The sequence below is a fragment of the Pygocentrus nattereri genome, chromosome 2 (assembly GCF_015220715.1).
Source record: "Pygocentrus nattereri isolate fPygNat1 chromosome 2, fPygNat1.pri, whole genome shotgun sequence".
Lineage (NCBI taxonomy): Eukaryota > Metazoa > Chordata > Actinopteri > Characiformes > Serrasalmidae > Pygocentrus > Pygocentrus nattereri.
In genome coordinates this window covers 52,297,242-52,435,710 of record NC_051212.1, presented here as the reverse complement: position 1 = coordinate 52,435,710, position 138,469 = coordinate 52,297,242, and the positions used below count along the sequence as shown (strand labels likewise).

Here is a 138,469-nt window from a genome sequence, read left to right as displayed (position 1 = left end):
ACTTTATTAGAAACACCTACCATATACTTCTACTAACTGGCCACTTTATTAGAAACACCTACCTTGTACTTTTTATTCACTGGCCACTTTATTAGAAACACCTACCATATACTTCTACTAACTGGCCACTTTATTAGAAACACCTACCATATACTTCTACTCACTGGCCACTTTATTAGAAACACCTACCTTGCACTTCCACTCACTGGCCACTTTATTAGAAACACCTACCTTGCACTTCCACTCACTGGCCACTTTATTAGAAACACCTGATTTTTGTGCTTCTACTCATCAACTGCTGTTATTTGAGTAGTCTAGAGGATGGTAAGACTAAGAAGTTTCTTACTACACCAGCAATAACAAAGAAACGATGAAACTATGAATATGTAAATTCGTACATCATGACAAAAGGAATTTATGGCCAACAAAAACCGGTCTCAGAAAGTGGGAAACTATATGAGCTGTGCTTACCTTTACCTGTGCTGTTGACCATTCCTTTACTATCCTGCGTCAGTGATTGATATTGCTAAATCGAATACACTATATTGCCAAAAGTATTCGCTCGTCTGCCTTCACACGTACAGTGGGGAAATAAGTATTTGATACACTGCCGATTTTGCAAGTTTTCCCAGAATGGAGAGGTCTGTAATTTTTATTGTGGGTACACTTCAACTGTGAGAGACAGAATAAAAAAAAAAAACAACAGAAAAATCACATTGCATGATTTTTAAATAATTAATTTGCATTTTGTTGCATGAAATAGGTATTTAATACAATAGAAAAACAGAACTTAATATTTGGTACAGAAACCTTTGTTTGCAATTACAGAGGTCAGACGTTTGGCCCACTCCAGCATACAGATCTTCTCCAGATCTTTCAGGTTTTGGGGCTGTCGCTGGGCAACATTGAGTTTCAGCTCCCTCCAAAGATTTTCTATTGGGTTCAGGTCTGGAGACTGGCTAGGCCACTCCAGGACCTCGAAATGCTTCTTACAGAGCCACTCCTTAGTTGCCCTGGCTGTGTGTTTCGGGTCATTGTCACACTGGAAGACCCAGCCACGACCCAACTTCAATGCTCTTACTGAGGGAAGGAGGTTGTTGGCCAAAATCTCGTGATACATGGCCCCATCCATCCTCCCTTCAATACGGTGCAGTCGTCCTGTCCCCTTGGCAGAAAAGCACTGAGTGGAGCGAGTGGAGTTGATACCAAAAAAGTTCTATTTTGGTCTCATCTGACCACATGACCTTCTCCAGTGCCTCCTCTGGATCATCCAGGTGGTCATTGGCGAACTTCAAACGGGCCTGGACATGTGCTGGCGTGAGCAGGGGGACCTTGTTGGCAACAACTCCAACAGTTGTTGCCTTCTCACCAAGCTGCTTGTCTAATGTCCTGTAGCCCATCCCAGCCTTGTGCAGGTCTACATTTGTCCCTGGTGTCCTTAGACACCAGTCTGTCTTTTATACAGGTAACAAGTTCAAACAGGTGCAATTAATACAGGTAATGAGTGCAGAGTAGGAGGGCTTCTCCAAGAAAAACTAACAGGTCTGTGAGAGCCAGAATTCTTGCTGGTTGGTAGGTAATCAAATACTTATTTCATGCAATAAAATGCAAACTAATTATTAAAAATTTTACGTGGCCGATCACTTCGTGGCTGAGTTGCTGTCGTTCCCGATCGCTTCCACTTTGTTATAATACCACTGACAGTTGACTGTGGAATATTTAGGTACCACGGTACCACGCTGGAATTCACTGAGCTCCTGAGAGCGACCCATTCTTTCACTAATGTCTGTAGAAGCAGTCTGCAGGCCTAGGGGCTCGGCTTTATACACCTGTGGCCATGGAACGGATTGGAAAACCTGAATTCATTATTTGGATGCGTGAGTGAAGACTTTTGGATATATAGTGCATCTTTCAGAGAAAATGATGATATTATCATTGGACACTGAATAAATTGGACACTGAACTCAATCTTTATTGTCACTGCAAACCAGCATTTCCAAAGGAGCTGTCCATCTTTCACATGGTGAGTGTTCTTGTCCTTATTGTCCAACACAACCACTTTCAACTGACCAAGAATAATATAAGCAATTATTTATACATTGTCTTCATATATGGTTCTTTTCTTCCAGGTGGACCTCAAGCAGTCTACTTTGTGCCCTGTCACAAAATCCCTCAACACTTGATGAACTGGTGTGTGACCTCGTAGATCCCCACAGACTCACTGGCCTTTTCATCGTAGTCTGTCCAGTCCTGGAACACGGAAAGAAGTCTGTTACACGCGATCTCACGGATGTTCTCAGTTAAACCGGTTTCCTCATTAAAAGAACGGTTCACCATAATGGTTCAGCCAAGACATGTTTAGTCTGTCACCCAAAATTATTTTTGGGTAAATCAGGAAAAACTGACGAGATTCATTTAACGGCATTTCTCACTCACTTTCTCCTGAAGGTTGATTTCAAGGAATTGGGTGGTGGTCTCAGCCCCCTTGGCAGCAAAGCCAGCCTGTGAAGAAACAGAGCAAAAAGTTTAGTTCACAGAAGACGATCAGAGAATTTCTAGTGAGGAGAGACAACACGATGGGTTCTGGGTTTTTTGAGACCCTAAAGTGAGTTCATGATGAATGGGTTGCTATGGAGCTTAATATTAATATCATATTTGTTTTTTTTTTTAATACTTTATTTTAATTATAAAGTAACATTTTTAATGAGATGATGTCATCAAGAGGCATCAAAAAGCCCACATGCACAAATTTGTGGACCACTGATATACCAACACATGCAATGCATTATCAACCATCATAAAACCCTTGCCAACCTAATTTCAGACTGTTCAAAATTTCTGCATAATTGATTGTAGAGACCTGGATGTCTTTATAGTGGTGGTGATAGGAACCAGGGGTCACCATGACTACAATACAAATATAGCCATTTTATTTACTATCCAGAACCACCAATACGTGATGTAAAACAGTAAAAATATGATTTTGCCATGACTCACTGTAAAGAAATGTAGGTTTTACTTAGTTATCATAAAAGATTTTCTCAGTCATCAGCCAGTGTATTTGTTCCTTAATTACTTTCTGCGAGGGAGTTTTAAGGGCGTTAAACACTTTAGATATCTGGTTCCTGTCACCACCACTGAGCGTGATTTTGTTCACACCTCGTTGCTTATATTTTGAAAAATTGGTGAAATTCCTCTTTAAGCTGGATTCACAGATGTCTGACCTGCGGTTGGAAGTCCACCGGCTCCAAACCCCGACACTCAAACTGCACCATCGTCTTAAACCTCTCACTGTCCTCTGCCTTCAGAGAAACATGTTGGAAGAAGCTGTTTGGTTCTTCAGGCTACATTCATTAACAAACCATAATTTGAACTCACTGCCCATTTTATCAGCTCCGTATAGTTGCAGACTGTAGTCCGTCTGCTTCTCTGTACACTTTGCTACCCTGTTCTTCAGTGGTCAGGACCCCCACAGAGCAGGCGGTTTTTGGGTGATGGGTCATTCTCAGCACTGCAGTGGTGGTGTGTTTGTGTGTGTTGTGCTTGTACGAGTGGATCAGACACAGCAGTGCTGCTGGAGTTTTTAAATACCTCAGTGTTGAACCAAAAACATCCAGCCAACAGTGTGTCGTCACCACTGATGAAGGACCAGAGGATGACTGAGCTGCTGTCTCTGACTTTACATCCACAAGGTGGACCGACAAGGTAGGAGTGTCTAATAGAGCGGACAGTGAGTGGACACAGTGTTTAAACACTCCACTCAGACCAGCACAACACAGACTAACAAACCACCACCACGTCAGTGTTACTGCAGTGCTGAGAATGATCCACCACCCAAATAGTACCTGCTCTGTGGGGGGGTGCATGGGGGTCCTGACCATTGAAGAACAGAGTAACAGAGTATGTAGAGAAACAGATGGACTACAGTCTGTAACTGTAATCTTATTTGGTCAGTGGAGCTGATAAAATGGACAATGAGTGTAGAAACAAGGCAGTGCACTAAATGAAGTGGCCGGTTGGCATATAAGCTTCCGTTAGCCTTGTAGCTTCAGTGCTAAAGCTAAAGAGGAAAACGTCAGACACCAAACACGTCTTGGCTGACTGACTACAACTGCTGTGAAGGGTATTGTGTACACGTGACATTCAGCATTAAAAAAGAGAAGAGAAACTTCATTCATTAGAAATGAATCATTTGCATTACTTACATTATATGGCGTAATGGTGTCCTTCAGGATATCTGTGAAAGACAAGGCGTGCTACCCTTTAATTGCACAAACTTCAATGGACAGCTCTAGACATCCCTGTACAGAGCAGAACTTTTTCAGATCAGAACCCTCAAGGTCTAGGCCAGGGATCGGCAGCATGCGGCTCTTTCACAGCCCTGTTGCGGCTCCACAGCAGGACTAAGTAAAATAATCCTCCTTTACAGTAAAATAAAGCTCTGCTGATCTTCATTAACTCCTGGAGTTAATGTAGAACTGCTGATTCACCCTTTAACCCTGAAGATCAGCGCAGACGGCTGGTCACCATAGCAACACAGACAACAGCCTCGCCGAGCCAGCAGCGACAAAACGGCAAAGAGAGAGATTTAAGACGAACATCGATTGCTTGGAGACGAATTTGCGTTTATAATCGCTCCAGCTGGTTTCCCAATACGTTTAATCTGCATCGAGAAACTGTCAAACACTCATAAAAGCAGCCTCATAAAAATCTACTTTTGAGGAACGTTTCCTGCTGGAGATGCGAGAAAAGCAGCTGTAGCTGGGCTAAAGCTTAAAAATCTGAGCAAAGTCCGTCTGTTTTCATAGCCTATTTTTAGCCTATACTACTTCATTAGCACATACAGACATATTTACAGCCACAATGGCAGAATGGACATAAAACGCTGCGGCTTCCAAGTTGGCTCTTCTTAACATTTGGGTTGCCGGCCCCTGGTCTAAGTAGCGTAGACTTTTTTTCACCTTACCTTCATACATAAAGTTTAATTACAAAGTGGCCAACTGTTACATGCCCTTTACTACCAAGGTCTTAAATGTATTGGCACCCTCTTATCTCTGATCTGCTTCATGCATACAGGCCTGACTGAGCGCTTAGTGTAGAATTATTATATTGGCTCAATTTATCTGCAAAACCTGAGCATCGGCTGAATAGTTGTAATTTTTTATTTAAATGACTTATTCCAATACAATTCAGCATGGCAGGTCTGCAGAAGTGTTGAATGATCTTGCCTAGATTGATGGACTGCAGTATAAGGGCTCATTTGGCTCTAAAATGCTTGAGATTATTCCATCAAAACATCCCCCAAAATCACTTGCACAGCTTCCACGCTGTTAATGGGGTGTGAATTTTCAATGTCATGTAAATAAAGCATAGGTAGACTGCAGAATAGGTAATGCATAATAAAGGTGTTAGAACCTCCTCTTAGATATTTCCCATGTAAACTTGTAGCATATGGAACAATGACGGAAATATCCAGAAGCGTGAGTTTACCTATGGAGTTTTCCCGGGAACACAGCTTACACTTCTGAACCATGCTGGCGCTGCCTCTCCCTCCTTTCAGCGGCATACTGTCCTGAGGAAATCTTCACATCAGTGATGAACAGACACAGTAGGGTCTACAAGTCTGCTACCCATGAACTGTCTGTCATTTATATATAAACATGCTAATTTACTCATCTATCTATTTATATATACACACACATTTATACACCGATCAGGCGTAACATCATGACCACCTCCTTGTTTCCAAGCTCACTGTCCACTTTATCAGCTCCACTTACTGTATAGCTGCACTCTGTAGTTCTACAGTTACAGACTGTAGTCCATCTGTTTCTCTGATACTCTGTTACCCCGTTCTTCAGTGGTCAGGACCCCCATGGACCCCCACAGAGCAGGTACTATTTGGGTGGTGGGTCATTCTCAGCACTGCAGTAACATGGTAGTGGTGTGTTAGTGTGTGTTGCGCTGGTCTGAGTGGATCAGACACAGCAGTGCTGCTGGAGTGTTTAAACACCTCAGTGTCGCTGCTGGACTGAGAACCAATGAATATCCAGCCAACAGCGTCCTGTGACCACTGATGAAGGACTTAGAGGATGACCAACACAAACTGTGCAGCAGCAGACGAGCTGTCGTCTCTGACTTTACATCTACAAGGTGGACCGACAAGGTAGGAGTGTCTAATAGAGTGGACAGTGAGTGGACACAGTGTTTAAAATAATGCTATGTCTGATCGGTGCATTTGTGTGCCCGAGTCAAAACACTCGTCGTACTTCAACCACATACACTGTAACTGTTTGGAAGGGAAAAGGGCAAAATAACCTTCAAATCAATGCCGGGCAGAGTTTTAAATGGGAACTCCACAGTTTCTTCAAAATTTCCATATAATTCTATGTGAAGATGTAAATAAAACCCTTCAGAATGGTGTGATGTGAAAAGTGGCATTCTAGAGAAATTTACAGAAATGTTCCCAGTGGTGCTGATAGGAACCAGACATCTGAAGAGTTTAATGTCCCTAAAAGTACCTTCGTATTGAATTATAACACAAAATGGTAATAAACACTGTCGTCCGACGCAGGAGACATTGTTTTACGACGGCTTTGAGATCAACTTTTGTGCTCTAAAAACCCACTGTGAACAAATCTGAGTGAGTGAGCTTCTCTACAGTCAACTACTTGACATAAACACGCTGAATAACTTTGTTCATATCTCAACTGAAGCATGTAGAAAACGGTGGAATTCCCCATTAAGCTGTTCTTGAGGCAAATGACTGTTAATACCAGTACTGAAGCATTTGGACAATAAATACAGGTAAAAATGACATAACATTGTTTGAAGAATAAAACTTACTGATTATGCTGTCAAATCATGGAATGCACAAGTGACAATATTTATTGACTAATAATCTGATCATCGTATGATCCCACAATTCGGCATTTTCCAGCAGGCCAAGTGTTCAAGTCTGTGCAATAATGACACTTTAACATAACACCCTACCAGTGACGTGATATACTGCCATTTGTCTGAGACTTCGCCGCAGTTCCCGCACTTCAGCTGCAACAACAAAAAAGAAGAAAGGATGCGTCATGAATTTGGACAAGAACAGCCAGCAACTTCACAACACTGCTGGCTAAAGATCAGCAGAAGATTCCCAAGGTGTAGTCCCACATGCCATGATCAGGCATTAATATCACCTCCTTTTATCTTGCTGTTTTTGGGTTGTGCTCTTATTTCATTAAGTTAAGTGATACTTTTTTGATCCCACAACTGGGGAAATTCCACCTCCGCATTTAACCCATCAATGAAGTGAAACACCACATACACACTAGTGAACACACACTAGGGGGCAGTGAGCACACTTGCCTGGAGCGGTGGGCAGCCCTAACCACGGCGCCTGGGGAGCAGTTGGGGGGTTAGGTGTCTTGCTCAAGGACACCTCAGTCATGGACTGTCGGCTCTGGGGATCGAACCGGCGACCTTCCGGTCACAGGGCCAGATCCCTAACCTCCAGACCACGACTGCCCCAAAAAATTTAAAAGTAGACGTAGGTGGGAAGTAAGTAGTTTTGTAGTTTACTACATTTGTACTAGGCTAAATTTGGCTTCTTATTCGCCACGTGCTCATACTCTTGTTCTACTGCAGCTCTAGCTACACCCACCACTCAAACTCAAAAACCACCTCCTTGTTTCTGCACTCATTGTCCATTTTATCAGCTCCACTGACCAAACAGGAGCACTTTGTAGTTCTACAGTTACAGACTGTAGTCCATCTGGTTCTCTACATACTTTGTCATCCTGTTCTTCAGTGGTCAGGACCCCCACAGAGCAGGTACTATTTGGGTGGTGGATCATTCTCAGCCCTGCAGTGACACTGACATGGTGGTGGTGGTGTGTGTGTTGCGCTGGTATGAGTGGATCAGACACAGCAGTGCTGCTGGAGTTTTTAAACACTGTGTCCACTCACTGTCCACTCTATTAGACACTCCTACCTCGTCAGTCCACCTTGTAGGTGTAAAGTCAGAGACGACAGCTCATCTGCTGCTGCACTGTTTGTGTTGGTCATCCTCTAGTCCTTCATCAGCGGCCACCGGACGTTGTTGACAGGGTATTTTTGGTTGGTGGACTATTCTCAGTCCAGCAGCGACACTGAGGTGTTTAAAAACTCCAGCAGCACTGCTGTGTCTGATCCACTCAGGCCAGCACACACTGATCCACCACCCAAACAGTACCTGCTCTGTAGGGGTCCATGGGGGTCCTGACCACTGAAGAACAGGGTGGCAAAGTACCAGAGAAACAGATGGACTACAGTCTGTAACTGTAGAACTGCAAAGAGCTCCTGTTTGGTCAGTGGAGCTGATAAAACGGACAGTGAGTGTAGAAACAAGGAGGTGGTCAGAATGTTATGGTTGCTGGGTGTACATGAAAATATAGTGAATAAGAAGCCAATTTCAGCCTAGTACAAACGTAGTAGACTATAAAACTACTTATTTCCACCCATGTCTACTTTTAAATATGAACACAACCCAAAAAAACTGCTACAAATGACGCCTATCAGTTTACATTCAGCCTGCTAACAGTTAGTTAGCTGTTTGCTACCACAACACACTCTACCTTTAAGTACCAGCGAAAGTCGTCTCCGTCGGGCCTCACACCTGTAATGTTCTCCAGCGTGGCTTTAAACTGCAGCCCGAATTTCTAAAGACAAAAATGTACATTAATCGTGTCGGACTTCATTAAATGCAGCCAAAGGCACTGAAAAGCCAGAGTGGCAGACCTACCCCCATGTTGGCGATTTGCGCTTCATGCGTAAACACACATAGACGTATGAGAGACTTTAGCGTAGATCTGCTATTCACTTGGGCTTACGCAAACGTAGAGAGCTCGAAGCGCGGTGAGGGAGCCCCTAGTGGTCACTATGAGGAACAACACGACACGTGTGGCGACTCCGTTCATAGAAAAAAAGAAATTTTATTTCAGTTTTTATTTTATTCTCTTCGGCATTTCACAGCATTTGAGAACGTCACACATACAACCCCAAATTTAGCACATGATCTATCAAAAAGAATACTAAAAAAGCTACACCCTCAAAAAAAAAAAAAAAAACATTGGTTCTTTATGGAAGGCAACGGTTCCACCTAGAACCAAGTTAAATATATAACTATGTCGTGCTTAATTGGTTCTCTGCATGGTCAAATGGTTCTTCAGACTGATGGAGAACGTATTGTGTATGGTTCTAAAGAACGTCTTTGAAAATGGTTCTACTGAGCTCCAAAAAGGGCTAGAAGCTTTTAACAGCAGATGTTTTTGGTGTTATTTAGATTTATGGTACTTGGCTGACACTCTTATCCAAAACGACTTAGTTTGATCATTTTTACACAGGTAGTGTTAGGAGTCTTGCCCAAGGACTCTTATTGGGATAATACAGGGTGTTTGCCATGGTGGGGGATTGACCCCCAGTCTACAGCATAGAAGGCAGAGGCGTTATCCACTACACTAACCAACCACACAAAACACACCATTTACAACCACATACAACGTTCTCCATCAATCTAGCAGAACCATTTTGCAAAGAACCATTTGAAACACACAAACGCGTCTATATTGAAGTCATGGTTCTAAATAGAACCATCCCCCATGCTAAGAAACCCTTGAACAACCATCTTTTCTAAAAGTGTACAATTCAAGTATTCAGTCGTGAGCACTAATATGTGCATATGTTAGGATTTTAACACAATTCCCTGATATTATCCTCATTTTTCGAGGTATTTCTTATAAACTAAGAGCTGTATGTATAAAATACCAACTTCAGCTTGAGCAAGTGTTCGTTTAAGTGTTGAACACAATCCCATGTGGTGTAATCTTAGTGTTATTAAGCCATTAGCATTTCCAGGGTGTTCTATGGGTGCGGCCACTTATAACACATATTTGGTGGGGAAACACTTGCATGGTGTAAGGACTCAGCCTTGAAACGCAAGGCCAATTTGAATTCTCTGAAGTGGCATAGAAGGCAAGTATGAGGCACCATATATTACTGGTTGTGTAGACTGTACCTAATTGGAGCAACCCAGGGTTAAACACGGTGAAGGGATCCATCTACAGAGTAATAAACAGCATTAAAATGTAATAAAAGGACAGCACTACCATTCAGCCACATACAGACTTCATAATCGGTGGGAAGACGTATGAAATGCAGCACGAAGGATGAATCCAACCCTCTATGCAAAGGATCCAATCACTTTTCCTGAGTTAAATTCAAGTTTATAGGACTTCTCGACCAGCCCACCTCAGCAAGCACTGGTAGCGCGTACCATACCATTCATTTATTTTCTAACACTTATCAAAGCAGATAAGGACAACGACCACACCAGTCGTGCATGTCACTTAACTTTCTTGAAAACAGAAAGCACTTTCAACCTTAATCTGGAAAAAATAATTAAAAAAAAAAGAAGGTAAAAGCAAACATAACCACCACAATAACAATGACAACATACTTAAAACGCAAGTCATATCAACCACAAAGGCCTTTCAACTCTAGCATCTTCCATTCGATAAAGGGTCGCTGAATTTTATTACACAGTCCAGCCCATCCTACGCAGAAGGAAAGGGCCACATGGAGGTCAGTGGGGTCTGCTGGACTCGGACGGCCTTCTCTGTCGGGGCGTCCCGTGGCTGTTCACGTAGCCGTTCTGACGTTTACTGAACCCCCCGTTCAGGATGTCCTGAATGTGCTGCACGATGAGGTTTATTGCCACTGTGGAAAGAAGAAAGGGGTTTTTAAAATGCTGCAGCACAGAATTTAACCCTGTAGGGTCAAATACAAGCAAAAATGAACTGCTTGGAGATGAAGGGAGAAAAAGAGAAACAATAAAGCGAATGTAGAATTTCCCCTCTTAACCCAAACGTAGTGGATCAGCCAAGCCATGGTTGGTTCTTTTAGTTTTAACACTAATAAGTCATGGAATCTTGTACCACACCAATTAGCACTGTGCGAACTGCAGGCCTGAATCATGTCGAGATGTTAGGTGACCTCAAACTGAACAACTTGTGTGGTTTCTGACACTTTAGGACAGTGGTCATCAACCCTCCTCCTGGAGACCTACAGACCTGCACAGTTTAGTTCCAGCCTCCTCCTTACCCAGCAAAGCCACGTTTACATGCAGCCCGATCATCTGTTAATGTTCCGACTAAAAGCTCAATCGGAATAGAATACGTCCATGATAACAATTCAGTCGGAATAGACGAGTCTGATTGAGGCCATTAGGAATACAATATCTATCTGACTGAACGAGGCGGGAAATCCTGTAAATAATCCGTTAAATAGAAGAATAACATCCATGTAAACGCCTGTATCCGATTACATTCCCTATCGGAAAGTTTCAGTCCGTTCTGCATGTGCGTCGCGTCACAGTGAGTTTATACCGTTCAACACGGCGGAGCAGAAACTGGTCTGCAGAGGAGACGAAGTTCATGCTCTAATCTTTAAAAGGCGGCGATGGGACGGACGTCCAGCTTATCTGTCTCAGAACACGACGTTGTCCTCTCTGCCTTCTTTAATGAGGACGTGTGAAGGACGTTTTCCTGAGTCTGACATTGTTTCAAAGTAATTTAAAACACAGCGTGCCAGCTGAAAACTCTGGTAACGTGCATTGTTGCAGGACCATGCGAGGCTACCAAATCTCAAGATTAGGTCCAGATTTAGTGTCTTTCAAATTAAGCAACTTACCAAGGTTGTCCGCTCCTCGTGGGATGATGACGTCAGCGTATTTCTTTGTCTGGAGAATGAAATGCACATAATTAGCTCACCGGTTTTACGTATAACACCATGATACTTTGACACATTTTCAAAATGCACGATATGGGTCACGATATTTAGTTGCGTTGCACTAAATCCAATTAAACAAAATGAATGATGCTCTTTTGTAACGATACACACAGTTGGTCAGTTTAGTGATCACAGCCATGATCGGCTCAGAAAAGGATGCTGTGACTAAATTTGATGTAATTTATCACAATAACGATAAACACAAAATCACACAACCTCCCTTTAGCTAAAACTCACCGGGAGACAGAATTCTTCAAACGCCGGCTTGACAAAAGTGATGTACTGAGACAAAACCTGCTCCAGCTCCCTGCCTCTCTCACTGATGTCCCGCAGAACTAACAACCCAAACAGATTCGGTTATCAGATCCTCAAAGTCAGCCTGCTAAGCTGGTTACTGTAAAGGTTCAAAAGGGGACTCTCTTCCCCGAGAAACGTCTCTACCTCTGCGAGACAGACGCGTGTCTGGGTCCGTGTCCACGAACAGCTTCATTTGGAAAAGGTCCCGGATCTCCTGCGTGTAGAACATGAGGATTCCCTCAAACAGAACCACGTCTGCTGGGTACAGCGTCACGTACTCGTCTTTTCTGTGGAGGAACATCCATCCATTACTTTCACGTAGAAAGCTCTTCGCCACTCAGTCACTAGAGTCATTATAATTCATAAAGAAGGCGGTGAAAGAGTTGTGGGTCAAAAATAAGCAGTATTTTTAAATAAGAATATAAAAATGGGTAAATCAATCAATCTCCAGGTCCTCCCTCAAGAAGACCAGCACATCGGTTTTTCAAGATTCAGGTTTGAATGCTGAACATGGGCCAGGTGCAAGTTTGCTAGGCTTAATTTCCCCACTTAAAACTCAACAACACTGCTGTTACTCCGCTGCTTTTTGTTATGCTTTGTATATATGTAATTTTTTATATTTTGCCTTCACTCTACCCATTTATGGGTTGGATACGGGACAGTAAGTATCTAGAACTGAGCTTAAAAAGGTATTAATGTATGTACACATCCTTAAAGATACTGAACACAGATATACATAAGCACATAGTTATAAACTTTATAAAATAAATGTGAACCCCCAGAGGTGGTGGGGTGATGTTGAGGCCACAAGACCTGGAATAAAATTTTTAAAAAAGGAAAAAAACTTAAGCGTTAAATATTGTATATTCCTAAAACTGGTCAAAATCGGAGTTCTTGCAACTGAAAATTTGGATATAAAACAGTTGACTATGACAGCCATGCGTCTGATACATTTGGGCTTGAAGCTGCTCTAAAATAAAAGTAAAAAGCATGAGAGTGGAACCAACCTGGAATGGGTTACAAAATCATAGACTGGAATATGGACCGTCTTCCCCTGCACGATGTCGTGAAGAGTCTTCATAATGAGCTCATTGTCAAAAGCATCTGTGGGGTTGGAAAATAAAAATCACAGTCATTCTAATAACGTGACTAGTAGCTGAGACTGCAGAGGTCGATCGTGGGCTGAAGCATCTCGGGTCTTTTTTCCTTAAAGGGGATACTTTTCCACTTTTTCCACTAAAGCGCATACTTAAAGAGGTAAACAGAATCGTTTACAATGGTGGTGATAGGAACCGGACGTCTGAAGAGTTAAACCCCTTTACAAGCTCCCTCACAGAAGGGTAAATGAGATGGTTAGAAACAGTCTGCATGATGTCTAAGACATTGTTTTATGATCATTTTTGACCTGAAATGATGGTTTGTAATCAATGTATAGTGTAGAGCTACATGCAGGACACTGGGAGACACCCAGATCCATCCATCCATCCATCCATCCATCCATCTACATAAGAAAAAGCTTACATTACTTTTAATGTAAGTCAATGGAACAAGTCATTTAGGTAATTTCTTTTAGTCCATTAATAAGGAAATTTACTTACTATGTAAAGGGTAACACACACACACACACACACACACACACTCACTATAAACAGACACACGTACACACACACACACACATGCTCACATTGTAACTGTTGCCATCACCACCACTGCAAAGAACTCAGAGTCAGTGTAGTTGCCCTTGAAGGGAGGTACTGTACTGCTGCATAATAAGAGTTAACAGCTGCAGTATTACCTGGGTGATCGAAGTTGAACTGGCCCTTAAGAGCTTTAGCCTTCTGCTCTGGAGTGAGCTCTCTGTAGAAACTGTCCTGGCTGAGGGTGGCCACCTGCCGCTGGTGATGGTCAATCTTATTCTGGCCCAAGAGCTCCATAATCTTCTCACACACTGAAGACTGCAAGAAGACAACATGGGTTTATGACTCCACGTGGTCATTACATGACAAAAGTATAGCAGTCTGGTTATTATTATTTAGAGAACTTCTAATCACAGTGAGGGCAGGAAAATGCATCTTTTTTTCTGACTTTTATTCTCTACGTATGGCCTGTGGCTGCTTCCTTTCCTTCATTTGTTCAGCTCTTGCTTCCTATTTACTGTCACTTTGTATGTTTACCTCTTAAAACAACATAAAAATCTAAATGAATTTGACTGCAAGCAAAAAAACCTGCAAATAAAGCTTCAAAATGGAACAAATACAACCAAAAAGTTCTGACTGTATGTCAATGCCATTTGCATTTCAGGCAAGCGGGACGGCTCGGCTTGTCCACAAACGCCATGTGGGCGCTGCTTTATGGCAAGATTCGACATCAGGGGGAGGAGCTGAGTGGCCCTCCATGTAAGGGAATTCTCCTCTTAGACAGCAGGGCCCTCAGCCAGAAACCAGCAGAGCCTTTCGAGTCTAATCTGGGTCAAACCCCAGCAAGGTCGCTGCCCGGAGGTAAAAACATTAGACTGCAATATTCAGACCTGTTGGACTATTCGGGCACAGCTAGCTGAAACAGTACGGCCACATTAAAGGGGAATTCTACTGATTATTAAACTTTCCTCCATAATTAATTGGTTAAAATGTAACCCAAGTCATTCAGAGCGGTCTGGCGTGAAATGCTCTGTTGTAGAGAAACGGGCCGAGTCAGAACGGTCCACAGCGGTGGTGATGGGAACCAGGCGTCCACCTCTAAAAGCTCCCTCACAGAAACATATTCCACAAAATGATTACGAACACGTCGGTTAACGTCAGAGATATCGCTCTAGGATTGTTTTGAGGGACAGTTTTGGCCCTAGAGGTACATTTGGGCCTATTTACCGTTACCATCAGAAGATGTGCAGCTTCACGTACGGCTTCATTTGTGCTGTAGACGTCTGGTTCCCATCACCACCATTGTAAAGAAATCTGATTTGGTAGGTTTCTCTATAGAGGCCCAAAAAACCCTCTGTTTACATCTCAACCAGTAAATTACCCAGAAATTTTGCGTTTAAAGAAACGAATCGTGATAAGAGGTGACGTCACTTTACTGGAGCGCGGTTTACCTCACCATGTAAACAAGCCCGGTAACCGCAATATGACGATATTTATCAGGTCGATGCTTTTTCGGTTTGACGTTTAAAGCTGTTTAGCCCACATTTTTCCCCTCAGTAAAGCAGCGAACTGCACTGTTTGGGGTCCAACTGAAGGACATTGTTTGCGCCATAAACAAAAGAAGCAAAGTGACGACATTAGCAACCACCTGGACCATCCGGTTCGGAGCAAAACCCAGAACTCGGGTAAATGTTGGCTCTGTAGAGCTATAACCGCGGAAAAAGTTAAATGAGGGAGAAAACGAGAGAAAATTAAAGTAAATGAGGAAATCTGTGCCACGTGGAGATGAATGACTGACGTCACGCCGGTTTCCCCTCATAAGCATTAAAGCAATGAATGACTTGAACGGGCCCGGGATTAAAACGAACCGGAACGCCGTGGGCTTCAGGCCCAAAGCTGGATGTTTCTGAAGACTCTTCGAGCTTTTCTCCTCTAATGAACTTCACACACAAAGCCACGAGGTCGGAGCGGCGCCGGAGCGAACAACGAAAGCAGGTTAGGGGAGAAAAAGAAAGACACAAAAACAAAGCCAGACGGACCGGGATGAAGAACGAACCTTCCCGCTGGCGGTACCGCCAGAGACACCGATCAGAAAAGGCTGTTTGACCGTGTTGGTGTCGTCTGCCTGCCCGTTGAGCCGTGTCTCACTGTCGCCAGCCATGCTTGCAGTGTGCTCGCCGGGGCAGCGAAGACAGCTCTCCTCCTAGCAGCAGCGCGGGCCGCGTCACATTACCCAGAGAGCGCGCTTCTGCCCTACGCCCTACGCCCTTGATAACGCCTTGCACAGTTTAAAAAGCAGAAGGGCTTTTGGCGGGAGTAACGGGTGGGGGAGAGTCATACTCCTTAGAGGGGGTGCACCCCATTCTGGGAGATATGGGCCTCATTCACGAGTGTGTTCTTGAGAAAGGCCCTAACCATTGGTGGACAGTAACTGAGTAAATGTAATTGGTTTCTGTACTTAAGTATTTTCTCGTGTATCTGTACTGAAGTTTCTCCATTCTGGGCGACTTTTTCCTTTCACTCCACTACATTTCAGAGTCTAATATCTGACATTTTCCTAACATGTCAAAACGGAAGAAGCGCAAAGCCAGAGCACCAATCAGGGCCCAGCGGTCACTTTGTTTAGAGCTGGTTTTGACCTGTTGGTCATACCGACCCAGTGCAGCACGCGGTTCAACGTCAGCGCAGCAGCGTAAAACTTTGGGAGAGTCTGTTCAACATAAATGATGAACTAACCTAACTTTGTGTAAATAGAGCTCAATATAGAAATATGTCCACATATGCAGTCGAGACTGACGCGGCTTTTTTCTGAATTTCTACAAACACCATTTCATTTTATAGTAAATGAGTTTGGGCTGGTTTATGTTTATGAACAGACGCCTACAGATCAACATAGTAAAGGAGCTCATCTGTGATCCTGAGTTTAAAGCCAGTTTTTATTCAACTTAAACTTGGAACTAAGTTGTAAATAAATCTGAAACTGAAACTTTGCTTGTGTGTAAAAAGTGATTTCAGAGCCACTCGGTTCTCCCTGATGGAAACTGTTTACCTTCAGTGTTTTGTGCTTCTGATCATTTTAATAGACGTCAGCGTCACTAATTAATGACGTTCTATTAAAAGACTGGTTTACCAAGATAGACGCTGGAGGACTTTCACCTGAAATGAGTTCATGAAGCCAGTCTGGTTATAAAAATGATAACAGGACATCAGAGCCAGAATTACTCTTTTAGTACTTTTACTTTATACTTAAGTACATTTGAAGGGAAATACTTTAGTACTTTTACTCAAGTGGAGGTCTAAAGGGAGGAGCTTCTACTTTTATTGGAGGAATATTTTACCTTGGGCGTCTCGACTTTAACTCAAGTACAGGGTTTGTGTTCTTCGTTCACCTCTGGTCTTAAGAAAAAGTCTGTCAGATTCTTCACGTGTTCTTAAAATGCAGGATCACACCTTTTTGTGTGTGGAGGTTCTGTTCTTACCTAAGAACAAATCCAAGTGGGTTTTAAGAAGAAATTTCTTCTTAAGATGCCCCCATGAGCATCGCCAGTGGCGACAATGGCAAGAAAAACTCCATAAGAGGAAGAGAACCTTGGGAGGAACCAAGAATCAAAAGCGGAAGCCATCCTCCTCTGGTTGACACCAGACACATCCTACCACCTTAGGGGTGAGTGATTAGAAACTATTTGAAAGTTTCGTTTTTACCCATTTAGCTCCATTCACTCCCGTCCACTGAGGAACCGCTCGCAGGCGCCCTGTGCTGTTTAGCAGTCCTGTTTTAGATACAATAGGAGACATAGGAAGTGGCCAGGCTCCTTATGAACAAGCTCTAGTTTCTTTTGAAGCCCAGCACAACATATTTGTCTTTTGCATCGTGAGTGACGTAAAAGACACGTTGAAATCTGATTTGAGCTGCCAGACTGGCACACACCTGTAAAAATCTGATTGAAAGTGTATAAAACTAAATGTTTACAGGTTTTCGTGTGATTTTTCATTGTCCAGACTGTCAAAAAACCAATGTGGACACACCAAAAATTGGATTTGGGCTGAGCAAGGTCTTTATGCTCTTGAGAGTGTGTAGGTTCTGTTCTGACCTAAGGCCAAATCCCAAATAAGAAAACACTGGTGAATCTCAGAATCATAGTGAAAACTGCGTAATGGGTTTTAAGAAGAAATTGAGGCCCAATGTTTTTCTCCATTGTTGATGGGCATTGTGGGACAGCGTACCATTGAACAAGGCCAGTTTCCTACACTGTGTTGACGCACACTCAACCCCTGTCTGTGGAAGGAAAGTGGGTATCCAGATTAGATCATAAGGGGACTAGATTTACTGGTATCACCGGGAAGCTCAGCACAGTTCCTCCAGAAAACCTGTGATATCACACATTAAAAGGGGATTACGCTGATTTAAAACATGCCTTTCATTAATTAATTGTTAAGATGTGAACTATTAACAGTGGTGGAGAGAACCAGACAGACACCTCTAAAATCTCCCTGACATAACATTATCAATCTACTCAGACTTTAGCAGAGCTCAGTAACACTGAGATTAATAACTGATCACATTGATTTATCAGTCTACTCAGGCTTTAGCAGAGCTCAGTAACACTGAGATTAATAACTGATCACATTGATTTATCAGTCTACTCAGGCTTTAGTAGAGCTCAGTAACACTGAGATTAATAACCGATCACATTGATTTATCAGTCTACTCAGGCTTTAGCAGAGCTCAGTAACACTGAGATTAATAACTGATCACATTGATTTATCAGTCTACTCAGGCTTTAGCAGAGCTCAGTAACACTGAGATTAATAACTGATCACATTGATTTATCAGTCTACTCAGGCTTTAGCAGAGCTCAGTAACACTGAGATTAATAACTGATCACATTGATTTATCAGTCTACTCAGACTGTAGCAGAGCTCAGTAACACTGAGATTAATAACCGATCACATTGATTTATCAGTCTACTCAGGCTTTAGCAGAGCTCAGTAACACTGAGATTAATAACTGATCACATTGATTTATCAGTCTACTCAGGCTTTAGCAGAGCTCAGTAACACTGGGATTAATAACTGATCACATTGATTTATCAGTCTACTCAGGCTTTAGCAGAGCTCAGTAACACTGAGATTAATAACCGATCACATTGATTTATCAGTCTACTCAGGCTTTAGCAGAGCTCAGTAACGCTGAGATTAATAACTGATCACATTGATTTATCAGTCTACTCAGGCTTTAGCAGAGCTCAGTAACACTGAGATTAATAACTGATCACATTGATTTATCAGTCTACTCAGACTTTAGCAGAGCTCAGTAACACTGAGATTAATAACCGATCGCATTGATTTATCAGTCTACTCAGACTTTAGCAGAGCTCAGTAACACTGAGATTAATAACTGATCACATTGATTTATCAGTCTACTCAGGCTTTAGCAGAGCTCAGTAACGCTGAGATTAATAACCGATCACATTGATTTATCAGTCTACTCAGGCTTTAGCAGAGCTCAGTAACGCTGAGATTAATAACTGATCACATTGATTTATCAGTCTACTCAGACTTTAGCAGAGCTCAGTAACACTGAGATTAATAACCGATCGCATTGATTTATCAGTCTACTCAGACTTTAGCAGAGCTCAGTAACACTGAGATTAATAACCGATCACATTGATTTATCAGTCTACTCAGGCTTTAGCAGAGCTCAGTAACACTGAGATTAATAACTGAACACATTGATTTATCAGTCTACTCAGACTTTAGCAGAGCTCAGTAACGCTGAGATTAATAACTGATCACATTGATTTATCAGTCTACTCAGGCTTTAGCAGAGCTCAGTAACACTGAGATTAATAACCGATCGCATTGATTTATCAGTCTACTCAGACTTTAGCAGAGCTCAGTAACACTGAGATTAATAACTGATCACATTGATTTATCAGTCTACTCAGACTTTAGCAGAGCTCAGTAACACTGAGATTAATAACTGATCACATTGATTTATCAGTCTACTCAGGCTTTAGCAGAGCTCAGTAACACTGAGATTAATAACTGATCGCATTGATTTATCAGTCTACTCAGGCTTTAGCAGAGCTCAGTAACACTGAGATTAATAACCGATCGCATTGATTTATCAGTCTACTCGAGCTTTAGCAGAGCTCAGTAACACTGAGATTAATAACTGATCACATTGATTTATCAGTGTACTCAGGCTTTAGCAGAGCTCAGTAACACTGAGATTAATAACTGATCGCATTGATTTATCAGTCTACTCAGGCTTTAGCAGAGCTCAGTAACGCTGAGATTAATAACTGATCGCATTGATTTATCAGTCTACTCAGGCTTTAGCAGAGCTCAGTAACGCTGAGATTAATAACTGATCGCATTGATTTATCAGTCTACTCAGGCTTTAGCAGAGCTCAGTAACGCTGAGATTAATAACCGATCACATTGATTTATCAGTCTACTCAGGCTTTAGCAGAGCTCAGTAACGCTGAGATTAATAACTGATCACATTGATTTATCAGTCTACTCAGACTTTAGCAGAGCTCAGTAACACTGAGATTAATAACTGATCGCATTGATTTATCAGTCTACTCAGGCTTTAGCAGAGCTCAGTAACGCTGAGATTAATAACTGATCACATTGATTTATCAGTCTACTCAGGTTTTAGCAGAGCTCAGTAACGCTGAGATTAATAACCGATCACATTGATTTATCAGTCTACTCAGGCTTTAGCAGAGCTCAGTAACACTGAGATTAATAACTGATCGCATTGATTTATCAGTCTACTCAGACTTTAGCAGAGCTCAGTAACACTGAGATTAATAACTGATCACATTGATTTATCAGTCTACTCAGGCTTTAGCAGAGCTCAGTAACACTGAGATTAATAACCGATCACATTGATTTATCAGTCTACTCAGGCTTTAGCAGAGCTCAGTAACACTGAGATTAATAACCGATCACATTGATTTATCAGTCTACTCAGGCTTTAGCAGAGCCTTGAGTTCTCTATAGAACCATTTCATACTTTACACTTTAATGTCCTCACCAAGAAAGCAATGGAATGGAGCAGCTCATTGGCTGTTCGTGCTCACTGACGTCATGAACGTACATGAAGTACATGAACGTCCTATAACTCGAGTTTAAAAGCTCTTAAAAATAAAACAGCGGTGTTAAAATGTTTTATGCTGTTCTGTGTTCAGAAAATGATTTAATTATTTTAAATTTAAAATGTTTAAATATGTATAAACCATGATTTTGCTCAAATGCTCCATATCAACCTATTCATTTTGGACTCGCTCGGGAGCGCCCTCTAGAGCTGGAGAAAACCGAAAGACATTGTAGAGTCTGAATTCTCCTCTTTACAAGTTCTCTGGGAAAACTGAGCATTTATTTTTTCACTGCATGTATGTTGAAACTTTGTGGTCTGATATCTTTGATGGGTTATTTTCCAAAGTGTCCTTGAGCAAGACACCTAACTCCCAGCTGCTCCCCGGGCGCTGTGGATTGGGCCGCCCGCCGCTCCGGGCAAGTGTGCTCACTGCTCCCTAGTGTGTGTGAGCTGACTAGTGTGTATGTGGTGTTTCACTTCACGGACGGGTTAAATTTCCCCGTTTGTGGGACTAAAAAGCGTCAATTAATTTTGTATTGCAAAGCTCTTAGACTAATGCATAATAAGTACGCCCACCAACTCTGTTCTTCAACTGAAGATTATGATTTAGAATCTAAACCCTAGCCCTCTGTTGTTTTTCTTTTTTCTTTTCTTCTGTATTCTAGTTATTTATGTTCTTCTTTTGTTGCACCCATAATTTTTCCTTTCCTTGCAGTACTCTTTTAAATGGCATCTTTTTGTATGTATGCATGTTCTTTGTACAATAAAGCTAAAAAAGAAAAACGTTATCTGGGAAAAGCACTCAATGTTCAGTGTCAGAGTCCGTGCGCTAGATGGCGCTGTTGAGGAGAACTCCAAAACAAGTCAAGTTCGTTTTATTTTGGTCTTTGATTCCGTATTTTCATATCATTTTCATATAAGCGATTTTAAAATTCATTTTTATTTCATTTTTCTAATTAAATTTACATTCAGTTGTATCAGTTCGCTTCACTCGTAGCAGCAGGGATCGCGTTTTTAGCGCAGCATTTTAATGTTTCACGGGTCTAAAATTCTCAACAGGATCACAATCACAACAGGAAAATAGTTGAGAAAGTACATTTGTTTTTTTGCCATTTCGGCCAGTTTTACAAGCAGTTATTTTAATTCTATAATTCAAACTTTATTCATTTTTTAATAACCGTTCACGCTCAAAAAGTTGACCATCTCCTTTTTCGCAAAGACTCTTTAAATGACGTTTCACATCACGGCCAATCAAAACGCGCTGCTCCACACGCCCCGCCCCCAGCCAAAGGACATGGCTGCAGAGTGTTTACTTGCGAGGAAAGTAGAAAGTAAATGAACAAACGAGGAATCTTTCCGTAATCTGGAGGGGTTCGGTCCGGTTCCGTCCATTTACTGCAGAGCTGAGTAAGTCCGTGCGTCACTCATGTCAAACTTCTAATCTGACCAGTGGACTACTTTACACAGGGCTGAGCTAAAAGACGCCCTGACTGTGAGGTAAAAGGGGAATTTCACCGAATTTTCAAAAAATTCTACATAATTTAATGTTTAAGATGTGAACAAAGTCATTCAGAGTGGTTTGGTGTGCGGCGAGCCGTTCTAGAGAAACATGCCAAGTCAGAATCGTCCACAGTGCTGGTGATAGGAACCAGACGTCCATTTCTAAAAGCACATCGTTTTATAATATTATGATTTGTGATAAAGTTTTGGCCTAAAATGTATTTTCATCCATTTATTTGAATGCATTCATGGCCGAGGACAAAGTAGTCTCCAAAGAACGCTTAACCTTCCTAGATTTGACCGTTTTAGCATCATCATTACATATAAAACCTCAGAAGACGTGTGGGTTCTCTGGTGGTTCTGGATAGTAAATAAAATGGCTATATTTGTGTTGTAGACATGATGACGTCTGGTTCCCATCACCACCACTGTAAAGAGATCCAAGTCTCTACAATCAACCGCTTCACACCGTTTGTTTACATCTCAAAGACTGAATTATTGAATTTTGAAACATTGGTGGAATTCCCCTTTAAGCTAGATGAGGAAAAAATGTTTCAATGTCATTGCCAGGTGTCCAAAGTGCACTTCTGACCCCCAGTCATGCGCCTCTTGGCCTCCTTGCTGACCCCTTGCCCTGGTGGTCCTGCTTTTCTCACCCTGTTGAGGAGAGCATCTTCAGGGACCATGCAGATAAAAGACCCCCTCAACTTCTGGGGCGGCCGAAGGGTGGAGCTCAGCGACGTGACGGGTTTGGAGCCAGTTTATGAGCCCGCGACAGGTAACCATTCGTTTCAGACTGCTTAAAACATCTGATTAGTGGCTCATTGCACAACTGGACTTTGTCTGGGACTCATGTGACCAGGTGCTCTTTGGTTCTTTGCTCAGTTCACAAGTGTGGATCACCGAACGACCTTTAAGTGGAAATGCATCATAATTGATGTGGTTTTCTGTGTGTGAAGGACGTGTACTGTGCCAGCTGCAGCCATGCAAAGCAGCCCAGGTTGATGAGGCTGTGAGGAGCGCCTGCTCTGCTTTCTCAGCATGGAGAAAGATGGCCGGCATGGAGAGAGCAAGGGTCATGCTGGAGACGGCCAGACTGATTGAGGTGAGCTCAGCCAAAGGACCTCTACATAAAGAACGTCTCGTCTTTGTCGCCTCAATTCCAGCGTTTCGCAAACATATTCGGTTCTGGAACGGTTGATGGAACCGAGCGGAGTGGAAATGACTCTCTGTGAACAAGGAAATTTAACGCTAAAGCAATTTTACCTGTTGAAGCCCCTCTGTCACATCAGAGAAAGCAGTAATCCAGTTAAAGCAGGCATTGTGTTGAAGTTCAGGTCAATGCCGAGCCGTCTTAAGCATCATTTTCCCTACCGCTTATCTTGCCTGCTGTGTCGGTTTGATTAAAGGTTTATCCAAAGGCCACACTGGGACTTCATAATGGAGGCATAAGCATTGAATGACGTTTAAAAAGCAGCATTAAAGCATTTCTAAACAGCTTATGTCAGTATTTATGACACACCAAAGGTTTTTAAGTTAATACAGTATTATTAATTTCATAAAATGTCAACACTAAACAAGTAGCGTCATTCCCCACTTTGTAGTTCTACAGTTACAGACTATAGTCCATCTGTTTCTCTGCATACTTTGTTACCGTGTGCTTCAATAGTCAGGAGCCCCACAGAGCAGGTATTATTACGAGTGGATCAGACGCAGCAGTGCTGCTGGAGTTTTAAACACCTCAGTGTCACTGCTGGACTGAGAACGGTCCACCCACCAAAAACCACTAGCGTCCTGTGACCACGGATGAAGGGCCAGAGCAGGTACTATTTGGGTGGTGGATCATTCACAGCACTGCAGTGATACAGACATGGTGGTGGTGTGTTAGTGTGTGTTGGTGAAATCTCGAGCTATACCACGAACCCTTCGAGCTTCAAGTACAGCTCAACCACCATCCTTCAAGCGCGTGGAAGACGAGTGTCGAGAATGCTCTCTGTACTGGCACCCTGGTGGTAGAATGAACTCCCACTGGCCGCAGACTGAAGACTGTCTCTTCACACAGCACTTAAATGAGCTTTGAATTATAAGCTGCACTTATTTATTATATTTTACTGTAATGCACTGTGTATTGTAGTTTACTGTATTGTATTGCATTGAACAACTCTAACCTATTGGTAACTAGCACAGATACTTTCTCTAGATAGACAAAGCACTTCTTGTAAGTCGCTGTGGATAAGAGCGTCTGCTAAACGCTGTAAATGTCGCGCTGGTACGCGAGTTTTTAAATGCCTCAGTGTCGCTGCTGGACTGAGACCCCACGTTTTGTCTAGAGCGCTGTGGGATCAGTACCAGCGTTAAAAGACTGGTGATGATGGGATAAAACGTATAGGTGCACCCCTCTTACCTATTTGAAACCCCAGATGGTACAAAACCACCAAAATGAAAGCACGTTCCCAGTACAAGACGCAAAGTCTTGGGAACTACGTTAAAGGAAGCATCAGTAAAACACAGAATACAAAAACACTCCCAGTACAAGCAATTAAACACAACGCCTTAGGCTCCTCCCCTCAACTACACCAGTCAGGCCTCTGATTGGTCAGAGCACATACACCTGTGAAGGGAGAGAGACACACACAAAAAACCCCAACATACACATAACAATGACCAACACAAACTGCAGTGACCGAGGAGCTGTCATCTCTGACTGTACATCTGCAAGGTGGACCAACAAGGTAGGAGTGTGGACAGTGTTTGAAAACTCCAGCAGCACTGCTGTGTCTGGTCCACTCGTACCAGCGCAACACACACTGACACATCACCACCACACCAGAGTTACTGCAGTGCTGAGAATGATCCACCACCCAAATAGTACCTGCTCTGTGAGGGTCAATGGGGGCCCTGACCTCTGAAGAACAGGGTAACAGAGTATCAGAGAAACAGATGGACTACAGTCTGTAACTGTAGAACTACAAAGAGCTCCTGTTTGGTCAGTGGAGCTGATAAAAATGGACAATGAGTGTAGAAACAAGGAGGTGGGTTTAATGAAGCAGCTGGTCAGTGTACAGTATGTTTTAATTTAGGCCTCTGCATTTAAGCTTTTAGTTCGGGAGCAGTGCCTCATAAGAGTGTTGTAAAAGGAACTTTGTACACTGTAAATGAAGGACACGTTAATACAGTGACATTTACTTCATAAGCATCGTCTATCTTGCAAATGCTGATATAAGCTATTCATAAATACTCATGTCTTGCTTTTTACATGTTTAATGTGTATGTATGTGTTATAAGTGTTGCTGTTTGTTCTGAGGATAGAAAAGAAGAGAAGATATTGCCGAAGTTGAGGTGGTCAACAACGGCAAGTCCATCACCGAAGCTCGACTGGACGTGGACTCGGCCCGATTGTGCATTGAATATTTTGCAGGGCTGGCCACTAATATGTCAGGTTGGTTAACTGTCTGAATGTGGTATGTTTAAAAGAATCTTACAGATGGAGGCTGTCACTGGACACTTTATTGGAAACACCTCCTGTGTCGCTTCACATTGCTGGTGTACAGTTAGAGATGCCAGCTCATGATGCGCAGCTCGTGTTAGCCATCATTTGGTCCTTCATCAGTGGTCAGTTTCTGACAACAGAGCCTTTCCTGGCTGGATATTTTTGGACGGTGGTCCACCCTTATCCTAGTAGTGCTCTAGGGTTGACCGATATGATGAAAGTTTATCGTTATCATGATTAAATAAGTCACAATATGCTTTCCTGAGAACACTGATCATGTCTCGTTTTAGTATCAGGCCTGTTTAGTTCGTATTTTATTGCACTGCAGTTCGTACAAACCCAATACCAATGAAGTTGGGACGTTGTGTAAAACAAATAAAAACAGAATACAATGATCTGCAAATCCTTTTCAACCTATATTCAATTGAATACACTACAAAGAGAAGATATTTAGTGTCCAAACGGATAAACTTTATTGTTTTTTGGAAGTGCAAAATACGACAACGGACACCCCGGACTGTTGAGCAACTGAAGTTGTACATCAAGCAAGAATGAGAAAGAATTCCACCTACAAAGCTTCAACAATTAGTGTCCTCAGTTCACAAACGCTTATTGAGTGTTAAAGGAAAGGTGATGTAACACAGTGGTAAACACGCCCCTGTCCCAACTTCTTTGGAACATGTTGCAGGCATCAAATTCAAAATGAGTGAATATTTGCAAAAAACAATAAAGTTTATCCGTTTGAACATTAAATATTCAATTGAATACAGGTTGAAAAGGATTTGCAGATCATCGTATTCTGTTTTTATTTGTTTTACACAACGTCCCAATTTCATTGGAATTGGGGCTGTAAAACATTTTGATTCATTGTAGTTGTAGGTTATTATTATTATTATTATAATAAAATAAATACTTTTTGTATGTGGCACTACAGGTTCTATTTCGTCTGTTCCAACTTACTAAATCTCAAAATAACTAATTATTGTGTATTGTGAAAATGTTTGAATACAATATTTTTGCGATTTTTTTTGAGACACTGACCCACACTAATAATATCTGGTCAACAGCTGTGTGTTGGGGTACCGTGATGTATGAGGTAGAGGGGGCTGTGCATCGAATGTGCTACAGTGTGTAACTGTACTCCTCATAAATGAGCTCATAAATTAGACTGTCAGTTGTCATGTATCATTAGTTTCTGGTAGCCCTGGGTTAGAAATGCATGCTATTTAGTTGTAGTGTCTAAATGATGTATATACTGCTGTCAGCGCAAACTGCAAACCGTTAAGCGTCTTGTCTCATATGCTGTAGGTCCCTGTAGTTGTGTGTAGTAACTGTACGTAATGGTTACCTTTCTTAGGGCAACATGTTCAGTTACCAGGAGGATCGTTTGCTTACACACGCAGAGAGCCTCTTGGGGTGTGTGTGGGAATCGGAGCCTGGAACTACCCATTTCAGATCGCTGCCTGGAAATCAGCCCCAGCTATTGCCTGTGGTATGTAAAGAGAAAGGCTTTGTGCACTTCTTATCATTAAAACACTGTCCATGCATTTGGCCTTTGGAGTAGTTTGGTATAAAATCACAATTACACACGTTTCCCCTCACCCAAAAGTAGCTGATCAGCCAAGACACGATTGCATAGGCTATGAACGAATGTGAACGAACCGGCGTCCTGAAATGACCCACATGACCCCATCCTACTCAGTAACATCACGCAACTGAATCACTGCATCATCAGCACAAACTAACGAGCAGAACGAGCTTCGCTGAGAAGATCATTACCTCTGATCAGCTCTCAGCTTCGTTATTAGAGCCAGACGAAGGAGAAAAAGGTGAAACGAGCTGCTTTTCCACCATTTACAGGCTTTAACGTCTGTTTGGTGCTGCTGCCATGGTAACACTGAATGGTGGCACATGCACAGTGGCCAAAAAGCACATAAATTCATATATAATTTTATACCTCTCTGAAATTCTGGAAGAACCAATAAGCTACTCCCCTCATATTGCATTATTTGGTGTTGCACCGCCAAATACACCAAACAAAATCATTCTAAATCCAACATATTTAGCCTTTTGTACTTTGCTAGGCAGGCGATTAATACTGCCTAGGTGGAAGGACCCTCATCCCCCACATTATTCTCAGTGGATCAAAGAAATTATGCAGTATCTCAGGCTAGCGAAGAGAAGATACTCTCTTCAACTATCTGTACAGAGATTTTATAGGGTGTGGCAACCCATCCTGACATATGTGGATAAAATGGAAGCCAAAAATGTAGCTCAATAATATGTATTTATTTCAAGTTACAATAGCACAGTTTTTATATAATGTTGGAATTTACTCAGCTTTGTCTTATTGATGTTGGTTTGGAGCAGGGAGTGTCAAATTCAACCACTTATAGTATATCAATATATCTAATACAAATATATCAGTACTGCAATGGCAAAAAATAGGCAGTGAATACTTGAATGATTCAAAAATAATTTTACGGAACAACAAATTGTTATATATAGATTTATGTTATAAATAGACCACATAAGCTGCAGCTCACTATTAAACCTCTTTGCCATTTTTTTTTTGTGCTGTCCCATAAATTGTCGTTGGGGACTGGGTGGGAGCTCACTTTGCATTACACTGCATGCTGGGTGAAACTAATATTAATAGAAAACTAAAACAACTTTGTGGGCCATATAGGATTGTGCCACAGGCCTGACTTGGCCCGCAGGCCTTGTGTTGGACACATGGGGTATGGAGGGTGGGTGGGATGGGTGGGCTTGGAGGTATGGGACTGTTTATCTTTTGTATATTGTGAAATCTGTAACAAAAAGGCCTTAAAACAAAAGGCATGCAGTCTAGCCCAGTGCTTGGGCGATCGACTTCATTTGGGAGGGAAAATAGTTTGATGTTTTTGTAAATTATTGCTTTAAAATAGGAAGTGTGTTAGAGTGGGCTTGATTCTAGATGACCACTGGGCTGCTTTCTGTCTCCACCCTGAACTTTCCTCAGGGAACTCGATGGTGTTTAAGCCGTCTCCGGTGACCCCGGTGAGCGCGGTGCTGCTGGCTGAGATCTATGCTCAGGCTGGGGTTCCTGAGGGCCTGTTCAACGTGGTGCAGGGAACTCAGGAGACAGGAACTCTGCTCTGCCATCATCCCTCAGTGGCCAAGGTCTCCTTTACAGGGAGCGTGCCTACAGGCAAGAAGGTACCAAGAAGTGAAGGACTGAAGTACGTTTTTTGATGCAAAGTAGGGGTACACTCTTAAAAAAAATAGTTCTTCAAGGGTTCTTCAGAGGAGAAAATGGTTCTGTAGAACCATGAACACTCAAAAGAGCCCTTTGCATGATCAAAAGGTGCTTTGCATTGTGAAAGTGTTCTTCAGATTGAGATGGAGAGTGTGCTGTAGACGATAGGAGGACCCTTCTTGGTGCTATAAGGAATCCTTCAGAAAGGTTCTATATAGAATAATCTACAGCACATTCTCCATCAATCTGAAGAACGCTTTGATGATGCGAAGAACCTTTTAATCATGCAGAAGGTTCTTTGAGTGTTCATGGTTCTGTAAAGAACCTTGGAAGAACCTTCTTTTTTTAAGAGTGTATATTCCTGTAGCTAAACTGGTAGAGTGCGGTGTTATTCCAACATCAAAGTTATGGGTTTGATTTAAAAACAAACAAATCTTTCTTTTTACTGTATGTTACGTTGGAAAAGTGTCAACTGAATAATGAATTTCTATAAATCTAAATATATTGTGAGGGTTTTTATGCCTTTGTGTAAAGCTGAGCGTAGTCCACTGTTGTGCTAATTTGGCATGGCTGAAATAATTGAACTTACTGTAAAGAAATGATGCAGTTTCTTTGCGCAGTTTCTGACCGTTTCCGACAAAATATTGACCATAATATGAAAAACAAAACTTAACAAAAACTGTTCCTTTTTGGAAAATAAAACTAAAACGAATGAAAGCGTCTGAAATCCAACTGAAACTGAAAACCAATTTGGAAAACTAAATTAAATTTTATGATGATGTTAAAGCCATAATAACTGTGGACTGAACTTTTTTTTTTTTTTTAAGTTGTGAGGGCTTCAATTCGATTTTAAACATTTAACTGCAAAGCACCTTTGATGAAATCTCAGATTTGTACAGCAGATGGTGTAGTACTGCCATGCTTAAACATATCAGCCTCTGTGGTTTGATAGGTTTGTAATTTGGTCTTGGACAAGAGAAACTGATCAGTCCATCATGTTAACATTTGCTGAAAGTGAATTTTGCTGTTTGGACTGAATTCACTGTTTGGAATAAATATCAGACTTGCTTTTGCTGATTTGAGACTTGACCCTTGACTCGGGGTACTGTTGATACTTTAGCGGCGGCTTGTTTGAATCTGTGAACATGTGCTTAAATGACAAACTCACCAGCATATAGTTTGAAGTTTTGGAGGTTGAATGGGATGTTTCTGCCTGTTCCCAAAGATAATGGAGATGGCCTCCAAAGGAGTGAAGCCAGTAACACTGGAGCTTGGTGGTAAATCTCCGCTGATCATCTTTGAGGACAGCGACCTGGAGAATGCCGTCAGGGGGGCGCTCATGGCCAACTTTCTGTCTCAGGGCCAGGTACTCGTGATTCTTTAAACAAGTTCCTCTCTCACACTTCGGCTGAACTGAAAAACAGTATAATGGTGGGTTTTCAACATGTTTTGATGATCACATGGGGATCATCGCTGCTGTCGGAATAAAACCTTGTATCTCCATTTTTATCATATTTCGGTTTTTGACATAGTTTGAAAGTGCCTGTTGCGCTTTACATTGTACGTAGATTTCATGATGAATGAATAAAAAGAGATAAACCTATAATGACTTAGACTCTGGTTCCATTGACTTGCATTAAAAGTGAGGCAGGTTTTTTTCTTCTCCTGTAAAGTTGTCAGTTTGGAGATACAAGGTTTTTTTCTTCTTCTTCTTCTTCTAGTTTGATGCTCATATGGAGATTAGACTTAATGTTGGGTGTCCCACATATTTTCATGCTGCGTCCATGTTGATGTTCAACAGTGCTCTGATAACACAAACTTGCTGGACTCTAATGGAAAGTCAAATTGGGGTTGTGTTGTCCAGTTACTCCGCTAATTTGCTCAGTTAAGCAAGCCATGTTCTTTCTAAGCCCTTTCCATTTATTTCTTCCTTTATTTCTTTCTCTTGTAGGTGTGCAGCAACGGAACCAGAGTGTTTGTCCATAGGCCGATTCTACCCCAGTTTTTGACGGAGGTGGTGCGGCGAACCAAAGCCATCCAGATCGGAGACCCTCTTCTGGAGGAAACCCGCATGGGAGCACTAGTCAGCCGGCCGCATCTGGACAAAGTGCTGGGATACGTGGAGCAGGCCAAGAAAGAGGTACAGCGGACATCTGCACATGAAGACCTGGTTTGATTTTTTTGCAGTTAAAATTTCAAAGCACACCCCCGGTACTGACTGTGCTCTTGTCAGGGAGCCAGAGTGCTGTGTGGAGGAGAGCCGTTCACACCAGCAGACCCAAAACTCAGAAACGGATATTACATGACTCCATGTGTGCTTGGTGAGTTCAAACGTTTCGCTACATCGCTTATCACTGTCTGGGACTAGGGCTGCACGATGATTGAACTGATAAAAATCCAATATTTGCAGTGTTTTCTGCAAAATACAAAGCAAAGATCCATGTTGGCAGCGTTTGCTCAAAGAACCAAAGTCCTGAAGTATCATCCGTTAAAGCTGGTGTACATTTGGTATTAGATCCATTCCAAAGGCTATGCTGCAGCTGAGAAAGGTTGCTCCTTAGTAAACCTGTCCTCTGAAGGCTCCTCATAAATACTACATATTGCATAAAACGTTATGGTCCTCCAAGGCTGCTCTGCCACGTCACGGAAGGAGTTGGTGGACAAATGGAGAAAATATTGCACTGCAAAAAATAAGATTACCTTATTTCTATATTTCTTGTAAGTAATTTTACTAAGTAAATCTATCTCACTATATTGGCAGACTATTTTGCGTGTTTTAAGAAATGTGCCGGAAACCTGTTACTTGAAAAAAATTACCTTAAACAAATAAATAATGTCTGGAAATCAGCTACATAACCTTATAATCAGCACACAACCCTCTCCAAAAAATGGGGGAAATATTAGATATATTGACTACATTTAAAATCATTTCACTTTACAAGATCCCATTTTTTGGTGCGTGTCGACGCGAAGGATAAGGTAGAAAGCAAAACGATGGCATGACTGATGTAGCGTGGCGGGCAAAACGGTTTGTTTCTAATTAATTAAATGCTCTCCTGCAAGCTAAAAACCACTAAACTCATCGAAAGCTGGTAAATTTGACAGCCCACCTTCGAATTTACCCTCTTAAACAGATACACAACTAAAGAAACGGCTTACTGTAAATTTTACTGGCCTGTTTAAACAATGTATCGTTGGTTTTATCCGTTGGCTTTCCTTGAACGTGATATCAGACAGGTGCCAGACAAAAGATCAAGAAGGACACTCTCGAGAATGGTCAGAATGTAGGATCTTTCTGATTGGAACAGTCTTGGAGGACGGAGCGCTCTAGAAATGCAGCCCAGAAGGAAAAGTATTTATGCCTCAGTATCTTGTGATACCAAATCTCTCTTTTTCTGTATTTCTGCCTCATCATCTGGATGCAGACAACTGCACAGACGACATGACGTGCGTGAGAGAGGAAATCTTTGGGCCTGTGATGTCTGTGTTGACCTTTGATACAGAGGTGGATGTTCTACAGAGGGCTAACGACACCACCATGGGCCTTGCTGCTGGAGTTTTCACCAAGTAAGGTGTTTTTTTTGTAACCTTGTTCGTTAAACAAGCACATTATTTACTTGGATAAGCACATTAATTAATTCAGTAAATGTTTCTTTCAAAGGTCAGCAAATTATCTGGGATAGCACTGCGTGTGTAAACAGATATTTTGCTTCTCGGCTAAAGGATGTAACCTACTAACATGGTTTTCCTTTCATTTCCTTTCAGTGCCCAGTTACTGCAGTATGCAGGAATATTTATGCATAATCAAACGGTTAACATATTGACAAAGTCCTTCCGACTGGTTTGGTATAAAGTGCTCTGTTTTAGGGAAACTGAAAGAGCCAGAATTGCTCACGGTGGCGGTGATGGGAACCAGACAGCTGAGGAGTTTGTCTCTAAAAGCTCCCTCACAGAAAGTTATGGCACGAAATGATTATGAATAGTGTCTGACGTATATTTTTGGTCTAAAATTGTAAGGGTCACAGAGTCGCAGATGAACGCAGATGAAAGACGAAAGTGATTTTAATAAGGTTAAATCCCGAGTCGTCACAAAAGGGGCAAAACATACACGTAATCCAAGTCCAAGCAAAGTTCACAAAAGACGAATCCAATAATACAGGCAAAGGTACACAAAGGGCGATGCAGAAGTCAGAAGCCAAACACGAATCACAAAGTCGAAAAACCATATATACCATCAAACGAAGAACGCCCAGTAAGTCTCTAAGAACAATACTTCGCAACGGACAAACTAAAAACCCAGGCTTAAGTACTCTGTGCTATGAGTCACCTGATGAGCAAGACGGGTGAACCCAGTCAGTAATCAGGAGACTGAGATCTCTGATAGGAGCGTTGTGTGGTCTCCTGTGAGCACTCCGTCACATGATCTCCAGAGTATTCTGGGAGATTGAGTCCACTTCCTCATTAGGAGGTCCTGACTGCGTGACAAAAACGTATTTTAATTAATTTATTCTAATCCAGTCAAGATGGAGGGATGCATGAAAGTCCCTGAAGAAGACTTATTATTGCAGATTTACTATTATTTTACCATCATGAAAGTTACATTAAAAAACTCAAGACACATGTAGGTTCATTGGTGGTTTTGGATAGTAAATGGAAAAATTTGCATTGTAGGCATCGGGAGCCTACAAAGCCTACAAATGATCCGTTTCTCATCAAACCACCCTGAATGACTCTGTATCTCAACCACTGTAATATACACCCATTTGTAAACTCCACTTTAGTGTAAAGTACGCTTATTTAGATTTATTACTGGCCGGGTAGTGTAATAGTTAGTTAAGAAGGGAACATAATTAAAAGTCAGTGTGTGTAAGACGTAGTAAGAGGTTTTATTATACGTGTTCTGACCCTAGAGACATTCAGAGAGCCCATCGTGTGATTGAGAATCTACAGGCTGGATCCTGTTTCATCAACAACTACAACATCACACCTGTGGAGGTGCCATTTGGAGGATATAAAGCGTCAGGTAATGGACCTCAGTGATCTTCTCAAGTTAGAATTTTTGAGTTTTAATTCTTCAAATTGACTGAAAGGTAAAACTACCACTGCTAAGCCTAATTTGGTCTACAAATGAAGTGGAACTGAGACTACTGTTCAGAAGTATAACCCATCAGACCGTATTTAAAGGGTATTTTTGTTCATGAATGCAAAATAATTAATTTCTTTCAACTGAAAAGGCCACCGTTTTAAGTGCAGAAGCTGGTGAAGATCAAAGTACTTTGATAAAGTATTATATGTTCTACTGATGATGCCCTCGTATCCATCTCTGGAAAGTCTGACAGTCTTAGAAACGTCCAGACGGGTGACAAAGGGACGAATAATGATGTAGAATTTTAACATCTGACGTAAAACCAGTTATAATGTCATTTAAATTCATAATCAAATATGAGTTTTCCGATCGTTCTCTGTCTTCTCTTATTGCAGGTATAGGACGCGAAAACGGCCAGGTTACAGTTGAATTCTACTCTCAGCTGAAGACTGTAGTGGTTGAGATGGGAGATGTGGACAGTCTCTTTTAGACATCAGCCAAACAGCATTAATTTTCCTCATCACTACTGAAGACTTGCTTTTCAGGCAGTTTTAACATAAACTGGAAGTTTAACTGCTTGATCACGTCTGGGTACAGTCAGCGTTCTTCAGCTGAAGATCAGCGCAAGGTGGTCTTGCAATCCTGAGAAAGAAGATGTCCAGAGTGCTTCATCTGATGACATTATGCCAGTGACAGCAGTGCTGCATGAAAGCTTTTCTTTAGCTCATAAGGTTCAGTGAAGTCCATAATTAGTGCAGTTCATTGTAAAGAATCGATTGATTTGATATGATTTACAATAACCAACATGATCAACCAATACAAGAATAATACATTTACTTAGAGATATCCCTAAATCATCTTAAAACTTTCTTTAAGATTGCACTTGATTGCAATTGATTGAAGTGCAGGAGGTTTGTTTATGGTTTAATGACCCCAACATACACATACAACCAACTGGTTTCTCTGTTTGCCTTATTTACGATCACTATGCACTAAAGAACTTAACTCCTTTTCAGTAATTTTAAATAGCATTTATAACCACTATTTTATACCCACAACTGCCCTAATCATTTTGAAACCATTCAAACATGTAAGTCTACAAAGAAATCCATATGAGGGATAATTTAAGTATTAAAAACCCAGTAATTCAGTAATTCTAACGCCTGGAACAATCTCAAAATCATAGAATATATCGCACTGTAGTTGCAATAAAATGAATAAATAAAATAATAAATAATACAATATAGTAATAAAATTACAATAAAGTTACAATGAAAGTGTGTATTTTTCTTGTTTTGTAGCAGTTACTTGTTTGCTTTGTCAAGGATGGCAGTAATGTTGGATGTGTGCATATAAAGGTAATGAAGCATTCCACTTTTTGGGAGGCACCAACACCAACTTTCAAATCTCTTGAGTCTTATAGCTTAGATTTGTAGTCTTACACAAAAGGTTTTGTTGATTTTCTATGTAAAAAGAAGTGAACATACTTATGTACATTTAAATGCACAGAAATTGTTTATTTTTATCATATCAGGGAAAAACACTATAGTGTAAAATCTATGACACATTTTATATTTTAGTTTTTTCCCAATATGTTAAACTCATATATACATAGATAAATAGAATGTATGCACCAAATTTTGCATGTAAATTCAATATTTGCTGCCAGAAGAGGATGTTTTACCTTATTTTCACTTTTTGAGGAGGTTTTGAGGAGGGTGTTTCAGTTGTTCATGTGTAGGGTATGAGCTTCCTGGTTTAAAAAAAAAAAGTGCCTTAACTAGTTTTCACGCAAATATTGTACTTCTCGAACACGACTTGTAATAAAAATGTTTTTAAAATGTTTTGTTGCAGACAGAAATGGAAAGACTAAAGACTTAATTATTAACTTCTATTTAATGAAGGAATTTTACATGTACAGGTTAACTGTAATATATGTAATTAATAAACTAACAAACCAATAGTTTACAGATAGAAGAGACTTTATAACAACAGTTCTTCTTTTTCTGCCTCTGCTCTCAGTTTTTTGACCAGGCAATGAACTGCTCACTTTCTAGGCATCAAATATGAATTTTTTTTTAAAAGTGTCCTTTACTGACACAAAGCGCACTAATAACAAAAACATAAATATCCACGCCAAATAAATCATATAAGAAATAATTTACATGCTGTATGTAGGTAATGTTAAAAATAAATAAATACATGAATAAACTATGGGGCAGAATCACAGACATTGGCCTACTTTTGCTTTTCCAAAGGTGTTGAAGGCTGATTTTAAACTTCCCTCTTCCGCCTCTTTGCTGGGTTTCTGCCTCCTCTCTGATAAAAACAGCAAAAACAAAAAGTTCTTTAGTCTTTTCAAGTCGTTTCTTTAAAGTTTGCTCTTAAATTTATTTTTAATCGTTCCTACCTTGGCCGGGGCTTTTGTCGGTTGCTTGAACTGTGCAGCCGATTCTGCAAAACATCATTTTAGACATGTTTACTCAAGTCATGAAGGGCAATAAAACTTCCTGAAGACTTCCAGAACATAAACATACCATCCTCAGATGGCAGGTCCTCCTCTCTGCAGCATCCAGCAACCTATTTCAGAGATAAAACTTAGTGCCCTACGTTGTTTTTTTTTTTTTTTTTTTTGGTAACGCCATAAAACACATGTGTTTGTAAGCAGAAGAGATGTTTTATTATGCTTTATATTTGACTGGCTGTGAATATAATTCAATATGTAACTATGTAATTGGGGTTGTTAAGCTGTTACATTTAAATAGAATAGCAAAACAACAATCACTTACCTCCTCAGTGAGCCGACCAACGTTTTGCTGCGCTGAATCCTGGACGCTCTCTCTCAGGTGGTTGCCCTCCTGCAGTTTGCTCACTCTGCCTTCTTCAGCCGCCACCCCAACCTTCAGGATGTGGAAGGGTGTGTGCAGTTCACCCACTCTGAAATGTACTGCCGTGCCTTCAAACCAGAGGCTGTCACATATCCCCTCTTTGAAGCCTGGTGGCTCGTAGTCTGGTGGGGTGACTGTCAAATTCAAAGTCACTACAAAGGTCACTTTCAAAGGCGACTAAGCGTTGCTAATATCTAGACCGACACTAAAAGTGTGACTAAAATTGTCTAATTTACATTAAACCCGTATTAAATGAAGATTAGGAAAAATATATATTCAAAATTTTTTTTGTCCATAGGTAGACTTAAGTTGCACAGGCTGTGTTCACATTACAGGAATGAAGCGACGCAGATGAGATTTTTTGCACTAAGTGGCGGATATTTTTTAAGAGCTATGTAATCCCTTTACATCTGATTTGCCTCATATTGAGCTTCCAAATCAGACACATATTTGGTTTATGCCCATGCAATTATATTTAGATGGTCAGGGCAGAATTCATGTGTTATTTGTTTCTATTTATTCTCTAAGTATGTTATATACACCAGTCACGCATAACATTACGACCACCTCCTTGTTTCTACGCTCATTGTCCAGCTTATCAGCTCCACTTACTGTATAGCTGCACTCTGTAGTTCTACAGTTACAGACTGTAGTCCATCTGTTTCTCTGATACTTTGTTAGCCCCCTTTTACCCTGTTCTTCAGTGGTCAGGAAGTGGTTCTTCACCCCCTGGACCCTCACAGAGCAGGTACTATTTGGGTGGTGGATCTTTCTCAGCACTGCAGTAACACTGACGAGTGAGTTTTTAAGCACTGTGTCCACTCACTGTCCACTCTATTAGACACTCCTAACTTGTCAGTCCACCTTGTAGATGTAAAGTCAGAGACGACAGCTCATCTGCTGCTGCACAGTTTGTGTGGGTCATCCTGTAGTCCATCATTGGTCACAGGAGGCTGTTGGCTGGGTATTTTTGGTTGGTGGGCTATTCTCAGTCGAGGTGTGACAGTGAGGTGTTTAAAACTCCAGCAGCACTGCTGTGTCTGATCCACTCGTACCAGCACAACACACACTAACACACTACCACCACCACATCAGTGCTGAGAATGATCCACCACCCAAATAGTACCTGCTCTGTGAGGGTCCATAGGGGTCCTGACCACTGAAGAACAGGGTAACAAAGTATCAGAAAAAAAAAGACAAAACTGATTGTAGTCAAGAAGAACAATTGGGAAATTAGTCAATTCATGCAAAACTGCAAGGGTCCTACCAAAACCAAGTAGCGTTCAAAACATTCACGATGCATGTTAATGATGTAGATAATATTATCGATTTAGAACATCCGTGTATGAAGGTTTTTTTCAGGGTAGAGGAATAACGAATGTAAACCAAACCAGCTTATCAACCAAACTAACTGTGACCAGGTCCCAGGCTTAGCCTCATGACTGCAAGGTCACTCTATAAATCAAAAGACTCCTCCAACAGCTGTGTTTACCCCATGTTGCAGATGTTTGTTTTACCGTCATCATAGTAGTAGAGCTTCATGGTGAGGTACACGTCATCGGGCAGAGCGTCCAAATTCTGCATGAGAAGGAACAGCTTCCTGATCAGGAGAACTGAAGCTTTCTTCGTGTCCTCCATGGTCACCCTCATCTCCATATTGTCATTTCTTACAGAGAGACAGCCAGTTATGGATAAGCATTTACATAAGCGATAAGCAATTTCAGACCACAAATAACTGCATGATTTAATAAGAAAACTGTTCACAACAGTGGTGATCGGAACCAGACATCCGAATCGTTTATGCCTCCCAGGGAGCTGTTACAAGACAATGGGTACAAACTTGTTGCCTTTTGACTATATTTACATTGTAAACATCACAACCTCTGGGTCCCATCAGCACCACACTGTAAAAAGATATTGTTTTAATTTTTAAAAAGCGAGTTAAAATAATATTTAGAACTTTTTGTGCTAATTTCATTTCAAACAACAAGTTAATGGAACAAGAATCTGACTGAAGTTGTTTAATATTACATTTTATTTTGTATGTATATATATATATGTATATATAGTGCACTATGTAGTGTTGACGACAGCTCTTACCTAAAGATGTCCATCTGTGGCCCATGTTCTGAGTATTTGAACTTAAATTGATACGACTCTATGACATGCTGTGATAACAAGGACAGGTCAAGGTGCTTATTGTGTGCTGAGTTCAGTTACACATAATATACAGAATATGGACTACGCATATTTATTTAATTCTTTTAGGTCTTCTGTATAATATAATATGGATTGACATGTGCCGATATTCAATAACATGGTATACCATGATATTCACTGCACATGATGTGCTCACTGCGTTTTAGTTGAACGATCAGTTTCGCCAGAGATTTTTTAGATACACTATATTTCCAAAAGTATCATTCAAATGTGCTGTTGGTCTGAGAACTTTCACAGCATCAAACATCCTTAGAACATCTTAGCAACACATTAATAATATTAAAAAGGACATTCAGATCACTACATATGCATACATGTTCATCTTAAACCTTCTTACGTAGTGTTTTTTTTTTTCTCTCAAAACAATATTGTGATAAAGTAAAACGTGATAAAAGGTCAGGTATTCGATTTTTTTTAATCGGCACATGCTTACTATGTATATTCGCATATATAAATGTTCAGTGGCGTACAAACTTACGTTGGTGTCATGTGGGTCTCTGTGCACCTGTGGAGTTTAGTTACAAGAGAATATGTAGTAGACTACAAAAAATACGTACTAATCTTATCTAATCTAATCACTTACTGTCTTCGGTCAGCAAAATTCTGCACACTTACCCCAATAAGCACAATCTGCAACTGTAACAGAAAACAGAGAGGTTTTACAGTCAAACTGAAATCAAACATTTTTAATGCTGTTTTTACTGTTAGTTCCCTCAGTGATACTGATCATGACTCAGAATCTCACCTAAGAGACAAAATTCTTGCTTTCCCTCAACATTTAATGACTTCCGAGTTTTGTTTACATCACTGTGCACCAGTGGGCGGTGAAAAAAAAAAACAATATTAACCAATAATGTCTTCTCTTCCTCCACCACCCACACCTATCACTGAGACAGCGCTCAGCTAGCGCCACACTAAACAAAACAACACGAGCAGGGAGGAATAAGTGAAACGAGGCCATGTTGTAGTCTACAAAACATTATCCATTATTTATATGGTGACTTATTAAAGAACACAGGATTTTTATTCACGGAACTGGAGATCCTAGTTCATCCGCAGCTAGATGACTGAAGAAATGGTCCTGCTAGCTCAGTTATGCTTGCTAGGTTAGCTTCTGCTCGTCGTCACCTTCCCCTCAGTACGTTTTGTGATTGGTGCTTACATACACGTGATCCTAGATGAGGACTGGTCAAGATTACTGGTCTTGGGAATGTTATTCACTGGACATACCCATAAGAGCAAGATTTATATACTTAAGAAAACAAGGATTTTAGTGCCCTGGGGCTTTATTGGTTACCACACCTGTACAAAAGGTACACTATTAGATAGATATAAAGGTTGTATGCAGGTCCATTTTTTGCTCATCAAGGTACAAATAAAGTAAATGTGCCCTAAAGGTAAAACAGTGGGTTTTAAGGTCTTAATCAATCTAAATGAATTTTTCCCAGGTGAGAAGTACATACAGTAGTTGTATCTCTTTATAATCTAATGATTTGACACAAAATAATAAAATAAAAAGCCTTGAGACAAGACGGGATGTGTGGAGTATGTTCCCTGACTAAAGGTACTGAGATGTACCCTTGAGGTTCCCACTCCAGTGACAAGAGGGGCACTGCTCCAGTGATGGTTTCGTCCCCTTTTTTCTCAGTGTAACTTAAGATAACTTATGGCAAGTCTGACTTACATATCTCTTCTCCAAAGCATCGAAACACCCCATCATCCTTAGAAGAAAGAAGACAATGGCATCCTATATAGTTACATATTTATTAAAGAATTAGATCAGTAACTCCCGACTAAATTCATACAAACTAAAGACACTTACTAATCGAACACTTACCATTTGACAATTCTGCTGGCTGATGGAGAAGAACAGTCCTCTCGAAGAACCTTGATGCATAAATCTGAAATGCCAAGATTAAGATCTCTATGACAAATGATCTGTCCATAGCAAGCCAAAACATCTAAAACCTTTCTCCTGAAATAAGACACCATACTCATGGTGAGTAGAAAAAAAAGCCTTATTTCTGTTAATAAATGCTGGTAAAGTCCTGCACAGATTTTCATCAGCACAGCCCATCACCGCTAAGGTAAAGCTGCATTCTAGCAAGCTTTTAAGATTAAGAGACCCTTATTAGTCCCACAACAGGGAAATTTCACTTCTGCATTTAACCCATCCGTGAAGCGAAACACCACATACACTCTAGGGGGCACACACACACTAGGGGGCAGTGAGCACACTTGCCCAGAGCGGTGGGCAGCCCAATCCACAGCGCCCGGGGAGCAGTTGGGGGTTAGGTGTCTTGCTCAAGGACACCTCAATCACGTGCTGTCGGCTCTGGGGGTTCGAACTGGCAACCTTCCAGTCATGAGGCTGGTTCCCTAACCTCCAGTCCATGACTGCCCCTTTATAGCGGTGACTCATAGCTATAAAGTCCTTATAACAGTTTAACTTGCTCTATTCATAACTTTTGCGGATAGTTGTGTTTGTTTCTATGTATGAATGTACAACTTAGCTGAGAAAGGTCAGACAACCTTTGCTTTTTGTTATGTTATGAACATGTCCAGCTAGAAAATATAACTGTTCAAATTTAACTGAGGCAAACTGATTGACTGGGAGGTCTAAACGACAGCTAATCCATTTTGTGTTCAACTGAAAAAAGCCAGAGGCCATTTGGTCACCTTCTAAATAGCGAGATCGATAGGCGTCTTCTGGAAATATTCCCCGTAGGTAGGTTATGGAGGACACTGCAAGCACTAGCATTCGTTTTACAAAGACCAAAGATTGTTCTTCTGTGCTCAGTTCTTGGAGGAATAAGCTGTCCCACTAGAAAGAGAAAATACAAAAAGACCACTTATGATGCATGAAACACCGCTTCACGTTTATAATTGCTGACAATGTAATAACATTGGAGCACAATTTAGAGTACTGTTACAACTAACAATGCTAACTAACGAAGTTTTTAAGCAGCAAATAAGCTCAGATATTAAAATGGATGGACAAAATGAGGGAAACAACGATTGCTACTATGCTTTAATTGTTTTAGTAATAAGGTGTTGGACCGTATTTGTGTCTTCCCACCAGAATAAGTTAGGTTAAGTGATACTTTATTAATCCCACAAACAGGGAAACTCCACCACTGCATTTAACCCATCCGTGAAGTGAAACACCACATACACACTAGTGAACAGACACACACACTAGGGGGCAGTGAGCACACTTGCCCGGAGCGGTGGGCAGCCCAATCCACAGCACCCGGGGAGCAATTGGGGGTTAGGTGTCTTGCTCAAGGACACCTCAGTCATGGACTGTCGGCCCTGGGGATTGAACCTGCAACCTTCCGGTCACATGGCCAGTTCCCTAACCTCCAGCCCACGACTGGGTAATTCCAAAAATTTCTCAAAATGTACGCATAATGAAATGGTTAAGATGTATATGGGATAATTTAGAGCAGTTTGGTGTGAAATATACTGCTCAAGAGAAACTTTCAGAATCTTTCAGTGTAGTGGTGATAGGAACCAGATATCCAAAGGGTTTTGAAGATATCTCACAAAAGGTTATTATATTCTGCCACATTTGGCCATTTAGAAATGTAATGAATTTGCTTTGTCATGAAAAAATCCAAACCATTAGATTGACCATCAACCTCACACCGTCAATGAAACCAATGGCATCTATACGATCACTTGAAAATGGTTCTGTACACTCTCAGAAAAAAAGGTACTAAGCTGTCACTGGGGCAGGACCCTCAAGGGTATATCTCAGTACCTTTAGTCCGGGAACATAATTGTTCCATAATCCATTGAAATGATATTTTCTGGTTCTACCGACCCCACACACCCCGTCTCCTCTCCAGGCTTTTTATTTTATTGTTCTGTTTTAAAACATGAGCTTTTGAAAAGGAACCTATTTGAAAAACTTATGTAAGGTTCACAACTGGAAGTTAAACCCACTGCTGCAGCTTTGAGAGAAGGTTTGCATCGTTTGTCCCTCGATGAACGAAAAATGTACCTGCAGAGAACCTTTATTTCTAACAGTGTGTAGCACCAAAAAGGGTTCTGCTGTTGTGACCAGCCTGACATCATAACAATAGAAGAGCCCTTTTTGGTGCTATACAGAACCACTTTCAAAAAGGTTCTATACAGAACCATATAGCTTATAAAACATTCTCCATCAATGTAAGGAACCATTCACCACGTAAAAGAACCATTTAAGCATGCAAATGGCTCTTTGAATGTTCACAATTCTATACAGAATCACTGTATTTACTAAAGAACCCCTGAAGAACCATCTTTTTGAGAGCATAATGTTACACTATTAATCAGCAATGGAGCAAAATTATGGGCTCAATGACTCCTTGGTCATTAAAATGTCGTCCCTTCTGGTGTTATTTTAAGCCTGTATCCTACATTTTACTGGCGTAACGAAGTCACTTTTACTGGATTTTGTACACGAGACAGAGCAATATAACAGCAATATGCAAACGAGGGTGAATTTGGATTCCTATTCGCCAGCTTCTTGGTCAAATTCCCCCGTTCCACCTTAAATCATGCAGCGCTCCATTCCGAATGCGATTACCTTTCTATTGTAACTGCGGCAGCCTGTACCATTTAAGGTGGAACTTGAAAATTCGAACGAAGAACAAAGACAGCTACCTGAAAACTTACCTACCTTGTAGCTACTAGTATCTTGGTTTTTGGTGTCTTACCTCAGCAGTTTCCTGTTTTGTTTTTCCTCGTTTTTTCAGTCTGGTCGCCATTTGCTCGGCGTTGGTTGAGTTTTTAGTTTTTATCCTACCTAAATCAAGCCAGACTTCGGCTGTTAACCGAGAAAGTTTCCCTCGTTTGGCTTCGTTTCTGAAGGCAGCACTCGCTAAAACGTAACTCCGCTCAGTTAGTCGGACACTCTGTACACAAATATTTAGTCGAAGGTAAGTCAACTTAACGTATAAATGTTCAGACTTTAGTTTTTTTTTAAAGATTAAACGTCTAAAATTGTCGTTTTTAACAGTTAATCACTGCTAAAAAATGGCTCAGACCGCTGAGGTGAATTAGTTAGCTCACCGGCTAACTGCGGCTCGCGCGTTAACGTTAACCGTTTCTCCCGCCTTTGACAGCCGTGATATCGTAGTCCTCCCGTTGAAGGGAAACTCCACCGATTTTTCAACAAAGAAATTCTACATAATTAAATGTCTGCGGTGTAAAATCATTCAGAGCGGTTTGTAGAAATATACCGGGTCGGAATTGTTCCTGATGTCGACCTCTAAAAGTTCCCTCGCTAAACGTTATTACTTTAATTTGTTCCATAAACAATACCCAACGTCTGACATATTCCGTTCTTGATATTTTTGCGATAACGTTTAGGCTTAAAACGTATTTAAATCTATTTATTTCAATCCATTCACGGTGGAAGAGTACATGTAGGAAAATGTGAGCCAAAGCACTCTCCAAAGAAAACCTATTTTAAGATTTATGACCATTTTAACACTGATTGATCATTAACACTGCGTCTGAAGGTGTGAAGACACGTGTAGGTTTACTCGTCGTTTTGGTTAGGAAATAAAATTGCAAGAAATCCGAGTCTCTACAATGAACCATTTCACACCAATTCCCCTTTAAGCTAGTTGCCCCCAGTCATACACCTCTTGGCCTCCTTTGCTGATCCCTTGCCCTGGTGGTCCTGCTTTTCTCAAGCTGTTGGGACCTGGAGTGCATCTTCAGAGACCACACAGATAAAAGACCCCCAAACTTCTTGTAGGTTTACTCCAAATGACCCTCTCTCAAGAACTGAATTATTCAGAAATTACATGAGATGATAAATACAACCTGATACATTCACGGCATTTGGTTGGATAGCATAGTGGTTAACACCTCTGCCTTCTACACCATTTTAACAAAATATTACATTAAATGAGAAGATATGACACAAACAGCTAAAAATCTAACTTGCACTCATTAGACCTTTTTAATCTACTATTAAGGCCTTGTTAGCCATGCTCTATGCTGTTCATCGTGAAGCCATACGTTAAACTTGCCCCCCCCCCCCCCACAAGTTCTGTAATGAAGCGGGAAGCGAATGTCAAATTCTGAACACGGGTTTATTACAAAACATATCTGAAATACAGGGCATGGGCACAAGACTAAAGGTCCTCTCAGACCACAATTGTCACAGAAACCGTTTGAACAGTATTTACTGATGTGAAATGTACAAACACAGAAAGTTTGGTCCCCACTCTACAGTACAGCTTTATACCACAAAGGACGAGTGTAAACATACAAAATAGGCCTCTAAAACATCACTGATGTGTTTCTATAGTCTATGACATCACTTGATGTTCCCACTCCACTGCTCAAGATCTCACATAACACCTACAAGTGCTACACAACTCTTTAACCGGGGTCATTAGGTTACTGAGGTCCTACGCACAGTGCCAGTGTGGGGCCTGCTAGACTATGCAGGAGAGTCTCATCTGTTTAGTTTTGTTTGGAGAAGAAATCTTTGCTCTTCTGGACGTCGGGCTTGATCGTGTCCTTTCCGGGCTTCCATCCTGCTGGACAAACTAGAAAGAACAAACAGAGGGGCTGATCAGTTTAGTTTAATTATTAAAGCAATGGTCCAGTCTAGTTTATACAAATTTCCCCTTACGCCAGTTATAATTGATCAGCCAAGACACGTTTGGTGTCTGAAGCTTGCTTTTGTTTTCGCACTGGGACGATGAGGCTCATACAGTGCTGTGTGAAAGTCTTAGGCACCCAAGACAAACTCAAAGTCTATTTATTTGTGTAGTTTGTGTTTATTTGCTGAGAAAAGTGTTAATATTTGAATAAACATTTATAGAATATGAATTAACATATCAATATAATAGTGATTTTCTGATGTCAGTGCATTTGTTTACCCCTTTCCAAGCCTCTCCTCGAGGAAGCCCAGTATTATATGTAGTTAAAAAGCAGCTCCTGGTTTGACCAATCAGTGCTCAGTAAATTGAGCTCATGATGTAATTGATGATATTAACAAGTCTCTGTGGTGGCTGTGAAGGTGTCAAGGAAAAATATGGACCCAAGAAATTGTTACTTTTTATTGTTTTTATGTTTATTTGAATTATGAAATGTGACTTTAATGTATATTGCGATACATTTTGCCTACAACATTCATGACCAGAGATGAACAGCGAGAATGAAAGCTGCGGTGGGTCATGAGATTTCCCAAGAAAGAAAAATGGGTTAGTTGTGGTTAGTTAAATCTGGCCCCACATTGGCTAATCACACCATTTACTCAAGCTCTCAGGCCGTGACCACATCCTCATGTCAAAATCACACAATGACCACACACCCAAAATAGCACCCAAGATCACATGTGACCACGGCAAACTAGTTTCATTCATCTCATGATGACTAGTGAAAAATTCATCGTGTCATGGTGATGACACACCTGAAGATCATGTTTCTGTACTATACTGTACCTTCTCCGTGTTTGTCGGTGAACTGAAAGGCCTGGACCAGACGCAGTGTCTCATCAACAGAGCGGCCCACCGGCAGGTCGTTGATGGTTATCTGCCTGAGGATGCCTTTGTCGTCAATGATGAAAAGGCCTCTGAGAAAGAAATGGTTGATACTGAACTTTAAAGGCCAGTATGCAAGGATGGTTCTGCTATCCCACTTTCTTCAGTGTGAGAAAAACTGTCAACAGCTGGGCTTCCATCAACTTTATATGCATGTAGCAACAGATAAGATGAAAACGCCTATAGATACGTTTTGCTGCTGGAAGCTCATTTCCATTAAATTTACTTTTGATTAATTTACTAAATTTATCTCCAACAGTGTAGTTTACACAGCATTCAAGTGCAGAAATAAATGTTTGGCCAGTATTTGACAATATTGAAGATAGCCATTTCCATGTACTACATCGGCAAACTTAATATTTTTGCATGAAGTCTTGAGGATGGAAACCGCAATTTGCCAATATTAGTCAAATACTGACCAAACGCACTTCAGCACAACTTCAGGAGATAAGCTCCTGCCACCATTTGAAATGTGTTGACCGTTTCACATAAAATCTTTGGATGGAAAGCTGGTCAAATGTTTTTTTCCTTCCCAACACACCTGTAAGCAATGCCCTCATCCTCTTTCAGCACACCATAGTCTTTGGAGATGGAGCGGAGGGTGTCTGCCACAAGAGGAACCTTCATATGTCCCAGACCGCCTTGTTTCCGAGGAGTGTTTATCCTGTGTGACGGGTGAAATAGTCTTTAGACTTCTGCAGTCTGTTAAACGTGATAGAATATGGGCTTTTTTTATTTTGGCTTTTCAAATTACTCACCAGGCCAGATGGCAAAAGTGTGAGTCAACAGAGGCACCAATAACCTCACAGTCGATCTTCTTGAATTCCTCAGCAGCGTCACTGAAGGCAATGATCTCCGTGGGACACACAAAGGTGAAGTCCAGTGGGTAGAAGAAAAACACTACATACTTCCCTAAAGACAAAAGGAAGCCAAACCGTTAGGAAACTCAACAGCACAACTGCTCATGTTCACTCTAACAGACACTCCAATCAAAACAGCTGAATTTATGCATCATGCTTTTCATTGAGCTTCACACCGACATTAATATGGAAATGAGCCTGTAACAAATTACAAAATGTACTTATTTTTGAGCTCAAAATTCCAGCTAATCAGAGATGCATTTCTATGCACGTTTGTAGGAATCAAGTAATTCAATTCCAAGTTTTGGTCAAAATAGCACAGGCCTGTCTAACAACCATGTCATTTCAAGGACTTACCAATGTGTTTACACCACTTGAACTCAGTCAGATGTGACAGATTAGACTGTTTGTGGCAACATATCGCTGTTGTCGGAACAAAATCTTGCATCTCCATTTATGATGTTTTTCGGTTTTTGATATAATCTGAAAATGCCCGTTTTTACATCTTGTGTAAACTGCATGATGAATGGATCAAAAGAAACATCCCAAAACGACTTGGAAAAATGTCTGGTTCCATTGACTTAACATTAAAGTAGGGTTTTTCCTTCTCCTGTAAAGTTACCATTTTGGAGATGCAAGGTTTTGTTCAGACAGCAGCGATATACACTTAACATACAATATTAGTGGCAGTGGGCCCTGTGGAATCTGTTGAAAGTGAAGAGTGTATTCTTGTACGGTGTTTTATGTGACTGTCCAATTACTTTTTCTTCCCCTTTTAACTGAGCAGCTGTGGTGCAAGGCAAATGTCAGAAATCTGACAGTGTACCGCATCATATCGCATCGTGTATAAACCTCTTAAACTCCACCTGCATTAGTAACTCTTATGTCTTAAGACTAAGTCAGGCAGATTAGACTGTTTTCCATGTAATTACTGAATAATGATTAGGATCTAACCGGTTAAACAGGTTCACATACTGCAAGGACTATCTGAATATGGGTCACTATAGAAGCGTCCACTTTTCTATCCATGCATAGGTGTCGTCGATCCTCACTGGTGTAACACAAAGTAACACCTGTGGCATCAAACCACAGGTCAATCATGGTACAACCACTAAAATATGGAATTTAATCCACTTGTATTTCTATTTTCTCACAACTCCCTAAGAATAAAGTCGGTCACACCAGTGACTTCAGCTCAAATCTTAAGAAATCATGAGCTAAATGAGAATTTCTCATAACTGAAACGACACTGGACTTACCATGTGCTTTTCTTCAGTTACTCAGAAAATGGATAAAAGGAAGTGATTTTTAATTTTTAATTAAAAATAAGAGATTTTTTGTTATGCAGTGACACCAGTGACAACTCCTGGGGACAACAACTTGTATATACACATATACACACACAAATTTCCCTTTAATATTTATTTGGCGTTTGTTTTCTTTGTCATATATGTCCTCACCCTTTACTCATGACCGTGAGGACAAGCACTTCTGTGGTGCTTGAAATTCTAGATCATTTGTTGGCTCAAGAAGGTGCAATTGTTAAAATAACTCATTTTTAAAAGTTAGAAAAAAAGTAACACTAAGAAGTGTAATATACTTCTAAAAGCTAGGGTCACAGAAATTGACGTTTCTGTAGAAAGACCCACATACTGTGGTATAATTGCAATAGCAGTATTGTGCCCATACTGTATATCCGATTCATACCTCTGTAGTCGGACAACTTGAGGTCCTTAAACTGGCCGTCTGGCATCACAGCTTTGGCTGTGAAGTCAGGAGCAAGCTGCCCGATCTTTGCTTTGCCAGCTGCCATTTTCTTCAGTTGGACTGAAAACAGGAACAGAGAATTCATTAAAAAAAAGAGGAAATGTGTAAAAGCACATAGTACAATGACTAAGCTAATCAAAAAGGACAAATTACGTTAGGCTAAAAACGAAGCAGTGAAGCTTTCCAGTAAATATGTACCTGGCCTGTATGATCACCGAGCAAGCAGACGGAATATTACTCATAAGAACCACTAACTCAACCCATTCAGTCGTCAGACAGAGCTTTGCATAAATCCACCACACGAATGAAACTTAAGCTTGTACTTTAAGCACTTCCTCAGTTTCGTAACATTTATGGCTGTGTTAAGGCCCATAAATGTACAGGTGTCGGAGTCTCCGGTGAATAGACGAAGGTCTAAAATACATTTTCCAACGTAGTCATCATGTATCAAGATCTGTATCTGAATCAGAATCACTATATTCTGCCTAGTATGTTACACATACAGGGAATTAGACTTTACTACACACATGTATGACATGTAACATACTAAACAGAACAGGCAATGGGTGAATATCTGTACATGTGCAGATATGAATATGCAGAGTATATGAATATACAGAGTACATACCTACATAATAACTACTGCATATAAACATTTGTAAACATTTGTCAGAGGTGTACAATTCAGGTCCAGAAAGTAAAAATCCTTCCCAGGATTTTGTTCCAGCTGCCTGGACAGCGCTGCTGGTGGTTTGGTCTAATTAGAGAAGCCAGGCCGTTGGAACAAAATCCTGGGAAGGATTTTTTCCCTTCTGGAGCGGAATTTTACTCAGTGGGCCAGCAGTAGGTCTATGAATACAGCATTTCCTGTCTTTTTACACTCAAGAAAAAAGCCAATTGCAGCCCATTTGGAACCAAGAGCACTAAACTACTATTTTTCCACTCAAAAAAGTGCTAAAATGTGCGGATATGATGTTCTATCGACTACTTAAACGAAGTAAGACATCAGTTTTAGATCTCTCTCATTCTGCTGAAAGAAGAACCTGCAAATAAAGCTGTCAAAATCTTTACAAAACGTCTGAATTATGGCTACACAAACCCACAAGCCCAAAACGAGGGAATATTAACTGCAAATACCCAAAACCTGTTGAGATCTGAACGGTTAGCTTAACTTTCTTTCAGCTTATATGCCGTGTAAACCAGAGCGAGGCAAAAAACAACGTTAAAAGTGTTCATTCTGGCCTCAAACTCCACGGAAACCTAACAAAATGATACTTGTTCACGTATGTAAACTCGCGAAAATGTGGTTTACGTACCCTCCGCTGCTCGCCGGGCTGCGTGAACTCGAAGCAAACGACGGAGAGCTGCGCTCTCGCTTTTATACAGACACTGGAATCTCGCGGTGCTTGACGCGACTCTCCGATTCCAGCGCACAGAGGCGCGCAGAAGTCTCGCGATGCTTGGTACGAGCCTCGGCGTTCGCTGCTCTGAGAGGACTGACCGGGCTGGACCGTTCTGTCTGTGTTAGCATGACTTTGCACATTTTTTGTCCTCTTCCTGGGACTTAACGTGCCAAGAAGTCGCGAAAGAGACAAAAGTACCGTTTTGTCTGAGTCAAGTCGGTGGCACGTCTCGAGTTTCAGCTTTTTGAGCGGAACAGGTGCTCTTTGTTAGTCTAAGAGGGCATGTTTGATTCTTGCACTCACTGCCATGGGACTGTCTTGAGATCACACTGAAGTCCACTTTTTATTACTTTAATGAAATAATGACTCAAGTAGAAGTAAAAGGAGGGTGCAAGGTAAAGTGTAAGCTGAAAAAACTCCCTACACACTTGCATCTATAAGCGTAAGAAGCGACTCGAATGGTTTGGAGGCATATTGGGTATAAAATATTGCTAAATGCTGGAAGTGAGATGTGTGAACAAAAGCACAGCAGTTCAGGAGCTGAGTGAAGAGATTAAAATGAATAGAAACCCTAAAAAACCGAACCAGGAACAAAATCTGCCTGGCCCACTTGTGGCCGACATCCTTGGGTTTGTTTGGTTGGTTGGTTCTATGCTGTAGACTGGGGTTCAATCCCCACCTGGGTAGCCACCCTACACTACATTGATAAGAGTCCTTGGGCAAGACTCCTAACACCACCTTCGCCTACCTGTGTAAAATGATCAAACTGTAAGTCGCTCTGGATAGCGTCTGCCAAATGCAAAATGTTTTGGTCAAGTAAATGGGCAGTTTCTTGGCCCACATGCTATAAAGTGAGTGTGGCCCAAATTGTTGGTCTGCAAAATTCATGTCAGATTTGGCCCACAAATATAGACAGGAGGCAAAACTATATGCAGCTATATGGCATCAGGCCCTATTCTGACCTGCATGCCTAACATTTGCCCAGTAGTCAACCAACACTTGTGTAAGACAGTCAGAATCGGCCAAGAACTGTATGCTATCTGGGTAAAGATATTAGCTTTTAGCTTACAAAGCTGAGACAAGTACAAATCCATTAACCCTTGTTTGGTGTTGGGGTCTGTGGGACCCATTTACAGTGTTTACCAAAAGAAAAACATGATTTTTTTTTATTATTTCAGCCTCAGATTCTTAGCCTTTGATCATTTTCTACGAAGAACATATAAAATAAATAATTTTCAGTGCCTTCACATTTTTCACCCCCCACACATTTATATTACACATGTGGTGTTGGGGTGAACCCGCTGGGAATAACACTGTGTCCCTTTACTGGGAGACAGGCTGCTGACTGGCTACAGCTGCTAAAGGAGAACCCTACGCTGGTCACTTGTGATATTTTAAACATCAGGTGTTTTTACATTAATTGTTATGGTTAATAATGTGTTGGGTCCACCAGACCGCTGAGTAACCAACACATCAACACCACACAAGGGTTGAAACTGTCTTTAGGTTCACAGAACTTATTACGGAAAGTGTTTGCGATATCCAAAACCCATTTCCATTTGTCCCGTTCACACCTTTTGAACATATTTAGGCTTTTTAACATTTTTAACATCCTCAGATGCAGTTGAGGTTAATGCTGTGGGGCCCACATCATGAGACCTGGCTTTCTGCTAAAAAGTAGGACATTAGAAGTAGGACATTATTATGTGGAAGTGGACACCCCAACCTCTGAACAACGTGAGCTACTTCTAAAAGCAAGTGTGAAGGAGGACAGTGGTGGTGGGAAAGGGTTCATTAGTAACAGGGCTCCACCTTTATAGCTCGTACTTGCGGGGAATTTTTCATTTCTTTCTTCCCTGTATCATATCAGGTTGTGATGTTACAACACACTTTAGAAGGTGCTCCATTGTTTCAGTGTTTGCTCACTTTATTTCATCTATTTCCTCATAGCGATTAGGACATTCCCTGGAGCTGGCCTATTTATATTAGGCAAATTCCTTCACTCTACATTTGACCTTGTTTAGCAAGAAGATTAGGTCAGCCTAATATGGTGTTTGATAATTGGTAGTATGATATTGGCCTTCGAAATATCGAAACGACATGAGTGTCCTGATCAATCACAGTTCCAGATGAGACTATGTGGTGGCTTTGATAAAAGAAGGCATTCATGTGATCCAACTTAATGTGAATTACTATGATTAAAAACACTGCAGGCCAATATTTTACCACATTTTTAGTTTATAATCATAGTTTAGGCTCAGACCTCGCCGGTTCTCAAGAGGCTGTCATTTGCACACTTCATCTCTGCAGATCTCCCTCTCTCCCCTCTTTCTCATTCTGCCCATCGTGTTGCCATGGGTGCGGAATGAAGGGCTTGATAAGAGGGCCTGGACACAAAGAGCACATATTAAAAACGCAGCTGTGGGCTTCAGATCAAAGAAATCCCCCAAACCAGCACATTTAAAGGGGGAACCGCTTTTAAACACAGGCGCATAAGCATAATTAGCGGCCTTCACGTTAGCAACAAGGCTAGACCTGGGCTTGCATGGGCTTTTTGTGCTGTGTCTTTAGGGTCTTCAATGGGTTAAGCCAAACCGAGCCTGTATCCCATTGTGTGTGCACACTTCAAACAGAGAAACGCTCTTTTTCAGAGGTCTGGTCCTGTGAATAGTGATGGAATATGAGCACAGAATTCGGCGGAAATGATCGAACATGTCTTAACACAATTTATGGAAGCAGTGGTGCCGGAACTGCAGTTACGACATAGCATAACTAGGTAATCGTCTGTTAAACTCCAGTGAGGATGTGCTTCACAATAATGGAGGGTAATTATGTCATAGTCTTAATACAGTGTAATGCTACAGGTGTAAGTAGATGTTGTACTGATAAGCTGCAGCGTCTGCAACAGGCGTTAATAATTGATATCATTTTTAACATTTAATACACTCCTAAAAAGGTGGTTCTTCAAAGGTTCTTCAATTCAATTCAATTCCACTTTATTGTCATTATACAATACAGGTTTAGTACAGTGTAATAAAACACTATCGGGCTACTTTTCCAGTGCAGTAATAAAAGATGCATAGTAAACAGGGCAAAGACAAAAGACAAGACAAAATGTGCAGTCAGTAGGTACAGGTGTCGAACGTAGACAAGATGTGCATAGGCAAGTGTGATAGGTGTACTGGACGTATAGACAGTTAGTCCATAGTCAGACATTCAAGTGTATCAGGTATATAGACCGAAATGTGCTGGTGAATTGCAGTCCAGTACAGTAAATGCAGAAGTACTATTGGTAAAAAAAAGAGATGTAAACAGTGATCTGCATGTAAAGTGTACAGTGCAGGTACAGAGTAGCAGCATAATGTTCAGGTAACATCTTAAATAAACAGTATAAATATATAAATATACTAGAAATAAGGCTTCGCCAGAGATGAGGTGCACAGCATACAGTTGTCTGAGCTGGTGGAGCTCAGTGTGTAGTGTACTGGGTGATCAGGCTAATCAGTAACAGACTGTAGTGTTGTCGTTAGGCTCAGGTCGATGCTGCCGGTGTGACTAGTTTGACACCTCGAGGATAGAAACTGTTCTTGAACCTGGTGGTTCTGGCTCGGATGTTCCTGTACCTCTTTCCGGATGGCAGAGGATGGAACAAGGGGTTGTTATATATGTCCTCTATGGGCAGGAGGACAGCTGCGGTGATGTGTTGAGCAGTTTTGACCATCCTCTGCAGGGCCTTGCGGTCAGCAGCAGTGGCGCTGCCGTACCAGACGGTAATGCAGCTGGTCCAGATGCTCTCCACTGTGGCTCTGTAGAAGTTGCAGAGGAGCTGTTGTGGCAGGTTGACTTTTTTTAACCTTCTGAGGAAGTGAAGGCGTTGTTGGCTTTTCTTGACAATGTGGGATGTGTTGAGCGACCAGGTGAGATCCTCGGATATGTAGACACCAAGAAACTTGAAGCTGTTCACCCTTTCCACCATCGCCATGGCGGCGCTTTACACCACTGCATTCGGTGCTTTGCATTGCGCTTGGTGATGTAAGGCTCAGATGCAGCTGCTCGGCCATGGAAACCCATTCCATGAAGCTCTCTACACTGTTCTTGAGCTGATCTGAAGGCCACATGAAGTTTGGAGGTTGATTCTGACTCTGTAGAAACCTCTGCGCACTATTCCCCTCAGCATCCACTGACCCTGCTGTCATTTTACGTGACTGACCACTCTGTCGCTTCCACTTTGCTATAATCCCACTGACAGTTGACTGTGGAATATTTAGTAGTGAGGAAATTTCACGACTGGACTTGCTGCACAGGTGGCGTCCGATCACGGCACCACGCTGGAACTCACTGAGCTCCTGAGAGCGACCCATTCTTTCACTAATGTCTGTAGAAGCAGTCTGCAGGCCTAGGGGCTCGGCTTTATACACCTGTGGCTGTGGAAGAGACTGGAACACCTGGATTCAATGCCTGAGTGAATACTTTGGGCAATATAGTGTATATTTTAAAAATACATATTAGCAGTAACATTTTTAAAGAAGTAAAAAGTATTTTAATTTATATTAGGTGTTTAAATCATTTTAAAAATTGAGATGCAATCTTGTGCTATAGACTGTGTTCTGAGTAAAGTGCTATCACCTTAATACTGATTAGGTTTTTCCACCATGTTGAAAATAGCTGTCCCCCTTCACGGTGGTCCAACGGATAAGCGTGATTATGTCAGTGTGGTTCCCATAATTTTCCAAATTGCCCTGTTTCAGATCCCTAATCCCCCTCTACTAGCACTAATTAGCCCCTCACAGGGTCCCACTAGCTCAGAGCGGCCTCGTAGCCGCTGTCCTGAGAACAGGCTGCCGTCATTACCTGCTGTTCTGTTTCACCTCAGATCCACTCCAACTTCTCAACAGCCTTCAACTCTCTGCAGGATCTCCTCACAGGCAAGCCTGAACCCATTCAGACACGTCACGCACAAGGAGAGCAGTGGGCCTCTGACAGCATGACGCTAACAAGCTAAACAAGTGCCAAACAACCACTAGTACAATGAACACGGGCCTCTGCCAGCACGACGCTGATCACTTAATCATCTTTTTCGTCGTTCTACAGAAACTTCTCGTGTCAGAATGAAGCGTTTTACATCAAACCACTCTGAATGACTTTGTTCATCTCAACAGTTGGGTTACCCATCAATATAAAGCTTTCATAGGTATGAAATGATAAGACTGTGTGTCATTGAAGCTTTTCTTGGACAGTTTCTCCGTCTCTGTCCAGACATTTTCAAAATCTTTTCTGTGTCTCTGGACCGTTGTTACTATTAGACTGGATCATTCTCAGCATTGCAGTAACACTGACGTGGTGGTGGTGTGTTAGTGTGTGTTGTGCTGATACGAGTGGATCAGACAGCAGTGCTGCTGGAGATGGACTGAAGTCTGCAACTGTACAACTACAAAGGGCACCTATATACACACACACACACACACATACATATATATATATGTATGTATATACATGTAATGCATATACGTATATTGTATGTAAATGTATGTATAGATATTTGAATAATGAGAAAGTTTCTTAAAATACTGAAATACTATCTCTGACTTAGTACCTTAAAAAGAACAGCATAGCAGTTTACTTAGGATTAAAAAAAAATAATTAGGTGCTAGATTTTTATTTTAAGGGGCAGGAATGGGCTTCCATAATAGTCCATAAATAGTCCACGGCTAGCTGACGAGTCTCAGACAAGCATGATCTGTATTCATGGTCATGGTTACAAAAACTCAGTCATCTAAACTTTTACAGGCCCATGTCATGGGAAAAACAACTTTCCTTGCTTTTTTAATGTAAAAGAAATTTGAAGTAAGTTGTAAACAATGTCAGTGTTTCCAAAGGCGTCAGGTTTTAAGCCATGTTTTATCATAGGCCTTTAAGCCGGGATTTATCATAGGCCTTTAAGCCGGGTTTTATCATAGGCCTTTAAGCCGGGTTTTATCATAGGCCTTTAAGCCGGGTTTTATCATAGGCCTTTAAATCTAAGAGACAAAGCAGAGGTGTGGAAAATGACCATTTGTGGTGCTCAGAACTACATAAGTGTTCTGGATGGACCTCAAGGGAAAAATACAAATATGAGAAAAAACATAGGATATGTTTTAAAAAAAAAATATATATATATATATTCTTTTTTTCTTAAACCGCCACAACAGCTGCTAGATGTGAAAAAGATGAGTCTTGATTGATAAAGTATAAAGACAGAGCCGGTTTATGAGGAGCCTGGCTACTCCTTATTCCCCCGTTACAACAAAAACAGGACGGCTAATCAGCAGAGGGCGCTCACGAGTGAGTCCTCAATGAATGGGAGTGAATGGAACCTAACGGCTAAAAACGAAAAGTTAAAATAGTTTCTAATCACTCACCCAGAACGTTTCTTTAATTTTAGAAAGTAGAACGATGGATTTCACTAAAAACAAAAAATCTCACCTGTACGTTTCCTTCATTCTATAGAAAACAGGGTTTTAGGCAGCAGAGGGCGGGCTTTACTGCTAGAGCGGGATGATTGATGGGCGAGCGGAGCAGCTCATTGGCTGTTCGTGCTCACTGACGTCATGAACGTACACGAGGCGCCGTTTTAAACTCCTGTAACTCGAGTTTAAAAACTCTTAAAAATATTACAGCGATGTTAAAATGTTCTGTGTTCAGGAAATTGTTGCATTCTTTACATTAAAAATATTTAAGCATTTCTAAACTATGATTTTGCTCAAACGCTCCATATCAACCCATTCATTTTGGACTCGCTCGGGAGCGCCCTCTAGCGCTGGACAAAACCAGAAAACACTGCAGGGCGGGAGTTCTCTTCTCTACAAGTTCCCCTGGGAAACTGCTGCTGTGCTGTGGGGAGGGAAAGTGAAGAACTACGCCATCTGCTGGCTGCGTTATATATATATATATGTGTGTGTGTGTGTGTGTGTGTGTGTGTATATATATATAAACAAACCCATGGCTTGGTATACATAAGTATTCTCATCTGGCCGTCTTAAAGGGGAACTCCACCAATTTCGCCAAATTTACATATAGTTTACTAGTTAAGATATAAATAAAGTCATTCAAAGCGGTTCGGTGTGAAATGCTTCGTTCTAGAGATACTCACAGACTCATAATCGTTCACAGTGGTGGTGATAGGAACCAGACGTCCACCTCTGAAAGCTCTCTCACAGAAGGTCATGACAGGAGATGGTTATGAATACACCGTCTGATGTCTGACACATTGCTTCATGATTGTTTTGAGATAACATTTTGGCCTAAAATGCCTTAATCCATTTGTTTTTAAACGTTTGTGGCGGAGGCATACACACAGGGCATTGTGAGGCAAAATAGTCCTCAAAGAAAACTTATTTTTCAGATTCATCACTATTTTGCCATCACAACATTACCTCTGTGGGTTCAGTGGTGGTTTGGGATGGTAAATAAAATGCTACGTTTGTGCTGTAGTCATGGCGGCCCCTGGTTCCTACTCAATAGAGTAAATTGTGGCTTCAGTATGTTAATTTGTGGCCACATATAGTAAGTTGTGGCCACTTTTTTTTAAACCAGACTGTACAGGACTGGAGTTAATGTTACTGTTGGACTGCAAGCAAAAAAAGCGAAGGTACATTTGGAAAAAGTGGGTATTTCATAAAGCAGGATTTCTGCAAGCCAGATAACTTAAGGCCAAAGATGATGATCATTGAAATCATAATGGGAATGCTGCTTTGTGAAATAACCCCTAGAAGTCATTTAAGCAACAGAACACTTAAGGTCGTTGTGTTATCGTGAAATAACATCCTGGCTGAAATAACACTCTGAAATAACTCCTCGAGTGCTCTACTGCTTTAATACAGCAGTTAATTAAATACAGTAAGAAATGAATAAACTGGCCGTGAACGCAGCGTTTAATATGTTTTAATGTTCAGTTTCTTCCTCCTAATTATTATTATATTATATAATAATTATAGCTCCATAGCGAGCAGCTTGTTGCTACGTCAGAGTAACAAGCTCCACCCACTTGCTGCACAGCCGGCAGTTCATTCTCCAGCTCCTTAAACTAAATTCCCTCGACTTTTCAGTCGACAGCTGCTCAGTGGTGACGACAGTTTGGGAATTTAGCGTCGTCTCGTCTTCAGAGTCGGACCAAATCGGCTGTCGGTCAGATGTGATCTTAACCGTGTCTGTTTTCTGTTTGTGGCAAAGTAAGAAGTAAAACCAAGAAGAAGTTCAAATGGCTCGAGCATCTCCTACAGCTGTCAAAGTCGTTGCCTAGCAACGGCCTCTCAGCAGAGTGACACAGTGTTCGCGAAAAACCTGTGATGTTGTGGTGAAATAACAGCACAGCTAGAACGCCTCTCAACCAATCAGCTCGCGTGGCCGGAACTCACTGTTGTGTAAAATGTTGACATCCAACGTTGATGTTTCCACATCATATTGACGCAGTGTTGACGTTCGATGCTTCGTCACAGTGTCAGGGCAGCGCTTACTTTTGAAGTAATGTCGATGTTGAAAAGCTGCTAGGATGCTTCAGGCCAGGTGATGGCGCTGCTTCTGCGAGGAGGGTGTGATTGCATGCCCATATAATGGCGTTTCTGTGGGAACTCGATCCCAAGCAGGTGGGCTTTGGAGCAAAAGCTGAGTAAACGGAACTACCATGGCGTTTTAAGGCCGCTGTTAATAAAAATTAAATGACTAGCCTTTGTTCATCGTCGTGGTAAAATCAGTCAGTCAAATACTCAGACACGTGGAGCCTTTGAGTAACATTTATTGAGAGCAAACTGATACAAGCATTCGCAGGCAGAGGAAACTGGGTTATATATGATAAGTTGGGGCCCTTAAAAGGTAACTATTAATTTCATTGGCACAAACAGTTCAGTGGGGTCAAGCTAAACCTTGGGTAGGACAGCACGTCCGTCACTTCTGGGCCCATGCTGTGTGTGCTCTGCTGCACACGTTAATAGCCACACACACACACACACACACACACACACACATCCTGGAGCTTTTGACCTCGTACACATACTTACTTTAAGTGATCTGCAGGATCATAATGAGAAAGAAGCAAATATGCCAGGGCCGGTATTATTTAGCAATGTAAGCAAAGCGAATATTTGCCTTCACTTAATAAAGACGAAAGTTACAAGAATAAAAGCGATATTCAGATGATTAAGTGCTAACTGTATGGGGCTGACCACGCCCCTATCTGGACTAAGCAGTTAACGACTATGATGATGATGATGATGATGTACGAAGCTGCCATAGGTGGTCATGATGTTGCGCCTGATTGGTGCATTTTCCCCACTGAGTCGTATCCACCAATGAGAGAAGCCATTTAGGAGAAATATGGGCCAATGAATGAGAAGTGGGCGTTAGTTCAACTCTACTGGGACCTGTGGAGCTGGGCTCCTGCTCTGAGCTGTCGCTGCTGGAGGAGAAAGGAGCTTTTGGAGTGACAGTTAAGAGCTGTTCAGCCGTTGTCATTGACCTTTGATCCAAGAGTTTTTCAGCCTTCCTCCAGGCTTTGGTGAGTGATGTTAATGTTCGCGTGATCATCCTGTGCATGTTTTTCTGGATGGTAGTAGAAAAAAAAGCTGCTTTATGAGTACAAACTGTGCAGATATACCTTCTAAGGTGGGAAAAGGGCACATTAGTACCTTTTAATCACATAATACGTTAAAATAGAGACAATGAAATAGAACCAGATGTGCCTTTCCTGAAGGAACTGCAAGAGTGTGATGTAAATGAAAGATTCCCAAAATTAAATATCTTGTATTATGCAGGATAAAACATAAATAAAGTACAATATGGCCAAGCATATTGGAACAAGTGCCTTAAAACAAGTTTCCTTTGTAGGGCGTCTTAGGAGGGAAGAAAAACACTTCTTAGGAGGCGAGTGAACTTATGAACTTCTCAAGGCCAAGATGGAAAAACACCAGCAGTCGTGCTAGGGTGTGTTAGGATGTGCCTGGTACATTGTCTTTTTTAAAAATGACACAGATCGAACTTGGAGATAATGGTTTCCACATGGTTTCCACATGATTCCATAAGTTAGATGTATGGGCATCAATTTGGACGTAATGGTGGTGTCATGAGATTAGGAGATGACAAAAAAGGGGTGGGGTGACACCACCCCATCCTTACTGAGGGTATAAAATATGTGCACAAACCCCGTATCTGTGAGTGTTGCCTGAGGGCCATTCTCCATGCTCAAGAAAGAATAAATGACCTGCACTTCTGAAATCCGAAGAGTCTTCTCATACTTTTTAGTTCGTTTGATTCGTTTATTTTCTTTCAACAAACCGTTAAAATTCGTCTTATTTTAACAACCTTAAATAATACATAAGCTTAGTAGTTAAACAAGTGTGAAGCTTTACAAAAACAGCCAACCTATATAAGCGGGTACTTGTAGCGTTCTGCAGAGGGATTCACACTGGCGTCGAACCCTCTCTCAGGCAGTCCACGGTGCCTGATTTGATGCTGTACTTTTTATATACAAGTAAGACGGTGTCAGCGGAGATTCAACAGTTCAGACATATTTTGGTGATATGACTGGTGTGGAATTGAGGTGCAACTGCTGTCCTGTAGCCTGTTGTTGGGTTAGGAGAGTGGGAGCATTACCCTAGCACGACTGCTGGTGTTTTTCCTTCTTGGCCCTTCGGCCTTGAGAAGCTCATAAGTTCACTCACCTCCTAAGACGCCCTACAAAGGAAACTTGTTTTAAGGCACTTGTTCCAATATGCTAGGCCATATTGTACTTTATTTATGTTTTATCCTGCATAATACAAGATATTTTAATTTTGAGAGTCTTTAATTTACATCATCTTCATGGGTGAAATCGATATGAAAGTATAACTCCACCAACTCCTCAACGCCCTCATTTTAACACAAGGTGGTGCTGCCTTCCCTTTGCAAAGTCTTTGGCCACGATGTTGCCACCTTTCCTGGTATGAATGCCACTTTAATTTTTCCTTGAAATGTTATGATTTTTAATCGAAATAGTACGACTTTATTCTCAAAGTCTACCATTTTTATTTTTATTAACAGTAGCCCCTAAAATGCAATTGTTCAATACTCAACATATCGCAAAAAGTTTAAAATCGCAGTAATACCATATCGCGACTGAAAGGGTTAACTTTCCTTTGGCCTGTCTCTTCCCCAGTGACTAACATGTATTAATAAAATCAGACTCTGCTGAGGGTGCAAGGGTGTCTGCCCTTTGTTCATACTTAAAGGCTGTTAATAACTATTGTTCCTCTTTCATTCTGCAGCCCACTTGCACTTTTGACTTACTGGATTTTGATGTTGAACTGAGCACATCCAGAGATGGAGAAAAACAACTCCATGTATGGACAAGCAGGTTACGACATATGTTAGAATGTGGTCGAGCCCTTCCTTGGCTGCCTGCGAGCACGAGGGAAGGGCTCTGTGTGTGTGTGGGTATAAAAGTGCTCTTGCTGAATAAATCACTCATCTCTCTACGAGAGTGTTTGTTCCTCATTTGCACCGAGAGAGCGCTCTATCTTGTGGTCTTAGCGGGATTTGCCGAGCTGGATTATCGCTTCATTCTCTGGTTTCTGAGGGAGAACACTGTCCAAGGAGACCCTTCCTAACAGCGACTGAACTAACATGATATCATGTCATGAGGCCTTTAGTGATTCCCACCCCTATCAACTATTGACAAAATGAGCCAATCACGGTGTTTGCTTGAAAGCACACCCTAAGCTTCTACATAGAGTTTGGAGGACTTTCCTGTGTTATCTGTAAGGTAAAGTGTTGAACAGTGTGAAGGATTTTTCATAATTTCCGGAAACCTCTAGGTGTTTCTGTGAAGTAGGTTTGCGTGTTTTTTGTACACTGTTGGAGATGAAGGTTCTCTGCAGGTACTGATGTAAATTAAAGATTCCCAAAATGAAAATATCTTGTATTATGCAGGATAAAACATAAACAAAGTACAATATGGCCTAGCATATTGGAACAAGTGCCTTAAAACAAGTTTCCTTAGTCGGGCGTAAGAGGGAAGAAAAACACTTTTTAGGAGACGAGTGAACTTATGAGCTTCTCAAGATGGAAAAACACCAGCAGTCGTGCTAGGGTGTGCTAGGATGTGCCTGGTACATTGTCTTTTTTAAAAAAATGATACAGATCGAACTTCGAGATAATGGTTCCATATGGTTCCATAATGATTCCATAAGTTAGATGTATGGGCAGAAGAAAATCATCAATTTGGACATAATGATGATCTAATTAGATTAGGAGATAACATCACCCCATCGTTACTGAGGGTATAAATCTATTAGACACTCCTACCTTGTCGGTCCACCTTGTAGATGTAAAGTCAGAGACGACAGCTCATCTGCTGCAGAGTTTGTGTTGGTCATCCTCTAGTCCTTCACCAGTGGTCATAGGACGCTGTCCACAGTCCATAAATATTGCACATGGAAATATTTAAGGATGTATAAACAAAGTGAGAAAAATAAATATGTTGACCAACATTTGAACATTTGAAGTCACTCTGACTGTGAGCATCCTGCAAACTCTGATTATCACGGTCAGCTAATAACTGCAATGTCTTGAAAATGTTTGTTGCACTTGTGAAAATATGACATCCCGTTCATTATGTTCTCTTCCTTTCTGCAGCTCAAGCTTACCAACCAACCACATCAGGAATCGCCTCTCTGAGGAGAACATCAGGCTGCTGAAATCGGGAAATGAGAACATGGCAGCCAAAAAAAGCTCCAGTAGTCGGGAAACGTCCAGCGCTACTCTCTGTACTAAATCACCTCGCAAAAGAGTGCCGAAAAACAGACTCAGGGAGAAAAATTTCCAGTGCTCAGACTGTGGGAAGAGCTTTACTCAACCAGTTGAGCTACAGAGCCACCAGCTGGTCCACGCAGGGGAGAAGCCGCATCGCTGCTCGGACTGTGGGAAACGTTTTAGCAGCAGGAGTTCTGTCAAAAGACACCAGCGCATTCACGCAGGGGTGAAGCCGTACGAGTGCTCAACGTGTGGAAAGAGTTTTACTCAGCAGAGTAACTTCCGAAGACACCAGCGCACTCACACAGGAGAGAAGCCGCATCACTGCTCAGAGTGTGGGAAGAGGTTTACTACAAACTGTGGTCTCCAAATACACCAGCGCATTCACACAGGAGAGAAGCCGTATCACTGCTCAGAGTGTGGGAAGAGGTTTATCCGACAGTATCACCTCCAACTACACCAGAACATCCACACAGGCTCCAAAACGTATCATTGCTCAGAGTGCGGCCAGAGCTTTGCTCGACAGACTTATCTCTATCAGCACAAGCGCGTTCACTCCCAAGAAAAGCTGTTCGACTGTTCCGAGTGCGGGAAGAGCTTTCGAGATAAAAGATCCCTCCGAAGTCACCAGCGCATTCACACCGGAGAGAAGCCGTATCAGTGTGCAGAGTGTGGGAAGACTTTCAGAGAAAGAGTTTCTCTCAGAGTACACAAGGCTGTCCACACGGGCCTGAAGCCGTACTGTTGCACAGAGTGTGGGAAGGGTTTTGCTCAGCAAGGAGCTCTCCGCCAACACCAGCTCATTCACACCGGAGCGAAGCCGTATTACTGTTCAGATTGCGGGAAGTGTTTTAACGTGCTGGGCAATTTCCACAGACACCAGCGCACTCACGCAGGAGTGAAGCCGTATTACTGTGAGGAGTGTGGAAAGTGTTTTACTGCCAGAAAGTCTCTTCAAATACACCAGCGCACTCATACAGGAGAGAAGCCGTATCACTGCTCAGAGTGTGGGCAGAGCTTCAAGCGACAAGAAAGGCTAAAGACTCACAAGTGCAGAAAGACTCAGATTTAAGCCAGAACCATGACTATCCTTATCAATTTTATATGTTTACTTAAATGACTAAATGTATTTTTGTGATTTATATAACTTCCACTGCAGATTAATGGGGTGGCATGGTGGGCAGAGCTGTCGCCTCACAGCAAGAAGGGTCTGGGTTCAATTCCCCGGCCGGGCGACCAGGTTCCTTTCTGTGTGGAGTTTGTATGTTCTTCCTGTGTCTTCGTGGGCTTCCTCCCACAGTCCAATGACATGCAGTCAGGTCAATTGGACATGCTAAATTGCCCCTAGGTGTGAGTGTGAGAGCAACCTGTCCAGGGTGTATCCTGCCTTCCACCCGATGACTGCTGGGATAGGCTCCAGGAGAGCTGCGAGGAGAAAGTGCTGTGACAATCTGAACAGCCACATTGGTGCCAGCAACACAGATTTCATCTATACAGCCATCCGGAACATCACAGCCTGCAAGTTGAAAAGAACTAATGACCTCCAGCTCCAATAATTCTACTGCATACTGTATTTCTATCTGCGGAAGTCTTACTGCCCTAATCCCCTTGCCTCTTTCACCTCTATTCCCCTCTCATCCCACCATCAGTTAGCAGGATGTTAACATGCTCTTCAGTTCTTCTCTGGGCCCAGACCTATTCTCCCCGTCTCCCTGTACTAAAGCTGCACTATGAACAGTAAGTAGGGATGCGCTAGTGTCACTTTCATGTTGCGAAACCTGTTCCTCCAATACCTTTCCCAATAAAACCATTTTAAATTCTTAAGAAAAAACTATTTTTGTAAGTTAGCTCAGTATTTTAGCACTGACACCATCAGGGCCCACTGTCTTTCTTTCCTTTTCATCTGGTCAGCTGTGATATAACAGTCTGGATGAGGAGGGCTGAGACAGCAGGGGATGATCATTGTTCATCTGAGGAGGACACAAAGAGAGGGTGCGATGCAGCAAAGTCCTGGGTAATGGTGTTTGTGAATTGCCCAGTATTGGGTAGCGCTGTCGCCTCACAGCAAGGAGGGCCTGGGTTCGAGTCCCCAGCCGGGCGACCATGGTCCTTTCTGTGTTCTGTTCCTTCCAACAGTCCAATGACATGTGGTCAGGCTGTTTGGACATACTAAATTGCCCCTTGGTGTGAGTGTCTGTCTGTCTGTCCTGTGATGGACTGGTGACCTGTCCAGGGTGTATCCTGCCTTTCGCCCAGTGGCAGCTGGGATAGGCTCCAGCACCCCCCTTGACCCAGAGGGAGAAGCGGCTTAGAAGGTGTGTGTACCTATTAAAAGACGTGTTCGGCTCATTTGCCCTTGGCCAGGTCTGCTCAGACTGCAATTTGTAGCCTGACTTTCTGTATTCCATTCCACACCTCTTCCAGCTATAGTCCACCTTGCCCTCTGTAGTTCTAACATTAAGCTCCTTACCTATCACCCACATCCCTATCACGCTCATCACACATGAGCCCCCGAACTGTTGATCGGCTGAAATCCTGTGTCAAACAAGAATGAAATCATTTCACTATTTAAAACTACAGCAGTGTCTCCTCAGTTCCCGGAGTGCTGTTTAAAGAAGAGGGGATGAAACTCTTAAAACACGCCCCTGTCCCAACTTTTTTGGAATGTGTTGTTGGCATCAAATTCAAAATGGGCATGTATTTAAAAAAAAAAAAACCAATAAAATTTCTCAGTTTCAACATCTGATTTGTTGTATTTGTATTATTTGCATATCATTTACATTCTATGTTTACTTACGTTCTGCACAGCATCCCAACTTTTTTGGAAATGAGGTTGCATGTATACACTATATTCACTCGTCTGCCTTCACATGCATATAAACTTGAGGTGACATCCCATTCTTAATCCATAGGGTTTAACATGATGTGGGCCATTTCTGACAGTTCTGCCAGAAGCGCATTTCTGAGGTCAGACACTGATGTTGGACGAGAAGGCCTGGCTCACAGTCTCCGCTCTAATTCATCCCAAAGGTGTTCTGTCGGGTTGAGGTCAGGACTCTGTGCAGGCCAGTCAAGTTCTTCCACACCAAACTGGACATCCGTGTCTTTATGGACCTGCTTTGTGCACTGGTGTGCAGTCATGTTGGAACAGGAAGGGGCCGTCCCCAAACTATTCCCACAAAGTTGGGAGCGTGAAATTATCCAAAATCTCTTGGTGCTGAAGCATTAAGAGTTCCTTTCACTGAAACTAAGGGTCCGAGCCCAACTCCTGAAAAACAGCCCCACACCATGATCCCCCCTCCACCAAACTTTACACTCGGCACAATGCAGTCAGATGAGTACCGTCTCCTGGCAACTGCCAAACCCAGAATCCTCCATCTGATTTCCAGACGGAGAAGCGTGACTGGTCACTCCAGAGAACTCGTCTCCACTGCTCTAGAGTCCAGTGGTGGCGCTTTACTCCACTGCATTCCACGCTTTGCACTACGCTTGGTGATGTAAGGCTTGGATGCAGCTGCTTGGCCATGGAAACCCATTCCATGAAGCTCTCTACGCTGTTCTTGAGCTGATCTGAAGGCCACATGAAGTTTGGAGGTCTGTAGTGATTGACTCTGCAGAAAGTCGTTGACCTCTGCGCTCTATGCCCCTCAGCATCCGCGGACCGCTCTGTCATTTTACGTGGCCGACCACTTCGTGGCTGAGTTGCTGTCGTTCCCAATTGCTTCCACTTTGTTATAATCCCACTGACAGTTGACTGTGGAATATTTAGTAGTGAGGAAATTTCACGACTGGACTTGTTCCACAGGTGGCGTTCGGTCCGGTACACGATATTTAATTAAGCATGAATCTAGAAATAAGTAAATAAATGTAGAATTATGGTAAAGAAAGGAAAAGACAATCATTTCCACGTTTTGTGTCTGTTTTATTTCCCGGTTTTATTCCTTTTTATTTTTTGACTACCTACCGACCTATTGGTTTATTTAGACATAAATCTGAAAATGAATAAATGCATTTCTCCACCCATCTCCACCTTTCTACCTGTTTATTTGCATTTCAACATACATTTCTACTATTGGTTTATTTATTATTCCGTCAAAACTGTAGAAATAAATAAATGTAGAATTACATAAATGCATGGGTAAACAACGTATTTATTTATTCACAGTTTTATGTCATTTTTTAAAAAATATATTTTTACTTTTCAGCTACTCATTAATCGATTGGTTGGTTAATTGATTGGCTGATTGATTGATTGGTTGGTTGATTGGTTGGTTGATCGACTGATTGGTTGGTTGATTGATTGACTGATTGATTGATTGATTGATTGACTGACTGACTGATTGATTGATTGATTGATAACCCTCTCTATGCAGCAGACAGCTCGACCGCGCCACAGCGCCCTCGTGTGGCCGGTTCGCTTTTCCACAGCTGATTGTCGTCGCCATCTTCGGCGTCAAACGTAAACACAGGGGCTCTTCAGCCGAATAACTGGGAACACACACGTCTGCAAAACAAACAAACACGCAGGAAAAAGAGGACAGAAACTGCCCTTTTCTAAGACCCCCTCAGCACATGTGCGCTGAAGCTCTTTACAGGCTTCGTGGACGTTTTTCCCGGCTGACGGTCTCCAAAATGAGCCGTAAGCGCGCTCCGTAAACACGAACAGGTTAGCTGACGTTCGCGTTAGCCGGCTGGCTAAGCTATTCCACTGCATCGCTTGCGACAAACGTCGTTCTTAAACAGCTGACAGCGAGCAGACAGCCTGCACGAAGGCTTTAAACACAGAAAAGAAGACGTTAGACAAAACATTACCGTAAGCTTAGGCTGGTTTAGCTGGTTTTTGACGTGTTTGTGGTTTCCAGTTAGCTTCCATAGCAACTATGTGTGTAGGCAAGAGAGTACAAACGCCTTGAGCTTTTACGTGAGATTATATACATTTCTTATGGAAGAATAGCCGTAAAAAAGCGGTAGGTATTCTTTGCGTTGTCGCTGAGTAGCTTTAGTAGCTTTTAAACGTCTTGTCATGTTTATCTTTGCCATGTTGTGAAGTGACAGGTTGCTATTGTCTGCCTTGCGTCTTGTTTGTCTGAAAGGCGGCAGATGCTAAGCTAACTAACTATATGTCTGCTTTCTGTTGCTTGTTTACATGCATATTTAAGGTATGTCGTCTCATCTGAAAGCTTTTGTGTGGTCAGGCTGGCTGTAAGTCTCGACGAGGCTGAAGTTGGCTTCACATTCGCCAGCTGCTTCTTCGAATTTGCCCGTTCCACCTTAAACGGTGCAGCAGTTGCATTACATTTAAGGTGGAACGGGGACATTCGGACAAGAAGCTGGCTTAAGCTTCGTTAATTCTCAGTAGGCTGGCATGGCTTGGATGCGTGATGCTGTGTCTAAACCTTGTGCGTTCAGCCCACAGATAAATACGTTGGTAGCGCTGAAGGGCAATTCCACCGACTTTCCAAAGTTTCTGCGTTGATGGGAACCAGGGGTGACAGTGTCTTCAGTGCAAATACAGTACCAGTGAACCTACAGCAGCTTTTATGTGTAATTTTGATGATGGTAAAATAGTTCTAAATCTGACAAAAAGAACTGTTGTAAAGCAATTCATAACCGTTTTCATGGAAAGGAAGCTTTTGGAGGTGGACGTCTGGTTCCTATCACCACCACTGTGTGCAGTCTGACTCGGTAGGCTTTCTAGAACGGGATGTTTGCCATCAGACCCCTCTGAATGACTTTATTTATAGCTTAAAAAATTATTTATGCAGAAATTTTGAAAAAGTGGTGATGTGCCCCTTTTAGAACAAGCAAGCTTGTTGGGTGATTACTTCTGGGATTCTTTGTGAAAGTGAATAAGATGTGGAAGAGTAATAGACATAGACATGCAACATATATTAAACCAAAACTTTTGGTTTAGTTTCTTATGGCTTAAAGGGCAATTCCACCACTTTTGCAAATTTCTGCATAATTAAATCTTTAAGATGTTCACCCATTCAGAGCAGTCCGATGCGAAGTGTTCCGTTCCAGGGAACAGTTAACGGTGGTGGTGACGGGAGCCAGAGCCATGAAGAGTTTAGTGGCTGCCTGACTTGGGAAATCTTGTCTTATGACTGTTTGAGAAAGTTTCGGGTTTAAGTACCAAGTAAAACTGCGGACCCTGGTTCCTGTCACCACCACTGTAAGGAAACCCGGGCCTGTAAATTGCTCTGCGATGCGCCATCTCACATCAAACCTGACGTTGTATGAAGCTCAGCTATTGGAAATCTGCAGTAAATTTAGAAAAAGTGGTGGAGTTCCCCTGTCAGACTCACTAGTGTCACTCAGTCTGTAACGTGGTTTAGTAGAGCAGAGTATAACTCATTGAAGGTGCACATGTAAAAATGAGGTTCTTTAGTAACGAAAATGGTTCTGTATAGAACCCTGAACGCTCAAAGGACCCTTTGCATGATTAAAGGGTTCTTCGCTTCGCGAAAGTGTTCTTCGGATTGATGGAGAACGTGTCGTGTATGGTTCTGTGTAGAACCGTTTTCAAAGGGTTCTATATAGCACTAAAAAGGGTTCTTCTGTTGTTGTGATGTCGAGATTGTACATAAGAGAAGAACCCTTTTGGTGCGATATAGAATCCTTTTCAAAAAGGTTCTATTTAGGACCATATACAGCACTTTCAGCATCAATCTGAAAATCCTTTCACGATGGAAAGAACCCTTTAATCATGCAAAGGGTTCTTTTGTGGTTCTTTTTGTGGATCATTTTCTTTACTAAAGAACCCCTGAAGAATCATCGTTTTTAAGTGCGTAAAATAACAAGAACAATGAATAAACACGTGTGTGTGTGTGTGTATATAAATATATAGTGTGTGTGTGTATACACATATGTGTGTGAGTGTGTGTGTATATACTGTATATACATATATATAATGTGTGTGTGTGTGTATAAAATAGGAGCACAGCAGCTTTGAAAGTGGACAGAAGAATCATGAAAATAAGACTAAGCTGTGTTTGTTGCTGTTAGAGTACAGAGGCAGAACCTCTGTACACTCGTGTGAGGTCATCATTGAATAGAGTTTTATCAGTATGACAGTGCAGACGTAGAGCTGCGTCTGCTCGATCAGTGGGTCAATTTTCGGACCGTCTGGCTGTTCGTGACCTGACGAAGGCGTGTTTTTGCTCAGGGATGGGAGCGCTCGGGGGATCTGCGTGTGCAGACTGAGGCAGAGCCGGAGCCGGAGCCGGAGCGCTGGCTTCAGGGGGAAATGGACCAGGACTATGAGAGACGCCTCCTCAGGCAGATCAATCACCAGAACTTGCCCGAGGGCCAACTGACCAAGGTGGGTAAACGGTATAAATACCATCATCCAGCTTGTACTGTTGGTAGTGAGCCAGTCTGAGAAATAACCCGCAATAGACAGTCAACAGGTTAACCTGTTCATACAGAATGCCTCAGTTTACTTATAAAAACATTGTTTTATGTTGCATTGATATGGGTAACAATTGGGCCGTCAAATGTTATGTTAATAAATTACTGTGTTAACATGTAATTAATGCATTAACTTTTATACCACTAAACAAAAATGAGCACAGAAGGATTGACATTCATGTATTGCAGCCTAGTGTGAGACATCGCTTGGTTGATGTCGTAATTTATTTTTAATACTTAAAATATTAACAATATTTATAAATATTAACATTTAAATAGACAGATTGGATCTATTCCACTACCCATTAGCCAAAACTAGTAAGGTAACCGCTGTGCTGTCCTTGATCCTGATGGCCAGCTCCTTTATGGTTGTGTTTTTTTTCCTCCACTCCAGTCAGGATACGCCACATGCAGTCCAGTCAGCGTTAAATCTGGGGACCGGTTCATACCCACTCGCGCGGGGAGCAACTGGAGCATCAACTTCCACTACGCCAACGTAAGTCACGTCATCTGTGACTGATGCTTATTGCTCCCAAAAAACCGCCTTTCTTGTTTATTTGCTTGTTTATTTCTTGATTGTGTAGGAGAACTGCTGGTCACCCAACCAGAATCAAAGGTCAAAGGATGCGAGTGCGGACAGTGGGAAGGGTAACGTTTATGTTATAAATAAATGGTGATTTTCTGGATGTTGGTGTGTTTGTTTAACCATTTCCGTCTCCTCGAGGAAGCCCAGTATTATATGTAGTTAAAAAGCAGCTCCTGGTTTGACCAATCAGTGCTCAGTAAATTGAGCTCATGATGTCATTGATGATATTAACGAGTCTCTGTGGCGGCTGTGAAGGTGTCCAGGAAAAATATGGACCCGAGAAATTCTTGTTACTTTTTATTGTTTTTCTGTTTATTTGAATTATGAATACGACTTTATTCTAATGTATATTATGATAAACTCACTGATGAGGGAACCTTTAAAAATTTGCTTAGATGCCAAAAACTGTCGCACAGAACAGTGTGTGTGTGTGTGTGTGCGTGTGTGAAAGCTTATCTGCACCAGTCATCACACAGTGGTGGAGTTGGTAAATAATCTGTAGATGATGTGTTTATGTGATTTTTGACTCTGGTGTAAACAGACGCCGTGGCCTACGCCGCTCTGCTGCGGAACGAGCTGCTGGGGGCCGGAATCGAGACCGTTCCTGACCCTCACACAGATGACCGGCGACAGGCCGTCCTCAACCAGGACACACACAGCCTCTTCAGGGTGAGCATCACTCACTAGCACATTCTCCTACTATGGGTGGGTGAGAGAAATTGAATTTGTTCCTCACAGTATTCTTCAATGTCCAGGCAGTGTTCGTGATCGTGATGTACATTATCATAGCTACTATAGAAATGTTTAAGAGTAGATCAAGTGAGCCTTATTAGTCCCACACTGGGGAATTTCTCCTCCGCATGTAACCCATCCATGAAGTGAAACACCACATACACACACTAGGGGGCAGTGAGCACACCTGCCCGGAGCGCTGGGCAGCCCTATCTGCAGCGCCCGGGGAGCAGTTGGGGGTTAGGTGTCTTGCTCAAGGGCACTTCAGTCACTTGCTGTCAGCTCTGGGGATCGAACCAGCGACCTTCCAGTCACAGCGCTGGTTCCCTAACCTCCAGCCCAGGACTGCTTATAATCCTACTAATGGTAATAATAAATAAATAATAGTAATCGAATGGCTCAGGTTTAATTCAGTTAAGTTCAGTAAATAGCAGGACTATTTGTGTTTTTGGGCTTATCACGATATCCACGACATAGATACACTGGTATCATCATTGATAAACAGTTACAGGGTAATGGGGACTAACAAAGTATCAGAGAAACAGATGAACTACAGTCTGTAACTATAGAACTACAAAGACCAGCTATACAGTAAGAGGAGCTGATAAAACAGACAACAAGCATAGAAACAAGGAGGTGGTCATAATGTAATGCCTGATCAGTGTAATATATAATATATTAAAATATATACTAGTCATTTAACAGCTTAATCTGTATGCATATAATACATCATTTGTGTATAAGTTGCTGTTTTAAATGAAATAATTATGAATAAAAAAAAACAAAATAATGAATCGTGATTAATCGAATTCGTGGTGCCTGTTGTTAAAGCTGTATGAATGGATAAATTAAGCTTCGTGGTTATAACTTTCAGTAATTCAGTGACGTTATTTTGATAATGAACATTTGCATAAACTGAATGTGAAAAGTTTGAGGTAGGACAACACGTCACAAGGAAGCCTTTCGTTGAATGTCTGCACGCCTTTTTCCACACAATGATCTTTTTACGGACATGTTGACTCGCGCTGGATTAATATAACCCGAGCTTGTTTCTAGGGCTCATTTGATAGCAAAGCAAAGAATCTGTACTGAAGCGGGAGCTGCGGTCATAGGGCATTCGGACAGAACTAAAACGGCTGAGAGATGTCAGAAATGATGTTACTCCACCTCTTCGTGTGAAACTGATCCCGCCCCAGTAGTGCTTAATACTGTTTGTCCTGTTTGAGGTTCAGGAATGAATCGAATGAGACCAGGCCGTCATTCTAGACCAGTCAGGCCCTATTTTGTGCTGGTATACTTCTCAACCTTAACTCAGACACTTCGTTCTTCTTTCACGAGATATTCTGTGTCTGTTCAGTGAGTAAAGTCTTGTACGACTAATTTTAAGTCGCTGTTTAATTAATGCACAGTGCGTGTTCCCTCATCCAGGCTTGGAGCATTTGGGCAGTGAAAAATAGTAAGGTACTGTTGGTGAAGGGAAAGAAGACTGACTGCTTAATTTCTATGTCTTTCAGTACACCATCCACACAAAGCGAGTGCCTTTCGACAGCGGCAATGAAATCTCCCCTTACTCCCTCTCTCCTCTCAGCAACAAAAGGTACGGTCCCATTCTGCACTCAGTGGGTCCAATTCCAGTTTATCAGTTGCTCCTTAATGATTTTTTTTAATGTTATTTACTTGTTTTGCTTTTGTTTTGTTTTAATTGTTTTCAGCAAGTCAGTACATAAATCTTGTGATTTAGTTATAGAGTATTTATTTTTTCTTGCACATTATTCTCACACTGGAATGCCCGTATGTGTCTCAGCATTGCTGATGTTACTGTGTGTGTTTGTGTCCATCTGCCTGCAGTCACAAGCTGTTGCGTTCGCCGCGAAAGCCAGCGCGAAAAATCTCCAAAATTCCCTTCAAGGTCCTGGATGCACCAGAGCTGCAGGACGACTTCTACCTTAACCTGGTACGTAGCGTTAAGGCCTGTTAATGCTGCATTTACATTAGGACGGTAGGCCACCGATAGCAAACTCAGCAAATAAATACAAATTGCATCCTAAATCTTTAGAAAAATGTCCTGTTTCAGTTCTCATAGAGCAGTGGTCACCCACCCTGGTCCGAAGAAATCTACAGATTCAGAGAGAAAAATTTCCAGTGCTCAGACTGTGGGAAGAGTTTTACTTGACCAGTTGAGCTACAGAGTCACCAGCTGGTTCACACAGGGGAGAAGCCACATCGCTGCTCGGACTGTGGGAAACGTTTTAGTAGCAGAAGTTCTGTCAAAAGACACCAGCACATTCACGTAAGTGGAACGACAGCAACTCAGCCATGAAGTGGTCGGCCACGTAAAATGACAGAGCGGTCAGCGGATGCTGAGGGGCATAGTGCGCAGAGGTCACCAACTTTCTGCAGAGTCAATCACTACAGACCTCCAAACTTCATGTGGCCTTCAGATCAGATGGACTGGGTTTCCATGGCTGAGCAGCTTCATCCAGGCCTTACATCACCAAGCGCAATACAAAGCGACAATGCAGTGGTGTAAAGCGCCGCCACTGGACTCTAGAGCAGTGGAGACGTGTTCTCTGGAGTGACCAATCACGCTTCTCCGTCTGGAAATCCGATGGATGACTCTGGCTTTGGTGGTTACCAGGAGACGGTACTTGTCTGACTGCATTGTGCCAAGTGTAAAGCTTGGCGGAGGGGGGATTATGGTGTGGGGCTGTTTTTCAGGTGTTGCGCTCGGCCCCTTAGTTCCAGTGAAAGGAGCTCTTAAAGCTTCAGCACCAAGACATTTCGGACAATTTCATGCTCCCAAGTTTGTGGGAACAGTTTGGGGACGGCCCCTTCCTGTTCCAACATGACTGCGCACCAGTGAACAAAGCAGGTCCATAAAGACGTGGATGAGCCAGTTTGGTGTGGAAGAACTTGACTGGCCTGCACAGAGTCCTGACCTCATCCCGACAAAACACCTTTGGGGTGAATTAAAGCGCAGACTGTGAGCCAGGCCTTCTCGTCCAACATCAGTGTCTGACCTCACAAATGCGCTTCTGGAAGAACGGTCAAAAATTCCCATAAACACACTCCTAAACCTTGTGGAAAGCCTTCCCAGAAGAGTTGAAGCTGTTATAGCTGCAAAGGGCGAGCCGACATCATATTAAACCCTATGGATTAAGAATGGGATGTCACTCAATTTCATATGCATAAGGCAGATGACCGAATACTTTTGGAAATATAGTGTGTGTCAACTTAATGCTTATTATAATCGGTTCTTAATCTCAGCAATAATTCATAAATGAGATTTTTAAGTAATACAGTATTGCTGTATCCATATCTAAAATAATAGAGAATGTGTATGGAAATTGTTGCAGGCTATAACAGCAGTATTGCGGGTAGCTCAGGCAGCCTCAGCCTCAGCCTCTGCAGTGTTCTTGTCTAGCCCCTTTGTACAATTTGAATGATGCAACCTTTTAGCAACGGCTTAATCCCTGCTGTTCTTTCTCTTTCTGTACACACAGTCTGAGCATGTTTGGCTATGTGGAGTGTTGAGTAGATTGACAGTAAGACAGGTTTGTTCATGCTTGTGTAACACACCGTGTATATTCGAGCTCCAGGTGGATAGAATTTGATTCCACTGAAACTGAAGAATTAACATTCACACTATTTTCTGATGTGTGCAGGTGGACTGGTCTGCCGGAAACCTCCTGAGTGTTGGTCTGGGGGCCTGTGTTTACCTGTGGAGTGCCTGTACCAGCCAGGTGTGTGTGCGTGAGGCAGAACAAGTGCACGGCAACTGAAATGCAAAGGGAAACCGTTTTTAAAACATTAGGCCTAATTCAATGGTTATGATGTAAGCAAAGTCATTCAGAGTGGTTTGGTGTGAAACGCTTCACTCTAGAGAAACCTAGAGTCAGAATTCTTCACAGTGGTGCTGACAGGAACCAGGCATTTGAAGCATTTAATGCCTCTAAAAGCTGCCTCACAAAAACAGTTACGCTGCCTGATGCCTGAGACGATGTTTTACTATAGTTGTGAGCTATTTTAAAAAGTCGTTTTATGGGGCGCATACAAAATATCCCGTGGTTGGGATAGTGTAGTGGTTAACACCTCTGCCTTCTACACTGTAGACTGGGGCTCAAAGAGTCCTTGGGCAAGACTCCTAACACCACCTTGGCCTACCTGTGTAAAAAAAAAAAGATCAAATTGTAAGTCGCTCTGGATAAGAGCATCAGCCAAATGCCAGAAATGTAAATGTAAATGTAAAATAAATTGTACGAGGAAATAGGATTCAGACACCAGCTGGCAGACGACTGGGTTTCTCTATTTTATCATGGTAGTTTAAGGGGTGAACCGCAATGTTTGACACTCACTGAGTCCTCCTTTTAGCTACGTTTAACCTGAAAGCGGTGCTGTTGCGTCTTGTTTGATCTACAGTATCTAGAGGTCAATTCGCCGTGTTGTGTGAGTGACGGAGTGCTGCTTCAAGTTAGCCAGCTGCTAAAACAGCTAGCCTGTAAAGATAGCATTCTCCCGCTCTCTAACGCCTCACAGCTTCCTCAGTTTACTTTCGTTTAAATCAGGGCTTCAACTCACATGAACCCTTTTTCACTTTCGTTGCTTGGGAATGCACTAACACTATACTATGACTTCGAGCGCTGTAACAGAGCTTTAATTGTGAGGAGCAGACGTGATTTAACGCTGCTAAAGCTTGTTGGGATGTACGGACAGAGATGAGTTCGCTGTAGGTCACTGATCTCGTCACTCACACATGGACACAGGAGAACAGGGAATATATAACTCCACGTTTCAAGTAGATTTGGCGACCCTTTTTCGCCTCTCCCTCTCTAATCATGTCGAAAAACTTGGAAGTGCGCCCTCTCCTGGCGACAGCAGAGTAGTGTCACTTTCCTTGCAGCAGAAAACGGCACCAGGGCTGTCGCTGAACGTGCACGAGCGAGAGTGGTCTGTTAAATCGAACATCTATCGAACCTTTCTTACCGCTCTATGGAGGAAAAGTTATATCGCGATACTTATCGTTATCGTTTTATCTCCCAGCCCTGTCGTGAATATTTCTTGAAGTATCACAGTGTTATGCTTTTGACCACCTCTCATTTCAAAAAGACTCACTTATGTGTTTTCTGACTGTGTACAACATACTGTTATCTATAAGCGTGGATGGGTATAACGGAAAAATGCTAAAAAGCTAAAAAATAGTTTTAGCATATATTTTGTTCATATTTTGTATACCTTTATAGATATCAGTGTCAGAAACCACACAAGCAAGTCTACTTGAGGTGACTTTCCAACTCAACTAGGCTTAAGACTCGTGTAATGAAGCTCACAGGTGGGGTATAAACTTTTATCGTTTTAATATCTTTGTAGCGCCAGTGCAAAACTAAAGAGCCGAACATGTCCTGGCCGAGGCACTACACTTAAGGCAAAGAAAAACCTGTGTAAATTCTGAACTACAACTTCAACATTTTGTTTGTTTTTTTTTTTTTTGTTTGTTTACTCCTCAAACTCTCCACAGGTGACGAGGTTATGCGATTTGTCAGTGGATGGAGACTCTGTGACGTCAGTCTGCTGGAACGAACGGGTATTGTGCTCCTGTATTGTGTTTGATTGCCAGATGTTGCATGAAATGATGTATCAGCACAGTTCTAACTGTTCTCTGCTCCACAGGGAAGCTTGGTTGCTGTAGGAACCCATAAAGGCTTTGTGCAGATTTGGGACGCAGCCGGAGGGAGGAAGTTAACCAGCTTGGAAGGGCACTCGGCCCGTGTCGGTTCGTAACGTACACACCTGCTTCTTCTCTACTGCCTGCACAGTTTAGTTCCAGCACACCTGGCTCTTGCCCCAGCATACTGAAGACCGCCTTGAATAGCTGAAGTGGGAACCAAATCCATGAGGACAGTAGCTATTTTAACATTTTATGAACAGTGTCTGTTATCACGGGGTCCGTTCCAATACTGAATGAACACTGCAAAAAGTTGGATTTTGTCAAGTGAAATGATCTTAAATCTAGTTAATATATCTAATATTTCTCTAGCTGATTTCTAGACATTTTTACTTGCTTTAAGTAATTTTGTGAAATGATTTCACTATACAGCAGATAATTTAGCTGGTGTCAAGCACATTTCTTAAAAAAAGCAAAAGGATCTGTCATTACAGTGAGAATTTTACTCAGTAGAATTACTTAACAAGTAAAAAGTCTAGAAATGTGATAATCGTAAATTAAGCTTGCAACAATCTTAATAGGAAAAATATTAGATGTATGAACTATATTTAAGATAATTTCACAAACCAAAGGTCACTATACATAGCATGGGCAAAAAACTAAGCAGTGGATGAGGAAGAAAAATGCATTGAAGAGAAAAGTCTGTCAAATCTGAAAGAGGAAAAAGAAGAGCCGTCCCAGAGGGATTGAGGAAGAGAATTGCAGGGTTTGGGGTCCATGGCACCGAAGGACCTCCCTCCCAAAGTGGAGAGTCTGGCCCTTAAAACTAGAGAACTAGTACATAACCTTGGTGCACTAATGGACTCTGATCTCAGTTTTAGCAGTCGTGGCAAAGCAGTTACTAAATCAGCTTTTTATAAGCTTAAGAACATCAACAGGATTAGATTTTCGGACTAAAGCAGACCTGGAGAAACTCATCCACACCTTTATTTATAGTAGGATTGATCACTGTAATGGTCACCCAAACTCCCTAAACTCCCAAAAAAGAAAATCCAACAGCTTCAGATGATTCAGAGTCTCACTAGGAGTAAAAGAAGGAACACCCACCCCAGCCCCAGTTGACAGGGAGCTTTAGAAGAGCCCGACACTGGACACTTTAACTCCAGGCTCAAAACGTTCCTGTTTGAGCAGCTGTTAAGTGTTTCTAGCCCAGTTTTCCTCTGTCACGGAACGTTTTTCCAGTCCTAATTCCTAATTAAATTTCTAATTTGATTTTTAATTGAATGATTTTCTCTTTGTTGTAATGATGTTTTTAATGTCGTTTTTAATTGTTGTTCTGTTTGCATTTACTTTTGCTTTTAGTTTTTAACAACGCAGACTCTGAATTTTGTAAAGCACTTTGAATGACAGCAGTGAAAGGTGCTACATAAATAAAGTTGCCTTACCTATTAAGTCTATATTCTCACCCACATTTTGCCCAAAATTTCTCACTGTACCCAGACGTTCTCGTTATGAGACCCCGTGAGACTTCCTCCACACTGAAAATAAATATCATTTAAAATGAACACACTCCAAGTTCTACTTTTTCACAACAGCAGCAGCATTTGTGGGCGGACCATTGACGGGTCAGTGAGCTGACTAGTTGGATCATGTGTGATAGAGAAAGGATGTGCAGGCAAGCGGGACTCCAGACCAGGAGCCAGTGGACTAAGGTTTATCATGACAGGGCCTCTCCCTGCCTTTTTTCCGAGTATACAACCGCCCACATGTCCGGCCAGACACTGAAGGACGACTGACGGTCGAGCCCTCCTGCTACCCACTTCAGACCAGCTGCCCATGCCCCAGCTACTGCCACCTACCTTGGACTAGCTGCCCACCCTACACTGATGTTCTCATAGACTCCCAGCTATTACTACTCCTAATACTACTGCTATTAATATTAGTAGTATAATCACTTGTAGGTAGTTTGACCAGAGGAGGTTGGGTCCCCCCTGGTGAGCCTGGTTCCTCCCAAGGTATCTTCCTCAGTTCTGAGGGAGTTTTTCCTTGCCACTGTCGCCCCTGGCTTGCCCACTGGGGGGTTTTTACATTGTTGTTAAAACTGTCGTTTCTGGAATTCTGTGAAGCTGTTTTGTGACAACATCCGTTGTAAAAAGCTCTACAAATAAATTTGATTTGATTTGATTCGTCATTCTGCTCTCAGGGGCGCTGGCGTGGAATGGCGAGCAGCTTTCCTCAGGCAGTCGGGACAGGGTGATCCTGCAGCGGGACGTGCGCACCCCTCCGCCTGTGGAGAGGAAGCTGCAGGGCCACAGGCAGGAAGTGTGCGGGCTGAAGTGGTCTCCGGACCACCAGCACCTCGCCTCCGGAGGAAACGACAACAAGGTGAGGCAGCTGCGCGTTTCAGCAATAATCATGGTGAATTTTCTCTAATCAGTGCTTAATTCCTCATGCAGTTCATGTTGAAGTCCCCTTTGTTTTGGGTGTCTGACACAGTGTCACTGAAGCTTTTCAGAAAGTTGCTGCTTTTGAAGCAACAGATCACAGATTACCTTCAAATCTAGTCGATAAACCAAGACATGTCTGATGTCTGAAGTTTGGTTCTTTAGTTTCTCATTGGAGCTACGAGACAAATGTAGTCACCTGCCACTTTATGGTGTTCAGTTGCTTGTTAACACAAATAGCTAATCAGCCAATCACATGGCAGCAACTTACTGCATTTAGGCATGTAGAGGTGGTCAAGACAACTTGCTGAAGTGCAGCCCGAGCATCAGAACGGGGAAGAAAGGGGATTTAAGGGACTTTGAACGTGGCGTGGTTGTTGGTGCCAGACGGGCTGGTCTGAGTATTTCAGAAACTGCTGATCTACTGGGATTTTCACGCACAACCATCTCTAGGGTTCACAGAGAACGGTCCGAAAAAGAGGAAATATCCAGTGAGTGGTCAGTTGTGTGGACGAAAATGCCTTGTTGATGTGAGAGGTCAGAGGAGAATGGGCAGACTGGTTCCAGATGATAGAAAGACAACAGGAACTCAAATAACCAACCAGAATCTCTGAGGAACGTTTCCAACACCTTGTTGAAAGTCTGACAAGAAGAATTAAGACAGTTCTGAAGGCAAAAGGGGGTCCAAACTTTTACTAGCATTAATAAAGTGGCCGGTGAGTGTAAACTCTGTGAATTAGCACCCTGCAAACTACATGACTAAGTCATCACACTCTTGCCTCAAACTGTTGAGGCGTTACATAATCTCAAATACGATCACTTTTGAGGTTTCTGACATTGTATGACGCACTGTTGATTATAAAAATGGACAGAAGTACCAAGAACATTTGTTTTTTTGGCTGTATTTAGGGTATTTAGGACACTGAACTATTCCTTTGCATTTGTTTGCTATAGTATTGTTTTATTTCTCAGCTGTTGTTCGGTGTAATGCATGTTCTACGAGAGCAGTAATAGCTGTGTTTGGTGTTCTGCTGTGCTGTAGCTGCTGGTGTGGAACAGCTCCAGCCTGCAGCCCGTGCAGCAGTACAGCGAGCACCTGGCAGCGGTGAAGGCCATCGCCTGGTCGCCTCACCAGCACGGCCTGCTGGCGTCCGGCGGAGGGACGGCTGACCGCTGTCTGCGCTTCTGGAACACTCTCACAGGACAGGCCCTGCAGAGCACGGACACGGGCTCACAGGTTTGCAACCTGGCCTGGTCCAAACACGCCAACGAACTGGTGAGGAAGACACAAACCGAGGCAGCGTTTAGAATGAACACAGAATGTATTGTGTATATAAATACAGATATTAACCTTTTTATTTATTTATGTATGATGATACAGGCATCGTTATAAACTGTATTCTGAAATTGTTCAAAATAACTGGTGGTGGTTGTATTTTCATTTAAATCCATAGATATTTTAAAAAAAATAGGCACACTGACACTTTGAGTCCTGCAAAGATTCAGTCTCATCTGCTGTTGATTCTGTTGGAATAAATTCAGCATAGTGTCTGTGGATGATTCAGTGTTTTGCGCTCTGTGGATGTTTCCCAGGTCAGCACACACGGTTACTCACAGAACCAGATCCTGGTGTGGAAATACCCTTCGCTCACACAGGTGGCCAAGCTGACCGGACACTCCTATCGCGTGCTCTATCTGGTGAGAAGATTTACTGACTCTGTGACTTTAGTTACGGAAGTACACATTGATATTTTTCTGTTTCCTCGATTTGGGGACTGCTGTGTTCAGTTTAGTGAAGAGAGCCTTTGGTGATCATGTGGCTTCAGCAGTAAGTCTTTGAATGATGATGATGATGATGATGATGATGATGATGATGATGTCTACAGATGGTGTTTCTTCACTTTCCTAAGAGGAAATGTGCCCTATTATTGACCCGGAATTGCTCAACAGATCTTGCAAATAGATCCTGAGTTGACAGCTTCCGCTCAAGTCTTTGGAGAATCGAGTATAAGGTAATGTTCTGTGTGTTTGTCCTCCAGGCCGTGTCCCCAGACGGTGAGGCCATAGTGACGGGAGCAGGAGACGAAACACTGAGGTTCTGGAACGTCTTCAGTAAAACGCGCTGCACCAAGGTTCAGTAAACACAGCCAACACACCCAAACTGAACACGGCTCTTTAAAATAAACTGTATTTAGAGGTTTCATACAATAGTTCTACAAGTTTTTCTTTCTAATAGTTTTTTTTTTAGAAAATCAAGGAGACTATTATTAATCATATTAATCATTATTATTAATCATAAACAATAATTTTTATTCTTGCTAAATTAACTGATAAGATTTTATGAAGATATATGTTTCAAATATAACGCTTTTTCTTCATATTGAATTCAGCATTACTTGGGATAATTTTATCAGAACTTCATTCTGGACATGAACTTTATCAGAACTTCATTCTGGACATGAGCTTTATCAGAACTTCATTCTGGACATGAGCTTTATCAGAACTTCATTCTGGACATGAGTTTTATCAGAACTTCATTCTGGACATGAGTTTTATCAGAACTTCATTCTGGACATGAGCTTTATCAGAACTTCATTCTGGACATGAGCTTTATCAGAACTTCATTCCGGACATGAGTTTTATCAGAACTTCATTCTGGACATTAGCTTTATCAGAACTTTATTCTGGACATGAGTTTTATCAGAACTTCATTCTGGACATGAGCTTTATCAGAACTTCATTCTGGACATGAGCTTTATCAGAACTTCATTCTGGACATGAGCTTTATCAGAACTTCATTCTGGACATGAGTTTTATCAGAACTTCATTCCGGACATGAGCTTTATCAGAACTTCATTCTGGACATGAGCTTATCAGAACTTCATTCTGGACATTAGCTTTATCAGAACTTCATTCTGGACTTGAGCTTTATCAGAACTTCATTCTGGACATGAGTTTTATCAGAACTTCATTCAGGACATGAGCTTTATCAGAACTTCATTCTGGACTTGAGCTTTATTAGAACTTCATTCTGGACATGAGTTTTATCAGAACTTCATTCTGGACATGAGCTTTATCAGAACTTCATTCTGGACATGAGCTTTATCAGAACTTCATTCTGGACATGAGTTTTATCAGAACTTCATTCTGGACATGAGCTTTATCAGAACTTCATTCTGGACTTGAGCTTTATCAGAACTTCATTCTGGACATTAGCTTTATCAGAACTTCATTCTGGACTTGAGCTTTATCAGAACTTCATTCTGGACATGAGCTTATCAGAACTTCATTCTGGACATTAGCTTTATCAGAACTTCATTCTGGACTTGAGCTTTATCAGAACTTCATTCTGGACATGAGCTTTATCAGAACTTCATTCTGGACATGAGTTTTATCAGAACTTCATTCTGGACTTGAGCTTTATTAGAACTTCATTCTGGACATGAGTTTTATCAGAACTTCATTCTGGACATGAGCTTTATCAGAACTTCATTCTGGACATGAGTTTTATCAGAACTTCATTCTGGACATGAGCTTTATCAGAACTTCATTCTGGACTTGAGCTTTATTAGAACTTCATTCTGGACATGAGTTTTATCAGAACTTCATTCTGGACATGAGCTTTATCAGAACTTCATTCTGGACATTAGAAATTAATTCCGGATATTTTGTTAGACTTTATTCTGGATATTAATATTATTAGAACTTCATTCTGGATATTCATTTTATCAGAACTTTTAGGTATTAATTGTATTATAACTTTGTTCTTATATTTATTAGAACTTGATTTATTAACACTTGGCTCTTTTCATCATTCTGGACACATCTAAAAAATTCTGGATGGAGCTTCTTCGTATTAAAGCTGTGAAGTTGTATGACGAGTATCAGCGTCAGGTTAGAATCACTGTGCATGTATCTTAGTTTTATATCACTGGTAACATTGGTTCCACTGTTGGTTCCAACCAATGACCCAGTGCTTCACTTAAACTGAAGACAGACCTCAACAGTATGGGGTTCTCGCTGCTTCTGCTCATTAGCTGTCGTTTCTTTCTCAGGAATCCAAGTCAGTATTGAACCTGTTCACAAGGATACGGTAATGAAGGTGGACAGTGGAGGCCAAGGCTGCGTCCATTCAGCACATCACACAACACGTCCAGACCTTCGATATTTCTTTTCTGTTTTACCTTTTTTTTTTTTCTTTTCTACTGAGGATGATGATGTCTCCCCACACCTCCTAAAGCAGCGTCCTCCCCTCATTAAACACCCCCCCCCACCAGTGAGCCCCCGGTTTTATGTCTGTGTCTTCTGTCTCTGTTACTGTATGATGTGGACGACCAAACGGACGGTGTTCTGCAAGATAAGCTGAGAGAAACGGTCTGAACTACATGCCTGTTGTGATGGTCTACACTCATGAGGCTGTTGCACAACAACCCCTTCTGATATTTTCAGTATTTTATATGTGCATATGAAAATAAGATCATGTTATCTGACAGATAACCGTATGAAATAAACACACTACTGCAGTGATGCTGTCAGTAGTTTATGAGAATCATCTCAAAAGGGTTCGATTACTGAATGACTGTGTTGCTTTGTCCTGTTTCTTTTATGCGTCTTATAACAATCATTACTGACTGCATCTGAAAATCATACACAAACAAAATATCATCTCCATATATTATACTAATCATCACCGATCAAAAGTTTGGACACAATGGATTGTTTATTTTTATTCAAATAAACAAACAAACAAAAAATTCTATGTAAGGTACAAAAGGTAGTTATAAATGTCTGGATTGTCCCCCTATTTAATTATCTTGTGATCTCAATTTGAAGTTGTTATCTTGAGACAAGTTAATTATCTCAAGATAAAGTTATCTTGAATTTACAAAACTTGCCTTGACAAAGTTAACGGTCATATCTCAAGATAAAGTTATCTTGAAAGAACAAGTTCGTTGTCTTGTTACCTCAAGATAAACGTTACCCTTGAGATAACGTGAATTGTCTTGGTATCTCAAGATAAAGTTGTCTTACAATAATGAGCTACTTCTCTCGTTATCTTGAAAGACGAGTTGTCGTATCTCGAGATAAGGTTATCTTGAGGTAATGAGTTGCCTTATCTCAAGATAACACAGATGTTATCTTCAAATGGAGTTATCTTGAGATAACGAGTTGTCTTGTTATCTCAAGATAAAGTTGTTATTTTGAGATAACGATCCAAAAAATTAGAACAACAGCTCAAGGTGTCTCCGGACTTCCAGACTAAGGGGTTAAATGCTTGGCATCCGTTTGTAAGACATACAGTTCTGTGTTAAAGTCTTGGACACTTAAGCAAAAGGACTAAAATATTTATCTGGGCAACTTGTGTTTTTGTTTGTAACAACACTATAATATTAAAATGAATGCAACCGAAAAGAAAGCAGTAGAAAGTAAACAAAAGTTTTGTTGATCTGTTGTGAACTGGCTATAAGAAAACGGGTTTGGTTCCAGATCGGTCCTTGATGCCCCCGGCTCTCGCATGGGGCACCACCAGCACACCTGATTCAACTTAAAGAAGGACATCCTAAAATCAGCACTTACTGTACTGATGCTGCAGGTGTTTAAGCAGAGAACGAGGTGTCCAGAGAAATGTTTTAAATGTTTTAAAGTAAATTTTTCTAACCGAATACATTTTCTCAGATGCACAGTTCTGGGTGTAAATAGGCAACATGATAAATTTGTAATCCCACAAACGGAAATTCCACCTCCGCATTTAACCCATCTGTGAAGTGAAACACCACATACACACTAGTGAACACACACACTAGGGGGCAGTGAGCACACTTGCCCAGAGCGGTGGGCAGCCCTATCCACGGCACCTGGGGAGCAATTGGGGGTTAGGTGTCTTGCTCAAGGACACCTCAGTCATGGACTGGCACTGCTGGGGATCGAACCGGCAACCTTCCGGTATCAGGGCCAGCTCCCTAACCTCCAGCCCACGACTGCCCCCGATGTATGACCAAGACAAACGTCTGACAAAAAGTGTTTTACAATGTTTTGCATCGTATTATTTCAGTGTTTAGGTCTTCACTAGTCTAAAATGTGGAGTGGTGCAAATCACGAAGAAGCGTGTGGGCGTGTCCAGACCCGACTGGCGCTGATCGGTGTGTAATTGGTCAAAAATATACAATGAAACAAAACCTCACTCTGTTATTTGAAAAGATTCACAGCTCACTTCATCACATTCAGAGCAGTGCAGGTCGAGCCCCTTCACCCGGCGGGTCTTTTGTGAAGGACACCGACTGTTCAGCAGCTCGCGGCTCACTGCAGGCCTCGACACAGCAGAGAGAAGTCCTTCACCACGTCCCTCACCTTCCACTTACTCACCTGTTCCCTAAAGAGGCGACAAACAGCTGTGAGCTGAACAGAACATCACTGATTCACCAAGCGCTGTATCACCACCCACGCCGCCCTGAACCGCCCAGTTTGGAAGAGCGAGCTGAGAAGCGTTTGTTTATTTGTTTAATAAACACAGACTCGGATGAGTGTCTTGGCAGCTTGGTTTGGGTGATATTTGTTTTGTAGATGCTCATAAAAAAATGCTGTTAATTGGTTGCACTTAAATAAAATACAGGGTGATTCAAAAAGATTCATCCGGTTTTAAAGTGCCATATTTTTACAACCGTGAGCTTAATTCCAAACATATCGTACAGTCACTGGTGTTGTATGAATGTGGTGTAACACCAGTGACGGTGACTCCAGTGACAGTGACTCCAGTGAGGGTGACTTCAGTGATGGTCACACCAGTGACAGTGACTCCAGTGACGGTGACTTCAGTGACAGTCACGCCAGTGACGGTGATCCAGTGACGTTCTGGTTCAAACTGAGGACTTTGTGAATCGGCTGCCTCGTTGGCGGTTCAGGTGACCTTGTGCAACTAATTAGCATCAGTAATAAAAATGATAATCTGGCATTATTTTGACAAAATAATTACCCAGCCATTAAAGCTCATAACACATGTTACGCATGTTAGTTATGAGCTGCCTAATAAACAAAATTATTCATAAATTAATGAAATATAGTGAGGAAGCCTTGAGATGCTTCCTCTCTGATGAGCCTCGACCCAAAGAAGCAGTTTAATAGAGCGTAACATAAGAGTCCTGATAACACCAGTAACCAAAAACCTCTGAGACAAATGAGTTTTTAAAATAAAATACATATATTTTTAAATGTAGTCTAACGTTAATGATATAAAAAGTAAACATGGATCTGTTTTATCCAAATTGCAAAGTTAAACCTCTTAAAAATATTTTAGATTAAAAATGGACCAATCAGAGAAATCATAAAGGGAGTGTGTTATCTGATATTAGGTGAGCCGTGTAAATGTACCTACTGACTTTTGGAGAATGGAGAACGACCCATGTACAGGATTCATTTTTCCTAATGACAACACTGGCACCCTCTGCAGCCCTGGGCTAACGGGGGAAAATATGTAAATTTCATTTTTTACTGGACTGTCACTTCAGCTGCAGGTGTTTCTACCTGAGGATCTGCTGGCAGAAGTGTTCTTTCTGCTCCGGGGTGAGGAGCGCGCTGGGGAACCCCGGGGGCTGCAGGGCGTCTCTGAGCTGGAGCGAGAGCAGGCTGGGGCAGTGACGGCTCATGGAGAAGAACACCTCAGACAGGAGCTCCAGCAGGCTACAGGACTGACCACTGACAGCCTGCACACACACACAGATCAGGACGGTGCACACTATGAGCGAATGCGCTGCCTGGAAAACGTTACTGACTTCTTTTAGGATTTTCAGTGGGAAAAAATGAAGGAACAAAATCTCTGTTAACTTTTAATGCACAGAAACACCTCCGTTCTAGAGCTCTGTAGATCTATGAGCTTCACATTCATCAGACTGGCTTCTTCTGGTATGAAGAGCAGGTTTGGGCTAAATCAGGGTTTGAGTGCTGACATCACAACAACGGGATTAAATGTTTGGCATTTGGCTTTTTTCCAAGATACAGCTTTGATCGGTACTTTGAGAAAGCCAGTCCAGCCTGATCATTTACTGAACTGATCATTTACTGGACTGATCATTTACTGACCATTTACTGAACTGATCATTTACTGAACTGATCATTTACTGGACTGATCATTTACTGACCATTTACTGAACTGATCATTTACTGAACTGATCATTTACTGAACTGACCATTTACTGAACTGATCATTTACTGGACTGATCATTTACTGGACTGATCATTTACTGACCATTTACTGAACTGACCATTTACTGAACTGATCATTTACTGAGATGATCATTTACTGGACTGATCATTTACTGAACTGACCATTTACTGAACTGACCATTTACTGAGATGATCATTTACTGAGCTGATCATTTACTGAGCTGATCATTTACTGAAATGATCATTTACTGGACTGATCATTTACTGACCATTTACTGAACTGATCATTTACTGAAATGATCATTTACTGAACTGATCATTTACTGGACTGATCATTTACTGACCATTTACTGAACTGATCATTTACTGAACTGATCATTTACTGAACTGACCATTTACTGAACTGATCATTTACTGAGCTGATCATTTACTGAGCTGATCATTTACTGGACTGATCATTTACTGACCATTTACTGAACTGACCATTTACTGAACTGACCATTTACTGAACTGATCATTTACTGAACTGATCATTTACTGAACTGATCATTTACTGACCATTTACTGAACTGATCATTTACTGACCATTTACTGAACTGATCATTTACTGAACTGATCATTTACTGAACTGATCATTTACTGACCATTTACTGAACTGATCATTTACTGACCATTTACTGAACTGATAATTTACTGAACTGATAATTTACTGACCATTTACTGAACTGATCTTTTACTGACCATTTACTGAACTGATCTTTTACTGACCATTTACTGAACTGATCATTTACTAAACTGATCATTTACTGACCATTTACTGAACTGATCATTTACTGACCATTTACTGAACTGATAATTTACTGACCATTTACTGAACTGATCATTTACTGACCATTTACTGAACTGATCATTTACTGAACTGATCATTTACTAAACTGATCATTTACTAAACTGATCATTTACTGAACTGATCATTTACTGAGCTGATCATTTCCTGAGCTGATCATTTACTGAACTGACCATTTCCTGAACTAATCATTTACTAAACTGATCATTTACTAAACTGATCATCACCCACCCATAACAGACTGTCCCATTAGAAAGCATGGCTGTTGTCATTTAGACCCACGATTCAAAACCTGATGTCACGTCTTCCTTTGCCAACTGTCTAATTAACTGTATTTAGTGCTTTTAGCTGTAGTTGCCATGTCTGACCTCCAGCAGGGTCTGAAGCAGCAGCAGTCCATCCTCTTGCAGCACCTCCCTCACCGCCGGGACGTCCTCGCAGTGAGAGATCAGCTCCGTCTGAGGAGGAACAGAGAAGAGAATGAGAGAAAGACCAGCGTTACACTTCATATGTCCATATGTATATTATATACTATTAGAATAAGCCTCTATTTATTATTGTTATATAATATTATATACTACTAACATAAGCATTTATTATTGTTATATAATAGTATATACTATTAGAAAAAGCCTTGATTTGTTATTATTGGCTATATTTATATTTTGTTAAAGCCTATAGATGGAAAATAAAGGAAATTAGCAGTGAAAAATGTTAACGTGTGAATGTGTCTTATGATTATGGATGTTTGGTTTCACAAGAACTGACTTACGAATAATGAGCATGTGGCCTTCACAGTGGGCGTCTCTGGGAATTTGAATGATAGAATCCCTGCAGAGCAAGCAAGGCAGAGTTTTAATGAAGGGAAACACTCCGTGTGGTTGTTTATATGAAAAGCTCAATTAGGAATGATACGATGCCTAAATGCCCACCACAGTAGAAAACAACTTTGACGTCGAGACCCTCTGAAAGATACACGTCTGCTTTCCTCTTCAGAACCTGCAACACAAAAGAGCCGTTTGCAGAACAACACCCTGCTTAACGGGACGCCTAATTAAAGCCCTTTTGATCTTTTCTGCTAAAACGCAGACTGGATTAGATTCTTTTGCAGTTCAAAGTCAAGTAAACTTGCCAAGACACACCTGAGTATGAAGCTGCATGAATGAATCGGCCACGTCAGGATGATCTCGGGCGCCTGGAACACCAGCCCAACACACAGTCAACGCAGAACATGCAGAGCGCACTGACAGTAAATCGTCCCCTTGGAATTATGAGGGTCCGTCTGTGTTCTGAGCAGTCTGCTTTATCAGAAGGTTAAACTTATTGCTTTCTATGATGTTTCTACACAGCCCTGCTGGGGACTTCCCACATAAATAAAAATAATGTGTGGCCACGCCTTATTAACACGTGGGAACGATATCCTAATGCATGGCAACAACTTAGTAAGGCGGGAGAATGAGATCATGCCTCTCTAAATCGTGTTTAGATCTCGCTCCCACGCCTTACTAAGCTGTGGCCACACATTAGGATCTCATTCCCATGCCTTACTAAGACATGGCCATGACTTAATTATCTTGGTCCCATGCCTTACTAAGTTGTGGCCACATGGTAGGATCTTGTTCCCACGCCTTACTAAGTTGTGGACACGCATTAAGATCTCATTCCCATGCCTTACTAACTCGCGGCCACAACTTACTTACCTCATTCCCATGCCTTACTAAGTCATGGCCACGGCGGATCTTGCTCCCATGCCTTACTAAGTCGTGACCACACGCTGGTATCTTGTTGCCATGCCTTACTAAGTCATGGCCACAACTTAATTATCTTGTTCCCATGCCTTGCTAAGTTGTGGCCACACATTAGGATCTAATTCCCATGCCTTATTAAGTTGTGGCCATGACTTAATTATCTTGTTCCCATGCCTTACTATGTCATGGCAACACATTTGGATCTTGCTCCCATGCCTTACTAAGTCATGGCCACACATTCAGATCTCATTTCCATGCCTTATTAAGTCGTGGTCACATATTCAGATCACATTCCCACGCCTTGCTCAGTCGTGGCCACACTTTCAGATTTTGTTCTCACGCCTTACCTCACAACTTACCTCATTCCCATGCCTTACTAAATCATGGCCACGGCTGATCTTGCTCCCATGCCTTATTAAATCGTGGCCACACATTCAGATTTTGTTCTCATGCCTTACTAAGTCGTGGTCACAACTTACTTACCTCATTCCGATGCCTTACTAAGTCATGGAAACGGCTGATCTCGCTCCCATGCCTTACTAACTTTTGGACACGCATTAGGATCTAATTCCCATGCCTTACTAAGTCATGGCCACACATACAGATCTCATTCCCGCGTCTTATTAAGTCGTGGTCACACATTCAGATTTGTTCCCATGTCTTAATAAGTCATGGCCATGCATTATTTTTATTTCTACAGGATGTCACCAGTGGGGCTCCTTACATGTCTATGACACTTTTTTTTATCATTTATTATTTTTTTTATGGCATTTAAATATTGCAGTTAAGTATAAAGGTCAGTGCTAAATGTTCTGTCTAGTGCAGAGGTCAGTTTTAGGAAAGAACCATAATCCTTTAGATTAGACAGCAACCAGCTACTGTAATCAGCCGTCCCAGCAGGTCAGTGTAGACGGTCAGTCTAAAGGCCATGTGCGGTTTTGTTTTATATCAGAAATGCGACCCAAATGAGCCAAAATGTCTTATTTTGGGAGAAAGAAGAAAAAGAAAAGACAGATGAATAAATGAAATGAATGTTTATGTTGTAATTAAATTCAATCCCATCAATTCAAGTATTTACGATTTAACTACCTTTAAGGCTTAATATATATCAAATTTAGGTCAATAAGACCTTTTAAACGCAGAGTTTCAGCAACATGTTTTCATGTGTGATAAAGTTTTATAAACTTTTCCCGCAGTCAGTAGCTACGGTTAAACGCTGCCTAGTAATCCGTTAATAGTACAACTAACAGATCAAGCAGAAGAAAATGCGTCCATGTAAACACCTCAATCTGAATAGTCTAGTCTGATTGAGGCCATTCGGAACACAATTTCTATCCGATTGAACGAGATGTGTGATCCTGTAAATAATCCGTTAAATAGAAGAATAATATCCATGGTAACGTCTGTATCCGATTACATTCCCTATCGGAAAGTTTAAGTCCGTTCTGCATGAGCGTCGCGTCACAGTGAGAGTTTATACCGTTCAACACGGCGGAGCAGAAACTGGTCTGCAGAGGAGACGAAGTTCATGCTCTGATCTTTAAAAGACGGCGGTGGGACGGACGTCCAGCTTATGTGTCTCAGAACACGACGTCTTCCTCTCGGCCTTCTTTAATAAGGACACATGAAGGACGTTTTCCTGAGTCTGACGTCATTTTAAAGTGATTAAAAACACAATCACTGCTCACTGCTGCTCATCTCACTCTGGCGGACTCACTGGTTGTCATGGTAACGTCTACACTAAGGGGTTTTTGGATTGGATTACTTGTAGTGAGCATGTAAACAGATTTTCCATCAGGTTGTTGAGTAGAGTGAGAATAAACACCTCAGTCTGAATCTATAATTGGAATGTATTCAATCAGATTGCATGTAAACACAGACACAGAGCGGTGCAGCAACATGATAAAGAAGCGGATCCTGACTGGTCCTCTTCTGTGTATTCGAAGTGCTGATTGGCTCACAGATAGAACTATATAGAACTAAGTTTGACTTTGGAGACAGAACCTTTATGTTTTCTAGATAAAAATTAACTTAAAAATTAACTTAAAAACACCTCACATGATGTTAAGCAGTTGTCACAGAATAAGAACATGTAACTCAATTTTGAGTAAAAAAAAAATACAACCTTATAATTCCAAATGAATGGAACACACACAGTGAGTCTTACCGTGCTGAAACATGGACATGGTGATGCTCGTGACGAGTTCCAGCAGAGCAGTGATTGGTGGGAAATGTTCCTTCTCACAGGCAAATACATGAACCAGCTATGGTCAAAACGTAAAACAGAATCAATGCTTGTAAATACAAGCTCAGCATTTTATCCTCACCAGCATGAGCACCATCCACTCTGTAGATCACCGTTGCAGAAACAAGGACAAATGCTTATGTACTTGTCTGCTGTTCATGATCTCACCTGTCCTGTGAGGTCCAAAGCACAGGCTTGGGGGTAAGCACTGAACAACTGGCCAATCAGCTCACAGAGTTGAGACACCAGAGGGGCAAAATCACGAATAAGGGTCTTCAGGGATTTCTCAAAAACAGCACAAGCAGCCTGTGAGACAGTAAAAATGTGTGTCTGCCTGGTCAACAGTGGTCAGAAACTGACCAATGATGAATGCAAAGCTGATACTGTGCAGCATGCGACAAATTACAGCAAATAAATGTAATATTTTTTCAGTATTTATTGTGTCCACTCTTTGCTTTTTTTGGACAGTGAGCATATATACATACACAGTGAATTCACACACTCACCTTCACCACCTCGGCCTCCTTCACCCACTTACTTAGCAGGTTCTGGATGAGAGGGAAAACTTGCTGTAGCACGACTACAACCTAACAAAAAAGTCCAAAACAGCAGATCAGCTCCTTGTTTCAGTGTTTCCAGGACTTCCCTGAAAAAGACGTCGTCTGGATGGCAGCATATTTTGCCAAAACATGTATATATCGCTCAGCATTAATGGCGCCTTCACAGACGTGCATGTCATCCATGCCCCCCTAAACCATCAGGAACACTGGCTTTTGCACTGTGCACTGACAACAAGCTGAGTGGTCTTTAGCCCGGAAGACACAATGTCCATGCTCTCCAAAAAGAATTTTAAATGTTGATTCGTCGGACCACAGGACACTTTTCCACTTTCCCTCAGTCCATTTTAAATGAGCTCGGGCCCAGAGAAGGCGGCAGTGTTTCTGGATCCTGTTTGTATTTGGGTTCTTCTTTGTGTTTTAGAGTTTAAACTTTGTGGATGCAGTGATGAGCTGTGTTCACAGACAGCGTTTTTCAGAAGTGTTTTTGAGCCCATGCAGTGATTTCCACTAAAGAATTATGTCTGTTTTTAATGCAGTGCTGTCTGAGGGCCCAAAGATCACAGGCACTAAATACTGGTTTTTGGCCTCGTCCCTTACATACAGATTCTCTGAACCTATTAATGCTATTATGCACTGTCTATGATGAAAAGCAGAAGTTCTTTGCTGTTTTACATTGAGAAACGTTATTCTTGAATTGTTGCACTATTTGCACTACATCTTTCACAGAGTGGTGACCCCTCCTCATCTTTACTTCTGAAAGACTTTATATATATATATTAAACAGATTCTGATTTGATTTGCTGGGTCAGATCTTTTGCTCACTGTGAAGGTCAGCTGAGGACTACACATATTCTGTGTGTTGTGTTGTGGCTCACCGGGTTGGTGCGAGGCTGAGAGCGGGCAGCTCTGACGTCCTCCTGTCCTTCTCCTTGAGCGTTCAGGTCTAAAGTAGAGAAGAGGCTGGAAAGGAGGCCCAGAATGTGCACAGTGGAGAGTTTACTAGCTGGACTGGGCTGAAAATACACAGAGACACAACAACCTGAGGTCTGTTCTGTTATGCAGTGACGCTCTTGTTTTGTCTTGCGTTATCAACCCAGTGCACTCTTCTCCTTCGCAGTGGTGCTTTCACCCCTGCCTAAAAGCCCAAACTCATCTGATTAACTTGAGTCTAATTTATTTATTTATTTATTTTAAATACAAGTTGAATAGTTTTCTGTAGGTTGTGGAGGTGCCCTACAACATAGTTGATCTTACTTATTTGTGCATTTTCACATCCCTTAAAACAAAGACTGAAGTAAGTACAGTATGCAGAATGAAAATAGCTCATCCAAACGTTCTATGGGGTCTGACTGACGTTCACAGACGCAACATCTGGAAACGACATTAACTGGTTGGATCAGATGTGTAAAGAGCACTGAAAACTCCAGAAGGGGTACGACAGCCTCTGGGAAAGGAGCTCTGTTTCTTATCATAAAGAGCAGTGAGTATTGATGATATCAGAATCATACTAGTATCAGCAGATATTTCCTCAGAACATGAAATATCAGCATATCCAATATTACAAAGTGGTATTTGATGATGTGTTTATTGTACGGTTGTTGAACTGTTGTTGAGTGTTGAGTGATGCTGGACAACTGCACTAAAATGTCTGGATATTATTGATTTCACCAGATTTATAGTCCTACAGATACACATTCTATATTTCTCTGTAATGCTAAACCAGGTGGATCTTTCTGCATTTTATTAATATTATAATTTTATAATATAATAATAATTTTTATCAACATCCGCATTGACAGATATTTACACAAATCAGTACAGTGACTTTGTCCATGAGCTGAAGAGTCCTTACCATCTCATTGGCCAGTCTCTCCAGCTGCTGGATGTGTGGAGAGAGCAGAGAGAGGAGTTTCCCCAGAACCTCTTCATCAGGCAGAGACGACAGCAGATAACCCAGAGCCTGCATCAGCCACATACTCTGAGTGCTCTAGAAAAATAACACAGCGAGACAGTGAACCCTCACACACTCTGAGTGCTCTAGAAAAATAACACAGCGAGACAGTGAACCCTCACACACTCTGAGTGCTCTAGAAAAATAACACAGCGAGACAGTGTACCCTCACACACTCTGAGTGCTCTAGAAAAATAACACAGTGAGGCAGTGAACCCTCACACACTCTGAGTGCTCTAGAAAAATAACACAGTGAGGCAGTGAACCCTCACACACTCTGAGTGCTCTAGAAAAATAACACAGCGAGACAGTGAACCCTCACACACTCTGAGTGCTCTAGAAAAATAACACAGCGAGACAGTGAACCCTCACACACTCTGAGTGCTCTAGAAAAATAACACAGCAAGACAGTGAACCCTCACACACTCTGAGTGCTCTAGAAAAATAACACAGTGAGGCAGTGAACCCTCACACACTCTGAGAACTCTAGAAAAATAACACAGCAAGACAGTGAACCCTCACACACTCTGAGTGCTCTAGAAAAATAACACAGCGAGACAGTGAACCCTCACACACTCTGAGTGCTCTAGAAAAATAACACAGCAAGACAGTGAACCCTCACACACTCTGAGTGCTCTAGAAAAATAACACAGTGAGGCAGTGAACCCTCACACACTCTGAGAACTCTAGAAAAATAACACAGCAAGACAGTGAACCCTCACACACTCTGAGTGCTCTAGAAAAATAACACAGCGAGACAGTGAACCCTCACACACTCTGAGTGCTCTAGAAAAATAACACAGCGAGACAGTGAACCCTCACACACTCTGAGTGCTCTAGAAAAATAACACAGCGAGACAGTGAACCCTCACACACTCTGAGTGCTCTAGAAAAATGACACAGCGAGACAGTGAACCCTCACACACTCTGAGTGCTCTAGAAAAATAACACAGCAAGACAGTGAACCCTCACACACTCTGAGTGCTCTAGAAAAATAACACAGCGAGACAGTGAACCCTCACACACTCTGAGTGCTCTAGAAAAATAACACAGCGAGACAGTGAACCCTCACACACTCTGAGTGCTCTAGAAAAATAACACAGCGAGACAGTGAACCCTCACACACTCTGAGTGCTCTAGAAAAATAACACAGCGAGACAGTGAACCCTCACACACTCTGAGTGCTCTAGAAAAATAACACAGTGAGGCAGTGAACCCTCACACACTCTGAGAACTCTAGAAAAATAACACAGCAAGACAGTGAACCCTCACACACTCTGAGTGCTCTAGAAAAATAACACAATGAGGCAGTGAACCCTCACACACTCTGAGAACTCTAGAAAAATAACACAGCGAGACAGTGAACCCTCACACACTCTGAGTGCTCTAGAAAAATGACACAGTGAGGCAGTGAACCCTCACACACTCTGAGTGCTCTAGAAAAATAACACAGCAAGACAGTGAACCCTCACACACTCTGAGTGCTCTAGAAAAATAACACAGCGAGACAGTGAACCCTCACACACTCTGAGTGCTCTAGAAAAATAACACAGCGAGACAGTGAACCCTCACACACTCTGAGTGCTCTAGAAAAATAACACAGCGAGACAGTGAACCCTCACACACTCTGAGTGCTCTAGAAAAATAACACAGCAAGACAGTGAACCCTCACACACTCTGAGTGCTCTAGAAAAATAACACAGTGAGGCAGTGAACCCTCACACACTCTGAGAACTCTAGAAAAATAACACAGCAAGACAGTGAACCCTCACACACTCTGAGTGCTCTAGAAAAATAACACAGCGAGACAGTGAACCCTCACACACTCTGAGTGCTCTAGAAAAATAACACAGCGACACAGTGAACCCTCACACACTCTGAGTGCTCTAGAAAATAACACAGTGAGGCAGTGAACCCTCACACACTCTGAGAACTCTAGAAAAATAACACAGCGAGACAGTGTACCCTCACACACTCTGAGTGCTCTAGAAAAATAACACAGTGAGGCAGTGAACCCTCACACACTCTGAGTGCTCTAGAAAAATAACACAGTGAGGCAGTGAACCCTCACACACTCTGAGTGCTCTAGAAAAATAACACAGCGAGACAGTGAACCCTCACACACTGAGTGCTCTAGAAAAATAACACAGCGAGACAGTGAACCCTCACACACTGAGTGCTCTAGAAAAATAACACAGTGAGGCAGTGAACCCTCACACACTCTGAGTGCTCTAGAAAAATAACACAGTGAGGCAGTGATCCCTCACACACTCTGAGGGCTCTAGAAAAATAACACAGCGAGACAGTGAACCCTCACACACTCTGAGGGCTCTAGAAAAATAACACAGTGAGACAGTGAACCCTCACACACTCTGAGGGCTCTAGAAAAATAAAATAGTGAGACTGTGAACCCTCACACACTCTGAGTGCTGTAGAAAAACAGTGAGACAGTGAACCCTCACAAACTCTAAGTGCTCTAGAACAATAAAATATAAATGCTCTAGAAAAATAAAACTTTAAAATGACCATTTTCCACATTTTAGAATAATACTGAAATGAGAACATCAAAACTATGAAATACATGTAATGACATATGGTTAACAAATTCAAACTATCTTTTATTTGAGATTTTTAAAATCAACAGCGTTACAGTCTGGATTAGAGGAGTTTTGGGCTTACCTTATGAATCTGTTTAACCAGCACCTCCTGTAAGAGAAACAGCCGCAGGCAGGAATGTCAGAGCGTAGAAAGAAACTCTGCGTCTGTTTCTGGAGTGTAAATGTGCTGTTCTGTACCTGCAAAGCGGTCAGGATGTCGTTCGCGTGGGGCCTCAGGCTGTGGCGGCACTCACGACAGATCCTCTTCAGGGTGGAGACGGTGGCTACGGAGAGGTCAGCGTTGGACAGAGTCTGGAGCACCAGACGCAGGACGCCAGGCAGCATGAGAGGGTGATCAGCCAACCACTCCGCCAGGGAGCCTGTAGGAAACCACAGAAGGATGAAATACCTGCACCTCAAAGGGCCCCAAGTACCTGTGTTTCTCTTTAAAGTCCACTTATAATGCTTGTTAATGTGGATTTATGTACCAAACATTTTGGGTTTGGCACAGTAAATAAAATGGCTATATTAGCATGTTGGCCATTGTGACCCCTGGTTCCTATCACCAACGCCGCAAAGAAATCGAGTCGATAGGTTTTTCTGGAACAGCATTTCTCATCAAGCTGACTGAATTATGCAGAAATGCTGAAAAAAGGGTGGAATTCCCCTTAAAGCCTTGCAAGCAACTTCATTTCAGTGTGCAGTATTAGCTCGCTTATAGAAATATGTGTGGATGTGAGGTTGGTTAGTGTAGTGGGTAACACCTCTGCCTTTTACGCTGTAGACTGGGGTTCAATTCCCACCTGGGCAAAACACCCTACACTACACCAATAAGAGTCCTTGGGCAAGACTCCTAACACCACCTTCGCCTACCTGTGTAAAATGATCAAACTGTAAGTCACTCTGGATAAGAGTGTCTGCCAAATGTAGAAATATTTGGATTTTGACCCTTAACCAAACTAAAGAACACCTCACAAACACCTGATGAGCTCCCTCTTAACCACATGTCAGGCTCCAGTCCTGGCAGGCCAAAACTCTGTAGACTTCATCGTGCTACCTCATTAAACACACCTCATCAGCTAATTATCAAGGCCTTCCTGAGCTGAATTCAGAGCGTACTTTCTCTCTGCAGTACTTTGGCCCAGAAGGTCCCCAGTTTGACATGCCTGGTCTAAACAGTGCACTAAAGAGTGCTGCGCGTCTGATTTCAGTCCGAGCGTCTGAGTGGTACCTATAGTCAACATGATGGTCTCTGCCAGGTGGATGCTGTCGGCGGTGATGAGGGGGATCAGTCCGAGCAGACCAGGAATCACATCAGAGTAACTGATGTCCACTGTTTCAGCAATGGACTGGAAGCCAAACAGGAGAGCCTCTATATCCTCCATGAGAGAGAGATGGGGGGAAGTGGGGGTGAAGACAGAAAGCAATTTTCCATCATTATTATTAATATTATCATTACTTTAGCTGCTTTAACAGAATGGAGATTCTTTTCTTTTGTCCTTTTCAACACCAAATTCTGGGTTCTTCTACACGTTCAGGAATAAAAGTACTAAACTGTCACTGGGGCAGGACCCCTCTTGTCACTGGGGTGGTTCCCTCAAGGGTCCATCTCAGCAGCTTTAGTCAGGGAACGTAACTGAACCATAATCCAGTGAAATTTCTAAGCTGTACCGATTCCATGATCGCATTATGTTCGTTTAATGTCGATTCAATGTATTATGGTCCTTTTCTCCATAACAAGCATAAAAATCACGAGTAGTCTGCTGATGTCTCAGTAGCTAGCCAGCTAAATTTCCTGTGTCACCTTAAATGGTGCAGCAGGTACATTCTGGCGTCTCAGGCTTCAGACCTACATTTAAGGTGGAGCAGGAAAATTCTAAGAAGAAGCAGTGAGGAGCTGAACTTTCCCCTCCTCTGCTGTCCCTGCAGTCGCCTACAGAGCAGCGCTGGTAGCTGTTAATGAAGTGATGCTCTTTTTATTTGAGGGTCCCATTTTGTAGACCACTACATCTTGTAACTCAGTTTCAAGAGGCAAGGTGAAGCTCGAAAACAAGGGGTAGGTGTAAGAATAAGAGGCGTAACTGTGCATCAGGATGTGCAGAAGTGTGTATCTCTGTACAGGATGCGTTATGACCAGAACACCGTGATGTAAAGCACTGACCTGCCACGAGGACGGGTGAGTTTTGTCTGTGAGCATCACGCCGAGTTTATCGTAAAGGTTGCGCAGCAGCTCTGGGCCCAGCAGCTCATACACGTACATCAGCGTGTCGGAGATGTCAACCCTGTGAACCAACAAATATCAGTCACAGCTACCGAAACAGATCAGCGGGTTCACATTTCTTCTATAGAATACAAAAAAAATGTCACAGGATTTGAGGGGATGTTCAAAAAGAGAGTCCACTTTACTTCATGAGATGCCCTGTGAACAGGTGTGTTGTCTTCACCTGTAGATCCTGAACTGCTCCTTGTCGTCAGCGGACCACAGGGCAAAATCCGGGTCACTGGGGAAGCGAGCCTTATGCAGCAGCACCTCCACCAGCTGGAAGTAAAGTGGTCTGTAAACCTGCAGGTACAGCGTTTGCTTCTCTGTGTCGAGAGACATGATGTCGTCCTGCAGGAGAAAAATCAGGGTGCTTTAAAAAGGCATCAGCGTATAGCACTTTGCACAGATGGTTTTCATTTGGTTGAGATTTGTAGTGGATGTAGAGCTGAGTGTTATCTTCGCAAGTCGTCTTTCATCGTCATCATCACCGTCATCATCACTTTTATTTACATAGGGCCTTTCCCATGTTTAGGACACTTTACAGTCAAAGAACATCAACACATTAAACAATTAGACATTCAAGTAGAAACGGAACAACAATAACACAGTGAGAACAAGTGAGACTTTAACACAGATTTAAATGAAGCCTGAGTGGTGACATCCCGGGTAGCCTGGGGGGGGAGTATTCCATAATTTGGGAGCTATTACATTAAGTGTTCGACCACCCATAGAAGTCAATATAAACCTTGGAGCATGAAGGAGACCTAAATTTTGTGACCCTAAAGTAAGGATGGGACAACAAGTCCTTGTGTGGTGTTGATGTGTTTATTACTCGGTGGTCTGGTCGACCCAATACACCATTATTGAATACGATAAAATATCACAAGTGTCTAGTGTGGGGTTCTCCATTAGCAGCTGTAGCCAGTCAGCAGCCTGTCCATGTTGTCCACCCTCACACACACACTAACAGCAAGCCATGTAGGAGAAGAACAGAGCGAAGGACACAGCACCTCCACACTTTTACTCCCTGCTGGTTCAGCTCAGCACCACATGTATAATATAACTGTGTGAACGGTGAACAGAGTGAAGATACTGAAAATGGGTTATTTTATATGTTCTTCACAGAAAACGAGCAAAGACCAAACACTGAAAATGGGTCCCATAGACCCCAACACCACATAAGAGTGAAGCAGCTTAGCCAAATTGAAGAGCCAGGCCAGGCAGAGCTTAATATGTAATAAGGAAAACCTTGTACTGAATGTAATGTGGTTGATATAATCATTCTTTTTCGAAAAGGTGACGATCCTAGAAGTGACAGTTAAAAGAGCTATCAGTTATTTGGTGTAGTGTAGTGGGCAACACCTTTGCCTTCCATGCTGTAGAATGGGGTTCAATCCACTGCCTGGGTAAGCTATACCAATTAGAGTCCTTGGGCAAGACTCCTAACGCTACCTTTGCCTACCTGTGTAAAAATGATCAAATTGTAAGTCGCTCTGGATAAAAGTGTCTGCCAAATATCATAAATGTAAATGCTGTCCTTGATGTCCAGAGGTGAAAAATTCAGGTCCAGTGTGACGCAGAGCGAGGTAGCGGATGCATGTGCGGAGGTAAGCGACTTTTATTGAGGGCAAATCCAAAATCAGGGTTGTAACGGTCCAGGGTCAAAGAGCCAATATGTATAGAACGCGGTGCAGACATGACAAGAAACACGAACAACCAAACAGTTCCAAGAAAGACCAACACATCAAACAACGACCAATACAAAGACCAGCAAACACAACGTCCAAAGACAGGGCTTAAATACAACAGGGATAACGAGGGACAGGTGGAAAACAGGTGGAGACAATCAGGGGAGGAGTTACAAAACGAGGGGCTGGACTAAACCAAAACAAAAACGCACATGGGCAAAACCAAAACATGAACACATGGACTGGGAGGGGCCAATCGTGACATCCAGAAAGTAAAGAAATCCTTTCCAGGGATTACTCCAACTGCTTGGCTTCTCTAGCTAGTTGAAACCAGCAAAATAGGCGTCCAGTCAGCAGGAACAAAACTCTGGGAAGGATTTTTTACTTTCTAGACTTCTATTTTTCAAATCTAGACATCAGGGACAACATGTACATTTACATTTACGGCATCTGGCAGACACTCTTATCCAGAGCAACTTATATTTTGATTACTTTACACAGGTAGGCGAAGGTAGCGTTAGGAGTCTTGCCCAAGGACTCTTATTGGTATAGTGAAGGGTGCACAACCACCACCAAAAGTATCATTTAGACATTTCCTTATTTCTGCAACCTGAAATCAACACAACACTGCAGTGTCTTGAGTTTTAGTAGAGATCTCAGTAAAGTTATACGTAGTGCTCAGATTTGCTAAGACAACGACACTCATGTTTACTCAAATTAGTAATTATTTAAAGTTAAGGTTGACTTTATGACTTGTGTGAGTTAGGTTGGTAAAAAATAAGGACCGGTTTGGGAAGCACTGAGTGTCTAGAACACTCAAATGAAAACTAATTGATGATATTACTGAGACAGTGCTTTTCTGTTTAATACCTGTAGCGTGTACCAGAATGTGAGCGTGAGTGAGCTGGAGGTTTCGTCCACTGGGTAATGTCCAGGCATCCCAGTGCAGGAGAGAATCATGTTGACTAAAGCCTGGAATCCTTGCCAGTGGTCTACCTGCTCCAGAAGAGCCCTGAGAGAGAGGAACAGAGGCAAGTTTCATACATGAAGGTAATTCAATGTGCTTTACATAAATAAAAGCAAACACAGCCTCAAAAAGGACAAATAAAGTGCTTTAAGTGCAGTGGGTAGCGCTGTCGCCTCACAGCAAGAAGGGTCTGGGTTCGATTCCCCGGCCGGGCGGCCAGGGTCCTTTCTGTGAGGAGTTTGCATGTTCTCCTCGTGTCTGTGTGGGCTTCCTCCTACAGCCCAAAGACATGCAGTCAGGCCAATTGGACACGCTTAACTTCTCCTAGGTGTGAGTGTGGATGTATATATCTGTCTGCCTCGTGATGGACTAGCAACCTGTCCGAGGTGTTTCCTGCCTTCTGCCCAATGACTGCTGGGACAGTCTCCAGCAACCTGCAGCCCAGAAGGATAAGTGGCTTAATGTTTGATAATATCCTGACATCTAACACCTCAGATCGGCGTTGGCAAAGACAGTTACGGAAAAAAAAACATTAAAGTGCTAAAGAAAAAGAAAATAAAATAGATTATAAAATAAGGTATTAAAAGAAATTTAAATAGTGTAAAAATGAAGTGCAGTGCTAAACAAAGGCACAACAAGAACGTCTTTAAGCTGGAAAGATGTCGACACTGGGAGCATTTCTGACCTCATCTTGGAGTTTGTTCCAGCAGTTGGCAGCACAGTGACTGACCCTGTTTGGGTCCGATTCCAGGCACTACTAACTGACCAGTCTTGTGACCGGAGAGGCCTATTGGGTTTGAATACATCAAGTAGATCAACGATGTATTTTGGTCATTCATAGATTTATCCAGTTAGCGGGGGTACTTGAATTCTAAAACTCTATAAACATACTGTATATATACAAAGTCTTATGATACGCATTCATTATGTCTTTGCCCTTGACAAGGTCTGAGGCGAGTCTGTGAAGATTTAGGCGTGCAGTGCACATGACGCTAATTGGTAGGTGTAGGCTTACACTGCAGGGTAGCTACATTAGCCTTGTAGCTCCAGCGCAAAACTAAAGAACCCGAACTGCAAAACACAGAACGTGTCTTGGCTGTTCAACTGAATCTGAGGCAAAAGGAGAACTTGCTGAACTGGTGCTTTGATATCTGTTGCATCTGCGTCACCTGCAGTGAGTCTCCCCGAGCGCCACAGCGATGCGACAGATTCCGTGAGACGTCTCCATGTCTCTGTCCTGCACGGCCTTCGTCAGCTGCTCCTGAAGGGCCAGCACCTGGGGCAGCATCTTCAGCAGACTGTCAGCAAACCTGCATACACATTTACAGTTATAATCATCTGAAAATCATTCGAATAATAATAATAAACTTTTCCACTCCAGAGCTGTTACTGTTGTTCTTTCTGTACTATTTGACTGTTATAGGGTGATTCCATGACTGGGGCCCCATTTAGTCCTTATAACTCCTAAAATGACATATTTTAAAGCATTTCTAACACTGAATCTATGAAAACACTTCAAAACACATTCAAACACTAAAAAAAACGTTAAACCGTTTCAGGAACGAGTGGCCATGATTTAATAAGGTGTGGGAACGAGATCCTAATGTGTGCCCATGACTTAGTAAGGCGCGGGAATGAGATAATTAAGCCTTGACCACAGCTGAATAAGGCATGATCTTGTTCCCACACCTACTAAGTCATGGCCACGACTTAAATACATCGTTCCCATGGCTTACTAAGTCGTGGCCACGCATTGGGATGTCACCAGCCTGGCTCTGTAGAATATCTCATTTTTTTGTAAGGCTTATTTGCTGACAGTGACTTAACTGAGTAACAAGGCTTATTTTTTCAGCACCGAATTAGCAAATACACAATATGTGGTGAACTAGCATCCATGCTAATGATGAGGACATTAAAGACATAATTGTACTTTTTTTTTTTAAGAAATCTTTATCTTCTTTTAGGATTATTAATTAGGATGATGCAAATTCCTGTCGAATATGTGAAAATTCCAGATATTTCATAGCGCTGAATGTGTTTAGGTAACTGGGTTGAGTGAATGAAAGGACAATTTTTCATAACCTCTCTTAAAAAACAACTCTCAAAAAAAGCACATTTTAAGCATGATTTGCTGAATCGATTCAGACATTAATGCAAAAAAAGATGAAAAAAAAGAAGGGCAAATCCAGGGTCATAGTCCAAATGGTCCAGGGTCATAGAGCCACCAGAACAACCAACACAGCACATAACGAAGACCAGCAAACAGAAGGGGCAAACACAGGGCTTAAATACAACAGGGCTGACGAGGGACAGGTGGAGACAATCAGGGGTGGAGTCATGAAACAAATGGGCTGGACCAAAACAAACCGCACATGGGCAGGACTGGGAGGGGCCAATGGTGACACATTTCTAAAGCAAGGTATAGTGGAACTGGGAAAACTGCTGTTTTTTCTAATTTATCTTTGATTAACATTCTATGTTATTTATGGGAAATATGCATATAGGCTGTTTTGAAGGACATTTTGCCTGTGTTCAACCCCTCACATGGTCGTGATGCCACCAGCAGGACCAAGGTTTTGTTACAAACTTCTATAACCTAAGAATAGCTCAGCCAGTTTGCGTTGAAGTCCTGTAGTTACTCAATTATAAGCCTTAGCATGTAATAGATCTGGGATTTTAAGGCGTTACAATGTCTATTATCTTTATTTGATGTGCAGGAGCTGAACTTTCCCCTCCTCTGCTGTCACTGCAGACGGGCAGGGTCGCCCACAGAGCAGCGCTGGTAGCTGTTAATGAAGTGATGCTCTTTTTATTCGAGGGTCCTGTTTCATAGGGTAAGATTTCAACCACAACACACTGTGACTCAGTTCCAAGGGGCAAAGTGACACTTAAGAAGGGGAAGGGATAAAAATAAGAAATGGGACTGGGCCATACAGATCCTTGCATTCTAAGGGTTAACAGATCCTAGACTTCAAGTTTCTCTACACTGTAAAAAGCAGAGCAGGGCAGAAGCTGATTTGAAGTGTTTTTGAGGTTTGAGCTGATATCGGTTTGGTTCAGCTCACTTAAACGTTCACTTTGCATTGTTTCATTTGAAGTATGCATTTAAATTGCTCGTTAATACATTGTGTTTTTTTTGACACACCAGTTTTTACAGTGCACTTTATCCATCCTTTGCCCTGATCCGTCTCACCTCTGGCTGTCGTGTTGTGAGATGGTGCTCACGATGGTCTCCACAGCCGTGTCAAAAAGCTCGGGCTCCCTCAGCAGAGTGAAGCTGTCCTGCAGGAGACCTTCGCTTTCACCCAGATCCACGTCCAGAGCCAGCCACGACACGAGGCAGCGCAGCACACGCTCCTTCACCTGCGAACACAACAGCAGGAGTAAAGCAAAGGTTCAGCAAGAGGTCATATTAACTGTGAGGTTTTCATCTTTAATTTTACACTGGTGCTTCGAAGCTACATGTAATGGACATCAGTCAACATTGTGCTACATAAATCATCACACAGCAACCTCAAAGTGATCACAAACAGATTTGCTAGACATAACACTGTATGACCAAAACAGTGGTAGCAGCAATCTTTACTGTACATTTGTTTATTTATTTGTTTACACTCTGACTGTAATAATTGTGGAGTGATTTTAATCCAGTATGAATCTGCAGTGTGTAGTTTTACAGTCTGATGGTAATAATTGGGGAGTGATTTTAATCCAGTATGAATCTGCAGTGTGTGTAGTTTTACAGCCTGACAGTAATAATTGTGGAGAGATTTTAATCCAGTATGAATCTGCAGTGTGTAATTTTACAGTCTGACGGTAATAATTGTGGAGTGATTTTAATCCAGTATGAATCTGCAGTGTGTAGTTTTACAGTCTGACGGTAATAATTGTGGAGTGATTTTAATCCAGTATGAATCTGCAGTGTGTAATTTTACAGTCTGACGATAATAATTGTGGAGTGATTTTAATCCAGTATGAATCTGCAGTGTGTAGTTTTACAGTCTGACTGTAATAATTGTGGAGTGATTTTAATCCAGTATGAATCTGCAGTGTGTAGTTTTACAGTCTGACTGTAATAATTGTGGAGTGATTTTAATCCAGTATGAATCTACAGTGTGTGTAGTTTTACAGTCTGACGGTAATAATTGTGGAGAGATTTTAATCCAGTATGAATCTGCAGTGTGTGTAGTTTTACAGTCTGACGGTAATAATTGTGGAGTGATTTTAATCCAGTATGAATCTGCAGTGTGTAGTTTTACAGTCTGACTGTAATAATTGTGGAGTGATTTTAATCCAGTATGAATCTGCAGTGTGTAGTTTTACAGTCTGACGGTAATAATTGTGGAGTGATTTTAATCCAGTATGAATCTGCAGTGTGTAGTTTTACAGTCTGACTGTAATAATTGTGGAGTGATTTTAATCCAGTATGAATCTGCAGTGTGTAGTTTTACAGTCTGACGGTAATAATTGTGGAGAGATTTTAATCCAGTATGAATCTGCAGTGTGTAGTTTTACAGTCTGACGGTAATAATTGTGGAGTGATTTTAATCCAGTATGAATCTGCAGTGTGTGTAGTTTTACAGTCTGACTGTAATAATTGTGGAGTGATTTTAATCCAGTATGAATCTGCAGTGTGTAGTTTTACAGTCTGATGGTAATAATTGTGGAGAGATTTTAATCCAGTATGAATCTGCAGTGTGTAGTTTTACAGTCTGACTGTAATAATTGTGGAGTGATTTTAATCCAGTATGAATCTGCAGTATGTAGTTTTACAGTCTGACTGTAATAATTGTGGAGTGATTTTAATCCAGTATGAATCTGCAGTGCGTAGTTTTACAGTCTGACGGTAATAATTGTGGAGTGATTTTAATCCAGTATGAATCTGCAGTGTGTAGTTTTACAGTCTGACGGTAATAATTGTGGAGCGATTTTAATCCCGTATGAATCTGCAGTGTGTAATTTTACAGTCTGACGGTAATAATTGTGGAGTGATTTTAATCCAGTATGAATCTGCAGTGTGTAGTTTTACAGTCTGACGGTAATAATTGTGGAGCGATGTTAATCCAGTATGAATCTGCAGTGTGTGTAGTTTTACAGTCTGACGGTAATAATTGTGGAGTGATTTTAATCCAGTATGAATCTGCAGTGTGTGTAGTTTTACAGTCTGACGGTAATAATTGTGGAGTGATTTTAATCCAGTATGAATCTGCAGTGTGTGTAGTTTTACAGTCTGACTGTAATAATTGTGGAGCGATTTTAATCCAGTATGAATCTGCAGTGTGTGTAGTTTTCCAGTCTGACGGTAATAATTGTGGAGTGATTTTAATCCAGTATGAATCTGCAGCATGTAGTTTTACAGTCTGACGGTAATAATTGTGGAGTGATTTTAATCCAGTATGAATCTGCAGTGTGTGTAGTTTTACAGTCTGACTGTAATAATTGTGGAGTGATTTTAATCCAGTATGAATCTGCAGTGTGTGGAGTTTTACAGTCTGACAGTAATAATTGTGGAGTGATTTTAATCCAGTATGAATCTGCAGTGTGTAGTTTTACAGTCTGACGGTAATAATTGTGCAGTGATTTTAATCCAGTATGAATCTGCAGTGTGTAGCTTTACAGTCTGACTGTAATAATTGTGGAGTGATTTTAATCCAGTGTGAATATGCAGTGTGTAGTTTTACAGTCTGACTGTAATAATTGTGGAGTGATTTTAATCCAGTATGAATCTGCAGTGTGTAGTTTTATAGTCTGACTGTAATAATTGTGGAGTGATTTTAATCCAGTATGAATCTGCAGCGTGTAGTTTTACAGTCTGACAGTAATAATTGTGGAGTGATTTTAATCCAGTATGAATCTGCAGCGTGTAGTTTTACAGTCTGACTGTAATAATTGTGGAGTGATTTTAATCCAGTATGAATCTGCAGTGCGTGTAGTTTTACAGTCTGACTGTAATAATTGTGGAGTGATTTTAATCCAGTATGAATCTGCAGCGTGTAGTTTTACAGTCTGACTGTAATAATTGTGGAGCGATTTTAATCCAGTATGAATCTGCAGTGTGTAGTTTTACAGTCTGACTGTAATAATTGTGGAGCGATTTTAATCCAGTATGAATCTGCAGTGTGTAGTTTTACAGTCTGACTGTAATAATTGTGGAGTGATTTTAATCCAGTATGAATCTGCAGCGTGTAGTTTTACAGTCTGACTGTAATAATTGTGGAGTGATTTTAATCCAGTATGAATCTGCAGTGTGTGTAGTTTTACAGTCTGACGGTAATAATTGTGGAGTGATTTTAATCCAGTATGAATCTGCAGCGTGTAGTTTTACAGTCTGACTGTAATAATTGTGGAGTGATTTTAATCCAGTATGAATCTGCAGTGTGTAGTTTTACAGTCTGACGGTAATAATTGTGGAGTGATTTTAATCCAGTATGAATCTGCAGTGTGTGTAGTTTTACAGTCTGACTGTAATAATTGTGGAGTGATTTTAATCCAGTATGAATCTGCAGTGTGTGTAGTTTTACAGTCTGACTGTAATAATTGTGGAGTGATTTTAATCCAGTATGAATCTGCAGTGTGTGTAGTTTTACAGTCTGACAGTAATAATTGTGGAGTGATTTTAATCCAGTATGAATCTGCAGTGTGTAGTTTTACAGTCTGACTGTAATAATTGTGGAGTGATTTTAATCCAGTATGAATCTGCAGCGTGTAGTTTTACAGTCTGACTGTAATAATTGTGGAGTGATTTTAATCCAGTATGAATCTGCAGCGTGTAGTTTTACAGTCTGACTGTAATAATTGTGGAGCGATTTTAATCCAGTATGAATCTGCAGTGTGTGTAGTTTTACAGTCTGACTGTAATAATTGTGGAGAGATTTTAATCCAGTGTGAATCTGCAGTGTGTGTAGTTTTCCAGTCTGACGGTAATAATTGTGGAGTGATTTTAATCCAGTATGAATCTGCAGCGTGTAGTTTTACAGTCTGACGGTAATAATTGTGGAGTGATTTTAATCCAGTATGAATCTGCAGCGTGTGTAGTTTTACAGTCTGACTGTAATAATTGTGGAGTGATTTTAATCCAGTATGAATCTGCAGTGTGTGTAGTTTTACAGTCTGACTGTAATAATTGTGGAGAGATTTTAATCCAGTATGAATCTGCAGTGTGTAGTTTTACAGTCTGACAGTAATAATTGTGGAGTGATTTTAATCCAGTATGAATCTGCAGTGTGTAGTTTTACAGTCTGACGGTAATAATTGTGCAGTGATTTTAATCCAGTATGAATCTGCAGTGTGTAGTTTTACAGTCTGACTGTAATAATTGTGGAGAGATTTTAATCCAGTATGAATCTGCAGTGTGTAGTTTTACAGTCTGACTGTAATAATTGTGGAGTGATTTTAATCCAGTATGAATCTGCAGTGTGTAGTTTTACAGTCTGACGGTAATAATTGTGCAGTGATTTTAATCCAGTATGAATCTGCAGTGTGTAGTTTTACAGTCTGACTGTAATAATTGTGGAGAGATTTTAATCCAGTATGAATCTGCAGTGTGTAGTTTTACAGTCTGACTGTAATAATTGTGGAGTGATTTTAATCCAGTATGAATCTACAGTGTGTGTAGTTTTACAGTCTGACTGTAATAATTGTGGAGTGATTTTAATCCAGTATGAATCTGCAGTGTGTAGTTTTACAGTCTGACGGTAATAATTGTGCAGTGATTTTAATCCAGTATGAATCTGCAGTGTGTAGTTTTACAGTCTGACTGTAATAATTGTGGAGAGATTTTAATCCAGTATGAATCTGCAGTGTGTAGTTTTACAGTCTGACTGTAATAATTGTGGAGTGATTTTAATCCAGTATGAATCTGCAGTGTGTAGTTTTACAGTCTGACGGTAATAATTGTGCAGTGATTTTAATCCAGTATGAATCTGCAGTGTGTAGTTTTACAGTCTGACTGTAATAATTGTGGAGAGATTTTAATCCAGTATGAATCTGCAGTGTGTAGTTTTACAGTCTGACTGTAATAATTGTGGAGTGATTTTAATCCAGTATGAATCTGCAGTGTGTGTAGTTTTACAGTCTGACGTAATAATTATGGAGCCATTCACTTCAACTATTACAGACATACTATATTTTCTGTGTTCTACAGGTTTGTGTGTGTTTACCGGTCCTGCTGCTTCCTCTCTCCGCAGTATCTGCCGCAGTAGGGGGCACAATGAGCTCCACTCTCTGGTTAACGCACTTTGTAGCTGAGCTCGACGCTCTGCCGACAGCTTCCTCGTCTGGAGCTCCTCGGGCAGAACCACTAGAACCTCCAGCAGTGCCTGGTACCGGATGTCCACCTCTGCTGACCCCTCACCGCCCTGGAATGCCCTCAGGAGGTCCGGGACAGCGGTGGTCCAGCTGTCCAGCAGAGTGTGGAGGATCAGGGATGCCAGGGCCACGCAGAGCCGTGTCAGAACCATCTTCGGCCCGCAGGAGAAATGGCCTACCTGAGCGATGAGCTGAGAGCGCAGAGATTCATGCTGCTCAGCTGGGAGATCCGTCCAGTGGCGGGAGATTTTAGTGTGCAGTGTACTGGCCCCAAAAAACTGGATCTCAGGAACCTGAGCATATATTTTAGAGATGGAGTTATATACTGAGTTTGGCATGGAGTGAAAATGGATATCGTGGTGCGGGATGGAAAAGGGCTGAAATATATCGTAACCTGCTACTGTAAAGACTCACTGTGCACTTTACGCCGTAAACACTGCTGCTGCTCCCAGTTATGTTTATACTCACTGTGTTGTAACTACCTCACACCACTAAGTGCAGCATCTGCTCTCATGTAAATACAATAAATCTGTCTTATATGCTATGTAAATATACAAATAGATAATCCTATTATTCCCCCTCCTCATACTTTAACTTAGGTGTACTTTTTATTTCTGCCCACTTTATGTCTATTTTTATTTCTGTTTTAATTTATGCCTAATATATGTAAGTTTATGTGCAATTATATGTCTTGCTACCATAACACTGCAGTTTCTTTTTGGGATAAATAAAGTTCTATCTATCTATCTATCTATCTATCTATCTATCTATCTATCTATCTATCTATCTATCTGTCTGTCTGTCTGTCTGTCTGTCTGTCTGTCTGTCTGTCTGTCTATCTATCTGTCTATCTATCTATATGTCTGTCTATCTATCTATCTATCTGTCTGTCTGTCTGTCTGTCTGTCTATCTATCTATCTATCTATCTGTCTGTCTGTCTGTCTATCTATCTATCTATCTATCTATCTATATGTCTGTCTATCTATCTATCTATCTGTCTATCTGTCTGTCTGTCTGTCTGTCTGTCTGTCTGTCTATCTATCTATCTGTCTGTCTGTCTGTCTGTCTGTCTGTCTGTCTATCTATCTATCTATCTATCTATCTATCTATCTATCTATCTATCTATCTATATGTCTGTCTATCTATCTATCTATATGTCTGTCTATCTATCTATCTATATGTCTGTCTGTCTGTCTGTCTGTCTGTCTATCTATCTATCTATCTATCTGTCTGTCTGTCTGTCTGTCTATCTATCTATCTATCTATATGTCTGTCTATCTATCTATCTATCTATCTGTCTGTCTGTCTGTCTGTCTGTCTGTCTGTCTATCTATCTGTCTGTCTGTCTGTCTGTCTGTCTGTCTGTCTATCTATCTATCTATCTATATGTCTGTCTATCTGTCTGTCTGTCTGTCTGTCTGTCTGTCTATCTATCTATCTGTCTGTCTGTCTGTCTGTCTGTCTGTCTATCTATCTATCTATCTATCTATCTATCTATCTATCTATCTATCTATATGTCTGTCTATCTGTCTGTCTGTCTGTCTGTCTGTCTGTCTGTCTATCTATCTATCTATCTATCTATCTGTCTGTCTGTCTGTCTATCTATCTATCTATCTATATGTCTGTCTATCTATCTATCTATCTATCTATCTATCTATCTGTCTGTCTGTCTGTCTGTCTGTCTGTCTGTCTGTCTGTCTACCTATCTATCTATCTGTCTGTCTGTCTGTCTGTCTGTCTGTCTATCTATCTATCTATCTATCTATCTATATGTCTGTCTATCTATCTATCTATATGTCTGTCTATCTATCTATCTATCTATCTATCTATCTATCTATCTATCTATCTATCTATCTGTCTGTCTGTCTGTCTGTCTGTCTGTCTGTCTGTCTGTCTGTCTATCTATCTGTCTGTCTGTCTGTCTATCTATCTATATGTCTGTCTATCTATCTATCTATCTATCTATCTATCTATCTATCTATCTATCTGTCTGTCTGTCTGTCTGTCTGTCTGTCTATCTATCTATCTATCTATCTATATGTCTGTCTATCTATCTATCTATCTATCTATCTATCTATCTATCTATCTATCTATCTATCTATATGTCTGTCTATCTATCTATCTATCTATCTATCTATCTATCTATCTATCTATCTATCTATATGTCTGTCTATCTATCTATCTATCTATCTATCTATCTATCTATCTATCTATCTATCTATCTATCTATCTATATTATGATCTCTGGATTACAGAGCATCTGTGACCCTGCAGTAGTGCTGAACAACAAATTGTTTTTCCATTGAAATCAATATGAAAGTTTTGAAATGCAAGGGATGTGATTTCAATCACAGCCTAAATTATGCTCGAAAAACAAGGGAAAAGGACGACAAGGACGACCAGCAACAGGACGGGTGGCTACAATCAGATGAACCAGCCATTCAGAAGACAGGATATCTGCTTACTGGTAACTGAAATAATGAGGGTATAACGCACAGCTGGCTGTGGAACAGTTGAGCAGCCGGATCCTTTGAGCCTCTAAGTGTGAAAATGTTCACTGTTCTCTGATCCGAAGCTCAATAGCCTCAAATTAAAGCTGAAATTCAGATTTATGATTTCATTTCAACCCCATGCTGTGGTAGTCAGTTAAAATAACAATAACTTTGGCGTCCAAATATTTATGGACCTGACTTTGTACCACGTTCACGCTAAATTATGTGTCGTCATGCCACAATATGCTTTGGTAAACTTATTGTGGATACTTAAAGAAGTTTGCATTACAAAGATAGCATAACCAGCCCTGTGTGCTCTAATGTACTAATGGGGTAACTGAGGTTTGGGGGGAGGAGCATGCCTGAAACCCCTCCTTCTTCAATCTAAAGCCCTATAAATTCACATCCTCGCCTTCCGTTGCCATGATTCCCCACCGTCGCCCCATCCCTGCCTCAGTTCCTCAGTCCTACTATAGCTATTGGAAGTGGGGGTTCTCCCCCACTCCCTCACTCAGTCTTCCCCCATACTACCACCACCATGTTGAAGGTACGATCTGAACTCACAAACATTTAGTAAAAAAAGCTGGCTCTTCAGTGGTTCTTTAGTAAAGAGAATGGTTCTATTTAGAACCAAGGGTTGTATACAGAACCATATCATGCCTACATGGTTCTTTGCATCGTGAAATTGCTCTTCAGATTGATAGAGGATGTGTTGCATATGGTTCTATATAGCACCAAATATGGTTCTGCTATTGTTAAGATGTCAAACCTGTAATAAAAGAACCCGTTTTGGTGCTACATAGAAACCTTAAATGGTTCTTTGAAGGACTGATGAAGGATGTGTTGCATATGGTTCTATACAGCACCAAAAAGGGTTCTTCTACTGTTACGATGTCAAACCTGTAATAAAGGAACCCTTTTTGGTGCTACATAGAAACCTTAAATGGTTCTTTGAAGGACTGATAGATTGATGGTGAATGTGTTGTACATGGTGCTACATAGAACATTTAGCAAACGGTTCTATGCGGCACCAAGAAGAGTTCTTCTATCACAAACTTGACGTTGTAACAACAGCAGATACTGCACCATATGTTTTAGAACCATTCTCTATCAATCTGACGAACCATTTCACAGGGCGAAGAACCATTTAAAGCATGAAATGGTTCTTCTTTACCGAGGAACCCCTAAAAACCTTTTTTAGTGTAGCTGCTTTATAAATGGTATTGAATCTGTACTGTTTTGTATTGAATTGCACTGTTTTGTATTCAAATGTATTGAATCTGACCACCCAAATTATAGAACAGAGCTGGAAAACTTTCACGAGTTCCTTACAGACAGACCCTCGGTACCCACCTTATCTGGGCTGAGCAGAGCCCAGCAGAAGTGCCAGGCTTGCGGCGAGGCCTGGGCCTGGGTCAGCCACTCCTGGGCCACGTTTTTTTGGGCCATGTCTGGATCATAGTACAGCTGCTGCAGGGCCTGTGTAAGATCACACCACTCAGGTTACACACAGCAATTCAGTGGCACTGCGTCAACAACACTGAGCTATTCCAGAGATTTAAATCCCTCCATATCACTTCTGGAGGACACAATTGTGGGGGGATGGAGGCTGAACTACACATGCTACCAGTTATTATTAGTATAGGGAAGCTTACTGCGGATATCGAGTTGCTTTTCTACCCCCTGTCTACTACCCTGACCTCAGCTGTACACACTCAATACGATGCTTGCAGGACATGCACAGTGGTTTAATGTCTAAAAGGCTCATGTTTCGCCCAGACAAAGCAAAGATTCCACAGGTTTTTGCCTTCAGAACTGTCTTAATTCTTCGTGTCAGACTTTCAACAAGGTGTTGGAAACATTCCTCAGAGATTCTGGTTGGTTATTTGAGTTGCTGTTGCCTTTCTATCATCTGGAACCAGTCTGCCCATTCTCCTCTGACCTCTCACATCAACAAGGCATTTTCGTCCACACAACTGACCGCTCTGGATATTTCCGACTGGATATTTCCTCTTTTTCGGACCGTTCTCTGTAAACCCTAGAGATGGTTGTGTGTGAAAATCCCAGTAGATCAGCAGTTTCTGAAATACTCAGACCAGCCCGTCTGGAACCAACAACCACGCCACGTTCAAAGCCCCTTAAATCCCCTTTCTTCCCCATTCTGATGCTCGGTCTGCACTTCAGCAGGTTGTCATGACCACCTCTACATGCCTAAATGCAGTGATTTGTGGCCGTGTGATTGGCTGATTAGCTATTTGTGTTAACAAGCAACTGAACACCTAATAAAGTGGCTGGTGAGTGTATATGGGCCATTGTCATAAAACGGCCTCAAACCATGTCCATAAGTATTCATCATGCATTGTAAACTATCAAAACTATCAGAAAACAATGTTTCAGAAATGTTTTCTTAATCATTTAGTGCACTTTATGTGAGGGAGATTTTAGAGGTGGACGTCTGGTTCTTATCACGCTCACTGTGAATGACTCTGACTCTAAGTGGCTCTAGAGCTGTGCATTTCACATCTACGGAGCCCATAAGGTGACATGGTGATTATTGTTTAATAAGGCGTGGTCTTAAATGAATATATTGGGACCACAAATTACTATATTGAGGCCATAAATAAAGTTTTTTCTAACTAATGGCGTCAATATATTAATTTGTGGCCTCAATATAATACATTATGGCTTCAATACAGAAATTTGGGATCTTAATATAGTAATTTGTGACTTGAATATAGTCATTTTTTATCTCAATATAGTAATTAATGACCTCAATATGGTCATTTGTGGCCACAAAATAGTAATATGTTGCCTCACTATAATAAATTGGGACTACAATACAGTAATTCTTAGTCTAAAAATAATAAATTATGGCCTCAATATGGTAATTCATGGCCACGACTTATTAAAAATTAATCACCCTGTCACCTGAGCGGCTCAGTACATATCAAAGCACTCTGGATGGCTTTCTTTACATCTTAGCCATGTGATTAGGTGGAAATTTTGAAAAATTCGGCCGAACTCCCCTTTAATAAGTTGCTCTGCAGTTCTAGAGAAATCAGCACCGGAGCGGTTTTCGGACCCGACACCTTTAGTTGTTTTTTGGTAGCTACTTTTCCTCCTGCTGTAGTTTCTCCTGACAGAAAACAAAAAGATTCTGACAGAAATGAAGTGGACCGCATGCCACTCCTGACCTGTCTGTGTGTCAGTGACAGGACTGGACACAGACAGGTCACACCGCCGTTCACGAACAGCGTTCAGGTCTGTTTATAGCTCACCCGCTCCACCGCCTCCACCGAGAACTCCGCCGACTCTGAGGGCTGCTGTACCGGAGCCGAGGACATTTTCCACAATTTTCCACGCTGAAAAAGTCCTTTCACAATGTTTTCATCTCCTTTTACTGGTTTTGTCGTGAACCTGTTTTTCGCCGCGCTCTCTCTGCCGAATCTTCTTCAACGGTCACTCACAGTGCCGTTATGCCTATGTTACTTTCTCCCCACCCGAATTCCGACAGACCACGCCCCCACCGTGCTAGGATTGGCTAGAAGTGCGTCGCAGCCAGGCTGCTAGCCAATCGTGGAGCAGGATGGGCGGGGACTGAGTGAACACAGTCGCCTTAACTTCATTCAAAACATTTAAAAAATAGTGTTTTAAATGCTGAAATATTTACACAGTATATAATATAACTGCATGTGAAAATATTATTTTTTTTGTAAAAATCTGATTTATTTGATTATCATATTGTTTTTCGATTACATTAAAGGAGAATTCCACCGACTTCTTCACAGTGGTGGTGATGGGAACCAGGGGTCGTCATGACTACAACACAAATATAGACATTTTACTTACCATCCAGAACCACCAGAGAACCCACACGAGTCTTCTGGGCTTCTATGTGAAGTGTTGAGGATGGTAAAATAGTCATAAAAATTCAGAAAACAATACGCTTTCTTTTGGGTTTGCCCTGCCACGCCTTTCACGATAACCAGATTAAAATAAAGCGAATAAAATACACTTTAGACTAAGAACTGCATCACAAAGCCCCCGTAAACAACGTCTCGGACAGCAGGCAGTGCATTCACTTTGTGCGAGGGAGCTTTTAGAGGTGGACGTCTGGTTCCTATCACCACCCACTGCGAACGATTCTGACTCGGTAAGCTTCTCCGGACCGAAGCACTGCATGCGAAACCGATCTGAACAACTTTGCTGACACGTAATGCAGAATTTTTAAGAGATTTTGTGGAGTTTTCCTCTTCGTTCCGTTAATACGAATATTTCGTCACGGAGGTAAACGCCGTTGCCAGGCTGCGACGCCCACGCTTGCGTCATCACCATAGCAACCAATGAAGGCACGGCAGAGAATGAACACATTCAGAGCCGATCAGCGGCAGATAACGGACCTGAGGAAGGAATCGGAACCGTGTGCCGAGTGAACACAGCCCGGGATCTCCTGCCTGCAGGCCTGGCCAGTCCTCTCTCAGCGCAGCCCAGCCCCTGAGGATATTTTTAGACATGATATTCGCCATCAAGTGAAAGGCCAGCAGACTCCAGACAGCAGAAAATGGAGACTGGCGCGGCTGTTATAATGTGGACCACCCTGCTGCTCACCACCACATCTGAGCTGAAAGGTAAACATCCTCCTGCATGGTACGGTTTTTCTGTAAATCTGTATTTTTTTTATTTTACTAAACTTCAGCCCTTAAAAGTCTGCCAGATGATGGTGTGTAGTAAACAAACACTACGAGTCAATAGGTTTAGCAGCCATTGAGGTTTACTGGCTGAGTCAATATGCATTCAAACTCTGAATATTCAACAGCAACAGATATGAATTTGAATATATGCTAATTTACCTGACACTGCCTAATTAGGGTGGGGCTTCTGATTTACTTGTATACCCCTTGGCATATACCATTAATGAATTAATTAAGCGCTCTGTGAAATTTTAAGACCTGGACCTCAGTTGTTTACAGACAATGGTCAGGACCCCCACAGAGCAGGTACTATTTGAGTGGTGGGTCATTCTCCTTCTCAGCACTACACTGACTCTGACCTGGTGGTGGTGGTGTGTTAGTGTGTGTTGCGCTGGTGCAAGTGGATCAGACACAGCAGAGTTTGTAAACACCGCGTCCACTCGCTGTCCACTGTCCACTCTGTTAGACACTCTTACCTGGTCGGTCCACCTTGTAGATGTAAACTCAGAGACGACAGCTCGTCCGCTGCTGCACAGTTTGTGTTGGTCGTCCTCTAGACCTTCATCAGTGGGCACAGGACGCTGTTGGCTGGGTGTTTTTGTTTGGTGGACTATTCTAAGTCCACTGAGGTGTTTAAAAACTTAATACCTGCTGTGTGGAGGTTCTGTGGGGGTCCTGGCTGTTGAGGACAGGGTGGAAGGGGGTTGACGAAGTACAATCACAGTCTGTAACTGTAGAACTACAAAGTGCTCCTATCTGGTCATTGGAGCTGATAAAATGGACAACTTTTAATATTAAGAGACACTTATTAGTCCCACCTCCACATTTAACCCATCCGTGAAGTGAAACACCACATACACACTAGTGAGCACACTTGCCCGGAGCGGTGGGCAGCCCAATCCGCTGCGCCCAGGGAGCAGTTGGGGGTTAGGCGTCTTGCTCAAGGACACCGCAGTCACGTGCTGTCGGCTCTGGGGATCGAACTGGCGACCTTCCAGCCATGAGGCTGGTTCCCTAACCTCCAGCCCACGACTGCCCCAACGAGTGTAGAAACAAGGCAGTGTTTTTAATGAAGTGGACGGCTGCACAAACAAAGGCCTGACGCCAAACTCCTTTGTTTCACATCCTCACCAAGTCTGCTGGAGACTGAGACGCTCCTCCTTTGCTTAGGATTTTCCTCAGAATCTGCTAATGAGCTCCTCAAAGTGAGAACTTCATCTTGGGACTTGATTTAAAATTCATGCTGTGCACTTCATCTGGTGTTAACGAACGTAGCTCAGCTCTGAATATTCATCCTCCGTGTCCTTGGTCTTCTTTTATTTTCGTGTTTTTGTAGACATCTCAGGAGACCTGCATCCATAATTTCCTCATTTTGGATGCGTCTGGCTTGTTTACTGCTTTTCACTCCTAAAGCAGATTAAGTTCACAGCTGCTTTGTACTGACCGCTAGCAGATTCAGAGCCAAACACTGGTCTGAAATGCTGAAAACTGATTTAAAAAACTGGCTGAAAATCAAATTTATAGTTTTCCCTTACCCCAAATGGACATTTGGTGCTTCTTTAGTTTTAGCATTGAGGCTAACAAGGCTAATGTCGCTAACGCACAATAGATTTGTACAGTCCAGGAATTAGCGTCATTCAAACTGCCAAACGAAAACATCACACTCACCTCAAACCATGTCCAGTTGTACAGAAACCTCAGTTAGACTTCGTTAGGACATGCGTTTATCTATAAAATGGACAAAAGTGCATTAGCATAGCTAAAAACGAGTAGCATCAGAGATGTTATAAAGGCTGGTAACTCGTTAAAATACGAATGGGAAAGCTTGTAACACTCAATGTGGCGTCTGTTTGAAGAAATAAACGTTAAAAGAGCCGGTTAGCTTGCTGGCTATGCCATGAGTGGAGAAGGGTCGATGATATTGAGGCGCTAGCGGGAAAAGTCCCCCCTCGTTTATTTGTGCGTTACTTAGCCAAATGCTACAAACTACTAATGAGGTTTTTGTCAGATTTTATGAGTGATTTCAAGTTTTTTTTAAGTTAATTTAACCTTCAGTTTTGGGCATTTCAATCCCTCCCCATTCAGAGAGAGAAACCTGGTCTTGGATATTCTGGAAATAACTGCCTGGTGGTGCTGCTGAGGGAGCAGATTGTCCTGTAAGGATTTCTGTAGCAGCCTTGAATCAAGCTTGAATTTTGTCACCATTTTTGTCCAATTTTGCGCACATACAGCATCAGAAACCACACAAACGAGTCTTTTTGAGATTATTCAACAACTCTGAGGCACGTTTGTGATGATTTAGCCCTGCAGTTTGCAAAATGCGAACTGCTAATACACGTCTATTACATATAGCTACGTTAGCCTTGTCGTTCCAGTGCAAAACCTCAGACACTTACAACTACATTTGGAGTGAGGGGGAAATTGTGTACATTGATTTTTTGTTTTTTTACCATAACTACATATTTTTCACTTTCACTATAAGTACAATTGAAGGATTAGGAGGAACACTGGGGGCATATTATTACTATCATATAAAACCGCAGTCGTCATTATTCATTAATCAGTCATTCATTTCAGCAAGTACCATGAAACTAATCAATCAATCAATCAATCAATCAATCAACCTTTATTTTGAGTCAGAAGTACATTGAAGGCAACCCTCATTTTCAATGTAGCCGAGCATTTACTCAAACAGGGATTGACATGACAAGAAAATAATGACTATATTTAATCATTTTCAATTAAAAGAAATTTTAAAATAGGAGTGAATAAAAGATAAAAACAGATAAAAGTAGAACTTGAGATTTAAATGATGAGAAATAAAGATCAAAAGATAAGAGATTAATAAGGTAATAATACAATAACACAAATTAAAAAGTAATGATACAAAACTATTAAAAATAAAATAAGAGAAAATAAATAAATATAAAAAAGATCCGTTCTGCTCTGGACGTCCCTCAGTTTTTGCAATATGCATTTTTGTCTTTAACAGTGTTGATGTTTTGATTTATTAATTGTTTTAATTTATTATTAGTTTTAATTCATTAATAAACTGTTTGTTTACTGTGTCAGTTGTACAGGACTGTGTGATATGAAATAGGCGGCAGTTCTGTTTTATGTTGGCCGTCTTTGGCAGGGATGTGAATTGTTTTTCACACCGGCGGTCCTCAGCCGTCCTCTTTCGCCCCTCGTTGCTCACTAGCAGCTCAACGCACCACTTCACACACAGAAAGGCAACAGTCTCCTTGTTGTCTGTGGATTATGGGGGGAAATATATTATTTTATTACATTGATTATTTATAATTTATTATAATTTGAGTCTTGTTTTCCTCTCATCTTCCATCTAAATGTAATGACGTCATATGTCAACCATATGTGACGTGCGTAATATTAACCAATGGTATATTGACCTCCCCTCCCACCACCCCCACTTATCATAGAGAGGAAAGCCTCAGCTAGCTCAGAGACCCTCCCTGATCCTGTGTCTCACTCAGAAATAAATACACTGTGGTTAGGAAGGTAAATGCACCATGATTTCTGATTCACGTTTACTTTGAGGGGTTAAGATTATGATATATCATTATATGATGTTATTTTATAGCTTAGTTCTGTAAACTACGGTTTAGATGACATCCACTGCTTTTTTTTTCCGCCCTCTGTCGTTTAGGTGAGTCCACTGCCTCCTCCCCAGCACTGACGCCTGGTTTGACCCCAAATGAGGTCATCTCCGTTGCCCTTCATGTGACCCCAGGGAGTAACGTCATGGAGCCCCAGCCTGATTCCACCCACATGAGCGTGTTTCCCCCTCACAATGAGACTTCACGCACTGCAGCCACGGCCTTCTCTCCTCCATCAGAACCCAGCATGCACACTGCGGTCATGACGGTCAGCTCACCTCCTCCAGCCAACACTCAAACACCTGCGCCAGGACGCAGCACAGAGACAGCACAAGGTGAAAACTAAAGAAAAATGAGCATAAAAACATCCTTTTCTCATGAATCATGGTGAACATCTTGAGGAAATCAACAAATGGCTTGCAGCACGCTTCAGGCGTCTATTTCAGGATGACTGTGGGTCAGGTTTGGTCCAGCGGGCTAAATTTAATGGTGTTGGTTGGAGTCCAAAGTGTTGCTAATGGTACGATTATAGTTCTTGTTACTAGCTGTCACATTTGCTAACCGCTCTGGGGAAACAGTAAAGTCAAGGTTATATAGTCAAGAACACCACTAATTGAAACTGTGGGCCAATATCTGATACTTTTCACATACATACATACATACACTATATGGCCAAAAGTATGTGGACACCTGACTGTTACACCAGTTGTGTATGAGCTTGGCCCCACTTGGCAGCTGTAACTGCCTCCACCTTTCTAGGAAGCTTTCGACAAGATTTTGGACTGACCTTTTGTGAGGTCAGGCACTGGTTTTGGACGAGAAGGCGATGTTCCAATTCATCCCTAAGGTGGGGGTTCTATGCAGGCCAATGGGGTTCCTCCACATCAAACTCGTCAAACAATGTGTTTATAGAACTCACTTTGTTCACGGGGGCTCAGTCATGCTGAAACAGGAAAGGGTCTTCAACAAACTGCTGCCACAAAGTTGTTTTTGTATTTCGTAACATTAACATTACCCTTTACGGGAACAATAGAGCCCAAACTCTGAAAAACAGCCACAGATCATTATTCCTCCTCTTCCAAATGATGCTGCTTCCAGAGGCAGTTTGGAATTCTGTAGTGAGTGATGTAACAGAGGATAGGAGATTTCAGGCCCCATTCTCTGCCTCTTCTAGATAACACCAATTAAAGATAATAGGACTTACAGTTGACTGGGGCAGATCTAGCAAGGCAAAGATGGCATCCTATGACAGTGCCATGTTTAAAGTCACTGAGCTCTTCAATACTATCCATTATACCAGTGTTTGTGGAGATTGCGTACGTATGCTTGATCTTATACACAATGGGTTGCAATGGTTACAACCTGAACTCAGTAATTAGGTGCAGTGTCCAATACTTTTGACCATACAGGCCTAGTAAATATGCCATTCCTGATGTGTATACTTAAACATAGTATAAAATGCTGAAATTGGGACTGAAAAAAACCTAAATTAACATTTTGGAGAAATATGTATTTATTTTCATAGAGTTATAAATGCAGTAAAATTAATATAATGTCTCATTTGTCCACTATGGTTTGGGACTATGGGGAGATATGAGTTCTGCTCCTTTAAACTTCCTGAGCAGGTCTTCCAGAGTAAGTTGATCTCTTAAATCAAATGTCTGACACGTCGAAGAACAGGCTGTCCCACGCAGAGCGGTTTCTTGGAGTTTTGACCATTCTGATGAGAATCCAGTGTCGTTTATGGCGCTGCTAGTCATCAGCAACAGTCATACGAGGAGGTGGCGTCCAGGAACATGACTAGGTTTTGGCAGCAGTTTGTAAATACTGACGTATTCATGCGATCGGTGTACTGGAGACATGGCTATATTTAGTGAGGCTAAATGTGCCTCGCTGTTGGTTTACTCTGGGTCATGTTGGGGCCGTTCATGATGCCCTCGCTTTGAATCATCTTGCGTTGTAATAGGGACGGACAGGGTCATTCAAATAAACACACAAATACAAACACATATGCAAATTCATTGAATACTTGTTTACCTCACTGATTATTCATAGATCAGATAACAAGCATATATCAGTCCACTGGCTTGATAATGTCGGCACCCGACAAGGGGCAGTCGTGGGCTGGAGGTTAGGGAACCGGCCTTGTGACCGGTTGCAGGTTCGATCACCAGAGCTGACAGTACATGGCTGAGGTGTCCTTGAGCAAGACACCTAACCCCCAACTGCTCCCCGGGCGCTGCGGATTGGGCTGCCCACCACTCTGGGTAAGCGTGCTCACTGCCCCCTAGTGTGTGTGTGCTCACTAGTGTGTATGTGGTGTTTCACTGCATGGATGGGTTAAATGTGGAGGTGGAATTTCCCCACTGTGGGACTAATAAGGGTCACTTAAACCCCGGTGACTAAGACCCTGCAGGCCCACACCTCCAAACCTCCCCCAACCCCCTGGACCACCCAGATTACCATCCTGCATACAAAGTTGAACTAGTTTTTATATTCCTCAGAGTTTAAATTCACGGTCTTTTATTTTGAAAAATAACTAAAAAACTAAGCCAATTATTACGAGGAATTGAGAGAAAAAAATGAATAACTTGGCCTAATATTAAGTGAAATCGTTAAAAATGCTGTTTCTGATTGGTTACAACTGTACAACCTGAATAATATAATATAATAATAATAATATAACTTTATTTATGATATTACTGTTAAAATTATTTACTAAATTCATTTGCAAAGGATAATGAAAAAAGAAATGGAGGAGAAAGTAAGTAAACTGGACTGTAAGTGGAAAACAAGTGCTGATAAGTGCCATTATGTCTAACACGCTGCTTGACCACTAGTGGGCCGCCTGGAAACGGCTGAGCAAAAAGCCAGTGGGCCGCCAGCTTTGCCATCAGTGGGCCTACAGTGGCCCCCTGTACTCTTGCTATGTGGGATGTGCTTCGAATAGTTTGGAAAAAAATAATAATTGTGAATTATCTTATTTTTAAATAAGTTTTACTAAAAAAACAGATAGTTCCAGATCTAAAATCTGATTGGTTGAGACTGCGTATTTAAAAGAATACACTGTCAGGTTTGTTACAATAGAAGAACCCTTTTTGGTGCTATATAGAACCTTTTTCAACAGTAGTAGACGAAGTGCACAAACCCTGTACTTGAGTTAAAGTCGAGACGCCCAAGGTAAAGTATTACTCAGTAAAAGTAGAAGTTCCTCCCTTTAGACCTCCACTTGAGTAAAAGTACTAAAGTATTTACCTTCAAATGTACTTAAGTATAAAGTAAAAGTACTAAAAGAGTAATTCTGGCTCTGATGTCCTGTTATCATTTTTATAACCAGACTGGCTTCATGAACTCATTTCAGGTGAAAGTCCTCCAGCGTCTCTCTTGGTAAACCAGTCTTTTAATAGAACGTCATTAATTAGTGACGCTGACGTCTATTAAAATGATCAGAAGCACAAAACACTGAAGGTAAACAGTTTCCATCAGGGAGAACCGAGTGGCTCTGAAATCACTTTTTACACACAAGCAAAGTTTCAGTTTCAGATTTATTTACAACTTAGTTCCAAGTTTAAGTTGAATAAAAACTGGCTTTAAACTCAGGATCACAGATGAGCTCCTTTACTATGTTGATCTGTAGGCGTCTGTTCATAAACATAAACCAGCCCAAACTCATTTACTATAAAATGAAATGGTGTTTGTAGAAATTCAGAAAAAAGCCGCGTCAGTCTCGACTGCATATGTGGACATATTTCTATATTGTGCTCTATTTACACAAAGTTAGGTTAGTTCATCATTTATGTTGAACAGACTCTCCCAAAGTTTTACGCTGCTGCGCTGACGTTGAACCGCGTGCTGCACTGGGTCGGTATGACCAACAGGTCAAAACCAGCTCTAAACAAAGTGACCGCTGGGCCCTGATTGGTGCTCTGGCTTTGCGCTTCTTTCGTTTTGACATGTTACGTTTTTATACACACAGAAACCAAAAGGAACGACAGATTTCTCAAAATGTAGGAGGGAAAAGTCGGATATTAGACTCTGAAATGTGGTGGAGTGAAAGGAAAAAGTCGCCCAGTAACGGAGAAACTTCAGTACAGATACACCAAAAAATACTAAAGTACAGAAACTAATTACATTTACTCAGTTACTCAGTTACTGTCCACCACTGGTTTTCAAAAAGGTTCTACACATAATTTGACCAAACTGCACTCAGTGAACAGCTTCTCTTCCTCCTTCTTCTTCTTCGCCTGCCTCTTCTTTCTCGTAGTTTCCCTCTCCTTATAGTCCCTTTCAGACTTTCCAACTCTTCTTCTGCCTTTTCCTCACTTCTTCTAGCTTCCTCAGATACCAGTCCAGCTCTCACCTCGTTGAGGAGCACCACCATCACTCCAGGATCCATGATGACTTTAACTGCCTCTACTGCAGCATTTACCAGTCTTGGTGAAGAGCATCAAACGTCTCATCAGTCCACCATCAGCGCCTCTGAGACGATTCCGATGGATTCTTCAGTTCCTTCTTCCAGTCCCGCTTCCACTTGGACTGCCCTGTTGGACAAAACCCAGCCCACTGGACCTGTTCCTGTGGAGAACCCGCACCAGGATGGACCGTCTGAACTAGATGTTGGAGATGAAGGTGTGTGGATTGTGAAGGTTCATCTAGAACATCTAATTTATACCTTCTTGTCCCCTTAACCCAAATGTAGTTGATCACCGAGAGATGCTGGGGGTCTGAATTTGGTTTCTTTTAGCTCTGAAGCCAAAAGGCTACTGTAGTTAACAGATAACAGAAGCTTATACATCACCTGTGGCTGCTGACCCGGCTTGGTATGTACCCTACTGTTCAGTCTATCATCAGAAATGCAGATCACAATAAATATTTCCTCCTCTATTTATAAACACAAACCGCTGTAGTCAGAACAAAACCTTGTATCTAAAACTTTACAGGAGAGGGAAAAAAAACATATTTTACTTTTAATGGAAGTCAACTAGGCCAGACATTTTTACAAGTCATTTTTTTAATGATGTAAAAAACTGAAAAAACGGAGATACGAGGTTTTGTTCCGACAGTAGCCAAATGAAAGTCTAGAATGTGCACCACGGAATTTCTCCACTGTGAGTGACTTTTCAGAGATTTACACGCTTCCTGAGTCATTTCCACGCCCAGTCTCTGTATTTGCATTACACTCCTGCTGTGTTTTATATCTCAAAGACTCAGATTCAGCCAAAGTGCCTCACGCCTCTCCGTGGGACCCCCTGCTCGCTGCGCTGGTCTCCATCTTCGTCGTCAGCACTGCTTTGGTCTCCGTGATGCTCTTCCTCAGGTTTCGCCAGCAAAGTGAGCATCCAGAGTTCCACCGGCTGCAGGACCTGCCCATGGTGAGCCCCCGCTAGTTTCACCATTATTAGTCTTTTCCTTCTCCGGGATAAAACCATAGATATACATATTAGATGGTATACAGAGGCTGCACTACTGAATCCACCACTACAGTGGAGAGAACTGCTGGAATAAAGTGTCCCCTGTAGACTATTACTGATATTTTGTGATTTTTAATGGTGTCATGCATGACAGAATTGGTTGATTTCTCCAACACTTCCCAGTTATATTGGTAGGTAATCTACCAAGGCCTTCTGTGCAGCTCCTGAAGTCCTAACCCATAAGAGAGGTTGGCTGTATCTGCATAGATACAACCGACATTACATAGTGTAATTGCACATGTTACACACTTCCACCAGAGAGGTCTCCAAATCCCCAAAACTTACTGCAGCTTTAAATGAAAATTAGCTAAAAATTACCAACACATATTTTACATTTACGGCATTTGGTTGACGCTCTTGTCCAGAGCGACTTACAATTTGATCATTTTACATAGGTAGGCCACGGCGGTGTTAGGAGTCTTGCCCAAGGACTCTTATTGGTATAGTGTAGGGAGCTTGCCCAGGTGGTGGATTGAACCCCAGGCTACAGTGTAGAAGGCAGAGGTGTTACCCACTACACTAACCAACCACCCTGAAATCCCTGAAATCATAAAGGGTTGAGTGTAATGAATTTTACTCTACAAGTCAGTGCTTGCACTCGTGACTTTAACAGTACAGGCTGAAATACTCTTTATAACTTCAGTTTTAATGGGCGGGGCTAAACTACTGTAGGCTGACCAGGTGGAAATATGTTAATTCTCTAGTTTTGTGAATTCAGTTAATTAGAAACAGGGCATTTCTGCCATTTTGTTTTTATATATATATATTAAAACACTTAGAAAAATGATTATATAATATGAACCTTTTAACACTAAACACGATCTTAGGGATTAAGTAGCAAAGAAGACTTCATGGCATGTTTGACTCGTGTCTTTGATTTACTTTCTGACAGGATGACCTCCTGGAGGACACTCCATTGTCGAGCTACTCGTATTAAGATGGAACTCAGGGCCACTGTTTTAACTGAAGACCCTCAGGCTTCTGAAACTACTGCCAATGGTCCTAAGAACCAAACCGGGCAGTGCCCAAAACGGGCAGAATTGTTTGGTGGATTTCCCGAGAGGCTTTCGATTTAAAAAGTAGGTCCTACATTTGTGAGCCATATGATGTTGTTTTGTGATCAAATCCCATATAATACACAGTTTCCAGAGGTTCATTTATGACATTTGTTTGGGTTTATGTACCAAAAACGCCCTTAGAATTCAACAGGCTGTTAAATGACCTCAGTTGCCAAAAAAACTAGTACAGGACTAATATGAATCTAATGAGAACGGACAGAAATCCACATATATCGAGTCATTGAGATGCAAGCAAAGTCAGAGTGCTTTAAATGGAAATGGTCTATATAGAGAAGCTTATAGGAACCAGACGTCACCATGACTACAACACTAATATAGACATTTTATTTACTATCCAGAACCACCAAGCTACACGTCTTCTGAGCTTTTATATGGAAGGTTGAAGATGGTAAAATAGTGATAAATCGGAAAAAAATAGACGTTCTTTGAGGACTGCTTTGCCTTAGAACACCCTACATGTATCCCTCCACCAGAAATTGGTTTTATAAATACGCTTAAGGCCAAAATTTTATCTCAAAACTATCGACGTCAGGCAGCGTATATAATGTAATACCGTGCCCTGCTCAAATTGACCTGATGTATGTTTAACCAGTTAAAAATATGTTTACATTTACAGCATTTGGCTGACGCTCTTATCCAGAGCGACTTAAAATTTGATTGTTTTACACAGGTAGGCCAAGGTAGTGTTAGGAGTCTTGCCCAAGGACTCTTATTGGTATAGTGTAGGGTGTTTACCCAGGTGGGGGATTGAACCCCAGTCCACAGCATAGAAGGCAGTTACCTACTACACTAACCAACCATAAACATTGTCTTTAGCTCGATTAAAATTAGTATAATTAATGTTTAGTGTAATCAAGTTTTTTTCATCCATCACAGATGATAGTTACTATTTTTTTTTATATTCAGAAATCATTTTCAAATTGTTTTTCTGTACATCAGCAAAAACCAAACATTCAACACTTTTATTTTATGAATTCTCATTTAGATTTTTTCACATTTTTGACATATTTTCTGTCACAAGGACATGTTGACTAATGCAAACAAACATCTCTTCTGTTCTGGGTCAAATCACACTAGTTCAATTCAAATCACACTAAACGAGCCATTAGAAAAGGGTTCATGCACCAAAAAGTCTTTCAAATATTTTTCCCGTATTTTTAAACTTTCAAACGGGTCAACTTGACCCGCAACATGACAGGAGGGTTCAAATAAAGAAGATATTTTAGACCAGAATCTTCTCAAAAAGAAGTGTGGCAAAACAGTGTCTCAGGCCTCAGACACTGTAATCATGTAGAATAGCAAGTGGGCAGGGCTACATTGCTGGAGGCGGAATGGGCAAATACGTGTAAATGTATTGTTTTTGCTGAAGTCACAAAAAACAATTAATTCGAAAGGGGCTGTCTTTGCAGCTTAGTTTCCATATATGGACTGTATGGATTGGAGGCCGAATGGTACTTCGTCAGTGTTTACAACTCTTTTATTTCCAAAGTGTGAGGAGAATTTGACGGGCCCTTTAAAGTAAACATGAATACCAAATACATGACATACAAAATAGAAAATGAATGAACGCAGGGCCGTGTTAAGGTAAGTGGAGTCAAAGAATGGGCGAAATTCTTTTCCTTGCCTTCTCAGACACATTAAACGAGATCAACCAGAGTGGTTAACTATGATACCACTGCGGTATCTGGTCTTTAACATTTTCATTAGTAGAAAATGCTTTAATTAGCTGAATATGTTTTGTACAGTGTAGTGTTTATATTGTACAAGCCCATTTAGAAGAAAGTTGGGATGCTCTGCAAGATGTAACTAAATACAAAATCCAATGATGTGCAAATCAAAATGATATATTTCCATGAAAATAGTGCAAAGGCATCACATCAAATGTTGAAATTGAGAAATTTTTATTGTTTTTTTTTTTTAAACATATATGGCCGTTTTGAATTTGGTGCCATCAAAAAAGTTGGGTTGGGGGCAACAAAAGGCAGGTAAAGTTGTGCAATGCTAAAAAAAAAAAACACTTGGTGGTTGATTGGCAACAGGTCAGTAACATGGTTGAGTATAAAAAGAGCATCTCAGAGAGGCGGAGTCTTTCAGAAGTAAAGATGAGGAGGGGTCACTACTCTGTGAAAGACTGCACCATCAAATACTGCAACAATTCAAGGAAAACGTTTCTCAACATAGAACAGCAAAAAACTTTTGCTTTTCATCGTCTACGGTGCAAAATAACAATAAAAGATTCCGAGAATCTGGAGAAATCTCTGTATGTAAGGGACAAGGCTGAAAACCAGTATATGCTAGCTGAAACACTGCCGCCTTCTCTGGGCCTGAGCTCATTTAAAATGGTTTGAGGGGAAGTGGAAACGTGTCCTGTGATCCAACGTTTGAAATTCTTTTTGGAGATCATGGACACTGTGTCCTCCGGGCTAAAGACCACTCAGCTTGTCATCAATGCACAGTTCAAAAGCATTAGTGCACATGGCAGGGGTGATCTGTGAAGGCGCCATTAAAGCTGAATGATATATACGTTTTGATAACATATGGTGCCATCCAGACGACGTCTTTTTCAGGGAGGGCATGGATCAGTTCAGCAAGACGATGCCAAACCACATTCTGCATGTATTACAGCAACATGGCTCTGTATTAAGAGTCCAGGTGCTAAACTGACCTGCCTGCAGTCCAGACCTGCCACCCACTGAAACATTTGGTGCATTATGAAATGAAAAATATGATAAAGGAGACCACGAACTGTTGATCGGCTGAAATCTTGTTTCAGACAAGAACAGAAAAATTTCACTTTTAAAACTTCAGCAGTGTCTCCTCAGTTCCTAAACGCTTATAGAGTTTGTTAAACGAAGAGGTGATGAAACTCAGTGGTAAACACGTCCCCGTCCCAACTTTTTTGGAACGTGTTGTTGGCATCAAATTCAAAATGGGCAAATATTTTTCAAAAAAACAAAACAATTTCTCAGTTTCAACATGTGATTTGTTGTTTTTGTTCTATATTTAATGAAATACAGGGTTTAAATCATTTGCACATTATTGCATTTTTGTTTTTATATACATTTTGCACAGCGTCCCAAATTCTTTTGGTAACGAGGTTGTAGTAATGGAGAAAGAGCACTGCTGGAATTACATTCTTCTAGAGTGTCGGAAGGATCTGTACTTATGTGTATTTTCTAGTAGGTATTTTAATACAGTTGCTTTTTCTAAGATATGTAATAATATTTAGTCCTATCATCAGGTGACAGGAGGTCCATTAGAGCAGACTTACGTTTTAAAGTGCGTGACTGTTTATTCTTGAATCAGCGTTTAGGGTAAATAAATTGACTTTGAAGTAAGAATTTGTATTTGAAATGTAATGTACTGTATTTAATTCTTTAGGATCTGTGGTAAACATAGTGCCTACTGTACTGCTGTGCCAAACCTGTTCTGCTGTAAAAATCCTGTATTATATCACTTTACTGATGGGTGAGTGTGGATTGTAAAGCAACCGTTTGTAATAAAACGAATTCCTTGTGCAATAATGTTTTAAAAAGTTTTGTTATTTCACTTGCTGAAAACAGAAGCCAGAGACCCTTCCAGATATTTCCAGTCGAAACAGCCATGAAGTACAAGATATTCGTTTTTCAGTGTCTGGAAATTAGGAGAACATCTAGTGACTCACTGTTTTCTCTTATTCCAGCTTCCGTTCTTTTCAGGAGACTCACTTTCAGTCCCTCAAAGAACCTGCAGACACGCCTCCAAAGTTCAGTCTTAGAAGCTGCTTGATGATTTTCTGAACTAATCAAACCCATTCAGTGGTGTTGAGGTCTGGACTCTGGGGCGGTCAGTCCATCAATTCAGCTTCTTTGTTTGATGTGTCCGTCTCCTTTTCTCAGCGAGGTTCTTCTTGATCAGCTGCACATCCTTTCAGACCCACAGTGCTGAGTGGTCTTCTCACAGTGGAAGGAAGGACAGAAACACCTGTGGATGTTTTCAGATCTGAAGCAGCTTCATCTTCTCCTCTCCCTCAGAGATGAAAGCTTTACGTGATGTTTATCTGATTATCTGGATTTCTCTGTAGCTGTTATGATGTCAACACCAATCAGACGCTCGCAGATAATAGGACAAGGCTGAAGGTTGCTTGAGGTTTTGGTGAAGGTACAGTGGACATAGTGAGAACAGGCTAGGGTCAGAACCAGAGAGCAAGAGAACCAAAACAAATGGGAAATCCAGAGCGTAGCCAGAAACCAGTCCAAGTTCAAAAACCAAAATCTCAGACAACGTCCAGCAAACAAACCAAAAAGGGCAGGTCAGAAATGCGGAAAACAGGTCATAGAACTCAAAGACCTCACAGAAGCAAAGACGCTCAGTACGAAACGAAAGGTGTTGTCAGCGCCTCGCAAAGTTCTAAGCTAAAGCCTGAGCTTTCTATATTAACTGACTAATGGAGTGTCATGAAAAACAGGCGTGACAGTTGAGAATTCTGGTGACGCTGAACCCTGAAATGAATGTTCACTGGATGATGGCGATGGAATAAGAGTCACGCGGTCTCCCACAGATTCATGGGAGTTGGAGTCCTCTGGACCATTCAAGGATCCAAGTGATCTTGGGAGGAAAAAGGAACAGGTGGAGGAGGCGTCCTCGGCAGGAGACGTCACAATAGCTCTTAACGTTTTTCTGTTTTTTTTTTTTAAACTATCGCTCGTTATTCAAGTGGATTTTCTCATATGTGAGTTCCTCAGTAAACAGGAAATTAAATAACTGAAGGGTGGTCTCTGACTTTTGCACAGGGCGGTGAATGTTTCACCATAAGTGTGAAAAAAGGCCCCTCATCCTCCACGTTTTCTGGACAGAGGGAAACTGGAAACATTAAAAAGGTTTAAATGGTTTAAAAGAATATTGAGATATTAAACTAAATAGCAGAGTTTGATTACATAGTTTTCTGTTCCCATTTACATGTAAAAAAGCATAATCATTTTATTTACAAATACAAATCTGATATCAATAATATCACCAAGGTATGCTGTTTTTTTTTCCCGCAAGCATTAGTTAAAACAATGTAAATCTAAGTCTAACCTTACCGCGTAAAACTTGAAACGGCGTCAAAAATACAAGAGAACTGTAAAAGTGTCGAGCCGTACAGCTTAGGGCACGTCTCAGAACATCAACATCATCATAAATAAATTAATATTGCGTTACATTTTCCAACAATAATAATAATGTTACAAATATTTTCAAAAATATTACATTTAAGAATTCAACAATAATAATGATATTTCACAGTTTCAACAAGGAACATAAAAAAAAAAGTAATAAAACTTTTAGCTGAATAAGTTCATATTATGCAAGTCCACTTCGAAACGATAAATAAGTGCAGAATTATTCATTCAATTCAGTTTCCAGTGTATAAAATATCTAAATTCCTGACTTTGATACAGCAGGTTAACTGCACACATGGAAATTCAACGCAGTCGGAAATATTTTCGGAAACATTTGTCACTTTTGAATATAAGCTTGATCAGTTTTTATAAACCTCAACAAACATTTAACAGTCATTTTAGAACGGCGTCCTTTCCATCGGCAAATAAAAATAAAATCACTCCACCTGTCCCTCCATCCGCTGCACCTGTGTGATGATGATGTCACCGTACGGCTCGCCCTGTCGCACAGTGACCACCTTCAGGTCAATCTGCTCTGTTAACACAACGACAAGTCCTCACATCAAACTGCGGCAGGTGAACAGGAGGAAAACTGTAAAATCCCTCACTGGGCATTTTATAAGTTCTTTTATAATTTATAATATATTTATAATAGTTACTGAAGTTTGTTATAATTCAATTTGTAGAAGTTATAACATAATTCAGAGTATTTCCTGAATAATTTATTTACTTAATAAGTCACAATAGTTACTAAATCATTTTAGCTGTTAGTAAATTATTCATAGCAGTTACTGAATCACATATAGCTGTTACTTTTACTATTACTGTAACAATCTATTGTATTTATTGAAAACTTTTTTAGCTACTAAACAATATAGTTACTGAATAATTTGTTATTTAATCATCATTTTTAATGAATTTTATAGTAGATTCTGAATAATACACAGTACTTAGTGAATCATGCATAGTGACTGAATAATTGTGCAGTAATTACTGACTCATTTTAGTTACCAAATATTTTTATATGAATTGAACAATTTTAGAGTACTTACTAAATAATTGTAGTTACTGAGTAATTAAGAGTAGTTACTGAATACTTTTACTGAGTAATTTTAGTTAGTGAATAATTTGAGAGTAATTACTGTATCGTTTAAGTTACTGAACAATTAATAATAGTAACAGAATATGTTTATAGTAATTATTAAATCATTTTATGCATTGAATAATTCATAGTAGTTACTGAATTGTGTCTAGTTGATAGTAAAAAACACATAGTATTTACTGAATACTTTATTGTTATCACCGAATACTATATAGTAAATATTAAATCATTTATAAAACTGGATAATTCATAATAACTGAATAATAAGTCTGAAGTTTAAGGTGATTAAACTAGTTAATCAGTGAAATGTATGTGCAGGATGGACAGACCGGTCTGGCAGTTTTACCTAGCAGCCTCCAAAAAGCCTGGGCAACAGTTCTGCGGTTGACCACAGGGGGCAGTAAAGAGTGAAATGTCACTTCTTGCTCTTCCACAGCGGCTAGCTGCCTGAAACAGGAAGGCGAGTTTAGAGAGCGGTCCACCACGGCAGGTCATTTTATATGAGAACACACTGGAAACCAGAGTTGACTGATATTTAAAACTAAAAAGGAGATTTTCCTGAAGAAAATGTAGAGTGACTGTGCAGCTTAAGTGATTTGAGAGTGGTTGCTAAGGCGTTGCCAGGCAGGTACGATGGTATTTTAAACGATCCCTAGGGTGTTGCTAGGTAGCTGAAGTGGTGTTCCAGGTGGTTGCTATGGTGATGCTAGGAGGTTGCAAAGGTGTTGGTAGACGGCTGTCAAGGTATATCAGGTGGTTGCTAAGTTGTTGCTAGGTGGACGCTAAGGTGCTGCTAGGCGCTTGCTAAGGTGTTGCTAGCTGATTGCAAAGCTGTACTGGGTGGTTGCTAAGGTGCTGCTATGTGGTTGCTTAGGTGTTGCTGGGCAGTTGTCAAGGTGTACCAGGGAGGTCGCTAAGGTGTTGCTTGGTGGTTGCTAAGTTGTTGCTAGGTGGTTGCTAAGGTGTTGCTATGTGGTTGCTAAGGTGTTGCTAGGCAGTTGCTACAGAATAAGAGTTGGTTACTAAGGAGTTGCTAGGAGGTTGCAAAACCCTGGGACCAGTTGACAGACAAAAGAAGAAGAAGAAGGACATAATTCAGATAAAAAGTTTGCAAAGATAACATGTTGTTTGTGGGTTTTTAAGGACTGAGTTGAGAACTGAGGGGCTGGTCTTTACCCCTTCATGCTTACCCAAAGGCCTGAGCAACAGTTCTGCAACAACTTTGAAAACTGATTTCTAAACTGTAAATTGTTTTTTTTGCTAAAGAAACCAGGAATGCCTACAGCTACGGAGTGCGAGCTTACTGTAGAATCAAGACCGAAGAACACATTAATATCAGTGTCCTTCGCTCTTGTAACGCATCTGTAAGTAAGGCATCTGCAAGTTTATGCTCAAATTTTTAAATATTTTAGTTCATATTACCTCACTCGATCCTCAAAGTCCTGAGCAACTTCCTCCAGTTCTGGAACCCTCTCCTGAATAATCTCCAAACCACGAACAGGCATGAGAACAGGTGACCTACAAACATAGAAATACACATGAAGTTGGAGAAATTCTACAGAACAGCTGACTCCACTCTGTGATCTGCCTGCTCCCCCCAAGTGTAATGAACAAGTCTGCACTTTAGTTTTACACTTCATCTCACTAACAAGTAATGGACACTTATACTCCACAAACTAACATCTGGAATAAGCGAGCATCTGGAATAACTGATCTAGCATCTGCAGTAAGATAACATCTAGAATAACTGATCCAGCATCTGGAGTAAGATAACATCTAGAATAACTGATCCAGCATCTGGAGTAAGATAACATCTAGAATAACTGATCCAGCACCTGGAGTAAGATAACATCTAGAATAACTGATCCAACATCTGGAGTAAGATAACATCTAGAATAACTGATCCAGCATCTGGAGTAAGATAACATCTAGAATAACTGATCCAGCATCTGAAGTAAGATAACATCTAGAATAACTGATCCAGCACCTGGAGTAAGATAACATCTAGAATAACTGATCCAGCACCTGGAGTAAGATAACATCTAGAATAACTGATCCAACATCTGGAGTAAGATAACATCTAGAGTAACTGATCTAGCATCTGCAGTAAGATAACACCTAGAATAACTGATCCAGCATCTGGAGTAAGATAACATCTAGAATAACTGATCCAGCATCTGGAGTAAGATAACATCTAGAATAACTGATCCAGCATCTGGAGTAAGATAACATCTAGAATAACTGATCCAGCATCTGGAGTAAGATAACATCTAGAATAACTGATCCAGCATCTGGAGTAAGATAACATCTAGAATAACTGATCCAGCATCTGGAGTAAGATAACATCTAGAATAACTGATCCAGCATCTGCAGTAAGATAACATCTAGAGTAACTGATCCAGCATCTGGAGTAAGATAACATCTAGAATAACTGATCCAGCATCTGGAGTAAGATAACATCTAGGATAACTGATCCAGCATCTGGAGTAAGATAACATCTAGAATAACTGATTCAGCATCTGGAGTAAGATAACATCTAGAATAACTGATCCAGCATCTGGAGTAAGATAACATCTAGAATAACTGATCCAGCATCTGCAGTAAGATAACATCTACAGGGTGGGCCATTTATATGTATACACCCAAATAAAATGGGAATGGTTGGTGATATTAACTTCCTGTTTGTGGCACATTAGTTTATGGGAGGGGAAACTTTCCAAGATGGGTGGTGACCATGGCAGCCATTTTGAAGTTGGCCATTTTGGATCCAACTTTAGTTTTTTCAATGGGAAGAGGGTCGTGTGACACATCAAACTTATTGGGAATTTCACATGAAAAACAATGGTGTGGTTGGTTTTAATGCCAGCACAGGCTTCCAGTATCCGTAGTTTCAGGTGCTGCACATCTCGTATCTTCACAGCATAGACAATTGCCTTCAGATGACCTAGATCCACCTAGTCATGAATTTTGTCCCATGTTGTATCATCTTTTCTGCCAAAATCAGTAATTAAACACATTAGTGATGTTAGACTGCTATTATTTTGCGCACTCTAAGTCAAAATTGGCCCACAAAACT

General features: G+C 41.4%; 9 protein-coding genes across 21 annotated transcripts; 4 read left to right on the top strand and 5 right to left on the bottom strand.

Moving 5' to 3' along the window:
- Positions 1 to 1,947: 1,947 nt before the first annotated feature.
- Positions 1,948 to 8,851, bottom strand: czib (CXXC motif containing zinc binding protein). 2 transcript variants are annotated; one of them, XM_017703334.2, is made up of 8 exons: positions 8,774 to 8,851; positions 8,607 to 8,690; positions 6,994 to 7,050; positions 5,491 to 5,572; positions 4,206 to 4,237; positions 3,225 to 3,302; positions 2,437 to 2,502; positions 1,948 to 2,250 (listed from the first exon to the last, which is right to left on the bottom strand). In XM_017703334.2, the coding sequence occupies exons 1-8, from the start codon at positions 8,777 to 8,779 to the stop codon at positions 2,173 to 2,175; spliced, it is 483 nt and encodes a 160-aa protein (XP_017558823.1). In that variant the 5' UTR covers positions 8,780 to 8,851; the 3' UTR covers positions 1,948 to 2,172. The 2 variants fall into 2 exon arrangements, with proteins under 2 accessions (XP_017558823.1, XP_017558824.1); XM_017703335.2 differs by lacking the exon at positions 3,225 to 3,302.
- A 1,431-nt stretch (positions 8,852 to 10,282) lies between these two features.
- uck2b (uridine-cytidine kinase 2b) lies at positions 10,283 to 16,170 on the bottom strand. 2 transcript variants are annotated; one of them, XM_017703333.2, is made up of 7 exons: positions 15,808 to 16,170; positions 13,910 to 14,069; positions 13,122 to 13,218; positions 12,259 to 12,401; positions 12,055 to 12,152; positions 11,719 to 11,767; positions 10,283 to 10,746 (listed from the first exon to the last, which is right to left on the bottom strand). In XM_017703333.2, exons 1-7 carry the CDS (start codon positions 15,910 to 15,912, stop codon positions 10,613 to 10,615), a joined length of 786 nt encoding a protein of 261 aa, XP_017558822.1. In that variant the 5' UTR covers positions 15,913 to 16,170; the 3' UTR covers positions 10,283 to 10,612. The 2 variants fall into 2 exon arrangements, with proteins under 2 accessions (XP_017558822.1, XP_037401194.1); XM_037545297.1 differs by having other exon boundaries at positions 15,791 to 15,920.
- A 5,966-nt stretch (positions 16,171 to 22,136) lies between these two features.
- On the top strand, positions 22,137 to 35,451 carry aldh9a1b (aldehyde dehydrogenase 9 family, member A1b). 2 transcript variants are annotated; one of them, XM_017703392.2, is made up of 12 exons: positions 22,137 to 22,272; positions 22,936 to 23,143; positions 23,325 to 23,470; positions 25,675 to 25,804; positions 27,213 to 27,347; positions 28,857 to 29,053; positions 30,319 to 30,459; positions 31,045 to 31,233; positions 31,327 to 31,414; positions 32,519 to 32,660; positions 34,004 to 34,116; positions 34,575 to 35,451. In XM_017703392.2, exons 2-12 carry the CDS (start codon positions 22,966 to 22,968, stop codon positions 34,667 to 34,669), a joined length of 1,554 nt encoding a protein of 517 aa, XP_017558881.1. In that variant the 5' UTR covers positions 22,137 to 22,272; positions 22,936 to 22,965; the 3' UTR covers positions 34,670 to 35,451. The 2 variants fall into 2 exon arrangements, with proteins under 2 accessions (XP_017558881.1, XP_017558882.1); XM_017703393.2 differs by having other exon boundaries at positions 22,143 to 22,272; positions 22,964 to 23,143.
- A 718-nt stretch (positions 35,452 to 36,169) lies between these two features.
- On the bottom strand, positions 36,170 to 44,044 carry zte38 (zebrafish testis-expressed 38). The gene is made up of 12 exons (XM_037532042.1): positions 43,994 to 44,044; positions 41,967 to 42,111; positions 41,125 to 41,188; positions 40,972 to 41,008; positions 39,903 to 39,923; positions 39,766 to 39,792; positions 39,168 to 39,235; positions 38,585 to 38,733; positions 36,951 to 37,201; positions 36,717 to 36,738; positions 36,590 to 36,633; positions 36,170 to 36,498 (listed from the first exon to the last, which is right to left on the bottom strand). Exons 1-12 carry the CDS (start codon positions 44,042 to 44,044, stop codon positions 36,454 to 36,456), a joined length of 924 nt encoding a protein of 307 aa, XP_037387939.1. The 3' UTR covers positions 36,170 to 36,453.
- A 1,319-nt stretch (positions 44,045 to 45,363) lies between these two features.
- On the bottom strand, positions 45,364 to 50,893 carry prdx1 (peroxiredoxin 1). The gene is made up of 6 exons (XM_017703391.2): positions 50,787 to 50,893; positions 49,411 to 49,530; positions 47,602 to 47,755; positions 47,385 to 47,507; positions 46,745 to 46,875; positions 45,364 to 45,844 (listed from the first exon to the last, which is right to left on the bottom strand). Exons 2-6 carry the CDS (start codon positions 49,514 to 49,516, stop codon positions 45,759 to 45,761), a joined length of 600 nt encoding a protein of 199 aa, XP_017558880.1. The 5' UTR covers positions 49,517 to 49,530; positions 50,787 to 50,893; the 3' UTR covers positions 45,364 to 45,758.
- Positions 50,894 to 60,304: 9,411 nt separating this feature from the next.
- Positions 60,305 to 64,809, top strand: LOC108430691 (gastrula zinc finger protein XlCGF17.1-like). 3 transcript variants are annotated; one of them, XM_037546460.1, is made up of 3 exons: positions 60,305 to 60,402; positions 62,147 to 62,643; positions 63,516 to 64,809. In XM_037546460.1, the coding sequence occupies exon 3, from the start codon at positions 63,595 to 63,597 to the stop codon at positions 64,702 to 64,704; it is 1,110 nt and encodes a 369-aa protein (XP_037402357.1). In that variant the 5' UTR covers positions 60,305 to 60,402; positions 62,147 to 62,643; positions 63,516 to 63,594; the 3' UTR covers positions 64,705 to 64,809. The 3 variants fall into 3 exon arrangements, with proteins under 3 accessions (XP_037402357.1, XP_017558820.1, XP_017558819.1); XM_017703331.2 differs by lacking the exon at positions 62,147 to 62,643; XM_017703330.2 differs by lacking the exon at positions 60,305 to 60,402 and having other exon boundaries at positions 62,004 to 62,643.
- A 3,241-nt stretch (positions 64,810 to 68,050) lies between these two features.
- Positions 68,051 to 85,018, top strand: fzr1b (fizzy/cell division cycle 20 related 1b). 3 transcript variants are annotated; one of them, XM_017703388.2, is made up of 15 exons: positions 68,051 to 68,271; positions 70,801 to 70,956; positions 71,440 to 71,541; positions 71,630 to 71,693; positions 72,173 to 72,300; positions 73,878 to 73,960; positions 74,212 to 74,317; positions 76,029 to 76,106; positions 77,879 to 77,944; positions 78,031 to 78,133; positions 80,229 to 80,410; positions 81,512 to 81,745; positions 82,063 to 82,167; positions 82,509 to 82,601; positions 84,525 to 85,018. In XM_017703388.2, the coding sequence occupies exons 2-15, from the start codon at positions 70,882 to 70,884 to the stop codon at positions 84,564 to 84,566; spliced, it is 1,461 nt and encodes a 486-aa protein (XP_017558877.1). In that variant the 5' UTR covers positions 68,051 to 68,271; positions 70,801 to 70,881; the 3' UTR covers positions 84,567 to 85,018. The 3 variants fall into 3 exon arrangements, with proteins under 3 accessions (XP_017558877.1, XP_017558875.1, XP_017558876.1); XM_017703386.2 differs by having other exon boundaries at positions 68,051 to 68,298; XM_017703387.2 differs by having other exon boundaries at positions 68,051 to 68,599.
- On the bottom strand, positions 84,668 to 118,607 carry si:ch73-182a11.2 (importin-13). Of its 6 annotated transcripts, XR_005131634.1 has the most exons (23): positions 117,571 to 117,869; positions 115,646 to 115,771; positions 111,652 to 112,092; positions 106,686 to 106,855; positions 104,662 to 104,802; positions 103,396 to 103,537; positions 101,019 to 101,185; positions 100,736 to 100,856; positions 99,806 to 99,953; positions 98,773 to 98,954; positions 98,657 to 98,683; positions 95,879 to 96,013; positions 94,902 to 95,039; positions 93,973 to 94,053; positions 93,635 to 93,772; positions 93,389 to 93,485; positions 90,616 to 90,668; positions 90,394 to 90,472; positions 90,246 to 90,304; positions 89,842 to 89,931; positions 87,988 to 88,166; positions 86,681 to 86,839; positions 84,668 to 85,106 (listed from the first exon to the last, which is right to left on the bottom strand). XR_005131634.1 is itself a non-coding variant. In XM_017703384.2 (22 exons), the coding sequence occupies exons 1-22, from the start codon at positions 118,142 to 118,144 to the stop codon at positions 86,767 to 86,769; spliced, it is 2,790 nt and encodes a 929-aa protein (XP_017558873.1). In that variant the 5' UTR covers positions 118,145 to 118,607; the 3' UTR covers positions 86,633 to 86,766. The 6 variants fall into 6 exon arrangements, 5 of the variants coding, with proteins under 5 accessions (XP_017558873.1, XP_017558871.1, XP_017558872.1 ...); XM_017703384.2 differs by lacking the exons at positions 84,668 to 85,106; positions 117,571 to 117,869 and adding an exon at positions 118,142 to 118,607 and having other exon boundaries at positions 86,633 to 86,839; XM_017703382.2 differs by lacking the exon at positions 84,668 to 85,106 and having other exon boundaries at positions 86,633 to 86,839.
- A 13-nt stretch (positions 118,608 to 118,620) lies between these two features.
- Positions 118,621 to 129,234, top strand: si:ch73-344o19.1 (mucin-1). Its single transcript, XM_017703389.2, has 5 exons — positions 118,621 to 118,920; positions 122,651 to 122,935; positions 126,933 to 127,229; positions 127,806 to 127,972; positions 128,964 to 129,234. Exons 1-5 carry the CDS (start codon positions 118,854 to 118,856, stop codon positions 129,006 to 129,008), a joined length of 861 nt encoding a protein of 286 aa, XP_017558878.1. The 5' UTR covers positions 118,621 to 118,853; the 3' UTR covers positions 129,009 to 129,234.
- Positions 129,235 to 138,469: the final 9,235 nt, after the last annotated feature.

Bases quoted from the DNA above. Each gene is read 5' to 3' on its own strand.
- fzr1b (XM_017703388.2), top strand. From the start codon at position 70,882: ATGGACCAGGACTATGAGAGACGCCTCCTCAGGCAGATCAATCACCAG. The intron at 71,694-72,172 runs GTAACGTTTATG...TGGTGTAAACAG, and splicing joins GAGTGCGGACAGTGGGAAGG to ACGCCGTGGCCTACGCCGCT. The intron at 74,318-76,028 runs GTACGTAGCGTT...TGATGTGTGCAG, and splicing joins ACGACTTCTACCTTAACCTG to GTGGACTGGTCTGCCGGAAA.
- aldh9a1b (XM_017703392.2), top strand. From the start codon at position 22,966: ATGCGCCTCTTGGCCTCCTTGCTGACCCCTTGCCCTGGTGGTCCTGCT. The intron at 23,471-25,674 runs GTGAGCTCAGCC...TTCTGAGGATAG, and splicing joins AGACGGCCAGACTGATTGAG to AAAAGAAGAGAAGATATTGC. The intron at 31,415-32,518 runs GTGAGTTCAAAC...ATCTGGATGCAG, and splicing joins CATGACTCCATGTGTGCTTG to ACAACTGCACAGACGACATG.
- LOC108430691 (XM_017703331.2), top strand. From the start codon at position 63,595: ATGGCAGCCAAAAAAAGCTCCAGTAGTCGGGAAACGTCCAGCGCTACT.
- prdx1 (XM_017703391.2), bottom strand. From the start codon at position 49,516: ATGGCAGCTGGCAAAGCAAAGATCGGGCAGCTTGCTCCTGACTTCACA. The intron at 47,756-49,410 runs GTATGAATCGGA...TTTTGTCTTTAG, and splicing joins CAAGTTGTCCGACTACAGAG to GGAAGTATGTAGTGTTTTTC. The intron at 46,876-47,384 runs GTGTGTTGGGAA...TTTCTTTCTCAG, and splicing joins GATGAGGGCATTGCTTACAG to AGGCCTTTTCATCATTGACG.
- si:ch73-182a11.2 (XM_017703382.2), bottom strand. From the start codon at position 117,636: ATGTCCTCGGCTCCGGTACAGCAGCCCTCAGAGTCGGCGGAGTTCTCG. The intron at 100,857-101,018 runs GTGAAGACAACA...GTTGGTTCACAG, and splicing joins GAGCAGTTCAGGATCTACAG to GGTTGACATCTCCGACACGC. The intron at 90,473-90,615 runs GTGTGTCTTGGC...TTTGTGTTGCAG, and splicing joins TCATGCAGCTTCATACTCAG to GTTCTGAAGAGGAAAGCAGA.
- czib (XM_017703334.2), bottom strand. The intron at 7,051-8,606 runs GTAGAGTGTGTT...TTGTTGTTGCAG, and splicing joins ACTTTCGCTGGTACTTAAAG to CTGAAGTGCGGGAACTGCGG. The intron at 2,251-2,436 runs GTGAGTGAGAAA...TCCGTGTTCCAG, and splicing joins AAATCAACCTTCAGGAGAAA to GACTGGACAGACTACGATGA.
- zte38 (XM_037532042.1), bottom strand. From the start codon at position 44,044: ATGGCGACCAGACTGAAAAAACGAGGAAAAACAAAACAGGAAACTGCT. The intron at 39,793-39,902 runs GTAAGTGTGCAG...TAAACTCCACAG, and splicing joins TGCAGATTGTGCTTATTGGG to GTGCACAGAGACCCACATGA. The intron at 37,202-38,584 runs GTAAAACAAACA...TGAATTTGACAG, and splicing joins GCTCTACTACTATGATGACG to TCACCCCACCAGACTACGAG.
- uck2b (XM_017703333.2), bottom strand. From the start codon at position 15,912: ATGGCTGGCGACAGTGAGACACGGCTCAACGGGCAGGCAGACGACACC. The intron at 12,402-13,121 runs GTTGGTTCCACT...GTTCCTCCACAG, and splicing joins GATTTTGTAACCCATTCCAG to AAAAGACGAGTACGTGACGC. The intron at 10,747-11,718 runs GTAAGTTGCTTA...TTCTTTCCACAG, and splicing joins ACGAGGAGCGGACAACCTTG to TGGCAATAAACCTCATCGTG.
- si:ch73-344o19.1 (XM_017703389.2), top strand. From the start codon at position 118,854: ATGGAGACTGGCGCGGCTGTTATAATGTGGACCACCCTGCTGCTCACC. The intron at 122,936-126,932 runs GTGAAAACTAAA...CACTTCTTCTAG, and splicing joins CAGCACAGAGACAGCACAAG to CTTCCTCAGATACCAGTCCA. The intron at 127,973-128,963 runs GTGAGCCCCCGC...ACTTTCTGACAG, and splicing joins GGCTGCAGGACCTGCCCATG to GATGACCTCCTGGAGGACAC.